The sequence below is a fragment of the Lontra canadensis genome, unplaced genomic scaffold (assembly GCF_010015895.1).
Source record: "Lontra canadensis isolate GAN:19392208 unplaced genomic scaffold, GSC_riverotter_1.0 scaffold10, whole genome shotgun sequence".
Taxonomy (NCBI): domain Eukaryota; kingdom Metazoa; phylum Chordata; class Mammalia; order Carnivora; family Mustelidae; genus Lontra; species Lontra canadensis.
In genome coordinates this window covers 25,412,949-25,523,457 of record NW_022631004.1, presented here as the reverse complement: position 1 = coordinate 25,523,457, position 110,509 = coordinate 25,412,949, and the positions used below count along the sequence as shown (strand labels likewise).

General features: G+C 35.6%; 1 protein-coding gene across 1 annotated transcript; it reads left to right on the top strand.

Moving 5' to 3' along the window:
* The first annotated feature begins 17,109 nt into the window (after window positions 1-17,109).
* ADAM7 (ADAM metallopeptidase domain 7) lies at window positions 17,110-98,782 on the top strand. The gene is made up of 22 exons (XM_032855902.1): window positions 17,110-17,356; window positions 18,344-18,447; window positions 23,009-23,085; window positions 44,893-44,971; window positions 46,302-46,378; window positions 47,305-47,497; window positions 49,808-49,861; window positions 53,297-53,368; window positions 62,728-62,897; window positions 65,151-65,235; window positions 66,700-66,830; window positions 68,370-68,544; window positions 70,236-70,325; window positions 71,338-71,533; window positions 71,940-72,042; window positions 73,006-73,195; window positions 85,535-85,615; window positions 86,622-86,700; window positions 87,222-87,327; window positions 87,694-87,793; window positions 95,171-95,247; window positions 98,653-98,782. The coding sequence occupies exons 1-22, from the start codon at window positions 17,110-17,112 to the stop codon at window positions 98,780-98,782; spliced, it is 2,616 nt and encodes an 871-aa protein (XP_032711793.1).
* The last annotated feature ends 11,727 nt before the right edge of the window (window positions 98,783-110,509 follow it).

Genomic DNA, 110,509 nt, shown 5'->3' with positions numbered 1-110,509 from the left:
TACATTTCTCAAGTCATTTTATTACAGATTGTTTATATCATTAGCTTAGGTGATGATTTTCACAATTTGTATCACTACCTTTCCTCTCTAGCCCCCAAAACAAGAATATTAACTGCTTTCTTGTGTTTGAGGTGTTATAAGTCTTAGTCTAGAAATGTGTTAATCTATAAGTCTTTGATTCCAGTATAGGCAAGTGACCTAATACAGAGAGCTCTGAAGGAATGGGTTTAATTAAATCATCTAAGAATGAGCCTCCACAGTGAGTTGCCAGGAGGTCAACTGACCTTCTAATTTCACTGTTTTGACCCTCCAGTATAGCCAGCCTCTCTGTGGTGGTCCATAGTCATTTAAAATTATAATAGTTTGCTCTTTCTTCACATCCTGAAAGTTTGGGGAAAAGAATGACTTTTGTGACTGCAGTTGTCATGTACGTTTGAATTTGAGGTTAGCTAGAGATTTTCTGATGAAAAAAATTCACATTTGTTTTTACATCAAGTAATTGGCTATGATTTAAAAGTCAATATAAGTCATAAAAACAAGTTTTAGCCTTCTCTTATATCACAATCACTGTACTGTGCATTTTATATGCATAATGAAATTTAATTCTATTTTTTTTTAGTCTCCTATATAGAGTTAGTAGAGATTGGGAAGCAAATATAATTCTTTCCATCAGAGATCCAGTATCAAATAACACTCTTGCATTATGTCTTTATGTCCCTGGTCTAAAATGGTTTTTGCAAATGCTAGCCCAAAATCTCAGCAACATAAATACTGTTGAATATTTATCTTTTCAATGATTCAAAACTCTTCCAAATTTAAAAAAAAAAGAACAATGACATATAAAAACAATATTGCTTTAAACAGGAGTTGGTATATATTTTCTATAAGGGTCTAGATTACACATAAGTACTTCATGGGCCATATGGTATCTGATGCAACAATTACTAAGCCATTGCAGCATGAAAAGCAGGCATAGAAAATACATAAACAAATGTGAGTGGCTGTGTCCCAACAAAACTTTATTTGTAAAACTGGCTGTGGCTCATAGACCACAGTATTTTGACTCCTTGCTTAAAAAAAATGCAATGAATATTATTTTATTTCTTAATTTTGTAGAAAATCACAAACAATCTTCCCAACAGTATGTTAGAAATTATTGCACTTGGTATCTCATGCTAAATACAGCTGGGATAGTCTTTCCTTAAGGAAAACTCCCAGGAATGAAATTCCTCAGTCTGAGGTAGAAGAATAACTCTTACCAATGTGAGTGAAACTAAAATTATTTTTCCTGGACAGAAAGTCTGGCACAATCAAAACTGTTTTCTCCTTACTCTATTCTAATTCATCATCTTTAATATCTTTATCATATAAAAATAGAACCAACAATACTATTTCTATGTTTAAAATTTTTGCAACTATTACCGTCAAGATAAATTGGTACCTTCTTACTCTGGCCAACAGACCTGTTCTCAGTCAACTCTAACCTAGTGGATAGATTTATCTCATGGTACAGTCCACCTTCCCAGTCCCATTTAACCGGGCCCATTGTTAAACACATCTCCACTGAGCACCCAGTTCCAGGAATCTGTCAGGTTTCAGATGTGAATTGACTTCATCTAAACTGTTTTTAAACAATTTCATTCCAATTTATAGCAATACTCAACTAGAGATTAAATCTCAATATTCAATTAATATCTAATTTTTTTGGCCCTTCTTAAAGGAGTATTAGAATTGCTCTAAATGTGTATTACTAAGTTGAAGCAACTGAGAAAGTTCAGCAAAGTTAATGGTTGAGCAAAGATGGGAGAGTCTCAAAGCATATCAACAACAAAAGAGCAACACAACACAACACGGGCATGCTTCCCGACTTCAGGAGAGAGAGACAGAGGAAATAGTTTTCTTGTGAATCCTTCTTAACGATTAGGGATAAATGAGTATGAGTCTTAAACGAAGAAACTTTGATGAAATAAAATTTTAAAACTCTTGAATTTGTATTTCTGTTTCTAACCAGGGGCAAACAGGCCACAGGAACACCCACAAAGCACAGTGGAAAATAAAGGTTCCAACTTTTATTCCAACTCCAATAAAGGTGAAATTTAAAATTGAAAGGAAATGTATTCCTTAATTTCAAACCTTGTGCAGATGCTAGTTATTTTGAGAGATTAAAATGTTTTTCTATATGTGACTACCACAAATACAGGATTTCTCTGTGATACTCAGAAGTAGAATGGAATACTGGGAACCTCATGAATTAATAGTTTAAGATAACTGGGCTTACACAAAGTTCCACCAGTCACTGGTTATCTCTAAGCAGGCAAATTTCTCTTTTGAGACTCACTTTTTTCACTTGTATAATGGCTAAATAATAACTACCACATATTGTCAAAACTGAGTGAGCAGGTCCCTGACAGAGTAGTGCTCAGGTTATAAGTTTTACTTCATCACAAGGTAGTAGAGTTTATTTTAAGCCTGAATCAACATTGTATGTTCTGAGTTAAAGGATATCTGGGTGCCAACATTTCTTCCCTTAACTTTCCCTTTGTGAGAAGACAGCCAGGATGTGGGGAGTTTCTGGCACAGGTTCGAGGGCCATACTGAGCCTCTTCCTCATGATTAATGGAGTACTGCTGGTACAGTGATCAAGCTGTGCTGGAAGGTACAGTTGTGGGTGAGAAAAATCTACAGAATTTGAATAGACAGACTGTAGAGATGCTATCACATTCATTCCTACTTTCAGAAGAAAGGCATGGTAGATGCCCAAGCTATTAGAAATATTAATGTAACCTCAAATCCTAGTTTTTGATTGTCTCTGAATAACTCTAGGTCACAGGTGAGTCTGGAGCTTTTAAGCAGCTTCGGACCAGTTATCCAGAGACCCAGAGAAGCTCAATTCTCAGGAAAATAAGAGTTGTGAAATTTGCTTTCAGCCACAATAAATTTATAATTTTATCATCTATTCTATGAACTGAGTACAGCAATAAATTTATGATAAATTATTCAACTTCTTTACTATTTACTGAGTCCCAACAATGTGCCAGGTCTGGAGTTGTTAGACACTGCAGGAGACACATGCATATTGGCCATGGTCTCTGTCTTCAAAGGACTTACACATATTTCAGAAGATAAAATGAAAATTTTACTAATAATTGCTGACTTTGCAAATGTTTGAGAGCATTAATAGGCAGACAACAATCAGCTTTAGATATGTCACTTTATTAAGATCTAGATAAGCTTACTAAATACCTCAGGGTTCACTACATTTAGTCTACAAAAACAAGTAGAGTAAAGAAACAAAACTCCTCAAAGGTACTCACACACCTGCCCTACAGATGGTAGGGCAGAAATAGGTAGTGTTAAGAGTCAAGGAAAAGAGGGAGCAGTGTGTGCTATGGTGGGTAATAGAAGTTATCATGAAGAATGCAGTATTAGATGTGTGGATTCATGAAGGGTGGGCAGAGGATGACCCCTCACCCCATTTGTCAAATCAGAGAAGGGTGGCCTGGAATGAAGAATATGATTAAGTCACAAAGGCTGATAAGTATACTGAGTTCTGTTCAATCAACCCTAAAAGAGATGGTTCAGCTGAACCTGTAGGAAGATAAAAGGAGAGCTCCGCAGGTGTGCTGAAAAAAGGAGCAGGGGCAGCCAGACGTGAGCAGGCCAACCAACCAAATGACCTATTAGCTAAAAGTAAAGTCCCTAGTCTTCCTTAGTTGATGGTCTTAAAATATTTTGCAAAAAGTGTCTGGATGTGACAACTTAGGTCTCCTTACATTTGGCCATCCATGCTACGGGGAAATTCCCATCAGAAAGGCAAAAGGGGACAGAGTCCCAGTTATTCACTAGGAATACTCAGTTTCTTAAACAGAAGATATAAGCTTTAAGGACAATATCTTTAAGTAAACTTACCCTAACCATATTTATTAAGGGTCTACCCTGTGTGAGATACAATTCTAAATCTTGAGGATATAGCACTGAACAACAGATAAAATTTTCTATATTATTCTAGCAGAGGTAGATAGATGAAAAACAAGTACATAATTAAAGTCTCCACTGATCAGGTGCTTAGTCCACAAAGACCAAGTGGGAAGGCTGATGAGGAGAGCTTAAATGTATTATATTCAGGGTATGTATTTAAAATAGGGCAGGCAAAGAAGGACTTGCTGAAAAGGTGTATTTGAGGAAAGAACTAATAGAACTGAAGGATGGAACCCTGAAATGACATCTTGTTATATTGTCTCTCAGTAGAGCAAGAAGGGCAGAGTAGCTGAAGAAGGCCAGGGAGAAGAGTAAGTGATGAGGTTTGAGAGTAACAAGGCATCAGATCATATAAGGCCTTTAAGAGCATTTCAAGGAATTTAACTTCTTCTCAGTTAGACGGTAAACCATTGAAGGATTTTACACAGAGGAAAGACATGCCATCACTTCTGTTTTAAAAAAGATTTCCAACTACTTTGGAAGATAGACTATGAGAGAGGCAAGGATAGAAACAATGAAACCACTGATCAGGAGGTTGTGGCAGTCATCTGTGCGAGAGGGTGATGATTCTGGATTGGCTCAGAGTGGTATCGGTAGAGGAGAAGAGAAAAGGTTAGATTTTGACTCCATGCTGAAGGAAGAGCCAACAGGATGTTCTGACAGATTGTATATGGAATGTTAGAGAAAGAGAGGTGGCAAGGACAACACCATGGCCTTTGGCTTGAGTAGCTATATTGATCTATAGCATTATTATTTCCTGAGATGAGCAAGACATTTGAAGGAACACTTTTGGGGATGCAGATCAAGAGTTTTGGTATAAGTTAAATATTTGAGGCCCACTAGATATGAAAATGAATATGCAAAATAGACAACTGAAGCTATGGAAATATTTCTGGAACATATGAATTTGCAATCAATGGCATAGCAAGAGTTTTTAAGACATGTGATTTGTTGAGACTGCCGAGGGAATAAATGTAGACAGAAAAGAGAGTAAGTTGAAAGAGTGAGCCCTGGGACTGTCCAATGTTTAAAGGTCTGTGGTGTGAGGAGAAATTAGAGCAGAAAAGCAAGAAGAAGCAGTTATTTGAGAGAGAAAACACAGGGCTAGGAGGCAAGTAAGGAAAGTGTGTCAAGAAAGAAGGAGAGTGTGTCAAGAAAGAAAGAAAGGAAGGGGGAAAAAAAGAGAAAGTAAGAAAGAGAGAGGAAGAGAAAGAAAAAAAGCTCAAATAGCAAACCAAACATGACCAAGAAGTGAAATTAAAACTGTGACTTGATGACTGAATTTAAAATCTGGAAGTCACTGGTGACATTGATGAGTAATTTCAGCAGAGTAGTGGGGACAAAAGAGATTATCTTTTGATTGGAGTGGCTCAAAGAAAGAATGAAACTAGGGAAAATGATTATAGATAATTCTTCAAGAACATTTTGTTGTAAAGGGATCAGAAAAAAAAGTATTGAAGCTGCTGGATGGGCATGTGAGATCAAGAGACTTACTACAATTTGTTTAAAGATGAAGAACGTTACAGTTTGTTGAGGAGTAAGGAGAAAGTATGACATAGTCTTATAGGAATATAGGACTTATGAGTGGAATGAAGAGTGCTGTCTTCTTGGGCCAGGAGAAAATCTAATTACATTGCATTTCATTTTATATCCTGTTTCCATTTAGCTTTTAAGTTTATGTTTTATAAACAATTTTGACCTTGCTAAATTTAGTGCATTTCTTAAAGCTGTTATGAATCAGAGTTGAGTTGAAGCTGAGAAATAACATCAAGGCTTCAATGAAATTCAGTTATATGTATTATGCATAATTCATTAATTATCTCAATCTATACAGCAATCCTGTATTAAAAAAAAACTCTCTCATTTTTAGTTTATCATGAAGAAACCAAAACTCTAGAAATATTAAGTAATTTGTTCCATGTCACTGTCTAAGTAATGTGGATATCAGATTCCTTAAGAATCTTATTACTTGGTGGCCCCTAGGAATTACTGTGTCTCTTTGAGTGGGAGAGCTAGGCAATTCATTAATGACTCCTGTTGCTTTCATCACGTTGTTTGCTATGCATGTTAATTGATAAAACTGTAATTAGAAATAAAAAATATGACAGTGATAAAAAACATCCCAAATTTATGCTCCCAAGTCAAAATTCCTACTTACAATGAAGGACTCAGAAAAGGAAAGAAAAATTAGTAAGCCTGGAAACACCATTTTGATGTGAAAAAAAATCTTGGAGTTCAAACAATCTAACAATCTCAATTTATAAATTAGACAGGGGCCCAGAAAATAAGTGATTTGCCTAAGGAAGTTGAATTAGGCACAGGAGAACATAGAGTTCCTGATTTTGAATCTACTGTTCTTCCTGATGCATTTAAAACACCATTAATAGGTTGAAATTAGTTTCTATAAAGAGAATTTCAAGTTTCTTTTGATAACGTAGTTTGGGAGTACTTGTTAATATTTCTTTTTTTAAAGACTTTATTTATTTATGAGAGAGAGAGGGAGAGAGAGAGAGACATAGCATGAACAGGGGAAGGGGAAGGCTAGAGGAAGAAGCAGGTTCCCCTGTGGGGCTCAATCCCAGGACCCTGGGACCATAACCTGAGCCAAAGGCAGATGCTCAACTGACTGAGCCACACAGGCATCCCAATAATATATTTTTTTTTAAAAAAACAGACAGAAAATGCTTATTTTTATTCTATCTTTCTATGTGATGTTTTCCCCATTTTATTATATAATTTAAGTATTTTTTTATTCACCTTATTCTCTTCATTCTCTTGGATTTATTGCCCTTTTCTTCATGTTTCTCTTCACAAAGGTGGTATAAGAATAAACATTTTGGGTCTACAGGGTGGGCTGCTTCTCAGTTCTGATTTAGAATACACTCTGCATCATCTGTTATCCTTCCTGGGGTCTCCAACACTTAATACACTTTTAAGTTTTTAAGTGGGTCTAGGGGATTGGAAATAAAAACATTAAGGAAAGAGAGACAGAGGAAGCTCAAGGGGGCAAGTCTGAAGAGTATCTGGACTGTCAAAAGTAGAAAGTGGGCAAGCTCTGCACAAAGCTGGGGACCTCCAAGATATTTTGCACAAGAGCTGATCCTAGTGGTGATTTGGAATGAACACAAGAATCTACAGCCTCAAAATCTCTCATGGAAACCACAATGAGAGCAGATTAGAGAACCTCCTATGAGAGGTTGCTTCACTAAATTGTAGCAAAAAAAATAAGAACAGAACATTCTCATACATATCTAATCGTCTTTAAAATCTGCTTTTGTCTGATATTTGGACTCCATAGAGTCCCTTTGATATTGAAATCTTTTCCAGGATTCATTGTTTTTTGAAAAAAAAAGTTTTGTATACTTTACTGATCATGTTAATTTAGCCAGAAAACTGACTGGAGAGTGAGAATAACATATAGACTATACTATTGCACTATACTACGCTAGCCACTTGGTAGAGTTTGGAATTGAATATAATATTCTCCAGATTTGAAAGACTGATTTTAGTGTGATTATGAGAAAGAATAAAACCTTTTATTTTTCCTCTCAAAAGGGACACCATATATGATAGAAGTGAGTTGGGGGAAATCAGAGGGGGAGATGAACCTTGAGATACTGTGGACTCTGAGAAACAAACTGAGGGGTTTGGAGGGGAGGGGGTTGGGGGGTTGGGAGGGCCTGGTGGTGGGTATTCAGGAGGGCATGTATTGCATGGAGCACTGGGTGTGGTGCATAAAAAATAAATCTTGGAACACTGAAAAAACTAAAATTAAAGAAAAAGAAAACATAGAGTTAGGCAGAAATTTTCTTTTAATTTTTGCTTTCCACTTATTGATTATGTGGCTTGAGTAATTTACAAAAATTGTTCTTTGAAAATGCTTCGTTGTTTCACCTGGCTTAACCATAGATAATGTTGTATCTGTAATATTTTAGTTATGCTAGAAAGCTAGCCTAGCTGTAACTAATGCACAAAGACATCAGACAAAAGCCTCAAAACCTTATCATTTACCATGCACTATAAATAATTGAGATTGCACAATTGGTATTTTAAAAATTGTTGATTCTATTTCCCACAATTTTGGCTATAACAAAGGCAAGTTCAATATAGTACCCGTCACCCACTTTAAAATGTTCTTTTCAGGGCACCTGGGTGGCTCAGTGGGTTAAATTGTTCTTTTCAACTGTCATAGTGAATAAAGCTGGCAAATTCCATTTGATGTGTTGATGAGTGTTTGTGTGATTTGGTAATGGATCAAATACCCTGAGGACACTCATTAGTCTTTAATTCTCTCTTTCAATTGCCCTGAAAGAGTGACAGAAATTCTACTGGTAAATGACCATTTGGATTAACATTTTTTAAATTACATTCTAAATTTCTGGAAGCACATGAGGATATAACCAGGCAATAATCATGCTGCAAATTATTTTTTTTGCATTCAACAAATTTGTATTAAATGCAGTATCTATATGCAAGACACTACTAGGTTTGTTGTACCAGAGTAAGCAAAAACAAACAGAATCTTTGCTTTCTGGAGATTATAGACTGCTAGAGGAGACAGATAATCAAATAACTGAACTGGTAAGTGTGTGATAAACTAACACAAGTTTTCAGAAAAAAAAATGAAGTTTGATATAAGGTTATCTGAGCTAGGTCTTTATTTTGGAAGGAAGAGAAAGGATTTCCTGCATACAATGTCATTACTTTTTTTTTTTTAAGATTTTTATTTATTTATTTGACAGATCACAAGTAGGCAGAGAGGCAGGCAGAGAGAGAGAGGAAGGGAAGCAGGCTCCCCACTGAGCAGAGAGCCTGATGCGGGGCTCGATCCCAGGACCCTGGTATCATGACCTGAGCCGAAGGCAGAGGCTTTAACCCACTGAGCCACCCAGGTGCCCCCAATGTCATTACTTTTAATAGATTAACATATTCAAGGTTTCTGTTTCTTCTTGTGTCAATTTTGACTTTTTACATTCTTTCCAAAAATTAATGTGTTTAATGTAGTTTTCAAAATTATTGATGTACGGTTATTCATGATATTCTTTTATGATATAAAAGATAACTATTATAGGGGCGCCTGGGTGGCTCAGTGGGTTAAAGCCTCTGCCTTCAGCTCAGGTCATGATTCCAGGGTCCTAGGATTGAGCCAGGGAGCCTGCCTCCTCCTCTCTCTCTCTGCCTGCCTCTCTGCCTGCTTGTGATCTGTCAAATAAATAAAATCTTTTAAAAAAAGGTAACTATTATATCCTTTATTCCTAATACTATCAACTTGTTTTCTTTCATCTTTGTCAATTAAATTATTTTCAATTAAAAAAAAGAGAGAGAGTTTCAGAATGAAACTTGCTCTAGACTCTGGGGTTAGGGAAGGCTTTCCTGAGAGAATGACCCTTGAACTGAAAACTGAAGAATGAAGAATTTATGTGGCTACAAAGAGGAAAGGAGAAGACTCCAAGTGGAGAACCACGTTTGTCCTGAGACCCTTTGATGGGAGAAAATATGGCGTGTTGGGGCAAAGAAAGGAAGCCAAAGACCCTGAAGCTCAGAGAAAAAAGGAAGATGAAAAATGGATGAAAATGGCACAGAAAAGTAATAAAAACAAAAATCAACACTTACATAGTTCTTAAAAAATCAATACTTACCCAGCTTTTAATACGCAATAGGCACTGCTTTCAAATTACTTAGATAAATTACTTCTTTTAGTCCTCACTACAAATGCTATGAGTTTAGTCTCATTTTGGAAAATGAGAAAATTGAGGCACAGTGAGATAAGATATCACCCCAGGTCTGTAGGTAGAAATCTTAAGTGCTGAGAACTGAACCCAGGTGGTCTGGATTTGAATGTATACTTTCATTTACTCTACTATAACCTCCTCATAATTAAAAGTTAAAATAATTATAGTTTAATTAGGTCTTACTATTCCCAGATATTGTCCAACTTCTTAAATGTATTAATATATTCATTTAACAAAAATCATTTAGCAACCTATTATTCTAGACCCTGAAAATACAGCGGAGAATAGAACTGCCAAAAATCCTCATGGATTGATGTGGGAAACACAGGCAGAAGAAAAATTATTAAATTTCCTTACCTACTGACAAGCCCTTAAAACAGGCAGAGTGACTCTCCTCTAGGGACTCAATTACCCCCACCTTAAGGCTTTGCTAAGGGCAAAGGACAATCCTAGCCTGACCAGCCCCCTACCCCCAAACAGGATCCTGTAAGTCTACTTTAACAATTCCTTTGGAAACTTTATCTCTAAACCTCCAAGAGAGTGTCAACAATCATTCCCAAGCATATGACCCACTGATACACATCTAAAGGGTCTCATGAGAAGGTTTTATTACTGGTAATGAATAACCTTTTCCCCAGACAATAGCTAGCCCCTCAAGGTCCTAGAAACCTTGCTTCCAAAATTCCTTAGAGACTTACATCATCCCTAATCCCCTCCCCAACTTACAAGTATATAATAAAACACTCCTCACATCCCCAGGGCAGCATCTCCTCCTGCCCATGGGTCCTGTCCCCATGCTTTAACAAACCACCATTTTGCACCAAAGATGTCTCAAGAATTCTTTCTTGGTTATTGCCTCCGGACCTCACCCCACTGAACCTCATCTATGTTCTAGAACTTCATCAAAGGATACATTTCAAGGAAGAGAGGCAGGCAATTGAGATATAAATACATATTTTGTCAGGATATGGAGTCGACCACCCCTCGATTAGACAGAGAACACTCTTGATAATGCAAGTCACACAGCAAGGTTTATTTCCAGCTAGCTGGGGTCCAAGTATCTGCCCAGCGCAGTGGGTTTCAACAAGGACCCCGAACACTCAAAGCCATGGGTTTATATAGCATTTTTTTTTAAAACATCCAACTCACAGTAACTTTCCATCACTTCAGAGACCATACATATTTTTGGCTTGTGCCCCCCTGGTGGTTTAGTAAGATAAGCTCTTTTCTAACATCTGGCCCCTCTGGCGCAACTGCCTAGCTGTCCTGGTGGTTTAAGCTGATTAGCTGCAGCCAGGGTTTTGCAGGGTGGGGTACTTTCTTGGAACTAAAGCAGGGAAGGGGTCCCTGGGACTAAAGCAGGGAGGGGATCCCTGGAACTAAAGTGGGGAAGGGATCCCTGGAACTAAAGCAGGGAGGAGGTCCCTGGAACTAAAGCAGGGAGGGGAAAGTTCAGCCCTTGGACCTGAGATGGCTGCCCAAGCTAAGATGGCTGTACTTATGCTAACCCACTCTTACAATTTCACTTAGCATATTGCTAAATAAAATAAATCAATCAGAGAAGGACAATTATCATATGGCTTCACTTATATGTGGAATATAGGAATAGTGCAGAGGACAATAGAGAAAGGGAGAAAAAAATGACTAGGAGGAAATCAGAGAGGGAGACAAACATGATGAGAGACTTTTGACTCCAGGAAACAAACTGAGGGTTGCAGACAGGAAGATAGGTGGGGGCATGGGATAACTAGGTGATGGGCATTAAGGAGGGCACATGATGTGATGAACAGTGGATGTTCTACGCAACTGATGTATCATGAACTTTATATCAAAACCTAATGATGTGCTATATGTTGGCTAATTGAATTTATATAAAAAAGAAATATAAATAAGTAAGCAAATAAGTGAATGAATGAATGAAAGAATGAGTAAATCATGTTCCAGATGACATCTAATTCAAGGCAACAAATGACAACAGGGGTACCAGGATGGAAGTGAGTATGTCTACGTTGCCTTGAGTTTTTGGAGAAGACCTCAAAAACATGATAATATTTAATAGGGACCTGAAGGCAGAGAGGAAGAGAGACATGTGGCTGAAAGGAGAAGGAACAAACAACAAGCAAAACAGAATATGCTTGGCATTTTCAATAAAGAGCAAGGACACATGGTGACAGGATCTGAGTGGGTGACAGGTGAGTAGAAAGTATGAAGCCAGAGAGCATCAAGCTGTAGCCTATAGATCCTAGAGCCATCGCTGTTCTTCAGCTACTACTCTGAGACAGGAAGCTACTGGAAAGGTTTCAGCGAAGAATTACATAATGTGATGTGTATTAGTGAAATCATTCTAGATGATGTGTAGGCAATACACTGTGAGGGACCAAGAAAAAACCAGCAAGTTCAAGTAAGAGGCTATTTTAATAAACTAGGCTAGAGATAATAACATGCTGGATCAACAAAGCAGCAGTAAATGTGGTCAGAGGTGGTCAGATTCCTGATGTCTTCTGAAAACAGAGAGCTGGATTTGTTGAGGGATAAAATGCAAAGTGGGGGAAAGAGAGGAATCAAAGATGACTCCTCAGTAACTGAAAAGAGGGAGCTGTAATATCCTAAAATAAGAGACTGGAAATACCAGGTTTGAAGAGGAAGATCAGAAATCTATCTTTGTGATTGTGTTTGAGATACCCATTAAATATTCAGGTCAAGATGCTGAAAGAGAGTTGTTTCTATGAGAATTCAAATCTCTATGAAATTCAAAGACATTTGGATTAGATAAAAAATTTGGCAGCCATCATGTCACAGAGGATATTTAAAACCATGACATTAGGTGAGAACTATTTTTTTTATTAACATATAATGTATTATTTGCCTTAGGGGTACAGGTCTGTGAATCATCAGGCTTACACATTTCATAGCACTCACCATAGCACATACCCTCCCCAATGTCCATCACCCAGCCACCCTATCCCTACCCCACCAACCCCCAGCAACCCTCAGTTTGTTTTGTGAGATTAAGGGTCTCTTATTCTTTGTTTCCCTCCCTATCCCATCTTGTTTCATTTTTTCCCTCCCTATCCCCTACGACTCTCTGCCCTGCCTCTGAAATTCCTCATATCAGGGAGATCATATGATAATTGTCTTTCTCTGACCGACTTATTTCACTTATCATGATACCCTCTAGTTCCATTCACATCGTTGCAAATGGCAAGATTTTGTTTCTTTTGATGGCTGCACAGTATTCCATGGACAAACTATGGAAAGAACCTAGATATCCATCAACAGATGAATGGATAATCCACATCTTCTACCTCTTCATATAGAATATCTGTATTGATTAGGTCCCTAGCCATCAGTACTGCCTCTTGTTCATTTTATTGTGGTGAGTTTTTCTGCCTTTTCATTTTATCCAGTTAAGAATAGATGAATCAGAGAACAAAATACTAAAAGGGTAGCAACGACCCCAGAAAAAATATACACTAACCAAATCAGAAGAGACCCAAAACCAGGGGGAGAAGAAAAGGGGGGGGGGAAAAAAAATGAAAAAAAAAAAAAAAATATATATATATATATTAGACTGGTGAATAGAACAGAGACACACACTTGATTTGGGGTGTATTTTGGTCTGTTAGAAGAAACTGCCTCCCAAAATTTTAAAGAAAGAAAAAAAAATATATATATATACACAAAAATAAGGGTAAACATGATGAAGGGATGGAATATGACTGTAAAGATGAACATTTAAGAAGATTCTGAAAAAGGAATTGATAAGAAGTTGGTTAAAAAAAAAGGAAAAAAGAAGAAGGAATGTGATCATGCTGGAGACTAGAACAAAGCTATGCACTAGATTTAGGGTACATTTTGATCTATTAGAAGAAATTGTATCCCAAAATTTTAAAGAAAAAATAACTTATATGTATACAAGAAATAAAGTTAAACACATTGAAGGGATAAAATATGACTATAATAATGAAAATTTAAAAAGATTTTTAAAAAGGTATTGACAAAATAAAATGGTTAAAAAGCATCAAAATAGGAAAGAGAAAATTTTAAAAAATAGAATAAGAAAAAAATAAAATTAAAAACATTTAACTTTGAAAGACTAAAGGATCATGGGGGAAAAGCCATGAATTCTGTGTGTTGCTTGTCCCTAGCTCTGGAGTTCTGCAGTTCTCATTGATGGGTGAACTTGGTCTTGGCCGGATGTTCTTGCTGATCTTCTGGAGTAAGGGCCTGTTGCTTGTTACTGTGGTTCTCAAATGTCTTTGCCGGAGGCAGAATTGCACCACCCTTGCCAGGGGCCTAGCTAAGTAATCTGAGGGGTTTTGGTCTTGAGAGCTTTTGTTCCCTGAATGCTTTCTGTAGAGATTTGGACTTAGTGACTATCTACAGAGGCAAGTGCTAAGAGTTGAGTGCTGGGAATCTGGAAAGAGAATAAGGATCCAACAAAAGCAACTAAGAAGCAGCACTGAATAAACACAGAGTTGATCCATGGTATACTATGGACTAAACTCTTCAAAAGATAGATGTGATTGTGTCAAATGCTACTAAAATTTAAGTTAGTAGGAAATGAAAATTGACCATTGGATTTGGCAAGGTACAGCTCATCAGTAGCATTGAGGGGAAGTGTTTTGTTGAATGAAGGATAAAAAGTCTGATTGAGGCAGTTTCAAGAGTAAATGGGAAGAGAGGAACTGAAGACAAACTGTACACTCATCTCTCAAGAAGTGTACTCTTAAAAGAAGTCAAGAATGGGACAGTAGCTGGATGGAGGAGACAGTGATGTAAAAGGAGAGGTACTTTTTTAAAAGGTGGACAAAAATGACAGCATGTTTACAAATATACAATTCAGATGATGGAGTAACAAAAGAGAACAATTGCCAGAGTGATGACATTGGAGGGCGAAGAAGGAATGGAATCCATATATTAATGGTGGCTAGACCTTATAGGCATGGGCAGTCCAACCATAGAAACAGGGGAGAACTAGTGTATTGGCACACATCTTGGTAGTGTGGTAGATGTGATCATGGGAGAAGGTGAGATTTCTTTCTTTTGGTGATTTCTCTGTTTCTCAATGAAGTAGAAAACATGGTGATCAGTTAAGAGTAAATAAAGGGAGATTTGAGATTTGAGGAGAGAAAAGAGAATATGAAATAGTCAACTAAGAGAATTGATGAGTAAATGAACCGTGTAATGTAAGATTGCCTTTCAGCACAGAGTAGTTTAATACTCATACTATCCCTATGTAATACATGTTATCATGCCCAGTGTCCATTTTATAGATGAGGAAACAGAAGTACAGAAATATTTGATACTTTGCCCAAAGTCACAGAGTTAAAAACCAGCAGGCAATTTATCTTTTGAGGTTTTAAATCCAAGTGAATCTTAATCCTAACACCAATGACAAACTGTTGAAGCGTTTTCAATAGGCACATGACATGATCAGATTTGTACTTTGAAAAGATCAGACTTGTTGGAGTGTAGCCAAAGAAAGTTGATAGGAACTTGGACTAAGTAAGATGGAGGCATAAAATCTGGAGAAAAGAGGTCAGGGCATTTTTTAGAAGGTAATATAAACATAGTGATGGGTTGATCATGAGGGATATTGATGACGACTACTGGGTTTCAGGCTTGCAATGTGGAATGGATATTGACATCATTAATAAAGACAGAGAACAAGTTTTGCAACTTCTTGAGTTTGCAGGGGCTTTGAGCCCTCCCAATGAGGATGTTGAGTAGAGAGTTGGCTGTAAAGGTCCATAACTCAGGTGGCTAGAAGTATAAATGTGAGGCATAGTAGAGAGATGATAATGAACCCATAACTGAAGATGAGATGGATTTGCAACAAGCATAGGTATAGGATAATATCTTGAGGAACTTCAAAATTTAAAGGTTGGATAAAAGAATATATGCCCACAAGTAACCAGAGAGCTAGGAAGATGTTAGGAAGACTGTCAAGGGAGATAAATAGGATATTTCAAGGGGAAAGTTATGGTCAACAGTGCCAAATGTTGTTAAGAGAGCAAACAACATAAAGAACCAAAATATCAATTGGATGTAGAAATTGTGAAATTATTGGTAACATTAGTCAGTTATATCAGCAGAATAATGGAGGCAGATGCCAGAGTACAACGTGTCAGAATGAGCTGGAGGGGAGAAAATTGCTACAAGAAGTAAAGATGAACTTGGTGAAAAGTTTAACTGAGAAGGCAATGAAAAATAAGGTGATGATAAGGGCCTATGGACTATAGTATTGAGGGTAGGATTTTTTTGAAAGGGGGACACTTGAATTTATTTAAATATCAAAAGAAAGCTTCTAGTTATCATAGTTTTTTTTCAGTTTAGGGGACTACTAGAGGGATAAACAATAATGTGAGGTAGGGGTCAAAGAGACAATACCAAACACAGAGAAGGGATTATATTGGTAATGGGAGAGCTCTTCTAAAATAAAAAGAGATCCCAGACATACAGATGGGATTTTACAGGTCCTTTTCACATTTACCTATTACTGTTTTATTTTTTGTGTTGATTTGAAAGAATTCTATATTACAGGAATAGTTACCTTTCCCTTTTATTATATATGTTGCATACATTTCTGGAGTTTGTCTTTTAATTTAAATTTATATGTGATTTATGGCATAAATATGTTTTCATAAATAAGTTTGGATGAAGGTGGCCAGAAGATGCAAACTTACAGTTTATAAGATAAAGATAAGATAAATATGTACTAGGGATATAATGTAAAACATGATAATTATAGTGAACACAGCTGTATGGTATATTTGCAAATTAAGAGAGTAGATCTTAAGAGTTCTCATCACAAAGTTCTTTTTCTTCTTTTTTTTTAATCTGTAGGAGATGATGGATTTTTAATTAAACTTACTGTGATATGACTTAATGATATGAGTAAGTTAAGTCACCATGCCACTCACCTTAAATTTACACAGAGCATTATGTCAGTTAGAGCTCAATAAAACTTTGGGAGGAAATCAAGTTATTTTCCCTTGGTTCAGGACTCTGGGTTCTTTTATCAGAGTGGGTGTGGAGGGTGCAGATGGAATATGGATGACTATTGTGTGTTTTTATGGCTTTTGAAAGGCCATTATGTCTCTGCCCCACAGGGCACAGGCTTTTATTTAGCTGGAAAAAAATAAGTTCTCAGTATTTCTATCTACTTTTTACCAAATTTTCTTTTATTGTTTCTACACATGGCATTCTTCACATGCACTTTCCTCAACCAAAGATTCTATAAACTTCTTCAATATTTTTTCTAAGACATACATGATTTTTTTCACTTCTGAATTTTTAGTACACCAAGAATTATATTCGTATCAGGCACAAAGTAGGGATCTCTGTCTAGCCACCTCCACCACAGCACATCAGTGATGCCTTTAATTAGTACACGATGTCCACCCTCCAGGTTTTAGCCTCAAGCACCTCACAAATGATGCAACACAAGCAAGGAACACTTCCTCATGCTGGATTAAAACTGCCTACCTGTCTGTTGGGTTCTTTGACCCTGCTGTGGAAGCAAGGGCAGGGAGTCACACACATCTTTTCTCAAGCACCTGTGCCCCTTCTTCCACCAGAATTGTGCAGAATGTTTCCCAGGAGTTTGCTTTTCATGATCATACTCATTTCTCAGATTAAAGGTATGTGTTACTCTTTTTCTCAGGCTTTTCTTACTAGGCTATGAGGTAATGTCTCTTTAGTCACAAAGTTTAAGTGATAAATGATTTAAAAAAAAAAACAATGTTAAAACCCATTGATGATTTTGCTGAGGACATAGCATAGGACTTGGACTAGTTATGGCTAAGATTGAGATTCTATGATTCTATGAAATACTTTAGTGGTCTTACTCTGATTTACAGTGAGAAGGAGGAAGGAGTAGGCATTTCTGAATATCTGCAGAGTAGAAACACTGCGCTAGCCATTAACCACTGTGTACATGTGTACAAGCATAAGTTATTATCTCTACTTTATAGATAAAGCAACTGAGAATAATATCTATAGATCAGAGAGAATAGATATGGTATTTATGGACAGACTGCTAATAAACTGGTAAAACTTTGACTCACATAATAGCAGATTCTAAAATCATGTGGTCTTTCTTCTATATCACTCTCCAGTGAGGTAGTCAGGCCTCATGCCCAGACGACCACCACCTGTGAAAACTACATAGCACTGATTCAAGAGTACCTAAATTCTAATAACAAGGGAGAGACTTGAGTTAGCTAGGAGAATTAATATTTCAAATACAAATGTACCTGGGAGATAAAATGGGTAATTTACACTGAAACAATCTCTTCCAGTGAAGGCTTTGACAGATGGCAGAATCCAGAGACAGGCATGAGGAGATTAAGATGTTGAAGGTGGTAACTGCAGAACAAAGTGGAAAGATGGAAGAAGCTTTAAGACCTAATTTTTTTGGCTTGTTTTCCAATTTTACTCACATTTTCCTAATTTGGAAATATCAGTCTCATTTTCCTTACCTGTTATGTGGGGTTGCTCCTTCATAGTGATGTTGTACATGGCTGCTAACTGGGAGCAAGTCAACTCTATGAGAATAATTTTTATCCAGTTACTGTGTGTGAATGTTAATGCCTGATCTATTTTCCCCCTTAAATGTTTCCTTGTAGAAAAGGCAATCCTTGGAGTAGAAGGTCAAGAAGTGGTCTATCCTAAAAGGCTTCCTCTGAGGCAGAAGCGAGATGTTTGGCACATCCATGATTATGACATACAGGTACACACTTTGATTTAATAAATATGATTTATTACTTTCACAGGATATGCAGAAAGCAACATCTGGCTCCAATCAGAAGCAAACAAGAGAGGAGTATCGAATTTTCTGAAAACTCTCACTCAGTTTACAGCATGCGCTTGGGGTAGGGCAGGGGAGATGTTGGGGAGGAAGCAAACTTATGATGGATTAGGAAACAAGATGGAGTAAAATTTGGATTTTAGAGTGTGCCATACAAAATTTTCCAGTTTATGTGAGGATTTCCACTAACAGCTTTCTGGGCTGATTTAAGGCAACCTTATTTGTTCTGAGCTGGTGCCTATGGAATATAATCTCTGAGTATTTTTCTTTCCCAGTGATGTAATATGCAGGTTTACTTGCCTTACAGATTCGGCAGCAAAGTTGGACAACTTTCATGGGAACATATCTGGCCTGTAGCTTAGAATAGTGTCTATTCAGGTATTAAAATGCAAATATTTATAATTTTATTTTCAAAAGAAACAAATGTTTATGCAGACAATATGTAATACATATAATGAGAAACAAGCTTCAAAGTAAGGTAATTTTCAATTCCACTACTATAGAAGATATTCAAGGACTGTTCTTAGATATTTATTACCAGGCACTTGCTTTGTGGGCCTGAGCTTTCTAACTTCATCCATGGAGAATAGTGGCTGCCACTTTGCCCCAACACTCTTTGAGAGGGCAAACTTTTCCCAGTGCAACTACTTTTCTTTCCTCCACCACTAGAAGAGACAAGCCTTCCAGGTTCTCATTTGTTAGGTTCCTCAGTCACAGCAAGACACATTTCAGCTTTCCAAATGTTCCCACTGAGATGTCTTTCCCATAGCTTAAGATAATGAAAAAGCAACTCTTTATCTGCTATCATTTGAAGATAATGTCTATTTTTCTGTAGTAATCTCCTTGCAAAAAATGTTTTCTCTTGATCTCCAATTCCTTTATCCTTGACTACTTCTTAAGCCTTGTATTCATATAACATTGCATGTCAACTATACTTCAATTAAAAAAAAAAAGAAAAAACTTTTATTGGTTGAAGTTTGGTACTCATTGAAGAGGGCCAAACCAGCCCTCTGTCACCATTGTGCAAATCAAGACATCAATTTCATTATGAATATACAAAAGGATACTGGACTGGGGCAGGAAATATACAAGATGTCTTTGGAGTATCTTCTATACCAGAAAGTAAGGAAGTTCTCAAGCAAACAAACAAACAACCCAAACTTGCATTGATGGGAGGATGTCAAAAGAACATAGGAGCCAAATGAAGGAGCTCCCAATAGCCAAAGAAGGGACAATTTGAGGACAAAATTATTAATGTAGTTTTGGGCTATAATAAAATATAAGTTAATACCTATGAAGTCATAGTGGTATAAATAAATAATTGAATAAATAAATGGGGAAGAATAGACAAATCCTCCACACATAAGAATTAAAAAAATTGATGTAGACAGTCTCCTTCCTAGGAGGTGGAGAATGACTCCCCACCCTTTAAGCATGGCCTATGCATAGACCCTTCCAAAGATTAGAATGGGGAAGAGAGGACCAGTAAAATGGAGAAGAGTGTAAACTTACAGTGGAGAAAGGCTGACAAATGCTACCTCAGCCAGGTGATCAAGGTAATCAGTAATCATATTCAGTAATAAGTCATATTGATAGTATGTACTCTTAATATGATGTGTGAAAACGGCACCTTATTTTGTTGTTTTCTCTCAAATCCCCATAATTCCAGGCTGGGAATGAGAAACATATTGGGAAAAAAAACTTAATTAAGGAGCAATCTGTAAAATACGTGATCAATACTCCTCAAAACTGTCAAGGTTGTCAAAAAATAAGGAAAGTCAGAGAAGCTGCCATAGTGTAGAGAGTCATGACAGGAGGCATGACAACTGAATGTGATGTGGTGTCCTGGATGGGATCCTAAGACAGTGAAAGGACATTAGACAAAAACAAAGAAAATCTGGATAAGTGTATAATTTAATTGGTAATGTCAGTTTTGAATCATGAGTTATGACAAGTACACTATAGTAATGTATGATGTTAACAATATGGAACCCTGAGTTGGGGAATACATGGGAATGCTCTGTATTATCTTTCCAACTTTTCTTTAACTCTAAAATGATTCTAAATAAAAACAATTTTAAAATTAAATAAAATAAATAAAATTCTAAAATAAAACACAAAGTTAAAAATTCTATTTATATACAAATAATATTAATGACAAGATTAACAAGAATGTCACATCTGACAATATTAACAACTGTGTCTGAATATTAACAAATAGGAAACCCATAATCACACATTCAAATTTTACAGTCCCATTATACCACTGTTACTCACACACAACAGCAAGTAGAGTTCATCATGATGTAAACAGGATTCAACCCTTTTTATCTAAGTAAGCACCTAGGTTCTTGCCTTCCCACTGTGATTTATGTGTTTATAATGAAGTCCTAATTTTATGTTAAACTTTCAGTCCAAAAATTGCCCAAATCAATGCACAACTCACATTCAACAAACACAAAACTCCCCTCTCCCTCCCTCAAAGTTGCCTTTCTACAGAAGACCCTCCTTTCAATAGCATAGTTTAAACAAACCAGAAGACTGAGCAAATTATTACTGTTATTATTATTATTATTGGAGGGGGGAAGAGAATGGTGGGGGTAGAGAGAGAGAGAGCGAATCCTAAGCAGGCTCCATGTCTGGTGCAGAGCCACACATGGGGCTCAGTCTCACAAGTTGAGATCATGACCTAAGCGAAGTCAAGAGTGGGACACTGAACCAACTGAACCTCTCAGGCACCACCTAAGGGAAGTCTTTACTCCTCTCTTTTGTCTCCCCAATAAAAAAAAAATCATTAAATTTTGTGAATTCTAACATGTAAATATCCTTTGAAATTTTCTACTCTCCTTTTTCCCTGCTTCCACTCCCTTGCCCAAGTGACTTATATCCCATCAACAGACTTTAAATGTTTTTCCTGCCTACAGTTGTGATTTTTGCTGATACATTATCTGTAATAGGTAAGCCAACCAAAAAGTATCGTACCTACTTCTGTATTTTTTGCCTAGCCCTTTTTCTTCTCTTTGCTCTTAGGATGAAGTCCAAATCTTCTTCAGTGACTAACTGGTCTGTACATGATTTGGCTCCTTCCTACCTTTTCATTTCTCATATTTATTCAATTTACACTTGATTCTCCAGCCTCCTTGAATTTTTCTGGGCTTCTCAATATGTCAAGCTCCTTTCTATCTCAGGACCTTTGCTTGCTCTGTTCTCTGCCTCCTATTCCTCCTTCACATAGTCATTGCATTTCTCCTATTATGATGTTTATTTTTTTAAAGATTTTATTTTTTATTCATGAGAGACAGAGAGAGAGAGAGAGGCAGAGGGAGAAGCAGGCTCCCCACTTAGCAGGGAGCGTGATGCAGGACTCAATTCCAAGACCCCAGGATCATGACCTGAGCTGAAAGCAGACATTTAACCATCTGAACCATCCAGGAGCCCCTATCATGATGTTTATAATACTCAATTACATTTGTTTGATTTTCTTCTTTGCCAAGCTGTGGTTTTCATAAGGGCAGTGACCTCTATATTGTGCATAATTGTATTTTCCATATTATCACTGTGCCTGAATAACAGCTATTGAATACATGGGTGAACAATAAACTGAAGAAATGTGCTAGAAAAATGACTAGTAACTGTGAATATTTAAATTATAAATAATTCATAATCAGAAGGAAATAAAATATAACAAAAGAAAATATTTAAAGGATATGTTAGGAATTCATATATAAATATGTAAACAAAATAAGCTAAACAGAAGAAAAATATCACTTTTGATGGTCATTAAAGAAAAGTTTGTAACAATAAGTTATCATTTCATTAATGTTAATATCTAAGGCAAGAAAATAAGAACGACTATAAATTTCTAGTGAAATTCTAATTTTGTGCTTGCCTTCTTCAGGGTTATCTTGCAGCATTTATTAAACATTTTTTCCATGTTGCCAACCAAGAAATGATGTCTAACTATAGCAAATACCCCAATTGAAATTTCTGATCTGGATATTGGTTAAATAAATTCACATTGTGATTGTCAGTTATAAAATACATATTACAAAGGAACATTTATTGGAATAGGAAAATGGCCATGGTCATAACTTACTTCTGTTTGAGAAAGTAGACTATAAAATGGTACACCACAAACTGTTAAAGATACATAAACAAAAGATCTGTGGGCAGGGGTGGAATGGCAAGGATATATGACTTGTTATCTCTGGGTGAGGAGAGAATATATATATTTTAATTTCTTTTTATAACTAGAAAAAATTCCCATCAAAAAATTTAATTAAAAAGTAGCTTACAAGCAAAATCCTCCATATATTGCCCTCATAAATTCAGCCTAATCTATATTTATCATTTTGCCTAGCCAGACCACTGGACTGCTGGGTAGACTGATAGTCTAATTTCCCCCTGCACCCACTCCATTCCCCACCCCAATACACACTAAATGAGCACACATTTAAGTCACATGATGAACACTGTTTTGCAGGAAACAGATGAAGAAGAATTGTTGTATGAACTAAAGCTAACTAGAAAAACCTTAATACTTCACCTTTTAAGATCAAGGTAAGTTCTATTATAATTCAATATCTTATAGATTTATTGGTCTGTAGTATTCCAGTTTTTGTAAAAATTGTCAGTGAAATGAATTCATCATGTTATTGTTACCTATATATAGCTGAATTCCGACTCATCCATACAATGGAATATTATGCAGCCATTAAAAATAAAATCTTGCATTTGCAATGACATAGATGGAACTAGAGGGTATTATGCTAAGTGAAATAAGTCAATCAGGGAAGGACAATTATCATATGATTTCACCAATATGTGGAATTTGGAAAAAAGGCAGAGAATCAAAGGGGAAGAGGGGAGAAAATGAAACAAGAAAAAGAAACAAGATGAAACCAGAGAGGGAGAGAAACCATAAGAGACTCTTAATCTCATTAAACAAACTGAGGGTTGCTGAAGTGAAGGAGGGTGGAAGGGATGTGGTGGCTGGGTGCTGAACACTGGGGAGGGTATGTGCTATGGTGAGCACTATGAATTGTGTAAGACTGATGAATCACAGACCTGTACTCCTGAAACAAATAATACATTATATGTTTTTTTTAAATTTTTTAATTTTTTATTAACATATATTATTAGCCCCAGGGGTACAGGTCTGTGAATTGCCAGGTTTACACACTTCACAGCATTCACCATAGCACATACCCTCCCCAATGTCCATAACCCCACCACCCTCTCCCTCCCACCCTCCCCCCAGCAACCCTCAGTTTGTTCTGTGAGATAAGAGTCTCTTATGGTTTCCTAGAATTGTTTGTATTTCTTTGGTGTTGTTTGTGATCTCTCCTCTTTCATTAATGATTTTATTTATTTGGGTCTTTTCTCTTTTCTTTTTGATAAGTCTGGCCAGGGGTTTATCAATCTTATCAGTTCTTTCAAAGAACCAGCTCCTAGTTTCTTTGTTCTATTGGTTTTTTGTTTGTTTGTTTGTTTGTTTTGGTTTTGGTTTTGGTTTTTTGTTTCTATTTCATTGGTTTCTGCTCTGATCTTTATTATTTCTCTTCTCCTGCTGGATTTAGGCTTTCTTTGTTGTTCTTTCTCCAGCTCCTTTAGGTGTCGGGTTAGAGACCTTTTTTGTTTCTTGAGTATTTGAGACCTTTTTTGTTTCTTGAGAAAAGCTTGTATAGCTGTATATTTTCCTCTCAGGACTGCCTTTGCTGTGTCCCACAGATTTTGAACCATTTTTGGTTCAAAAAAATTAAAAAAATGATTTCTGAATCATTTGTTTCCATGAATTTTTTTCAATTCTTCTTTAATTTCCTGGTTGACCCATTCGTTCTTTAGAAGGATACTCTTTAGTCTCCATGTATTTAGGTTCTTTCCAAATTTCCTCTTGTGATTGAGTTCTAGCTTCAGAGCATTGTTGTCTGAAAATATGCAGGGAATCATCCCAGTCTTTTGATACTGGCTGAGACCTGATTTATGACCCAGGATGTGATTTATTCTGGAGAATGTTCCATGTGCACTAGAGAAGAATGTGTATTTTGTTGCTTTGGGATGGAATGTTTTGAATATATCTGTGATGTCCATCTGGTCCAGTCTGTCATTTAGGACCTTTATTTCCTTGTTGATCTTTTGCTTGTATGATCTGTCCATTTCAGTGTTAAAGTCTGCTATTATTATTGTATTATTGTTGATGTGTTTCTTTGATTTTGTTATTAATTGGTTTATATAGTTGGCTGCTCCCATGTTAGGGGCATAGATATTTAAAATTGTTAGATTTTCTTGTTGGACAGACCTTTGGGTATGATATAGTGTCCTTCCTCATCTCTTATTATAGTCTTTGGCTTGAAATCTAATTGATCTGATATAAAGATTGCCATCCCAGCTTTCTTTTGATGTCCATTAGCATGGTAAATTGTTTTCCACCCCCTCACTTTAAATCTGAAGGTGTCTTTGGGTCTAAAATGAGTTTCTTGCAGACAGCATATTAATGGGTTGTTTTTTTTTTTTTTTTATCTATTCTGATACCCTGTGTCTTTTGATTGGAGCATTTAGCCCATTTACATTTACTACTGAGAGATATGAATTTAGTGCCACTGTATTGCCTGTAAGGTGATTACTACTGTATATTGTCTCTGTTCCTTTCTGATCTACTATTTTTAGGATCTCTGCTTAGAGGACCACTTTCAATATTTCTTGTAGAGCTGGTTTGGTGTTTACAAATTCTTTTAGTTTTTGTTTGTCCTGGAAGCTTTTTATCTCTCCTTCTATTTTCAATGATAGCCTAGCTGGATGTAGTATTCTTGGCTGCTTGTTTTTCTCGTTTAGTGCTCTGAATATATCATGCCAGCTCTTTCTGGCCTGCCAGGTCTCTGTGGATAAGTCTGCTGCCAATATAATATTTTTACTCTTGTATGTTACAGACTTTTTGTCCTGGGCTGCTTTCAGGATTTTCTCTTTGTTGCTAAGACTTGTAAATTTTACTATTAGATGATGGGGTGTGGACCTCTTCTTGTTGATTTTGAGGGCGTTCTCTTCACCTCCTGGATTTTGATGATTGTTCCCTTTGCCATAATAGGGAAATTCTCTACAATAATTTGCTCCAGTATACTTTCTGCTCTCCTCTCTTTCTTCTTCTTCTGGAATCCCAATTATTCTAATGTTGTTTCATCTTACAGTATTACTTATCTCTTGAATTCTTCCCTCATGGTCCAGTAGTTGTTTGTCCCTCTTTTGCTCAGCTTCTTTATTCTCTGTCATTTGGTCTTCTATATCACTAATTCTCTCTTCTGCCTCATTTATCCTAGCAGTAAGAGTCTCCATTTTTTTAATTGCACCTCATTAATAGCTTTTTTTATTTCAACTTGGTTAGATTTTAGTTCTTTTATTTCTCCAGAAAGGGCTTTTATTTCTCCAGACAGGGTTTCTCTAATATCTTCCATGCCTTTTTTGAGCCCTGCTAGCCCTGCTAGCACCTCTGAACTCTAGATCTGACGTTTTACCAATGTCTATATTGATTAGGTCCCCAGCCTTTGGTACTGCTTCTTGTTCTTTTTTTTGTGGTGAGATTTTTTGCCTTCTCATTTTATCCAGATAGGAATATATGAAGGAGTGAATAAAATACTAAAAGGGTGGCAAAGACCCCCAGGAGAATGTGCTTTTAACCAAATCAGAAGAGACCCCAAATCGTGGGGAAAAGAGAGGGGGCAAAAAGAAATTTTAAAAAGAAGAAGAAGAAGAAGAAGAAGAAGAAGAAGAAGAAGAAGAAGAAGAAGAAAGAAAAGAAAAAAAGAAAGAAAAATATAAAAAAGGAAAAAATATATATATATATTAGACTGGTGAATAGAACAGGGTCACCCACTTAATTTGGGAGTATTTTGGTCTGTTAGAAGAAACTACCTCCCAAAATTTTAAAGAATGAAAAACATATATAAGGGTAAACATAATGAAGGGATGGAATATGACTATAAAGATGAAATTATTTTTTTTCAATTTCTAAAAAAAGCGTTGATAAGGTAAGTTGGTTGGGAGAATAAAGAAAAAGAAAGTAGAGAGAATTTGCTAAGGCTGGAGACTAGAGCAAAGTCCTGTGCTAGATTTAGGGTATATTTTGATGTATTAGAGTTGTATCCCAAATTTTTTTAGAAGAAAAAACCCTATGTGTATACAAAAAATAAAGTTAGATACAATGGAGGATAAAATATGACTATAATAATGAAAGTTCAAAAAAGTTTTTTTTTAATGAAAGGTATTGTTAAGATAAACTAGTTAAAAATGCTAACAGAAAAAGGTAAAAGTCAAAAAAAAATTTAGCAGAAGAAAAAAATAAAATTAAAAAGAATTAATTAACTTTGCAAGACTAAAGAATCATGGGGAGAAAGCCATGAATTCCATGCTTTGCTTTCTCCTCCTCTGGAATTCCGGTGTTCTCCCTCGTAAGTGAAATTGGTCTTGGCTGGATTTCTTGTTGATCTTCTGCAGGAGTGGCTCATTGTAGTGATTCTCAAGTGTCTTTGCCTAAGGCGTGATTGCACCGCCCTTACCAGGGGTCATGCTAAGTATCCCGCTTGGGTTCGCTTTTGGGAGCTTTTGTTCCCTGAACACTTTCTGTAGAGTTCCGGAGGACGGGAATGAAAATGGCAGCCTCCCAATCTCTGGCCTGGAGGAGCAGAGAGCTCAGGGCCCCACTCCTCCGTGTACCCTAGGAGAAAAGCGCTCAATCACTCCCATCTCCCTGGCCTCTTGCTGTGCTCTGAGCTCACCCAGCCTGTGACCAAGCATCACTGTCCTGGCATGCAGCCCCACCTGGAGTCTCCAAATCCTGTAGATCACTGTGCTTTTCCAGGGGGGTGTCCCAGGATCTTGTGGGGACCCTGCTCACAGAGCAGTGGCCTGTGCCATGGATCACAACTTAAGGTAACCCTGAGTTGAGAGCTCACTCCTTGACTCTGCCTCTGTAGCCGGCTTCACCACTCTAATATCTGTGAGCTCTGTGACACTCAGACACCCCCGATCCTTCTGTGATCCTGTGGGACCTGAGGCCACTCTGTCCCCTCATGGGGTTCACCCTGGCTTAGCCTCTGGAATAATGTCCTTCAGTGGAGCAGACTTTTAAAAGTTCTGATTTCGTGCTCCATTGCTCCGCTGCTTGCCGGCAGCTAGCCCCTCCTGTCGCGGTCTATCTTTGCGTCGCTTTGGATTTACTTCTCCACTGGTCCTACATTTCAGAAAGTGATTGGTTTTCTGTTTCTAGAATTGCTGCTCTTCTTCTCTTCAATCTCCTGTTGGATTTGTAGGTGTTCAGAATGGTTTGATAAGCTATCTAGCTGACCTCCTGCTACCTGATGTCGTCTCAGCCTGCTACTTCTCCACCATCTTGACTCCTCCCTCCAATATATTAAATGTTAATAATGAAAATTTTTAAAAATTACATATCAGTATCTTAACAACAATTACAGACACTACCCTTCAGTCCTGAGTTACTCTCTGCTTGGGGTACTTAGAGCCTTTGACTTCATGTACTCACTCTAAGAAGAAAGTTAATATGTTACTTCTTTCTGAGTCAGTAGAACAAAGGAAATACTGCTTTTAGGGTGACTACTAAGTTGTTTAAAATAGATATCAAACCAAGTTCTGTTGGAGAATAAACTAAAAATGAGGAAGAATTCACCTCATCAAACTACCTTGTGTCAGCTGGATAATTCTAATGGCTTTAATTTCTTCATTAGCTTTCTCCACAACCTCTGTTTTGTTTTTGCTGAATTTCCATTGCTTTTCTTTGGGCCATTCCTACACACAATAGTCCTGAATCCTAGCCCTGAACATTAAAATCGAGAAGAATTGTCAAATGCTAAGAAAAGTGGAAGAATAACTATTGAAGAATTGAGACTCTGGCCTATTAGCTAAAAACAGCAACCAAAAAATATAAAACAAAGAAACAAACATCCTTTCTTCTACTCTGGAGTTGCCTGTTGGACAAAGGTGCAGAAATACAATTAATCTAATAACATAATTATTAGATTATAGATAATGGATAATTATTATTATTATATTATTGAATGTTAGATACTAGATAATTATTATTATCTATTAATAGACAATAGATCATTAGGTAATTTATTCAGACTGCATACATTCTCAGGACGGAAGAAGGCTAACATCTATTGAATAATTTCTATGTGCCTTTCCTCAAAGTTCTCTCTCAATTCCCACAATACCTACACAAAGTGGATGTTGTTTTACTTCTGTTTTACTTAGGAAAAATCATAGGTTCACTGAAGTAAAAACTGTCAGGATCACAATGGTGCTGATTCCCTATAACTCAGATCTACCTTCTCTTGAAATTACCCCATGCTTCTTATGCCTCAAATAGCCAATCTTATTATATTAGCTGTTGTTTAATCCTGTTAATCAGCTGGGAGTTATATATTATAGAATTATAGACATACAAAGCAGTTTGATCTGACATTGATACCTCTCATGGGTAACATTACCTTTGTCTCTTAGCAACATGAAGTAAGTGAATTTAGTGCATGCCGTGGAGCCTCCCAAATCTGTGAATATTATTTATTCAGATGTTTTCATATCATATGGTTAACAAACAGAAACTTTCAATGATTCATTAGCTAAGTATATCACCAAGTGCTCATCATATCACGTGCCCTCTTTAATGCCTATCACCCAGTTACTCCATCATCCCACCCACTTCCATATCCCCAACCCTCAATTTGTTTCTCGGAGTCAAGAGTCTCTTGAGGTCTGTCTCCCTCTCTGATTTCTTCCCATTCAGTTTTCCCTCCCTCCCCCTATTGTCCTCTGCACTATTCCTTATGTTCAGCCCATGAGTAATATGATAGTTGTCTTCCCCTGATTGACTTATTTCACTCAGGATAATACTGTCCAGTTCCATCTATATCTATCTATATCTATATTTATATCTAATCTATATTATCTATCTATATCTATCTCCACTACATCTTCCTTATCTATTCATATGCATCTGTCAATGGACATCTCCACTGTTTCCACAGTTTGGCTATTGTGGACATTGCTACTATGATATTTGGGTGAGGGTGGCCCTCTGGATCACTACCTTTTGTATCTTTGGGGGGGGGGGTAAATTCCTAGTAGCGCAATTTCTGGGTTGTAGGTAGCCCTATTTTTAACTTTTTGAGAAACCTCCATACTGTTTTCCAGAGTGGCTATACCAGCTTGCATTCCCACCAACAGTGTAAAAAGGTTCCCTTTTCTCCTCACCCTTACCAACATTTGTTGTTCCCTGTCTTGTTAATTTTAGCCATTCTGGTGTAAGTTGGTAACTCATTGTAGTTTTGATTTGTATTTCCCTGATGCCAAGTGATGTGGATTATTTTTCTTGTTTTTTGGCCATTTGGATGTCTTCTTTGGAGAAATATCTGATCATGTTTTCTGCCCATTTCTTGACTGGATTATTTGTTTTTAGGGTGTTGAGTTTGATAAGTTATTTATAGATCTTGGATACTAACCCTTTAGCTGATATGTCATTTGCAAATATCTTCTCCCATTCTGTAGGTTGCCTTTTAGTTTTGTTGACTGTTTTCTTGCTGTGCAGAAGCTTCTTATCTGGTGAAGTCTCAATACTTCAATTTTGTTTTTGTTTCCCTTGCCTTTGGAAACATGTTTAACAAGAAGTTGCTGCGGCCAAGGTTGAAGACGTTGCTCCTTGTGTTCTCCTTTAAGATTTTGATGGATTCCTGTTTCACATTTAGATCTTTCATCCATTTTGAGTTTTTCTTTGCTCATGGTGCAAGGAAATGGTCCAGTTTGATCCTTTTGCATATGGTTGTCCATTTTTGCCAGCACCATTTATTGAAGACTGTCCTTTTTCCATTAGATATTCTTTCCTGCTTTATTGAAGATTAGTTGACCATAGAGTTGAGGGTCCATTTCTGGGTTCTCTATTCTGTCCCACTGATCTATGTGTCTGTTTTTGTAGCAGTACCATACTGTCTTGATGATTACCGCTTTGTAATAGAGCCTGAACTCCAGCATTGTGATGGCATCAGCTTTGGTGTTCTTTTTCAACATTCCTCTATTTGTAGTCTTTTCTGGTTCCATTAAAGTTTAGGATTATTTGTTCTAGCTCTGTGAAAAATGTTGATGGTATTTTGATAGAGATTGCATTGAATGTGTAGATTGCTCTGGGTAGCATAGACATTTTAACAATTTTTATTCTTCCAATCCATGAGCATGGAGTTTTTTTCCATATCTTTGTGTCTTCCTTGATGTCTTTCATAAGTGTACTGTAGTTTTTAGAGTACAGATCCTGTACCTCTTTAGTTAGGCTGATTCCTAGGTATCTTATGTTTTTTGGTGCAATTATGAATGGGATAATTCCTTAATTTCTCTTTCTTCTCATTGTTAGTGTACAGAAATGCAACTGATTTTCTGTGCATTGATTTTATATCCTATCATGTTGTTGAATTCCTTTATGAGTTCTAGCAATTTTTTGGTAGAGACTTTTGGGTTTTCCCCATAGTGTATCATGTCATCTGCAAAGAGTGAGAGTTTGACTTTTTGGCCAATTTGAATGCCTTTTATTTCTTTTTGTTGTCTGATTACTGAGGCTAGGACTTCTAGTACTATGTTGAACAATGGTGGTGAGAGTGGGCATCCTTGTCATGTTCCTGACCTTAGGGGAAATGCTCTCAGCTTTTCCTCAGTAATAATGATATTCCTTGTGGGCTTTTCTTAGAAGGCTTTTGTGATATTGAGGTGTGTTCCCTCTATATCTACACTGTGGAGAGTTTTAACTGTGAAAAGATTCTGTATTTTGTCAAGTGCTTTTTCAGTATCAATTGAGAGGATTATATGGTTCTTGTCCTTTCCTTTATTAACGTGATGTATCATGTTGATTAATTTGCAAATGTTGAACCACTCTTGCATCTCAGGAATAAATCCCACTTGGTCGTGGTGAGTAATCCTTTTAATGTACAGTTGGATCCTACTGGTTAGTATCTTGGTGAGAATTTGGCATCCATGTTCATCAGGGATATTGGTGTGTAATATTCCTTTTTGATGGCGTTTTTGTCTGGTTTTGGGGGTCAAGGTAATGCTGGACTTACAGAATGAGCTTAGAAATTTTCCTTCTATTTCCATTTTTGAGACAGCTTCAGAAGAATAGGTATTAATTCTTCTTTAAATGTTTGGTAGAATTCTCCCGGGAAGACATTTGGCCCTGGACTCTTGTTTTGGGGGAGATTTTTTTATTATTGCTTTAATTTCATTGCTAGTAATGGGTCTGTTCAGGTTTTCTATTTGTTCCTGGTTCAGTTTTGGTAGTTTATAAGTTTCTAGGAATACATCCATTTCTTCCAGATTGCCTAATTTGTTGGCATATATTTGCTCATAATTTATTCTTAAAATTGTTTATAATTCCTTGGTGTTGATCATGATCATTCCTCTTTCTTTCACGATTTTATTAATTTGGGCCCTTTTTCTTTTCTTTTTGATAAGTCTGGCTAGGGGTTTATCAATCTTATTAATTCTTTCAAAGATCCAGCTTCTAATTTCATTGATCTGCTTAACTCTTCTTTTCATTTTTATTTCATTGATTTCTGCTCTTACCTTTATTATTATTTCTCTTCTCCTGCTTGGTTTAGGCCTTTTTTTTTTTTTTCCTTTCTTCAGCTCCTTTAGGTGTAAGTTTAGCTTATGTATTTGAGATTTTCTAATTTTTTTGAGAAAAACTTGTATTGTTATGTACTTCCCTCTTAAGACCACCTTCGCTGTATCCCAAAGTTTTGAACAGTTGTGTTTTCATTCTTATTTGTTTCCTTGAATTTTTAAAAATTCTTTAATTTCCTGGTTGACCACTAATTCTTTATTAGGATTCTCTTTTACCTCCACATATTTGAGTTCTTTCCATATTTCTTCTTGTGATTGAGTTCCAGTTTCAAAGCACTGTGGTCTGAAAATATGCATGAAATAATCCCAGTCTTTTGGTACTGTTTGAGACTTGATTTGTGACCCAGTATGTGATCTGTTATGGAGAATGTTCCATGTGCACTAGAGAAGACTGTGTATTCTGTTGCTTTAGGTGCAAGGTTCTGTATATATCTGTGTTGATCTGGTCCAGCATTTCATTCAAAGCCCTTGTTTCCTTGTTGATCTTCAGTTTAGGTGACCTGTCCATTGCTGTGAATGGGGTGTTGAAGTCCCATACTAGTATTATTATCAATGTGTTTCTTTAATTTGCTTTTTAAATTGTTTATATAATTTGTTGCTCCCAAGTTAGGAGCACAAATATTTATAATTTATAATTTTTAGATCTCCTCACTGGATAGATATTTAAGTATGATATAGTGTCCCTCTTCATCCCTTACTACAGACTTTGGTTTAAAATCTAATTTGTCTGATGTGAAGATTGTTAGCTCCACTTTCTTTTTTTTTGTCTGTTAGCATAACAAATCACTCGCTACCCCATACCTTTCAATCTGGAGGTGTCTTTAGGTCAAAAGTGAGTCTCTTGTAGGCAGCATATGAATGGGTCTTACTTTTTTTATCTAATCTGATACCCCTGTGTCTTTTGATTGGAGGATTTAGCTCATTTACATTCAGAGTAACTACTGAAATATATTAATTTTGTGCCATTGTATTACCAGTAAAATCTCTATTACTGTAGATTGTCTCTTTCTTTCTGGTCTATGTTACCTTGGGGCTCTCTCCTCACTTACAGGATCTCATTTAATATTTCTTGCAGGGCTGGTTTTGTGATTATAAATTCTTTTAGTTTCTGTTTGTCCTTAAGCACTTTATCTCTCCTTCCATTCTGAATCACAACCTTGCTGGATTAAGTGTTCCTGGATGCACATTTTTCTCATTTATTACCCTGAATACATCATGCCAGCTCTTATTGGCCTGCTGGGTCTCTGTTGCCAGCCTAATGTTCCTATCCCTGTCAGTTTAAAACCTCTTGTCTCAAGCCATTTTCAGGATTTTATCTTTATCTGAAATTTGCAAGCTTCACTATTATATGTTTGGGGTGTTGATCTATTCTTACTGATTTTGATGGTGGTTTTCTCTACCTCTTAGAATTAAATGCCAGTTTCTTTCCCCAGATTAGGGAATTTCTTAGCTACAATTTGCTCAAATATACCTTCTGTCCCTCTCTTTCTTTTTTCCTCTTCTGGGACCCCAATAATTCTAATATTGTTTTCACTTTATGACATCGCTGATATCTTGAAGCCTCCCCTTCATGGTCCATTGGTTGTTTGTCTCTCTTTTCCTCAGCTTCCTTCCTTTCCATCAACTTGTCTTCTGTGTCACTGATTCTCTTTTCTCCATAATTTACCCTCGCTGTTAGAGCATTCAATTAGATTGCATCTCAGTTAAAGTATTTTTAATTTCAGCCTGATTAGATTTTATTTCTGTACTAAGAGATTCTTTGGTGTCTTTCATGCTTTTTTCAAGCCCCATTAGTAATTTTATAATTGTTATCATGAGTTTCAGCTCTGACACTTTCTTATATCCATGTTGATTAGATCTGCGACAGACAGAATTAGCTCTGGCTCTTTCTTTTGTTGTGAATTCCTCCTTCTAGTCACTTTGCCCAGAGACAAATGGATGAGAGAAAAAACAAAATAAAAATAAAAAATATCAACCATGGCCCAAGGGAAATACACACTGGACAAACCCTAAGAGGTCAGAAACCAAAAAACAACAGAAAAAGGAAAAGAAAAAAGAAAAAAAGGGAGAGGTAAAGAGAGAACATAATTAATCTCTCAGATGAATAAAGCAGAGTTATCCACTTGGTCCTGGGTATATATTGGTCTATAAGAAAACACTAAATCTCAAAAGTGTAAAGAAAACAAAACATATATATATATAATATACAAAAAAATTTAATATTTATTTCTGTTTGTCTGGGTTTTTTGTTTGTTTGTTCTCTGGTCTTTTTTCCCTTCTTTGGTTCTTTGGATTATTTGGTTTTTATTTTGTTTGCTTTGTTTTTACTTTACCTACTGGCTTTTTATTTATTTATTGGCTTTTTAGCAATATCTTTCTGCTTTAGGTTTAAGCTTTTGGTCTAGGGATTATAATATTTATTTATAGTTTTAAATATTTTTTATTTATTTTATTTATTTACAGTACATAAAATACAATATTTATTACAGTTTTATTTATTGTATCATTTTATGTAAAATGTAAAGTCTTCATTATCCTATAAGTCCATTTACAACTAAACTCTTTTATATTACCTTGTCATATATATACCTCTATATACATTAGTAACTCCATAATGCATAGCTATAATTTTGGCTTTAAATGGTCATATGTATCTTAAAGAAATTCAATGAAAAAAAATTTTTTATTTACTGCATGGTTTACCATTTCCTATCCTTCTATTCTTAAAGATTCAATTTTCCATCTGCTGCCAATCCTTTCAGGCTGAAGGACTTCTTTTACCCATTTCTGGAAGAAATTTACCTTGGTTTTCTTTCATCTGAAATGATCTTTACTTTTTGTTCACTTGTGAAGAGTATTTTTGCTGGGAATAAAATTATGGATTTATAGAATTTTTATTTCTTTTGGCAAAAGATGCTGACATTGTTCTTCTATCCTTTGACCCTTGTAGTTTCTTTCTTTTTTTTTAAGATTTTATTTATTTATTTGACAGAGATCACAAGTAGGCCGAGAGTCAGGCACGGAGGGCAGGGGGCAGGCTCCCTGCTGAGCAGAGAGCCCAATGCAGGGCTTGATCCCAGGACCCTGAGATCATGACCTGAGCTGAATGCAGAGGATTTAACCCACTGAGCCTTGTAGTTTCTAATGAGATGTTAGTGCCAAGTTGAATTTCTGTTCCCCTCTTTGTGTTATGTTATTCTCCTGCTGCTTTCAAGATTTTATTAGTTATTGATACTCCTCAATTTGGCAATGATAGGTATGGGTGTGATTTTCTTTTTTTTTTTTTAATTTAATTTAATTTAATTTTTAATTGTGTTATGTTAGTCACCACGGAGTACATCATTAGTTTTTGATGTAGTGTTACAAGATTCGTTGTTTACATATAACACTCAGAGTTCCATGCAATACATGTCTTTCTTAAAACCCACCACCAGGTCCACCCATCCCTCTATCCCCTCCCTTCTAAAACCCTCTGTTTCTCAGAGTCCACAGTATCTTGTGGTTCATCTCCTCCTCTGATTTCACTTCATTTTTCCTTTCCTTCTCATAATCCATCTTATTCCTTATGTTCCAGTGAAACCATATGATAATTGATTTTCTCTGCTTGACTTATTTCACTCAGCAAAATTTCCTCCAGTCCCATCCATGTTGATACAAAAGTTGGATATTTATCCTTTCTGATGGCTGAGTAATATTCCATTGTGTATATGGACCACATCTTCCTCATCCATTCATCTATTGAAGGGCATCTCAGCTCTTTCCACAGTTTGGCTATTGTGGAAATTGGTGCTATGAACATTGGGATACATATGGCCCTTCTTTTCACCGCATCTGTATCTTTGGGGCAAATACCCAATAGTGCAATTGCCAGGTCATAGGGTAGATCTACTTTTAATTTTTTGAGGAATCTCCACACTGTTTTCCAAAGTGGTTGTACCAACTTGCATTCCCACCAACAGTGTAAGAGGTTTTCCCTTTCTCCGCATCCTCTCCAACATTTGCTGTTTCTTGCCTTGTTAATTTTTGTCATTATAACTGGTGAAATATGGTATCTCAGTATAGTTTTGATTTGAATTTCTCTGATGGCTAATGATGATGAACACTTTTTCATGTGTCTGTTAACTATTTGTATGTCTTCTTTGGAGAAGTGTCTGTTCATGTCTTCTGTTCATTTTTTTGACTTATTTGTTTTTTTGGGTGTTGAGTTTGAGAAGTTCTTTATAGATCTTGGGTATCAGCCCTCTGCAGTGTAATTTGCAAACATCTTCTCCCTTTTTCATACTTATCTTACCTGTGTTTTACTAAACTTCTTTAAATTATAATTTATGTCTTCTTCCAAATTGGATAAAATTTCAGTCATTACCATTTTTTTCTGCCATACTCTTTCTTCTCTTCCTAGCAGTCAAATTATTAGTATTTCAGTCATTTTGATATTATCCTATATGTACCTGAAACTCTGTTCTTTTTTTTTCTCTATCTTCTTTAGGTTGGATAATTTCTATTGATCAATCATCAAGTTTATTACTTTTTCCTTTATCAATTCCTATTTTATGTCCATGCAATGAAATTATCTATTTATGATATTTTCAATTATGAAATTCTTAATTTGCTTTTTAGAAAGTAATTTCCAATTTTTGTGCTGACGTTTCAAATCTTTTCATGCATTTCAAGCATATTTTCTTTTACATTGTTGAGTACCTCCTTAATAAACTCACCTATTTCATCCTCTGGATTATCTTAGGTAGATTTTTATTGATTGTCTTTTTTATTGACAATAGTTCAAATTTTCCTATTTCTTCCTATGTCTAGTAAATTTAGATGGTGTACTGAACAATTTGAATGGAATGTGGTAGAGACTTTAGATTCTGTTGTTCCTCTGAAGAGGTTTGATACTTTTATTGTATCAGGGAATTTACTTTGTTGAACTCAAATGGCAAACTCTGTCATTTGGGTGACAGCTCAAATTTCAATTCAGTTAGTTTATTCTTAACAACACTTGTTTATTGAATACTTTAATATGTCAAATATGGTCTTGAGAACCGAAAAGACACAAGTAAAAAGGAAATCAGTCCCTTCATAAAGTAGCTCACAGGCAGCTTCAAGCATAGACATGATAACATATTAGGGAAAGGCAAAGAAAAGCTGGTGGACCAAGCTGGGTCTATACTTTATGTATGTCCCTCGAGCTAAGAGTCATTTTAAAGTTTAGAATACTTGGAATGAAAATAAAGTCAAACTAAACAAAGAACATGTAACAAAGATCATATGTGACTCACATGGCCTATAATATTTACCATTTTGATGTTTACAGAAAAAGTTCGCTGAATTCTATATTGTAGGATAAAAATGTAGTACACATAAAAATGGAGATTTTTGGAGGTATGAAATACACATATAGATAAGAATTTAAAAGTCCACCTGGAGTTAGCAAGTGTGTTTTGAGCTGGTTTTTGAAGTCCTGTAAGTTTATCATGTTGGAGGTAGGACGAAAAAGTGGCCTGGTATACTTCAAAGGGGTGAAAGAAATAATGTTAGGTTCAAGAACTTTACAAATAGTTTGTTATGTATCTATATATCTATTTCTGAGATATCTTGAACTCTGTGGGCTTTAACAACTATTACCCTCTAATTTATTAGAATCCTTTAGTATGTTTGCTCCTAATCATCCAAGTAGTCAGTGAAATGTTAAGTCACTCTTAGATCAGGAACACCACTATAAAACAGAACTTTTTAAACTATACCTGTATTATTTGTCAGTTCTAAATAATTTATTATGGCTAGTTGAGCATTATTATTTTTCATCATATATTTGGTTTCAATTTTTAATTTGAGTTAAACACTGTTGTCTATTCATCATCTTGGTTAGAACTTAGATTGAAAGGATCTTGCCAATGGCAAAATATTATGTGATGATAAATGTGTTATGATTATGTAGTGTGTATGTATTTTGAGATTTCAAATAATATTAAGCATAACTTGTTGTTTGTCTACTAGTGCAGCGTAAAAATATTTGTCTACTAGTGCAGCATAAAAATATTAGGTCATATTAAATTATGGAATTCCAAATGATACAGTGCTCTATAACATTTCCTAAAATTGATGTATTTTGATTTATAAAAGAAAACGAACTATGAATTTTCACCTGCAGAAAAATGGAGCAGACATTTTTCTCTATTCCTTCCACTAAGTAAAACTAAAACTTCCGGGCATTACATATATAAAACAAGTATAAGAAGACTGAGAGATGTGGAGAAAAAGGTAGACCAGCTAGGGATTTTGTTACCCAAAGAATGACAAACACAGTGGTGAGTTTCTTGGGTTGTCATTTTGCTTCATGCATCCCAGACTAGATACTGGAGAAATCAGCAACCTGGAAATTCCCATGAACATATACAAAAAACAACCAAACAACCATACCAAAAACCTAAAAAAAATCATGTTCTATTTAGCTAAAGGGCTAAGAAAGAAAAAAGCAGCTCAGAAAGACAGAAGGTTTTGAGACAATAACTGTTCTACTCTAGCGAACATGACACACACACAAAGAACAGTGTCCCCACTCCCATCCCAGCCAGAAAAATTAGGATCAAGAGACTAAGCTTCCACCCTTGTCAGACTATAAAGATACCCCAACTACCCTCTCCTCTCCTGTGTAGTGATATCAGAGATGGCTAAATGGGAAGCCAAGACTTTCTTCTTGGCTCAGTGGTAATGAAGACCCATTTTCCCCACTTAAGAGTCACTGCAGAGTATTTGTGGAACCTGATGCCATGCCTATCCAGCCAAATGGGGTATCTCTCACCTTTCCTGATGGGTTAATGTGAGAAGAGGCTGAGCAGAGAATTAGCAAGAACACCCCTTACAGTACCAATAAATCCCTCCCCTTCTTAATCAAGATGTTTTCAGGCAGGAGTGAAAAGGCAGAATTTTGACCCTAACCAAGCAGTAGCAAAGAACTCATATAGGACAAGTGGAGACCCTGGATTTCTATTTCTATATGACAGTAATAAGGTGCCTCATATTAAAATGGTATCAGAAGAGATCTATAAAAACACAAGATTTAAATAAGGTCTAGGGGGTATTAAGACAATATCACAATACCCAAGTTTTAATTGAAAACATTTGTCAAACCAATTGCCAGAAATATTTCAATCTAAAAGAGAAAAAAAATTAGTAGCTGCCAACACCAAAATGAAACAGATGTTTGAATTATCTGACAAAATTTTAAAGCAGCCATCACAAAAATACTTCAATGAAAAATCTCAAACATACTTGAAACAAATGAAAAAAATAGAATGTCTCAGGAAATGAATAGAAAATCTCAAAAAAAAAAAGAAAATAGAAATTATAAATAAGAATCTAAAGGAAATTTTAGAACTGTAAGTAAAATACATGGAAAAAATAAAACTCTTAATAGATGAGCTTAAGATCAGAATGAAGGAGAGAGTAGAAATAATCAGTGCAGATAGAATAATAGAAATTACACAATCTGAATAACAAGGAAAATTTTCTGGAAAATAAAGCACTCTCAGGAATATGTGGGAATAAAATAAAAGTTGTAAAATTGATCCCCTGAGAGACCCAGAAGGAGAGGAGAGACTATGGAGCTGAAAAAGTATTCAAATGAATATTTTGATACTGAAAATTTCCAAATTTGACAAGAAAAATACTGCATACCTACACGTTCAAGAAGGTGAACAAATTTGAAACAGTATAAACTCATATAATACCATTCCAAGACTCACAGATTTGATTTTATATATACAAACATATATATGAAATATATTACCCAGAGAAAACACTAAGAAATCTATACAGAGAGGCACACTGAAAAGTGTTAGAGATAAATTAAAATGGAATTTAAAAATGTATTTAAGCAACCCACAAGAAAGAAGGAAAAGGAAACTAAAACATGAAAAAAGAAGAAAATAGCAGACTTAAGTCTTAATATATTAATAATTACTTTAAATCTACATGGTCTTAATGAAAAGTGCTCTTTAGACAATGTCTTAAAAATAAAATAGCAGACTTAAGTCTTAATATATTAATAATTACTTTAAATCTACATGGTCTTAATGAAAAGTGCTCTTTAGACAATGTCTTCCAGAAAATAGAAGAGGGAACACTCCCTTTCTCATTCTATGAAGCCAGCATTACTCTGATACCTAAACCAAACAAAGATACTGCAAACAAAATTGAACTACAGAAAATGTTCATTGTGAGTGTAAACACAAAACTTCCTAACAAAGTGTTAACAAATAAATTCAACAATGCACAAGAGTTTTACACCATAACCAATTCAACAATGCACAAGACTGGTTCAATATTCTAAAATTAATCAATGTAATTTACCATATTAACAATGTAAAGAAAAAATCACATGATCATATTGATTGAGGCAGAAAAAAAGTTTTGATAAAATTCAACACTCATTTATGATTAGAAATTTTAGATAATTGGGACCATAAGGGAATGGCCTTGACTTGAAAAAGAGTATTTATAGAACCCTACAGCAAACATCATACTTATTGGTGAAAGACTGGACACATACAAATATGTGTACTCTCACCATAGCTATTCAACATATTCCTGGAAGTCCTAGTCAGTGCAACTCAGGAAGAAAAGGAAATGAAAGGCATAGAGATTGAAAGGTAGAAGAAAAAAGTCCTTATTTGCTGATGACACAATAGTGTTTTGCTTAGAAAATTCTATGGAAGCTAATAAACAAATTAGCAAACAAACAAAAATATCTCCTAGAAAGAATAAATGGGTTCAACAAAGTCACAGAATATTTCATCATAAAAAATCAACTGTATTGCTGTACAGTCAAAATGAAGATGTGAAAACTGAAATTTAAAATACAACACCATTTGCAATTGTTCAAAAATAAATAAAAGTTATAAATATGAGAAATATATACAAACCTTGTTCTCTGAAAATGACAAAATTCTGATGAAAATCATCAAAAAGATGTAAATAGATGGGATCTAATTTGTGATAATGTACTAGAAGTAGAAGATTTGACATGGTGAAGATGTTGATTCTCCAGCTGATATATAGAGTTATCACTATAGGGAGGGAGGGAGGAAGGGAGAAAGGGAGGAAGGGAGGGAGGAAGGGAAGGAGGGAGGAAGGAAAGAAGGAAAAAAAGAAAGAAAGAAAAAGAAAGAAAGAAAGAAAGAAGAAAGAAAGAAAAAGAAAAAGAGAGAAAGAAAGAAGAAAGAAAGAAAGAAAGAAAGAAAGAAAGAAAGAAAGAAAGAAAGAAAGAAAGAAAACCTCAACCTAAATCTCAAAGCTTATGCCAAATTTATACCAAAATTAACTCAAAATAGATCATGGATTTCAAATAGAACACAAAATTTTAATACTTTTAGATAAACAAGGTACTATTTTCAGAATCTAGAGCTAAGGCAAAAAATTCTTAGACTTGACACCAGATCATTTGGCATGAATAATGAAAGATAAAGTTGATAAACTGGTCTTCATTAAAATTGAAAGTGCTCACTCTACAAAAGTTCTGTCATGAGGATGAAAGACAAGCTACAGATTGGGAGCAGACATTTGCAAACCACAACCAACAAGGGACGATAGTCTGAAAAATAGAGAGTTCTCAAAACTCAGCCATAAAAAGTAAACAGTTCAACTGGGAAATAGGCCAAGATAGGGAGATACTTCTCACCAAAGAGAATATATGGATGACAAATAAGCCCTTGAAAAGATATATGGCATCATTAATCATTCAAGAAATGTAAATTAAACTGCAATGAAATATTTCATTCAATCAAAATGGCTAAAACTAAAAGAAAAAAAAATAGTAATTACATTACCAAATGCTGGCAAGGGATGTAAAGAAACTAATCATTAATAATATGGGAATATAAAATTAATTTTTTATAATATAATATATTATAATATATTATATATAACATTATACATAATATATAATATAATATAATAATAAAATTAATTTTTTATAATTTTATAATAATACGGGAATATAAAATGATATAGCATTCTGGAAAACAATTGCAATTTAAAAAAGAAACCAACATGCAATCTCCGTGAGGTAAAGCAATTGTACTTCTAGGTATTATTTCAGAAAAATGAAAACTTATATTCACACAGAAAGCTATACACAAATATTTGTAGCTCTATTCATGATAGCCTTAAACTGGAAACAACTCAGATCTCCTTCAACAAATGAATGGTTAAACACACTAGGCCATCCATATCATGGAACGCCACTTTGCAATGAAATGGAACAAATTGGGTGGATCACTATGGCATTATGCTGAATGGGGGAAAAAAAAACTCAAAAAATCACATACCATATAATTCCACTGATAAAACATTCTCTAAATGAAAAATTATAAACCTGGAAAACAGTATGGTTGTTTTGAATTGTTGTCAGGGATTAAGGATGTTGTTGAAGGGGTAGGGGTTATAAAGAGATAGCATGAAGGAGATTCTTCTGGTAGAATCAAGATATAGAACATCTTGATTGCAGCGGTGTAACACAAATCCACACACACGATAAAATGACATGTAAACACATGCACATGCACTGTACTAGTGGGTATTTCTGGTTTTGTTATTGTACTATAATTATTTAAGATGTAGCTTCTGGGGAGACTGATTCAAGGGCGCACAGACATCAGATTCCACTACGCCATCTCTGTAACTACCTATGAGTCTGTATTTATTTCAAAATAAAAGTTTAAAAATGAGATACTAGTACTTTGTATTCATGAATTGAAATAATATAGGATCTTTTGTTTTATAAGAAAATAATGTTTTTAATTATAGTTTTGGAGGGAAAAAAGGAAGTAATGTCCACTATGATTCTGCCCTTGAGCTAAAATGTACATCCTGGTTGCATGCTGAACACATAATCCTACCTATTGAGACTTAATGGGAATGAGGCAGGTTATGTTCAAGGAACATGGGCATGAATGGAAATCTAGCAGTTCTGTCTAGTTGAGCAAATTCTGATTGTTCTGCCAGCTCTTTTTGAAAAGACAAATAAGAAGGCACAGGTGGATATTTATAATTCAGATTAAATATTTCCTTGATTTTGTTTTTGCAAAAATCTATTTTTAAATGCATATTTATGAGATAATTAAAGTAAGACTGTTGGATAAACAGTTATGTAGAGAGTGATGTCAATTTTAATAATGAACGCGTTTATGTACTTGTAACTACATAAATGTCTGTTTGTTTTTCACGTTCATATAACACAGTATATATTTTACCTCTCAAAAGTGATTCTGAGCTCATTCCATTTAGTCAACCCAAGTAATGGTACTGATACTAGGGCTTTCTCTACTCTGTCACCATTTCATCTCTAATAGAGTTAATATTCCACTTTTCTTCTTGCGGACTCATCAATGTTAAAATGGAATGGCTATTTTCTACATGGGGTAATTCAGATTGAAATAAGTGAATTTCACAGCACAGAACACTGTCTTCCTACTGAGCAAGAAATAGGCAACCTATTGGCTGTTGCCAAGGGATCCCTCCAGACAGCAGGACTATAAGCAATTAAACTTCTCTTCCTTAGCAACTTAAAATGAATGTGCCATTGAATGAAAAGCTGACAATCTTGGGGGGAATATAACTTCATATCCACCTCTTTCCTGGTTCTAGGAACAGGTTTGGGGCACATTAGGAAGCCTTTGATGCTGACCTACCTGCTTATGTGTTATCTCCTTGTGCGGTCCCATTTGCTCCAGATAACACAATCTCCTTCTGTCACCATATTTCCTCCATCCACTTCCTTTCACCAGATTTTTTTCCTGGTCTAAACTGACAGTGGTGTAGCCTGGCTTCTCCTTTATGTTATTGGTTTCTTATTTACAGGAAGACTGCCCTGAGCTCTTCATTTTTATGCTTTAGAAACATAAAGCTTAGCTTTTATATTTCAAAAGCCTTGACTTTCAGGACTAATGTTTCTGTTATGAGTTTCAAAAGTCTGTTATTCAGGATTAAATAAAATCCAATAATTTCCCCTTTTGTTCTTCTGTTCTGCTATAGCATGTACTGAGAGAGTGGAAATATACAGTCTCAGTTCTCAGTCTGAAGATACCCCCATAGGTTTGATACAGGAGATGTGGGAGAGAACTGATTACTCTACTGAACATTCAGAATGCCATTCCTTTACTTGTGTAGAGGATAAAACTATAAAGAATTACATGAAAATATTAACATGGGTTGTCTTTCTATGGTGAGAATTCAGGACAATTTCATTTGTACTTTTCCATGTTTTCTAATTTTACTATTATTAACACATATTGCCTTTATCTAAATATATACCTGTTGGGTAAATATGTGTTAAGATATATGTAGTGTATGAATATATGCCTTATACATCAAATATATTTTGTATCAATATATTTATATATATATATATATATATATTTTTTTTTTTACCTAGGTAATATTTTCTCTATGTTCTTCTCCAATTGTTGCCTTGGCTAAAACTGCCAGAATCTTTTTCAGTCTCTTCTAGGGTTTACCAAATCATGAAATCTGGGTAGAATGCCTTTTCATGCGAGTGGAATTGATTCTGCTTATGTGGTTTTAGTATGAGAGGAATTTGCTGAGATTTGGAAGTAACCTGGAGATTTCTCTCTGCCATAATTGGTTTTATTTGCTGTCTTCATAAATGAGTAAATCTCACTACGTCTCTGCCATCTTTTCCAGGGAGTTCCTAGCCTCAAATTACAGTGAAACCTACTACTCCGCAAGAGGGGAGGTGATCACCAGCTACCCTCCCACCATGGTATCTTACAGAACCTTCCTATGTCTCTTTTCCAAAATTTTCTCATGTGATTTTAAAACCCAATCTAGCTTTATAAGAAGCTTCAGAAAATGTTATGTCAGAAATGAATCTTGTATTGAGTACTGCAGCTGAATTATCCTGGAATAGAAAACATGCCCCTCCAAACTGTAAAGGAAGCTGATTACTGCCTAACAAGCAAATCAATGACTGTTAATGTATTTTTCTTTACTAAACTGACTTCTATGTACCCAAAATGGTATTAAGCTTGGAGGAAGGGGAAGGCAGCATACAAAAGCAGTATAAGACACCCTGATGAGATTGACATCAAGCTAAATGGATAAAACCTAAAGACATGAAATAGTTTTAAAACCTCCATCTAACTGACTCTTATGTGAGTCATATTCCCTGGCCTAGGACTTCTGAGGCACCAACATGAAGTCTTTACAATTTCCAAATGAATTTTTGTTCAATTATCATTAATATTATTCCAGTGGATACAGGTTTTACTTTTACAGTCGTCTTTCCCTTTCCAAAACATGCCCTCTGTATCCTTCTAACCAAAGATGACATTATCCTTTTATCAAAAGTATACTTTCTGAAACTTATTTCCTCTACGTAAGGCATAAGGCAGCTATGAAATGTAATCTTGCAATCTTTGTAAAATAGAAATGGAAGAAAACTGAATAACGTTCTTTTATGAGAGGGGTCGTTCTTGGCCTATGAGGGTCTGAGGTTGCATGGGAAGTGCCACACATAGGCAGGATTTGAATGGATGGATATAATGGAAAAGATGATCGCTTGACAGAACCTCTGTAGGCAGAGCATGAAGTAGGGAGTGACAAGGATACCAACCTGACTGAAACACATCCACAGGAGAGAAGGGCTTGAGGAAGCCTGGTTGGGGAGTGAGACCTAATTCTGGCAATCATCAAAAACATTGGCATGATCTCATAGGCAAGTGGAGGAAAACTATAATAACAACCCAAGAATGGTAGTTTGGTAGGAATTTTAGGGTGGATTAAAGGAGAAATATTTATAGGGAAAATGGTCACACTTCTGAGGCTGGATTCGTCAACTAATAAGCTGCTAAATTTGTGAGGGAAGAATGCATATACTGTTTAACACAATGTAATCATGCAATTAAAAGGATTCCAAAAGAGTTTCAAAATTTTACAAATGACAGGATGCAATGAATGAAAACATGAATAAGTATGTATACAAATTGTGACAATGAAATGCTAATATATTGTGAACATGAAATATGTATATGTTAATATTTATGTAATATGAGTATATGTATTTATATCAATAGCCTCTTTGTCTATTTTAGGATCACTGCTTTTACCAAGGATCCATCATGCATGAATTTGATTCTGCTGCCAGTATCAGCACGTGTAATGGTCTGAGGTATTACACAAGTATCTCTTTTGTTTTTCAGTTTCCTTAATGGATTTTCAGAGGCATTTGCTTCTCATCTTTCCAACAACCCTATAAATAAAAAAATTAATGGGAAAAAGCTACTTTTTTTTTTCGCCCTGAGTATCTATTCTAGCCATTGTTTATATTCATTTTTGACAAAAAGATGTCTAATGCACAGCCGTAAGCAAGACAAGTTTTTCAGTATATGATCAAGGGATTCAGAGTTACAAGACCGCTGGGAATCATCTAGTCTGTCCTCTCATGTTAGAGACACTGAAATCAGAGACTTGCCTCTGAACATCCAATTTGCTGGTGATAGAATTTAAACCAAAAACCAGGCTTCCTGGCTTCTAGTCCTGTGAATTCTCACCACACATTTCATACCTTTTTAATAATCAGGAGTTAGAGTCCTTAGAAATTGAAGTTAGAAGTAAAGACTATTTTAGTTCTCTGTAGATCTTGGACTTAAGAGTAAAGGAGGAAATGTAGGGTAGAGGATAGAAGAACAAGAAAATTCCACCTTCATGTATGTACACTTTACGTGAATAGATCCCAATATATTCAAGAATAAGAAAACTTTAATGGCAAAATTTCCAGATAATAGTTATTTTACTGTCATATATTTTCTCTACAACTAATGCATGACGGACATAAAAAATTCACAAAATGTTTGCTAGACCTCTGAGACTTCAAAGTAAAGACTGAACTGTTAAGTTTCTGAAAATCTAGATGAGTTGACTCTTACAAAATTTACTAATTAAAGGCCTGACTGCATGCTCATGAGGACTTGGTCTCTATATAACTTCCATTATTAAGTAGGCAAGTCAATAAAATGGAAAAGAAGAATATTGTGAGAAATATAGAGGTAAAATTGAATAGATTTTGAACATATATCACATTCTCATTTTCCACAGGGGATTCTTCAGGGTGTATGACCAAAGATACCTCATTGAACCAGTGAAATATTCAGATGAGGGACAACATTTGGTGTTCAGGTATAATCCAAGGATGCAGTATGCTGCCAATTATTCTTGTACAGAATTCAATTTTACCAGGACAAATGATTCAAAGGATGATATTAAAATCATGGAAGACCTCAAAATAAAAGTAAGTGCTTTATTTTTAAATCATCTTAATGCCAGGGAAAATGTCTCTTATTTCTTTTTTTTTTATTTCAAAACAAAAAGATGAGCCCAATTAATGAAGAATATGTGTTACCTGAGTCTGACTCTTGTTTGAAAACTAAAATGTCAAACATTTTTTTAAGATTTTTTTTTTAATTAATTTGACAGAGATCACAAGTAGGCAGAGGCATGCAGCGAGTCGGGGGAGGGGGAGCGGGACAGGCTCCCCGCTGAGCAGAGAGCCCGATGTAGGGCTCAATCCCAGGACCCTGGGATCATGACCTGAGCCGAAGGCAGAGGCTTAACCCACTGAGCCACCCAGGCACCCCACAAACATTTTTTTTTTAATCAACATAGAAAATGTTCATTCCAGGGCACCTGGGTGGCTCAGTTGGTTAAGTATCTGCCTTCAGATCAGGTCATGATCCCAGAGACCTGGCATCGATCCCTGCATCAGGCTCCCTGCTCAAGAGGGAGTCTTCCTTTTCCTCTCCCTCTGTCCCTTCCCCTGCTTGTGCTCATGCCTCTCTCTCTCTCAAATAAGTAAATAAAATCTTTAAAAAAATGAAAAAGAAAATATTCATTTTCTACAGTAAATCTAAGTTTGTCCCATCAATTTTAAGGAAAGGGAATATTTACAACTGTACGTATAGATTTATAGCATTAGGGTTATAAGTTGTTGGAAAGAATGAAATTTACAATGTCTCGAAAACTCTCCTTTCCCTCATCTTCACTGCCTTTTTTTTTTTTGGTTGGGGAAGAGGTTGATGATAAGTCAGGGTCTCCTCCTTTCATCAGTCCAAATATTCTAATTGTTAATTATTAAAGATAAGTAAGTAACAGCAACTTCAATTTCTGGTGGGATGACTGCACAATGAGAGTCCTCTGTGTTTTAGCCTTTCCTGTACAACTAGTTCATATCACCTCAAATCCCCACTAGGTTTTAGCCTTTAAGATCCATGAATACCCATATTCACATATCCATGGTCCAGATTGTATCGGAAAATTATTAGATCCTTAACAGATGTTTCTGATTGATTCAATCAACTAATATATAATTATTTAGTACACACACAAAACAACTTAGCTAAATCTTTGTACAATATGCCTCTGGTTTATACTCAGATAATATGCATGCACCTCAATGCATAACACTAAGAGTTGAAAACAGAATTTTCCAGTATTGGTTATTTATAAAACAAAGGTCTAAAATTAGCAACTTTTATACATTTCTTTGGAAATGATACTACTGCAAAGTATGAGATTGGGAGATAGGAGAGGAGTAGAAGGAATAAAGTCAGTCCTATTAACCAGTTAGTCCTATGTTTTGCTTGCCGCTATTGATAAGTCCTTTTTATATGAGCTTACATAATATTTAATTTATAAATGAAAAAAATTAAAAATTAAAAACTATGTTCATTATTCCTTATTTATAACTATTCATTTGCTTAGAGTATAACTAACACACATTGTTACATTAGTCTCAAGTATACACAACATCTCCATACATCATGCACACTCAAGTGTAGCTACCATCTGTCACCATACAATGCTACCACAATGCCATTGACTATATTTCCTATGCTATGCCTTTTATTCCATGACTTATTTATTCCATAACTAGAAGCCTGTGTCTTCCACTCCCCTTCACCCATTTTGCCCATCCTTACACCCCCCCACCTGGTAACCACCAGTTTGTTCTCTGTATTTATAGGTCTGATTCTAGTTTTTGTTTGTTTATTCATTTGTTTTGAATTTTAGATTCCATATGTGTGTGAGATCATATACTATTTGTCTTCCTCAGCCTGACTTATTTCACTTACCACAACACCTTCCAGATCTACTCATACTGTTGCAAATGACAAGATTCCATCCTTTTATATGGCTGCATAATATGCCTGTGTGTGTGTGTGTGTGTGTGTGTGTGTGTACTATATTTTCTTTATCCTTTCATCTACCAATAGACATTTAGGTTGCTACCTTATCTTGGTTATTATAAATAATGCTGCAATAAATATAACTTTTATTTTACCTGAAAGACTAAACAAAAAAGGGAAGGATATTCAAATATAGAATATTGTTGCAGGTTTACTAAAACCTGATACACAGGTGCATATGTTTTAAGAATATATTGGGTTTTACTTAGATAAATTCCTGGAATTATTAGTTATACTTCTGTACCTCACCTTTCCATATCAATTATATTAACATTTTTTACCATAAAAATTTTAACTTAAAACATTAAAGTGAGGAACATTAACCATATTTCATTAAATTTTTCATAAATTTCCAGAATGTCCATAAAGAAAAGTATGTTGAACTGTTCATTGTTGCTGATTATAATGTGGTAAGTTTTCAGATGAACATTTCCTTTTCATTCATGCTTATAAAACTAGTTGTGATTCTAAATAGTTGTGATTCTTAAAAAGAGGAAAAAAGTATTTTAATCAGAATTCTATTTGGGCTCAATGTTGTTTTTAGCTTCCCAAACAGATTTATATAAGAGGTGATAAGGTCCTTTGGCAGTATAGCTGACTAAGCCAAACTAGAATTCTCCTCCCTATTATGAACATGTGGATATGATGAGCAACGTATACAAAATTGAAAATATGTGTACAATCTGTAGTTTACCTGAGGAAAACACACACACACATGCACACCCACATGCACATGCACATACAGGAAATCTCCAAGTCCTACAAAGGAGAAGAGAACCTCTGTCAGAACAGTAAGTAAAATTCAAAGGCTTGGTGACATGTAATATATAGAACATATTGCATAATGCCCAGAGCCATAAAGAGCTGCCCCATCTCTGAAAAGGGAACTGGAGAATCTCTTTCCAATGAAACTGCAAAGAGAAAGGGAATGTTCTGTCTGTCCTTAACAATGGGTAGGAAACATTATGCATGAGAAAGTAGAAATCTGAAACTTGTGTCGTGCAATGATATAAAGCATGATATATTTTTCTTTAGATACAGAAATGCCAAGCAAAGTTTTCAACATAAAAACTGATTGAAAACTTGATAAACTGTTAAAGCTCAATACTGTTAAAGCAACTGTTAATGCCCTAAAGAGACATTTTCATAATCCAAGAGAAAAGTAATTACGTGAGGAAGAGTCCACCAACATAATGGAAAGGAGGATAAGCTCTCCAAGGACTGAAAATTATCCACTTATATCTCAGATTATACACCTAACAATAAAATAGGAAAAGATATGCAACAAGAAATAACAGAGTTACAGGGAGAGTAGGGTTTTTTTCATTTCCCTCTACTGGGAATGTTGGATATTTTTTCTTCAAAAGTGAGAATAAGATAGATTTGTTTTCATGGTCGATAAATTTACTTTTGACAGATTAACTGAAATTTTTAGCCACCACAATAAGACAAAATATATGAGATCTATATTAATTTTTTAAAAAGACACATTTTTTCAATTTTTTAAACAAGGAGAAACTACAGCTATCAATTTAAAAAAGTGGTAAAACTTAGGCACTAGATAGGCTTACATTAAAAAGTTTATGAGAACATGTTAACTCACCTTTAAAAGAGTGCTAAAATAAGCTTTCTTTATAATAATTTATTAGTAAGAAATAAGAACAATGAATTAAATTTAGTATTTACTCCAGAAGCCAGGTAAAGCTTTGCTTGATATGATTTGGGGGGCATTATCTGGACTTTTACATACATAGATCTTACATATGTTCCCTTAATAATGTCTTTAAATTTTTAAGTGGTGGTTTTTAGAGAAGTTCCTATAGTAAATCATCTATTGTCAATTAAAAAATAGTTAATGAGTGTCTAATATGCTAGATTCTGAGTATTAGCTATATATATATCTACTTATCTGAGTAATATATGCACACATACATACATGTATATGTTAGCTGCATAAAAGGGCAACAGAAAGAACAATGTAGACTTAGTGTATTCTGGTAAGATAAAATAGAAAAACAAAGACAACTTTTAGAAAATATTTCCAGAGATTTACATAGCTTGAAGACAGTATGATGAATTTTAAGCAGCTAAATAGAGAAAGGATATGGATGTATACACCCAGACATTGAAAGTTGAAAGAATAAGCAGAACTCAAGTGTCTATACACTGGGGAAGACTAGCCATATAATAAAGACTTGTCAAGATGAGCATAACATCTAGCATGGAGGACAAGGGGAGATGGAGAGGAGAAGGGAGTTGAGGGAAATTGGAAGGGGAGGTGAACCACGAGAGACTATGGACTCTGAAAAACAATCTGAGGGTTTTGAAGGGGCAGGGGGTGGGAGGTTGGGGGAACCAGGTGGTGGGTATTAGAGAGGGCACGGATTGCATGGAGCACTGGGTGTGGTGCAAAAACAATGAATACTGTTATGCTGAAAAGAAATAAAAAAAAACTTTATATGTATAGAAATAAAATTCTATAATATAAGAATTACAAAAACAACAACAACAACAACAAAAAAAGAATGCAAAACCCCATTCCCCTTTCTCTCCCTTATCCCCATGGATGAATATCACTAAATGATATAGTACCCTACCTCTGTGATCTCTAAGATAGGCTCAGAATCTTTCTCAACTGTGTATTTCAGGTGAGCACTACCAATTGGTCACCAAGAATCCTGGTGTGAAACTATATTTGCCATCTAGAATTTAAGGAGATGGTGGAAAAAAAGAAACTTCTGTACAATAAAACACGAAGAGTGATAGGTATTAGCAACTAAAGTGATAAGAAATTTCTTGAAAGACAGAATGTTCAATGGTAAAGGTAGACAAGATGACCAGGAAGATGAGGAAAAGGTGTTCAACAGATTGGATAAGTAGGAGGATATTTATATTCCTGTCAAGAATAGTTTTAATGGGCTAGAGACAGGTAAACCAATGAGTAGTAGGTTGAGAAATGAATGGTAAATGAGAAGTGAAGAGAGTCTAATGTTGAATCTTTGAGGTATTTAGATTTTTGAGATAACAGGAGAACAAAAGAGCAAATAACTGGAGGATAATTGTAGGATTCAGAAAAGCCATGTCTCTTTTACTTTTTATTATGAAACAAGCTTGATCATTTGCATTTATCTCTACAAGATACTTTTGTTATTTTTATAAAGTCTATTTTATCAGGTCTAAATTGATCATCTTAAGAGCAAGGTCCTGATGGCACAAATGGAAAATCCATTTGTTAAAAGGGAAAAAAAGACAATACGCCAGAGTAGGGAAATCCACTTTGTCTTCTCAGCCTTTCCCTAGAGAGAAGGGAGAGACACAATTTCCTTCTCCATCACATCTCTGGCTCTAGGGTGGTCCTTGATTACATTCAATGTATACATGGTTGTGACAACCATGAACATAGAAGATCTGATAAAGTGTTGCTTTATTTGCAATATAATGGTTTCTGTGGAGCTTTAATAAGTTTTCTTTCATCAGCATGATAAATATGGACTAAAGAACACTTATCAGTTGGTTTAATATGTCAATGTACTGTAATATATTGTAATGTGAAAAGGGGATAAGGTAATGAAGAAAACCTTAAAGTAGTGCAAAACTGAAGCATGTCCTTAGAAATGCTGTATCTATTTTTTAAAATTTTATATCAAATTACTATTATCAATATACTATTATTTTATATCAAAAATATAATTCTGTATAATTTGTCCAGATTTTTAGCTGACCAGAAAGAATGCCAAAAAGTTTTTTTTTCCCTTGGAAATATCTCATAGTGAGTGAAGTATTTTGTTGAGTTTTTATTCATCTCCTATTATTAATGAATGTTAACCTGATGTTTTATTTTCCAGTATCACAGGAATAATCATCCTCATAGTAAACTGAGGAACAGAATTTGGGGAATGGCCAATTTTGTCAACATGGTAAGATCTGATACAGTTTGAATGAAGCTAAAAATGCAAATGGAAGAATTACTTTTAAGATAGATAGCTGCTGGATCTTGTGGTAATTTCAATATTAAGACAGTCCAAAGTACAGAAATTCGCCATGTGGACTAATTAGCCAAAATCCAATTAAAAATTCACAGCAATAAATGAACCACAGAACTGAGGTTTGGTTTTCTAAGTAAATGACATTTAATATTTAAGGAGGTTTCAAATAATGGTTACTAATCACAAAATTTATAAAAATTTATTAAAAATTTATAAAGACTTGACTATTTACCATGCATAAATCAAATCCACTAATACATTTAAAATCACTGTTCCATAATCTAGCATTGTTGAAGAACTTGTTTCTGCTTCACCGTGAGCTTCAGGCCTTTATCAAGGGTGCCTGCTCAATGGTCCTCACTCACATTCTTATCTCTTCTTCAGTAGTAATCTACTCTTGTTTGTTACTCAGTGATTGCTAGCCTAGTTATGGGACCTGGAGTATTTTGTTGCCCTGATCTATCCTGTTTTATGAAAGTTCTGTCATGAATGGGTCTTTGGGTAGATTATTCTCACTGTGTTCTTCCTTCATTGGTAGGAGACATTGAATGTTCTGGCCTTAGGATAGCTTCCTGCCTCTCCTCCAGGGCCAGAGGTTGTTTTTTTGTTTTGTTTTGTTTTGCTTTTGCTTTCCCTTCTTTCAGCAACAATCAGTTTTCACTTGAGTTCTGGGAGCATTAAAAAAAAAAATGCCCCGCTCTCAACAATTGATATGTCATCTAGACAGATGATCAATAAACAGTGGTTTTGAACAACACTATAAACAAAATGAAGCCAACAGGTATATACAGAGTATTCCACCCAAGAGAAACAGAATACACCATTTATTCTCAAGAGCAGAAGGAATATTTCATAGTATATGTTATATAGACCACAAAACAAATCACAACAAATTCAAAAAGATGGAAATTATATCAAGTACAATGACAGCAAGAATACTGGAAAATTTATAAATATGTGGAAATTAAAGAACACATTCCCAAACAACAAATGGATCAAGGAATAAATGAAAGGTAAAATCAAAAAAATATCTTGATACTAACAAAAATGGAAACAAAACATATCAAAAGTTAGGAGATGCAGCAAAAGCAGTTCCAGGAGGAAAGTTTATGGTTGTAAATGCGTACATACATCAATTTAAAAAAAAATAGCAAGTAAACAACTAACGTTATACCTTAAGGAACAACAAAAAGAAAAATAAACTAAGCCACAGTTAGTATAAGGAAAGAAGTAATAATGAGATTGGAACAGAAAAAAAAAAAATTTGCTGAAGGCCATATAGAAGCTTAATGCTTTTGTATCTCCGGAGAACAAGAGTCTGGTAGATTTAAAGATGTTCCCAAAGCAACAGTTTCTCCCATCCTTCAGGCCTGTATCACCAAGGGAGCTTATCTCCAATCTCCCACTCTGTTCTCCATGGTATCATGCACATCCAGAATGGGAGACTGGAGATAACCTCCCTTTGTAAAATTCCTTATGTCTGTGTCTTTCAGAAGGTCCTACACTCTCATTTTATCCCACACTTACCCTTTAACAGTTCCTTACAAATGTCTGGTGAATTCCTCTTTTGTTTTATATAATGATCAACATCTCTTTTTCTCATGCTTTGCCACTGGGAGATGCTCTAGTACCATTTCTCCCCAAAGGAGGCGCTCTTTCCTTAGATTTCAAGCTACTATTGGCCCTGTTACCTCAGCTAACTTACGGTTTGATACGATACAACTTTGTAGATTCTCTGGCTTTTTCTTTTTGTCAGGGTAGCAAAAACATTCTTTCCAACTTTACACATCTTAGCCAGAAGTAAAATTCTCTGAACTTTACATTTGTGTCTATGGAAATTAAAAATCCTCCCCATATTATTCTAAAAAGTAGGAACAATGTGGAGTGGAATGATTATATCTCATAGTCATCTCTGTTTTCTCCTGTTTCTTTTTATTGATTGATTGATTGATAAAAGTTTTCGTAAGTTTATTCATGACTTGAGTCTGATCCTATTTTTCCAATAATTCTTGCAGTGTTTGTAACCATCTTTCTTCCTATCAAGGTTTTTAGGCATTTTTTCCTGTTTTATTGGGACATATAATGGACATACACTGCTGTGTAAGTATAAGGCATACAGCATAATGGTTTGATTTACATAAATTGTGAAATGATTACCACAGTAGGTTCAGCTAACATCTATCTTCTCAAATAGATACTATGAAAAGAAAAACCCAAAAGAATATAGAAAAAATAATTCCCCTTGTGATGAAAATTCTCAATATCAACTCTTATTAACAACTTTCCTACCCATCATACAGTACTGTTAGCTGTAGTCATCAGTTGTATATCTCTAGTAATTATTTATCTTATCACTGGAAGTTTGTACCTTTTGACCACCTTCCTCCAATTTCCCCCTCTCCACACTCAATCTGTGGTAACCACAAGTCTGATAATTTTTCCTATGAATTTGTTTTTTAAAAATTCCATATATAAGTGAGATCATATAGTGTTTGTCTTTATCTGTCTGACTTATTTCACTTAATGTAATATCCTCTAGGGTAATCTATGTTATCAAAAATGGTAGGATATCCTTGATTTTTTATGGCCAAATAATATTCCATCATATATATCTACTACAACTTCTTCCATTCATCCATTAATGGACACCTTGGCTGTATTCATGGTTTAATTATGTAATGATGCTTGCATAAATATAGGAGTGTAGATATCTTTTTGAATTAGTGCTTTTATTTCATTTGATATGTTCCCAGAAGTGGAATTGCTGGATCATATAAATAGTTCTTTTTAAAAATTTTTGAAGATCTTCCATATTTTTTTTCATAGTGGCTTTACCAATTTACAGTCCCACCAACAGTGCACAAGGGTTCTCTTTTCTCTACATCCATACCAGCATTTGTTGTCTTTTGTCTTTTTAGTGATGGCCATTCTAACAAGCAGAGATGATGTCTTATTGTGATTTTAATTCACATTATCTTAATGACTAGTGATGTTGAAAATCTTATCATGCACTTGTTGGCCTTTCATGTATCTTTTTTGAAGAAATGTCTATTCAGTTACTTTACCCATTTTTTAATTTGAATGTTTTTTTGCCATTGAGTTAATGAGTTGTTTATGTATATTGGATATTAACCCCTTATCAGATAATGGCTTGTGAATATTTTTCCCTATTCCATAAGTTCTCTTTACACTTTTTTTTTAAAGATTTTATTTATTTATGACAGAGAGAGAGAGAGGGAGAGCGATCACAGGCAAACAGAATGGCAGGCAGAGGCAGAGGGAGAAGCCAGCTCCCTGCAGAGCAAGGAGCCCGAAGTGGGACTCGATCCCAGGACACTGGGATCATGACCTGAGCCGAAGGCAGCTGCTTAACCAACTGAGCCACCCAGGCGTCCCTCTTTACACTTTTTTATTGGCTTCTTTTGCTATGCAGAAGTTTTTGTTTGATGCAATCCCACTTGATTGTTTCTTATTTTATTGCTTGTGCTTTAGACATCATATCCAAATGTTCATTACCAAGGCCCATGTCAAGGAACTTTATTTCTATGTTTTCTTCTAGGATTTTATGGTAAAACTCAGTTTAACTCTTCATTCCACTTTGATCCATTTTTCACTTATTCTCATCAAGGGTATTAGCCTGCAGTATTATTTTCTAATAATACTCTTTCCTGGTTCTGATATCAGGGTAATCCTGACCTTGTAAAATTAGTTTAGGAATGTTTGCTCCTCTTTGAGTTTTTTTGGGAAGGTTTGAGAATGATTGATAGCAATTCCTTAAATGTTTGGTATAATTCACCAGTAAATCTATCTGGTCCTGTACTTTTCCTTATCATTAGGATATTGTGGATCACTGATTCAATCTCCTTACTAGTAATTGGTTTGTTCAGACCTGACCTTAAGACAAATGAAAATGGAAACACACATGAGTCTTTTATTTATTTCCTCTTTAATTTTTTCTTTGATCCATTGATTGTTCAGGAGAGTGTTATATAGTTTCCATGTGTTCATGAATTTTCCAGTTTTCATCTTGTTCCTGGTTTCTAGTTTCATGCCGTTATGTTCAGAAAAGATACTTGGTATGATTTTTTTTATCATTTTTGAATTTGCTAATACTTGTTTTAAAACCTAACATATGGCCTACTCTAAAAAAATATTCTATGTATAAATAAGAATATGTATTCTGCTATTGTTGGGTAGAAAGTTCTATACATTTGTTAGGTCCTTTGGGTCTAGAGTATTGTTCAAATGCACTGTTTATTTATTGATTTTCTGTCTGGATGATCTATCCATTGTTTGGGGTAAAGTATTACTTTTTTTTAAATTTCTCCTTTCAGTTCTCTAGTTTTTGATTTGTATATTTGTGCTTTCCAGTATTGGGTGCATAAATATTTACAGTTAAGTCTTCTTGATGTATTGACACTTTTATCATTATGTAATGATCTCTGTCTCTTTTTACCATTTTTCGTTTAAAATCTATTTTGATATATGTATAATTACCCTTGCTTTTTTGGTGGGGAGGAATGGGGTTATCATTTGGTAGAAATGATTTTTTCCATCCCTTTACTTTCAGTCTATGTGTGTCTTTAGGGTTTACATATTTTTTGTATGCTTTGCATTGTTAGATTTTGCTTTTTTAATCCCTTCACCCACCCTGTGTCTTTTGATTGGATGGTTTAATTTGTTCACATTTAAAGTAATTATTGGTAGGTAAAGACTTACTATTGCCATTTTCTGAATTGTTTTCTGGTTGTTTTACAGATCCATTGTTCCCTATTTCTTATCCTGCTCTCCTTTTTTTTTTTTTTTGTATTTTGATGTCTCTGATATTGGTATTCTTTGACTTCTTTATTGTATTCCTTCATCTAATTACCAGAAAATTTTCCCTTGAAGTTATCATGAGGTTTACATAAAATATCAAACTTATCAGATCCTAATTTAAACTGATAACAATTTTTAACTTTAATAGAATTCATATATTTGACATTTCCTTTTCTCCTTACTATTGCATTATTACATGCAGTTAAAATTTTACATTATTTACATTTTTTTACATTATTGCAGTTAAAATTTAGATTCCTTAATATTTTATAACTAATAACATTGTACATATTGTATTTATGGGTTTTTTCCCTATGTTCATCTTTTTAAAGGATTTTATTTATTTATTTGACAGAGAGAGAGATGACAAGTAGGCAGAGAGGCAGGCAGAGAGAGAAAGAAAAGCAGGCTCCCTGCTGAGCAGAGAGCCTGATGCAGGGCTCCATCCCAGAACCCTGAGATCATGACCTGAACCTAAGGCAGAGGTTTAACTCACTGAGCCACCCAGGCGCCCCACTATGTTCATTTTTGAACTTTTAAATTAGAGTTGTGAGTTATACACCACTATTACCAAATTGCAGAATCTAATGATCACTATATATTTACCATTACAAGTGAGATTAATGTTACCATTTTGTGTTTTTTTAATGATGTTAATGAGCAATTTTTACTTCTATTCAAAGAGGGGATTTAACATTTCTCCTAAGGCAGGTCTAGTGGTAATGAACTCCCTTCCTCAGCTTTTGGTTGTTCAAGAAAATTTTTATCTCTCTTTCATTTCTGAAGGACAGCTTTACCAGCCATTGTATGCTTGGTTGGCAGTTATTTTGATATTACATTATCTCTTTGCCTAAAAAGTTTCTGTTGAGAAATCTGTCTATAGGGTGAAGGGATTAAAAAAGCAAAATCCAACAATCTCTTATATGTAATGCCTCTCTTTTCTCTGCTGCTCTTAAAATTCTTTCATCTTTGATTTTTGACAATTTAATTACAATGTATCTTAATGTAGCACTATTAGGTTTAATCTATTTGTCTTTCAGACTTCATGGATCTAGATGTCTATTTCTTTCCCCAAGTTCAGGAAGTTTTTAGCCATTATTGCTTTAAATATACTTTCTGTCACTTTCTTTTTCTCTTCTCCTTCTAGAATCCTCATGGTATTTTTACACTGTGTCTCATAATTCCAGTAGGCTTTCTTCACTCTTTTTCATTCTTTTTTTCATTTTGCACCTCTCACTGGGTAATGTCTACTGTCTAATTCTTTCTCCCACATGGTCAAACTTCTCTTTTTGTTCATGAATTATTTTCCCAATTTTATTTAGTTGCCTGTGTTTTCTTATAGTCTGCTAAACTTCCTTAGAGGATTATTCAAAATGGTGTCCCTGACAGTTTATAGACCTATGTTTTTTTATGGTCGGTTATTGGAGCTTTATCAGTTTCCTTTCGTGGAGTCAAATTTACCTAATTTTTCATGATCCTTGATTATGAATTAGATTCTCTGCCCTTGTGCAGTGGGAGAAGCAGCTCTAAAACTGGAATATATCTTTGTTGTCTTAAGCTGAACTGCACCCCAAGGTCCCCAGCCAAACAGCATAGCTGGCTCTGGTCTGCAAATTATGGGTGATGTCTGCCTTTCTCTTGTGCCTTTCTTGAATTTTCTGGGCTGCACAGCTTTCAGCGTGTGGGACAAACACCCACTCTTCACAGTGCGTGGGTTATGTCTCATCTTCCTTGCCTGGGTGGCTACTCTAGGCAACTCTCAATTTCCCAAACCAGGCTCTCCAGTTAGAAGGGACCAGAATCTACCCTCAGTCTTGGCTAAAATTTAGCCCCCCCTGCCTCTGTGTATCTCAGAAAGCCTTCACCCTGGAATAGGTTTCTCCCTAGTCTATCTGGACATAGAGTATTCCTGTTAAATATTTCATTGGCCAAATAGCATAAAGCTGAGAAGCAATTACTATTAATTTATATGGGAATGTTTTTGAGCCAAAAAACAAACAAACAAACAAAAAACACAAAAAAAAAAAACAACACAACTTCTCTTAGGCTTTTCTGGTACCTTGGAACACATCTTCCTAACAAATGCACAAAAGAAACTGAGATAAAGTACTGATGCTCACAGACACACTTCAAAGCTACAGTGGCTTGGTGCTTGACAGTGTCACCTACCTGGGGTGACACTACAATGGCTCTACAATGGCTCACCACAAAGCAAACATTGAGCATTACTTTTGCTTTTTGCCCTCTCTCATAAAAGCAAAAATTCTCTTCAGATTTCTTTTGTTCAGTGAAAACGGATTCTAATGTTGGCCTTTTGTGAAAGCAAATGGAATAACACAAACTGAAAAATTAAGGAATAACTGTATTGGCTTTTTTCTGAGAGTAACCAGCTATATTCACTCAACTCTTGGCTCAAGCCACCATTGGTTCACACAGCTTTCAGGAATGTCATTATCTCTTCTGGTCAGATAGAACCAGAAGACTCTCCCCACAATGGGTGGGGCTATATCTCAGTTCTCTTGCCTGTACTACTCTGTCTTCAATCAGAAAGGACCAGGAGCTACACTGGGCTTTGTGTGTGAATTAATCCCCCTACCTGTGTGTAGCATGGAAGGGCTCATGCCTGGTAATGGCTTTGCTCTGAGAGTGATCTGCTGTGCTCCTCTGCCTCTCAGCCCAAGCTCCATTTATCCTGTTTCCTATATTTTGTAATTGTCTTTATCACTACCCTAACACTGATACAAATATAAGACTCAGTCTTTCTCTTTGGGTTCCCATCACCAAAGTAAGTATAAATACAAAACTGGTGCAAATTACTGAACTTTTACTGAAGATATTCAGTTTAGATTGGGAAGTCATACCAATCCTTTATCCTCCACAGTGCCCACACTCATTATTTTAGTTCATCCTCTCTCATTTACTTTCACAATGTCTTTACCCCTTTATCTCAGAAAGTTCAGTTTTTTCTCTACTGTGAAGAGTGAACCAGCTCTTCACAATCTCCCAAATATGTATATACAAACCCTTCCAAGCATTCCATAGATGCAGCATGGTTTTATTTTATAGAGTATGTTTTCACTAGAAGAGAGAACATTCATAGGATGATAAATGATAACTATTGTTTCCATTTGTACTTTCTCCAGTTTTATGGACCTAAAGCCCACCCATGAATGGTAGAGACTCCAAGGAGACCAGGTTAAAACAAATATATTGTTCTGTGGTACCTGACATATAAGGTCTATTACATGCTAAGGTCAGGGTTAAAAGGAATGGACATTACAGGCTCCAGTATGGATTTGAGATCATGATTTAACTAAAGGTCTAACTTCATGATTCTTTAAAGGAAACCTAGTTCTCAGGTTTATGAAATGACTTTGTTGGGTTATTATGTTGACACATGAAATTCAATATATGCATATTATGCAGGTTAAGAAAAGTAGAAAATTAACACAATGTTATTATAGCCATGATGTATCACACTTCTTAATAACTGATTGCATCCTCTACTATTATTGTGTGAATGACCTCATCATTTCTGACCTTAACTCAGTGTTCATTCATTCTTTCAACCCACTTTGTACTGACTGTTAGGAATTATAAAATTTATATAACATCTTTTGCCTCAAAATCTTCATATAATATTTGCTTCAACTCTGTCTTCTTTTGTCCTGGCATCAAGGTATCTACCAAGTCAGTGTTTACAAAACGGGAATGAAGTGAGAAGGTTTACGAGCTATAGCTATTTGTGCCTGTTTTGAGCTATCTCCAAAAAGATTTCTCAGACAGCAAAGTAGTTCTAAAAGTACAACAAAATATGGCAGCTAGGCTATTGGTTTATTTTTTAAGATTTTATTTATTTATTTGACAAAGAGAGACTACAAGTAGACAGAGAGGCAGGCAGAGAGAGAGGGAAGCAGGTTCCCTGCTGAGCAGAGAGCCCAATGCGGGACTCGATCCCAGGACCCTGAGATCATGACCTGAGCCGAAGGCAGCGGCTTAACCCACTGAGCCACCCAGGTGCCCTAGGCTATTGGTTTTTGAAAACCAATATCAACATTCTAATCTGCCATAGAACCAACTAATGACTAAAATAGATAAATAAAGAACATTCATCCCTCTGCGTGCCACTACTAATAAATTCACATCTTCTGGTCAGTTATAATCTGAGTTTTACTAAATTATTTATGCTAGACACATCTTGAGCCCAGTGTCTGTAAGGTTCATCATATTCAAAGAAAATCAAATATTTTTTAAGTTAAATTTTTGTGTTGGTTATGGCAATTTGCCCAGTATTCTGGGCAAGTTACACTATATTCTGTTTCAGTATAACCATTTGTAAAATAAGACCTGCATTTTTTGTTTATGTACCTCACATGTTAAAATTACTTTTTTTTTATTATAGAGGAATATAATAATGGTAAAGGATCCTTCTGTAGCTTGAGTCTATGAAAATTTATTTCTCCTTTGAACAGATTTATAAAACCTTGGACATTCATGTGACATTGGTTGGCCTTGAAATGTGGACAAATGGAGATAAAATAGACATAGATTCAAATATAGAAAATACCTTATTACGTTTTTCAACTTGGCAAGAAATAATCCTGAAAAAGAGGAAAAATTTTGATCATGCTATATTACTCAGGTATGTAAGTGCTCTATTTTCCTGCATACTTTAGGTGAATTATAAATAGATAATAAATAAACAAACAAATGAACAGCAACAAACTACTTTTTAAAACAATTTATTTTTGCATAGTATATACAGTGACAAAATGTTATGTCCAGCTATACATAAAATTTCCAAATCAACTTTTAAATAATCTTTCTTTCTAATGTTGATTAACACTAGAAAGTAAACATATGATACATTTACATTTCTGCTCAGGTTTTAAAATGTCACTGGATGAGAATGTACTTTTAGAATCAATTTACTTAACCAGCATCTAGCACTAACACCCTTAATTCTTCCATGCTGTGCCATTCCAATACTCCCTAAAACCTGTATTACTAGGAAAGCACCTTACTCTCTGGAAATTTTCCCTCAGTAAAGTGTCCCTATCCAATGAATAGTGCTTCAAGAGCATCTTCTCTACTATTCATGAGGGTGGATAACTAAACTGCCACAGCTTTAATATTCCTAGTAAATAAAGTTTTGGATTTATCTACAATATTAGGTCATTCCTAAGAAAGAGGGCCCATTTTGATCATTTTTCTAATTCAAAGTAGCTACCACACTACTCAGCCTATTAGGAAATGATAAATAATTGCGCAGCTGAACTGACCTTAACTTTGTGTTAACCATTGTCCTGTTATCCTAATAAAAGTATGAAAGCACAACTTTGGAGTAATTGAGCTTTTGAGCATTTCTTCTGGTGCCCTTATGGCGATTATATAACAATGTTACCCACCTTACCTACTTCATCTTCCTGTAATAGTGGTGCTTCTCCTATGGTCTGCAAACATGGCCTACAAATGTGCTTCTTAACATTATCTAAATGTTAACTTTCAATTTGAACTCAGAACTGTGAACCTTCCAAAGCCTACAGCTGGAAGTCAGGTCCAGCTCTCTGGCAGATTGATGAGAGTGAACCACACCTCTAAAGTAATATCACTTCTGATTTTTATCACTGAGATGGCCCACAGCACTTATCCCCAGGGAGATACTTGAACCTATCACCATAGCATTCATTGTGCACGAGATTAACCTCTTTGCCTATTTCTTGGACCTGTGTTTTAAAATAATAAATTAGTCTGGAAATATCACATGGTTATAAGCAAAAACCTTTTTACTTTCATGAACGTCTCTTATTCTGAGCAATAGCTTCTCACAGCAATAGTATGTCTGCAAATAAGGAAATGAGAAAAGTGCTCCTAAATATCTAATTGCACATCATATTTGGGACTTATGCATTGAGTTCCTTGAATGTCTTCTCATCTATATTCACATAGCACTAGAAGTGATAATATATATGGCATTCTCATGTTGTGATTTTTGTTTCTAAGTAACCATGAGCAAGTTCAGAATCTAGATTGTGTTTTCTCTGACGCTTCATCTCGATAAGTGGTATTTTTCTAAGATCTCCAGAGACAAGGAAGACCAGAGTTCTAAATACTTCCAAGATACATAGCCAAACACTGAGACTAAAAATGTAGGACATTTCAATAGTAAAGAAAGAAATAGAACACACCTTTTTTATCAAAAAAGCTAAAGATTGAAAGGGGTCATGTAGCCCGACCACTTTTCTCATATTTGAATGTTCTTAATTATCCATGTTCCAAGTGTGGTCTTCCAACTCATAATCACTCTTTAAAGTGGTCCAACTCTAAATGTTCTTGAAAGCATATCAAGTCTGGATTCCCTTAATATACATATCTACATCTGTCTTTTTAGGTAATCCAAGAATATTCCATATGACAACTCTTTTAAATGTTTGATTATTGTTATCTAATCCTCTGTGAGTTTCTATGGTTGATTAAAATTTTTAAAAAAATTTTAACTATAGTTAATTAATCATAATATGAGTCTATTTACTATATTGTATTTTTCTCTCCACTTTTTAAACTTAATTATTTGATCTTTTAAGTGGTTTTATCCAAAGCTGAGTGTAGGATAAGCCCTGTAAAATTGAACTCCCATTTTATTATTTTTTTGAAAGTACATTTTTTATGATTTCAACTTTAGATTGTACTGACTTTTTCAATACCTCTAATATACTACAAATTTTAAATAAGCTTAATAACAACTAAGATCATCCTCAATTCTAGAACTCTAAGGAAAAAAAAGGCACTTTTATGTGCAAAGGCACTAGCATTGTGAGGATTCATTGAGATCCAATCTTTGTGTTAATTAAACCACTGCCTCAGACTGAAGAGTGTATTTGCATCTTGTTTATAGTGGGAAATGGCTCTACATACATGCACAAGGAACTTCTTATTCAGAGGGTATATGCCTGCCCTATTATTCCTCCAGTGTTGTTAAGGTAGGCTGGGTTGTATTTGTTATGTAACTTAATCACAAAGTTTGAAGTTAATTTCTATAAATTTTGTGTCCTATTGAAGGGGACTAAGGTCACCTGGGTGGTTCAGTTGGTTCAGCATCCAACTCTTGATCTCAGTTCAGGTCTTGATCTCAGGGTCATGAGTTCAAGCTGCATGTTGGGCTCTGCTGTGGGGGAGGAGCCTACAAAAAGAGAAAGAAAGAAAGATAGGAAGAAGGAAAGAAAGAGAGAGAGAGGAGAAAAGGAAAGATCATGTATGAATTCTGCCATATATCCCCACCAATATATACTATGATGAAATTGTTGTTTCCTTTATTAAATAGGAAAATAACAGTTTTATAAAAACTATAGATGAAAAATGAAGGTAAACCAGTCTGTTCAGAGCTTTAAAAATCATATACAAATTGACATACTAAGATTAGAAAAGTTTTTTGCATACTATATATATTCACTATTATCATTATCATTATCATATCAGAACAACATTGCGATTCATTTTCAGTAAGATTAAGATGTTCAAACTGCTGACTTATCTATTTTATCTGGTATCTTTCCCAAATCACTAAGCTTCTAGTAGATGTTGTCCAAGTAGTCTTATCTAAGTTTTATTAAGACCCTGAAATTAAAAGCTTGTAAATCATCTATTCATTACATTGTTCCTTTTATGATTATGCCTTTGATCATGGTATTTTATTAACACAAATTTTGCATAGTGGAGTCTATCTAATCTAGTATAGGCTATTGCCACTCCAATTATGACATTACAACCCATCCAGAACACATTTTAAACTTCAAAAGAGTAAGATGAAATAACCAAGTTAGGGGAATTTTACCTTCATAGTAATCTAGTATCCCACCCCTTTTTGGAAATTAATTTTTTTGTACTTACTATAGGGGCTAAAACATGAAATAGAACTACAGACAGAGGAAACAATCAACTCTGTCTTGGATTTCAAATCACCGAACTTCTGGTTTTCTTTGTAGTAGAAACTTCCTCTTCATGATTACATTACATACTGTTGGGCAGTGTGAGACTGTACTCTGAAACCATGAACCTCACACATTTTTTATTTTTACCATCTTTGAATATCTGGCATATAAAAGGCAAATCAATAATGTTTATTTATTAGGACATTAGTTTATAATTTTTAATTATAATTTTTAGCTATTTATAAAAATGAGCTTATAGAAATCGAGCAATGATTATTACTGTGCCACAAAAAAGAATATCAAAATGTTAGAGACACTCAAAGGTCATTTTTCCAACCTCATTATATAATTAAAGGAACTGAGGGCAAGACAGGGAGGTAACAAAGGCCATGGCCTCTCAAACAAGTACTGGTTAACCGAAGCTAGAAACCAGATGTCAACAAATAGTTCAAAACACTATGTGCTAAAGTGCATTAACCTATAGAAATTTGTAATACACATCTTTTTTGGCCCCAGGATCTTTTGCCTGACCTAAATGTAGTTGCAAGCAGAATTGCACATCAGCTGGGTCATAACCTTGGGATGAAGCATGATGATTACCCATGTACCTGTAATTTTGAGAGATGTGTGATGGATCGTGGTGGAAGGTAAGGTTCAAACAATGTAGAGAGTACATTTAAATATTTTGTGTGTCACTCTTAGTTAGAACTCCATATTGTAGGGATATATAGATATTATGTAAACAATTTCTAATATATTCCATAAGGTCTATTACAAAACCAGCTGTGATAGGCTGTTTCCCTTTCAGGCTAAATCTTAACAGTTGGTAGTGTTGGTCCTAGTGACTCTAAAATTCCATCTGAGCATACTGCAAAAATATACAACAATTAATTGGTAAATTATACTAAGGTGCCTAGGAGAAGAATACACTCTATGTGCCTTGTTTTATCATCTTTGCTATAAACTCTAATTTATTCCTTCAAATCTTTACTCAGATCTCTTTCTCAGCCAAGCCTTCCCCAGCCACTTGATCTAATTTTTCAATCCTGTCTCTAATCCTTTCTTCTGTTTTTTTCCCCATTCTTGGTATTAATCTCTACCTAATATAGTCTGTGCATTACCTACTTAGCTTGCTTATTATGTTATTCCTCCAACAAAATATAAACTTCATGAGGTCAGGTTTTGTCTGCATTCTACACTGTTTTATCACACTGTCTAGAAAAGTCCCAGACACATACTAGGTACTGTATAAATAATTGTAGAATGAATGAATGTCCTATATCCTCCCATCATACTGTGAATTACCACAGCCAGCTCCTAAACTTTACACATTTTTTGAAGTCCTTCACAGAGAACATATCATGTATTTCATATAAGAAAAGTGTTTATGATGATGATCAGCACTTCTATATATTAATTAAATGAGGTAAAATAGTGAAAGTACCCAAATACAGTGCCTGCCATAAAGTAATAACTAATAACTGATATCTAATTTTATGTCATCATCTATACAATTAGTATTATTTTTGAGGGCTCCTCATTCCAAAGTAATGTTTTTAAGCCTCTAAAATTCCATCCGTGTCTGTTATGTACCAATAATGGCAAGGGAGTCAAAACAAAAGAAAGACAGAAGGGAGGTAAATTTCAGTCTTTTTAGTATTTGCACTTTTCAGAAGGATAATTCATTCCTAGGATGTGTAACGTATTACTAAATAAATCATTTGTTTCAACAATGTTTATAGAGAATGACTTTGTGCCAGGCCCTGTGTTAATTAGTGCTTATTTAAAAAAAAAAATGCAGTCCCTGCATTGAGAAGCTTGTAATCTTGCATAAATGATAAACAAATGCATAGATTATGTCAAGAGGAACAAATAGAAAGTGATCTAGGAGCAGCAAACACATTCAGTCTAAACTGTGGGCTTCAGGAAGGACTTTCTGGACGATGTATAGTTGTAGTATGTTCACTAGGATATCGTGTGTTGGCTGTTTCAATAAAACATTTTCTATAATAAAAGCCCACTTACTACTCTCCTATAACAGTAAAGCAAACTAGGAGAAGTAAATGGACTTTTAGAGTTCATCATTTATATTTATTCTTTCTGAATCCTTCATTAAAGTTTCATAGCTGTTCCACCACTATGCATTGATAAAATTAATCTTTATTTTTAATTCATTTAAACTCTAGCATTCCTGCACTAAAATTCAGTAAATGCAACAGAATTCAGTACCTTCGACACCTGAAGGATTATAATGCAACATGCATGTTCAACATCCCATTTTCTGATAAATTAAATAATTACCCATATTGTGGAAACAAGAAGTTGGATGAAGGAGAAGAGTGCGATTGTGGCCCTGTTCAGGTATTTGCAAATAATGTCTTTAAATTACAAAGTTTCTACTCAGCTAGAACCTAGGCAGCTAGAACCTAGGTGACCATTAATCAACCAAGATAGTCCTTGTAAAGTTTTAAATAATGTGTTTTTTGTCTCATTTCAAAGCAGGTCATTGGTGTAGCCTCAGTGCAAGACATCTTACCAAGTCATGAATAGTGTATAATGATCTTGCTGGAGACCCACCATATCATATTTGCCTGGTTTATATAGTAATCAGCCCTTCTTGTAAGAAAGACCCGTAGGTGCCTTTAAGTCTGATCTCATGCACAGTAGGAATTTGTTTTCCACAGTTAATCGAGCTTACCCAGTGCCTTATGAGGCTGGTCTATATCCCCAGCTGGACAGTTCATCTTACTAGAAAACTCTTGTCTTAATTGAGCATGAACCATTCTAACCTTCTACATATTTATTGGAGCTTTGGTCTCTGGAACATTTAGAATATGCCTTTAAGAAAAATTTTAGAGTAATTCTTAATCTGCTTTCCTCCAACATTGAAGCTATTTCTGTTAAGAGCTTATCCTACAGGTATGAGTCTTAGACAATCACTTCTCAAATTTTCATGTGTATATACATCACCAGGGGATGTTAAAATGTGAATTCTGATTCTGTAGGCCTGAAGTGAGGCTGAGATCCTTTATTTCCAGCAACCTGAAAGGATATGTTGATACTGTTGGTCGGAAAACCACATAGGTAGTATGTACACTGTAGACACTACAAAATTCAAAACAACTCTAATAGTAAGTGAATCAGAGATTCCATGATCAAAGTGGGAACAGTGACATGTAACGAGGTTGCAACACCTAGTTTTCAAATGTCTTATATTGAATGCAAAGAGGCTCTTAACTTTGGATATTGAGGCTTTAGCTTATGCACATTCTTTAGAGAATGTTTCTGCAGTCTCATTCTAACACGTGAAATACCTTACATTATAATTTGCAGACAGTTTCTTTTGCAATTTTAGTTTTGTTTAAGCATATAGGGCCTATGTGTCCATCCTGCTGTTACTATTTAATGATGTATTAAAAACAACAACAAAGTTCAACTTGAAATACTCAGATTCTTGAGGAAAATGTAAAATTAGATCTTCAGAAGTTGTATTATCTCTATTAAACCCTTAGTATAGAGAAGTAGCAGGGCCCTTCCAAAGAATGGAAGTCATCAAGAAAATGGAAGGTCAGAAACTTGGACCTTGTAAGCTGCTGATGAAAATTCATTAGTGTGGAGTACTGAACAGCCAACTGAGAAGAAAACAAAATAGGGGTATCTGGGTACCTCAGTCGGTTAAGCCTCCAACTCTTGATTTTGACTCAGATCATGATCTCAGGGTTCTGGGACAGAGCCCTGCATAGGGTTCCATGCTCAGCAGTAAGTATGCTTGAGATTGTCTCCCTCTCCCTCGACCCCTCTCCCTGCTCACAGGCACATGTGCTTTCTCTCTCTCACTCTCTCAAGTAAATAAATAAATATTTAATAAATAAATAAATGTCCCAAAGACCAGTTACAAGCAGTAGTCTTCATATGCATGTCATAGCCAAGGATCATGCATTTGGATTTAACTCTGAAAGACAAGTAATGATAAATTATACAGAACCATAACTTATTAAACAAGACCTTAACTACAAACCAATTTCTGATCTTTAATTTTTGATTATTGCCAGGAGTGCACCAATCCTTGCTGTGATGCAAACAAATGTGTGTTGAAGCCAGGATTTAGTTGTGCAGAAGGAGAATGCTGTGAAGCTTGTCAGGTAAGGACCTGTGACAGGACTGGGTTCTCCGTTTTCAGTTTGTTAAGTGTACATAGGGTGACAGAATTGGCGTCCACTGAATGACCCTACACTACTAATCCCAGGTTAGGGTTAGGCATGCTTGTCCCCAGTAAAGCCTCTTCTGAGCTGTTCTGACTTCTGACTAGGCCATGCTGTGGCCTAGGGTGTAGAGAAGAAGGTATCACTTGGTCTTATAGGACTAGTTATATGATAAACATTATTCTTGTTTCTTTGTAAATAACTGCTAACCTATTTAACCTCAGCTCATGTGTGGTGATGGTGGAAGAGGTGGCATTCCAACAATAGTGAACTAGAAGGGGAAAGGATTATACTGGTATTGGAGAGTGAGAGTGACTAGTACATGGAGATATATTCCTAGGAAAGGCGATCAGAAATCCAAATGACTCTGTCCAAAGTTTTAATGACTTTTCTTTCAGCATACTATACTGTGAACTCACAAAGGAAAGGAAGTATGTCTTATTCATTTTCAAATCTTTCTAGGACTCATTACAGTTAAATGCATATCGAGTGGCTGAATAAGAAAGTATTTCCATGCACTTTCTTCCAGCAATAGTCAGGGTATTTTTTCAGTTCATTTGGAGAGATGTGATTTCTTGGGAGTGGAGATTCCTCATTATAGATAGAGAGGGATTCCCAGTAATATGAGTGTGCTGGAGATGGTATGTACCACCTCCAAGATAAACAGAGCTCTTGCTCTTTTCTCCATTTTATGTCCTTTCAGCTCTGTCCAATGCTGTTCTAATACAGATTTTCAAAAACATTATCGTGTCATTCCTAAAATTACATAAAAGTCAACACATTTACAAATGATTATAATTCTCAGTGGAATGGATTAGAAACTCATGATCCAACCTTAAAATCTTTTTTTTTTAAGATAAATTAAATGGGTCAACCTTCCTCCTACTTAACTGAAACTTAACCTACCGAAATATGTTCAAGATTTATTAGTCTTTTTACTTTTCTTCAACAGATGAAAAAATCAGGGTCCATATGCAGACCAGCAAAAGATGAATGTGATTTTCCTGAAGTATGTACTGGCTACTCTTCTGCATGTCCTAACGACAAATTCCAAGTAAATGGATTTCCTTGCAAGAACACAAAAGGCTACTGCTTCATGGGGAAATGTCCCACCCGGGATGATCAGTGCTCTCAATTTTTTGATAATGGTGAGAGACAATTACAGTGAATGGCTGATAAACATAAGAGCTATAATTTCTGTTATTATCCTGTAAAAATTTCGGGGCAAGATTGAAGATAATGTCATTTGTGGCATTCTTCCTATATTTTACCTAGAATCTCTCTGAATATTACCTTTAATATTAGTTGCTATTACCTCTAATATTAATTAACTAGCTCAATATGTGTGTTAAAGTATGTTTGTTACATTTTTATATCCATACACCTCTGTAAAATATCTTTCTAATATAATAGGATAAGTTTAAAGTGATTTACTTATCTTATTCTGCCTTACCACCACATGAAAATAAAATTTCAATTAGAAATATAAGAAATGTTATGATTTATAACATTCAAGTTATTATTTTACTTCAATCATTCCATTTTGGATCCTAGAGGTGAAAGACAGTTCTGATCTCTGCTATGAGATGAATAAAAAAGGAAATAGATTTGGATACTGCAAAAACAAGGAAAACAGATTAATTCCCTGTGAAGAGAAGTAAGTACCATGTAAAGAAAAGTAAGTGCCTTCTAAGAGTGTTTTTGCAAAATCAGAACTCTCTTGTTCTGACAGCTGCTAACCTCTTTTTACTGAGGAGGTTAGGAGAAGGGGGAGTAAGGGAGCAAGCACACATCCCTGATTGTGTAACTGGCAAATTTATGAGTTGAAGGCCATGAGATATAAGGAGGAAAAATGGGAAAGAGTTAAAATTCTTAGGAAAGAAAGGGAGGAAGAGAAGCTACAAAAAATAGGAAAGAGCAGACAGGAGGAGAAAAATAGAGTGGAAAGAAAGAAAAGAACAGAGAGAAGGAAAAAAGTGAAGCCATAAAAGGAAAGAAAAGTAGAAGTTGAAATTGGAAGGGAGAAGTGGAAATTAGATCTGATTTTAGAAAGTATTAGCTGTGTCATTCTTCCAGATTCGTTATACTCAGAAAAGCTTTTTTTTTTTTTCTGTACCACAAAACAGGATTTAGACTAAAAACAACTTTGGTCAAGTTCAACTTTGTTCCTAAATACTCTAGGTGAAACTGGGCAGTCAGTTAACTTCCTTTTACTTCCAGTTGTTGCCTAATCTGTAAAATGGGTATTATAATAATATCAAACTCACAGGTTTTTTGTGAGAATTAACTGATGTGCTCTGTGCAAGAAAGATAAAGAAAGAAATCTTAACATCTTGATGAAAGTTAGATGAATTGAAATTACTAATAAGGAATATTCTCCTGTAAATTTGAGCTAATATTGTTTGTGGGAATCACAAAACTATAAAGAAATGCAATCATTTTACATGTCCCAGAGTCAGGACTTTGTCTAACCTTTCACCCTGCTTCACTTGGTGCTTCTGCAGCCCGTTGATGAGCTTGGGTCTAGAGAAAAGCAACCAGGCCACTTCACTGACAGCCTCATATCTGTAAAGTTCTATTTCCTGGTCCCAAACCTGAGAATATTCTCCCTTTCCTTCAGAAATGTCAAATGTGGAAAGATACACTGCAGCAGAGGGCAGCATTCATCTCTGCCTGGTAAAGAAAATATTAATCACCTTAAGAAGACTTCAAAGCTGAATGTCACCACTGAGTGCAAAACTTTTATTTTATACCAAAATTCTAAAGATTTGGGCCTGGTTGCTCCTGGAACAAAATGTGGAGATGGAATGGTAAGATGAAAGTCGTTTGTTATATTAAAACTTCTTGGTACAGCCACTTTAAAGCATTATTTTCTATAATTGGTTCCTGAGGGCCTATATATGGCCTATATAAGCAGAAACAAATGGGCAACCTTTTTTTTTTAATTGAGCAAAGTAGTAATAATGCTATAATGAATATTCATTTTGTTTAACCTCAGTTATACAAAATGATTTGTGAGTGCTATAAGTGTTCTTAATTAGTATCTTACAGTGAAATTATAGACATAATTTTTATTTAAAATTGACTATGAAATAGCTATGTGTTCTTCAATTATTTTATTCATTCAGCCATATTTTTGGGGCACATACTATGATGCCAGTGGCCATAAGGGAAACAAGTAATGTAAATATGAGTGTACTTGAGAATTTCATAAATTAAATTACATATATTATGATCTAAAACAAGTGCTTTCATAGTTCATTGGTGACCAATGAACTTTTGAGTCCAAAGGAAAAAGTGATTGCCTTTAGTTGGAGAACATGAATGGCATCTTATGATGCCATTAAATTAATGACATTTCAGCTTTGACATGACAAACATTTTTCAATGCAGAAAAAATAATGTAAGACTTTTTAGAAAGAAATACCTATATAACATGCAAAGGTACAAAATGTATGGCATAGTCAGGAAACACAATTTCAGTGTGATTGGAGCTTTGGGTAAAATGTCAGAAAATGAAGTTTTCTAAAATAAGGCCAGATCAGAAGAAGTTTATCATTCCAAGATGAAAACTTCAGGACATGTACTAAAAATAACAGCCAATTCATTAAGGTTTATAAACACAAGAATATATGGAAAACATAATACTTTTCAAAAATCAGTTATTGTGAAATAGTATAGTTTGTCTGTAATATAGCTCCTCTCCTCCCACACCATCACCCACAAACATTACAGTTTCATTCATATAACGTGATAGAGAAATGAATTGAAAAACAAAATTCAGAATGAAAAAAAGGAATTAGAATTTAATTATTTAATGGATATCTATATTTCAAATCCATACACTTAACAGTTTCCCATTAAAATTGCTAAATATTAAAATGATGAAGAATCTGTATTTGTGAAATTTTAGGTATGTGTACAACCACATACTAGAAAGTTCAGGGACTTTCAGTGAAAGAGTGTATGAGACATCAGGTTAAAGAAAATACCAAACAATTTTCTATTCACTCCAGGTAAGAAAAATCATCCAAAAATACAAGCAGAAGTATGACTTACCCTTCATAGAACCCCATAATGAGTGGTAGGGGGTGAACAAAGGAATTTATAGGGAAGCCGTTGTTCTGCATCTTGATCTTATAAGCATGTTGTAACCATATGCCACCACATAGAGTGCCTATTCTTTCGAGAGTAATCTTTTTTTTTTTTTTAAGATTTTATTTATTTATTGGACAGACAGAGATCACAAGCAGGCAGAGAGGCAGGTGGCAAGAGAAAGGAGGAAGCAGGCTCCTCACTGAAGAGAGAGCCCAATGTGGGGCTCGATCCCAGGACCCTGAGATCATGACCCAAGCCAAAGTCAGAGGCTTAACCCACTGAGCCACCCAGGCTCCCACAAAAGTAATCTTAATATAGAAGTGTACCAATCACAATGGTGCCAGTTATTGGGTCAATTCATAATGCGGGAATTCATGGAAACAAATGCCAGTTTATAGAGGTATCACAAAGATACCTCTTTTGGTATGGACTTTTCATCTCATTTTTACAATGAGATATTTATAGACTTTTCATCTCATTTTTATAATGATGCTATTTTTAGATATGAGTAAATTAAAATGAATAAAAACATTCTAGTTTCTCATAATTGTTTTTCTTTCCAGGTAAATTTTGATTTGGCATAGAAAATGAAGGCAAACATATCCCATTGTCCTTGAATGACTTTTTCCTTAGCAACATAAATAGGAAAAATAAAACAAAAGGAAAACAGTGAGAAAAGATGAAAAGGGAAGGATAATACATTGGAAAGAACAAGAGTAGAGGTGAAGGGGGAAGGAAGGACTAGTTAGTCCTCTGAGGCACAAAAGAATTGCTGCAACCTGTCTCTGTAGTTTTATCTTTATTAAACACATAAAAATGGCAAAATCAAAATAAGAAACATTTCAATGTTTCCTTTAGTTGAGACTGAAGTATATGAAAACAGCATAATTCCAGTGTTCATTTGATCATGTATATATGAAAATCCATTCTCTAAGAATAATCAAAGAGAACAAATAGCAACAGACAAAAGAATTTAACAGTGTGAACAATGGAGATTAATCTGAGGACTCATAGACAATAGTCCCCTATGAAACAGACATACATTAAAAAAGAGAGAAATCATTTAGGAAAAAAGTTTATATTTTAGTCAGATTTAAAAAGATTTTAAATCTATAAAAATGGTATTATTTAAAAATCACAAGTGCTGCCTTCAAATTACAAAATAAATAATAATTACTGATTTACATATAATTTGAGCAGTAAACCATGAAGTGTAGTAAACCACAAAGTATAGTAAATTAGAAGCTAAACTTCTTAACACATGAGAATGAGATAAAGGAATTCTAAAGAAGAAAATGAATAAAAAAAGGAAAAATAGTCCTAATAAATTTGAGACAATTTTTTTAAGGTTTTATTTATTTATTTATTTAAGAGAGAGAGCAAGTAAGGGAGAACACGAGAGGGTAGAAGGTCAGAGGGAGAAGCAGACTCCCTGTGGAGCTGGGAGCCTGATGCAGGGTTCGATTCTGGGACCCTGGGATCATGACCTGAGCTGAAGGCAGTTGCTTAACCGACTGAGCCACCCAGGTGCCCAATCTGATACAGTTTTAATAGGAATCCCAGATAAAGAAAACATAATATAGGTAAAAGTGTAATTAAAGGTATAATTTAAAAAAAATCTCTGAATTGAAGAATGTATAAAATAAAAACTCAACTTAGAAAAATTCATAGAAAGATGAGCATAAGACTAATCTTTACAGCATGAAGTCAACAATAAAGAAAATGTTCTATAAGCACCAAAGAAGGCAAGTATCAGTTTTCAACAACAACAATGACAACAAAGTTATCAGGTTATCATTTTATTTATCTTCAGAAAGAAATGCCATAAGATAATGTAGCAAAATCTATGGACCTTTGGAGAATGGAAGTATTGGGACCCCAAAACTGTACATACAGCCAAATTATTATTCATATAGTAAAGCAATAGAATGACATCCTCACACACTTTATAACTTAAAAAAAAAAAACTACAGTAAATTAGACAGCATTTATTTGCAATGATGTGGATGGAACTAGACGATACTATGCTAAGTGAAACAAGTCAATCAGAGAAAGACAATTATCATATGATCTCACTGATATGAAGAACTTGAGAAACAAGACAGAGGATCATAGGGGAAGGGAGGGGAAAATGAAACAAGATGAAACCAGAGAGGGAGACAAACCTTAAGAGCCTATTAATCTCAGGAAACAAACTGAGGGTTGCTGGAGGGGAGGGGAGTGGGAAGGATGAGGTGGCTGGGTGATGGACATTGGGGAGGATATATACTATGGTGAGTGCTGTGAATTGTGTAAGACTCATGAATTACAGACCTGTACCCCTGAAACAAATAATACATTACAGTTTAATAAAAGAAATAAATAAATATATAAAAAAAAAAAAGAAAGTACTCTGGTCAACTGGGAAATGAATTAAACTAAAAGTTAAATGAGAAGATAGAATATTAAGGAAATAGTTGCAAGCAAGAAAATCTATACTAATTTTGAGTAAATTCTAGTAATTTATATTATTAATGTGTTTATTATGAATTTAAAAATATTGAATACTGAATAATAATGATCTTTATAAATTTTAATTTTCTCAAATATATGAATTAAGAAGAAGAAGAAAAATAAAAAATGTGACAAAGTCTTATCTTACATAATGAAAAGTTAATGCTTATTTGATCTTAAAAATGATGAAATAACTTAGATTTAAATATTTTAATGTAAGCTGAATCAATGTTAAAAAACAAAACATATAGCTTTCAAATAATTGGAGAAAAAATAATAAAGATAAAAAAGATAAACTAAAATGTCTAACATTTAAAATCATATAAAAAGATGAAAAGAGTAAAATTAAACACATCTTATCATAATAAATATAAATGGATTAAAATTTCCCTATTTAAAATATTAAAGTATGGAATGAGAGGTGTCCCAGTAATATCTCCCCACAGCAACAATAATTTGGTAGCAAGCCATGGAAAAAGTACCTTTTTCAGAACTTTAAAATCCAGGGAGGATCTTGCAAAACATTGGTGGTGTCAAAGACCAAAGATTTGTTTTGAGAAAGCAGGCCCATGCCTAGGTGATGAGCTTATTGACCATAGTCCTGGCTACAGACCCATAAACACCCATATCTCCTGTTGCTTGGGAACAGCCCCATTTGGCTTTGGTATCACCAGCAACAACATCTGCCTAGTCACCTACTAGAAGACACATCTATCCATATCCCTGGAGGCAGACCTGCAGATCTTGGTCCAAACACAGAACCTGAAGTGGCTGTGAAACTTCATTCTATTCCTTCTTTCCCAAGTGCAGCTCTAGGCAATCTTCCTGACCACAGAATTTCCAGGAAACATGTCAGCCTATGCACCCAGAGGCACCTTGCTCAATGTCCCAATAGAAGCCAAGGACCCTATAAGAGATACACCCATTCACGCACCTAGAAACAAGCCAGCCATCTGACTCAGATGTTGTGGTAGACCCTTGTTACAGTGCCAGTCCACTTGACCAAGGTCACGGAGACAGTCCTGTCTCAGTCACCAGGTACCATGCAGAATCCACATTTACCCAAATCCCTATTCACAGACCAGTAAACTGCAGATCCTACTACAGACCAGATGACAGCCACATAACCTGGTCCTAGTCTCACTCAACTGTAATCCTGGAAGCAATCATGCCAGCCCAAGGGATACAACAGGAGGCTTTTACCCGACAAAATCAATCTGTAAAACCTGGAAAAGATGTCTGCTCCTTGAAATGCACAGACACCAATGCAATAGTACATAGATCCCAAAGATTCAGGCAAACATAATATCATCTGAAGAAAACTCATAAAGCTTTAGCAACTGATCCCAAAGAAATGGAGATGTAAGATTTTCTTGACAAAGAATTCAAAGTAATCATTTTAAAGACGTTCAAAAGGATGCAAGGGAACACAAATAGATGACTAAATGGAATCAAGAAAGCAAAGCGTGAAAAACATAAGTTTAACAAAGAAATAAAAACCATTAAAAAAGTGAAACAGAAATATTGGAGTTGAAAAATACATTATAGAAATAAAAAAGTCAATGGAAAGCTTCAACAGCAGACTGGATCATTCCAAAGAAAAAAGTCAGCAATCTTAAAAATAAGTCACTTGAAATTAAAAAGTTGGAGAAACAAAAGAAAAAAGAATAAAAACTAGTGAAGAAAGCATATGGAACCTATATGACACCAATGACAAAAAATGAATGTATGCATTATGTGTGTCCCGGAAGGAGAAGAGAAAGAGAAAGAGAGGGGAATAAAGATTATTTTAAAAATAATGGCTGAAAATTTGCCAAATACCAGGAAGGATATCTACATTTAGATTCTGAAAGCTCAAAAGACCCCACATGAGACCAGTCCTAAGAGTATCCAGAGATACATTATAAACCAACAGTCTAAAGTCAAAGACAGGAAGAGGACTTAGAAAACAAGAGAAAAGCAACTCATCATATAAGAAGGAATATTATAAAACTATTAATAAACTTCTCAGTAGAAGTCTCATAGGCCAAGAGAGAGTGGGATGATATACTCAAAGTACAAAACAAAACAAACAAATAAACATACAAAACAAAGAAAGCCCTGCTAACAGTGCTATATCCAACACAGCTATGTTTCAGAAATGAAAGAAAATTAAAGATGTTCTTAAATAAAAGCTGAAGGAGTTCAACACCACTATACCTGCCTTATAAATAGTGTTAAAGTTGAAAGGGAGGATGCTGAGTAACTATAATACATTTATATATATAGTACATTTGTACTATAATAGTCATTAGTAAAGGTAAATAGTCAAATTCAAAATGCTTTAATACTGTGAAGATAGTGTGTAAATGTATTTTAACTCTAATATAAAAGTTAAAAGACAAGAATATTAAAAATAACTATAGCTACAATAATTTGATACTGGGTACACAATATAAAGACAAGCAAAATATGATATCAAAAGCATGAAATATAGAGGGAAGAGAAGTAAAAGTATGCCAATGATTAAAAAAAAAAAATCTCTAGTAGATACACAAAAGATAAAGAGAAAAAAACATCAAAATGTACCACTACAAAAAATCAACAAAGAACAAAAGAAGAGAGGAGGAGAGGAAGAAAGGATCAAAGATGCTATAAAGCACTCAGAAAACAATTAACAATGAAAACAGTAAGTTTTTAACTATAAATAATTACATTGAATCTAGATTTATCTATTCAAAAGACACAGACTGGTTGTTGGTTTAAAAAACAACATCAACAACCAGTATCCAACAATATATAGCCTATAAAATACTCATGGTATGTTTAAGGACACAGGCTTAAAGTAAAGGATAAAAAATATTGCATGAAAATGGCAACAGAGAACAGTGTGGCCATATTTATATCAGAAAAAATATATTTTCAATCATAAATGTCACAAACAAAATGATCAAAATGATCACTATATGATGATAATGGGCTCAATTCATCAAGAGGATATAACAATTCTAAGTATATATGATATGCATCTAACATTGGAGGATCTAAATATATAAAGAAAATATATACAGAAAATATAAACAGGAAGGAGAAATACAATACAATAGTATGGGACTTTAATGCCCCACTTTCAACAATGGATAAATTATCTACACAGAAAATCATAAAGAATACAATGTGCTTGAATAACTCTATAGACCAAATGGACCTAACAGATATATACAGAATATTTCATTCAGCAATCATAGAATGCACATTTTTCTCAAGTGTACTTGGAATATTCTCTGGGATAGATCATATGTTGGCCTACAAAACAGTCTCAACATATTTAAGAAGACTGAAATAATATCAAATATTTTTTCTGACCACAGTGGTAGAAAATTAGAAATCAAAACAGGAGGAACTTAGGAAAATTCACAAATATTTAGAAAATGAAAAGTAGATTCCTGAAAAACAAGTGAATAAAGAAGAGATTGACAGGACAGCCAAAAAATATCCAAGACAAAGGAAAGTGGAAACACTACATAGAAAACTTATGAAATGCAGCAAAACCAGTTCAAAGAGGGAAGTATATAACAATAAAGCCTACATTAAGAAAAAAGAAAAATTTCAAATAAACAACCTAATGTTATGCTTCAAGGAACTAGAAAAAGAAGAAGAAAACTAAGCCCAAAGTTAGGAGAAGTAAGGAAATAAAGATTTTTAGAGCAGAAATAAATGAAACAAGAAAGACAACAGGAAAGATTAAGGAAATTGTTTTAATTTTTAGAAGGTAAACAGAATTGACAAACTTTTAAGTAGACTAACCAAGAAACAAAAGGGGATGATTCAAAAAAAATTATAAATGACAGGAGAATTGCAACTGATATCACAGAAATAAAAGTATTATAAGAAAATACTATGAATAATTATACAAGTTGAATATTTGAAAGAAATGGATAAATTCTAAGAAGCATACAACGTACCAAGATTAAATGATGAAGAAATAGAACATCTGAACAAATAGGAAATCAGAATAATAATTAATAATTTTCCAACAAGGAAAAGCCCAGGATTGGATGTTTTGTATGTGACAACAAAAGCACAGGCCAAAAGGCAAAAATAAATAAGTGAGACTACATCAAAGTAAAGATTTCTTCAGCAAAGGCTGCAATCAAGAAAATGAAAAAGTAATCAATGGAATGTGAAAAATACTTGCAGGCCACATATCTGATAAATGGCTAATAGATAAAAGTTAAAAATAGTTCATACAACCAATAGCAATAAAACCCCAAATAGTCCAATTCAAAAAAAATGAGCAAAGGACTTGTTTGGATATTTATACAAATGACCAACAAGTAAATGAAAAGGAGTTCAACATCATTAATATTCAAGGGAATGAAAATCAAAGCCACTATGAGGTATTACCCCACACCTTTTAGTTTGGTTGTTATCAAAAAACAACAAATAAAAAATGTTGGAGAGGATGTGGAGTACTCTTTTTGAGTACCCGTGTGCACTGTTGGTGGGAATATAAATTGGCATAGCCATTATAGAAACTGTATAGTGGTTCCTTAAAAAATTAAAGATAGAACTACCCTATGCTCCAGGAATCTCACTTTTGGACACAGAACTTAAAGAAGTTGAAATTAGATCTTGAAGAGGTATCTGTACTTCCATGCTCATTGCACCATTATTTACAATATTTACAAGAGTCAAGATATGGGAACAATCTAAACGTCCTTTGACAGGTAAAAAGGTAATGAAAATATGTAATATATAATATTATTTAGTTTTTTAAAAAGAAGGAAATTATGTCAGTGGCAACAATGTGGACAAACTTGGAGGACATTTCATGCATGCTAACAAAAATAAACAAGTCACAAAAAAGCAAATACTGTATGATCTCACTTATATGTGGAAACTAAAAAAAAAGTAAAAGTCACAAACAGAGAGTTGAATGATGGCTGCCAGGTGGGGGAAATGGGGAGATGTTGGTCAAAGAGTATAAACTATGTTCTCAGTAAATTCTGAGGAGCTACTGTAGATCTTGGTGGCTCTAGTTAGATACTGTAATATATACTTAAAACGTTCTAAGAGAGTAAAGTTTAAGTGTTCCAACCACAAAAAAGTAACTGTTTAAGGTAATGTATGTGTTCATTAGGTTGTTTTACATTTCACAATATATAAGTATAACAAACGATCATAATATGTACTCTAAAGTATACAATTTTTATTTGTCTATTATACCTCAATAGAGTTGGAAAAGCATTTCCTTTTATGTGCTTTTTAAAAGAAGTGGGTAAAAATAAAAATAACAGGTAGAAATTAAATAAATGAATGAAGATAAGCCAGGTAATAATTATAAGCAACAAAAACAACAATAATTTGGTTATAAAACGTACAAAAAATAAAAAGCAAAATTTAAAACAGAGTTAATAAGCATAAATAAGATTAATTGATACAGCAAGCATGGAACATTATCAAATCAAAATAAAACAATAAAAATGATAAAAGAAATTGTACCTATGGTTATAGAATCTTTGATAGATTAATATTTGAAAAATTAGGAAGGATATAGACATTTTAATTAGGAGTTTGCATAGAACAGTATTTGAATGTATACTATATTCATTTCAATTATCTGTCAAACATATATGGAACAACAGTTATATGCCAATAAGCTAAGCAACCTAGATGCATTCCTGGAAAACTATAAACTCCCAAAATTGAACCAGGAAGAAATCGACAACCTAAACAGACCAATATCTAGTAACGAGATTGAAGCAGTGATCAAAAACCTCCCAAAAAACAAGAGCCCAGGACCTGACGGATTCCCTGGGGAATTCTACCAAACTTTCAAAGAAGAAATAACACCTATTCTCCTGAAGCTGTTTCAAAAAATTGAAGCAGAAGGAAAACTTCCAGACTCTTTCTATGAAGCCAGCATTACCCTGATCCCCAAACCAGGCAAAGACCCTACCAAAAAGGAGAATTTCAGACCAATATCACTGATGAATATGGATGCTAAGATTCTCAACAAGATCCTAGCAAACAGGATCCAACAGCACATTAAAAAGATGATCCATCATGACCAGGTGGGATTCATTCCTGGGCTACAAGGATGGTTCAACATTCGCAAATCAATCAATGTGATAGAACAAATTAATAAGAAAAGAGAGAAGAACCACATGGTCCTCTCAATTGATGCAGAAAAAGCATTTGACAAAATCCAGCATGCGTTCCTGATTAAAACGCTTCAAAGTATAGGGATAGAGGGAACATTCCTGAACTTCATCAAATCTACCTATGAAAAACCCACAGCAAATATCATCCTCAATGGGAAAAAGCTTGCAGCCCTCCCGCTGAGATCAGGAACACGACAAGGATGCCCACTCTCACAACTCTTGTTCAACATAGTATTAGAAGTCCTAGCAACAGCAATCAGACAACAAAGAGAAATAAAAGGTATCCAAATTGGCAATGAAGAAGTCAAACTCTCTCTCTTCGCAGATGACATGATTCTTTATATGGAAAACACAAAAGACTCCACCCCCAAACTACTAGAACTCATACAGCAATTCAGTAACGTGGCAGGATACAAAGTCAATGTACAGAAATCAGTGGCTTTCTTATACACGAACAATGAAAATACAGAAAGGGAAATTAGAGAATCGATTCCATTTACTATAGCACCAAGAATCATAGATACCTGGGAATAAACCTAACCAAAGAGGTAAAGGATCTGTACTCGAGGAACTACAGAACACTCATGAAAGAAATTGAAGAAGACACAAAAAGATGGAAGACCATTCCATGCTCTTGGATCGGAAGAATAAACATTGTTAAAATGTCTATACTGCCTAGAGCAATCTATACTTTTAATGCCATTCCAATCAAAATTCCACGGGTATTCTTCAAAGAGCTGGAGCAAATAATCCAAAAATTTGTATGGAACCAGAAGAGACCCTGAATCGCTAAGGAAATGTTGAAAAACAAAAATAAAACTGGGGGCATCAAGTTACCTGATTTCAAGCTTTACTACAAAGCCGTGATCACCAAGACAGCATGGTACTGGCATAAAAACAGACACATAGACCAGTGGAATAGAGTAGAGAGCCCAGATATGGACCCTCAACTCTATGGTCAGTTAATCTTCGACAAAACAGGAAAAAATATACAGTGGAAAAAAGACAGTCTCTTCAATAAATGGTGCTGGGAAAACTGGGCAGCTATATGTAGAAGAATGAAACTCGACCATTCTCTTACACCGTACACAAAGATAAACTCAAAATGGATAAAAGACCTCAACGTGAGACAGGAATCCATCAGAATCCTAAAGGAGAACATAGGCAGTAATCTCTTCAATATCAGCCACAGCAGCGTCTTTCAAGATATGTCTCCAAAGGCAAAGGAAACAAAAGCCAAAATAAACTTTTGGGACTTCATCAAAATCAAAAGCTTCTGCACAGCAAAGGAAACAGTCAAGAAAACAAAGAGGCAACCCATGGAATGGGAGAAGATATTTGCAAATGACAGTACAGACAAAAGATTGATATCCAGGATCTATAAAGAACTCCTCAAACTCAACACACACAAAACAGATAATCATATCAAAAAATGGGCAGAAGATATGAACAGACACTTCTCCAATGAAGACATACAAATGGCTATCAGACACATGAAAAAATTTTCATCATCACTAGCCATCAGGGAGATTCAAATTAAAACCACATTGAGATATCACCTTACACCAGTTAGAATGGCCAAAATTAGCAAGACAGGAAACAACATGTGTTGGAGGGGATGTGGAGAAAGGGGAACCCTCTTACACTGTTGGTGGGAATGCAAGTTGGTGCAGCCTTTTTGGAGAACAGTGTGGAGATTCCTCAAGAAATTAAAAATAGAGCTTCCCTATGACCCTGCAATTGCATTACTGGGTATTTACCCCAAAGATACAGATGTAGTGAAAAGAAGGGCCATCTGTACCCCAATGTTTATAGCAGCAATGGCCACGGTCGCCAAACTGTGGAAAGAACCAAGATGCCCTTCAACGGACGAATGGATAAGGAAGATGTGGTCCATATACACTATGGAGTATTATGCCTCCATCAGAAAGGATGAATACTCAACTTTTGTAGCAACATGGACAGGACTGGAAGAGATTATGCTGAGTGAAATAAGTCAAGCAGAGAGAGTCAATTATCATATGGTTTCACTTATTTGTGGAGCATAACAAATAGCATGGAGGACATGGGGAGTTAGGAGAAGGGATTTGGGGGAAATTGGAAGGGGAGGTGAACAATGAGAGACTATGGACTCTGAAAAACAATCTGAAGGGTTTGAAGAGGTGGGGGGGGAGGTTGGGGGAACCAGGTGATGGGTATTGGAGAGGGCACGGATTGCATGGAGCACTGGGCGTGGTACAAAAACAATGAATACTGTTATGTTGAAAATAAATTTAAAAAAATGTTTAAAAAAAACATATATGGAAGATTTCTTCTTCTACAAAAGATTCTATATGTGGTCATTTACAGCAGAAAAAATCATGTAAATTCTAAGAGCAAGTTATTAATTCATATGGGTAACTTCATTTCCAGGTGTGCAGCAATGGTGAATGTGTGGAACTTGAAAAGGTCTACGACTCAACCAATTGCTCTTCTCAATGTGATGAAAATGCTGTAAGATTTGACTCCTTTTTAAATTAATGTCCTGACAGTTGTTTATTTACATAGGACTTCATTTCTGGGAATGGTGTTTGTGTGTGTGTGTGTGTGTGTGTGTGTGTGTGTGTGGTGATTTTTAAATCAAATATATATTTGGGATCAATTTTTTCATGTATCGTGCATAAAATTGATCTAAAGACACAAACCCGTATTACACACAGATATTGCCTATATTGTATGTATATATTTTATCATTGGACTGGTACTCTAGAAATCCAGTAATTTATGTACCTATGAAGTTTAAACCTAATGTTTAAAGTTGGGTTTATCATGTCACTTATAGTTAAATTATACCAATGTCAACATTAAGCTAAAGCTTTTCACAAAACAACAAAAAATTATATATATGTACATTATATATATTTATATATACATATATATTTAAAATATATAGACATATAATTACATATATATTATAGAGAAAGAGAGTTGGAAAAGAATTTCCTTTTTCCTATCCTATATATCCTATAGGATATATATACACACACACATAAATGCACATATAATTACATATAATATAAATACATATAAATATATATGTATATATATATATATTTATATGTATATATATACATACCTCTCTCTCTTCTCAATTATATATAGATATATAGATATATCCTCAATTAACACTGCCCAGTACTATGTGTAACTCTAGCAGGGCTGTTCGTTTAATAAGATTGAGACCTTCTAGAAAGAGAAGTCAAACTGTCTTGTCTATCTGGTTTTGAATTTGTTGGAATCATTTTCATGCCCAAAGGCCATCTTCAAAAGTGGTTGCTTCTTGTAATTTTGTTTGCTTATTTTTTATCAAAGGTTGATTCTGATATGCAGTTTAGTTAATTAATCAGTAAAAGAATGAATGTATGTGTGAGTGCATCTGTGTGTGTGATATAAAACTAAGCAAAGTAAGATGCAACACACATGCATAATTTGATAAAATTATGACTGATTGCTCTTCCAGGTAGGTGACCATGAGCTTGAGTGCCAATGCGAGGAAGAACAGAAACATGTGGATTGGGGAAAAAACTTAAGTGTTACCTGTGAGCATCCTAGAATATAATATCTTTCATATATCAAAAGCTTAGACAGTAAGAAAGCTTTCCACCTTATTTCTGAAATCTAATATGTGTATGTTGTATTTCTGTGTGGGTTTGCATGGTATTTTAGTTATTTCACATATTTAAATACCCAAATTTGAATTTACAACAATTACCTTTTAGAATTAATATATCTTCTTCTAGTTAAATTTGGGTTAGGTCTTCTAAGAACCCATAACACAACAAGGCCTTTTCTATAGTCAGTTAATAATAACTGACAGTCAAAACATTTCCTGCTGACTGTGGTTCTTAAACATAATGGACTCTTGGGTGGACTGTCAATGGCTAATACAGATAATAATTTCTGTAATGTCTTGGTCTTTTGCTTTACATTTAAAAAAAAAATGGAGTTGGGAGGAATTAAAGTCTTTAAGGAAGGGAGAAGCTGGATTATAACAGCTCAGTTAATATTCCACTGTCCTAAAGTTGATGTCCTGGCTAAAGCTTGTTTTTTAATATTGCAGATATATCCATCCTGGTTGTTGTGCTTATCCTGGTTATTATTGGTGTTGGGGTAGTTGTATTATTAATTTATCACCAAAAATGTATTAAGTTGAAGCGAATTCAGAGGTATGTATTTTCTATGTGTTGTCATGGGACCATTACTGGGAAGATAAAAGCTTTGTCACCACAGATGATGAAACTCTAGAGGGGAGAAGTATAAACCTCTTACTAAGGACAAAGTAAGAGTAACAGTAAATTGAAAAATTAACATTTTTATGTTCTCATCTCCAAATGCTTATCCCAATGGGTCCCAAACTTCACTGCACATTGGAATCAGAGATTTCTAAAAAGAATGCTAGTTTTAGTTCTTACCTCAGATTTGTTACAGAGTGTAACCTGAGTATCAATCTTTTAGAAATCTCCTAGATGATTAAATGTTAACCACCGACTTATCCTATCCCTTATGTCAATATCCAATTTCCTTCTTGACAGCCCACTTAGAGATACACTGGGAGTGGAGAATAAAGGATACTTTGGTGATGAGCAGCAGACAAGAACTGAGCCAATTTTCCCTGATATCCATCCCCTTCATGTAAGCAAGTGTCATTTGCAAGAGTTAATGAATTGACTTAAAAAGCAGCTGCATTTGTATTTGAAGTGGAACTAGCCCTAAGCTAAGTGACAAGAAAACAACAGTTTAACATAATTCCACACCAATGGAGCCTTCGGTCTACATGTGGGGAAAGAAAGGATGACAGGACACAAGCAAACCAAGACTCTATTTCAGAGCAGCATATATTAGTTAAACAAAATATTGATTTGTGCACTATTGGAAAAATTCACATATACAAATTTATTTTGGGACATAAAACAAATCTATTTTTTTTTAAGATTTTATTTATCTATTTGAGAGACAGCACCAGCAGGGGGAAGGGGCAAAGGGAGGGGGAGAAGCAGACCCCCCACTGAGCAGGAAGCCAGATGCCAGGCTCAATTCCAGGACCCTGGGATCATGACCTGAGTTGAAAGCAGACCCTTAAATGACTGAGCCACCCAGGAACCTGGGGACATAAAACAAGTCTTAACAAAATGAAAAGAAATGGGGTCATACAAAATATGCTTTCAAAATAAAATTTTATTAAAAATCAATAACAAGGGGCGCCTGGGTGGCTCAGTGGGTTAAGACTCTGCCTTTGGCTCAGGTCATGATCTCAGAGATCGAGCCCCACATCCCCGGATCGGGCTCTCTGCTCAGCAGGGAGCCTGCTTCCCTTCCTCTCTCTCTGCCTGCCTATCTGCCTACTTGTGATCTCTGTCAGATGAATAAATAAAATCTTTAAAAAAAAATCAGTAACAAATATATTGGGAAAATCCCCAATTGAAAATTTAATAACAAATTCTAAAAACACTTGGGTCAAATAAAAACTCAAAAAGGAGAACAGAAAATACTTTAAAGGAAAATGAAACAAAACCTACCAGAATTTGTGGGAAGTAGTGAAGTCAGTAATTAAAGGAAAGTTTATAGCACTAAATGCTTATGTTAGAAAAGAAGTAAGGTATGAGAGCAATGACATCAGCTTTCATTTTAAGAAGCCAAAAAAGAAGAAAAAAAAAAAAAAAGAAGAAGAAGAAGAATAGCAAAGCTCCATGCAAGTAGAGGACAGGAAAATAACAAGTACTGGGTACCAATGAAATTGAAAACAAAACAAAACAAAAATCACAGAAGAAAACAATAAAAGCAAAAGCTATTTTCTAGAAATTAATAGATCTTATAAACGTCCAGTTAGACTGAGCAGAAGAATGTAAGTGAGTCAGCATGACTATCAGGAATCATAAAGGTGAAATCTCAGGAGAGTATATCTTATTAAATTGACAATATTTTGCATATGGAGATTAATTTGGAAAATTTTTATTTTAATATATTTGACAGTGTAATTAAATAGTAAATTTTTTGAAAGTTGCCAATCACCAAAGCTTATTCACGAAGAAATAGATAAACTGAATAGGTCTGTATGTAACAGAGAAAACTGACTTTGTAGTAAAAACCTTTCCACAAAAAAATGGTGAATTCTACCAAACATATAATGATGAAATAATATTAGTTCTATATAAACTTTTCCAAAAAATGGGGGAGAATGGACTCTTCCAAACTCCTTTTATAAGGACAGTATTTTTCTGTTATCCACCTAGAGAAAGACATTACTACAACAACAACAACAAAAACTATTTGTCAATAATTCTAATAAATATAAATGCATAAATATTAAATTTGTCAACTGAATTTTACAATGCATAAGAATAATGCATTGTGACCAAACGAGGTTTATCCTAGGAATGTAAAGCAAATTTAACATTAAAAAAATTAATCAGACTAATCCACTGTATTATTTGACTAAAAGTAAAATCATATGATCACCTCGATAAATGCAGGGAAAGTATTTGAAAAAAATCTGATATATATTCCTGATAAAACTCAGGAAACTCAGGAAAGTATCTACCAAAAAACCTACAGCTAATGTCATATTTGTGGTTAAAAACTGAATACCTTTCCTAAATATCAGGAACAAAGCAATGATGTCCACTGCCACCACTTCTACTTTTACTTGAAATTATAGCCATTACCATAAGGGCGAAAGAAAGAAAAGAAAAGAAAAAAGAAAAGAGAAGAAAAGAAAAGAGAAGAAAAGAAAAGAAAAGAAAAGAAAAGAAAAGAAAAGGAAAGGAAAGGAAAGAAGGAGGGAGGGAAGGAAGGAAGGAAGGAAAAGAAAGAAAGGAGGAAGTAAACTGTTTTGATTTGCTGAAGACATAATCATTTATCATTTACCTATAGTAAATAAAAGAGATTTAGTAAGGGGCCGCCTGGGTAGCTCAGTGAGTTAAGCCTCTGCCTGCAACTCAGGTCATGATCTCAGGGTCCTAGGATCAAGCCCAATACCAGGCTCTTTGCTCAGCGGGGAGCCTACTTCTCTCTCTCTCTCTCTCTCTCTGCCTGCTTGTGATCTCTGTCAAATAAATAAAAAATCTTTTAAAAAAAAGTGATTTAGTAAAACTTTAGGATACAAATTCATATGCAAAAACTTACTGTGTTTCCATATACAAACAATGAACAATCCAAAAAACAAAATGAAGCCACAAAATAACATTTACAGCAGCATCAAAAATATAAAATACTTAGGGATAAAGCTGAAAAATATGTACAAAATATGGAGGTAGAAAACTATAAAACATTGAAGAGAAAAATTTTAAAAGACCAAAATAAATTGAGGAAATACACTGTTGTTGGGTCAGTTCTCTGTAAATGGATCTATAAATTCAAAACAATCTTAAAGTATTAGCAGGAGTTTTTGTAAAACAAAAAAATTTAAGAATATAAAAACAATAAATGAAAATTAATTATATTCCATACACTAGTAACAAATAATGTAGAAATAAAATAAAAAATAAAATTTGAGGGGCGCCCTGCGTGGCTCAGTGGTTTAAACCTCTGCCTTCAGCTCAGGTCATGATCTCAGGGTCCTGGAATCGAGCCTGGCATCAGACTCTCTGCTCGGCGGGGAGCCTGCTTCCCCTCTCTTTCTGCCTGCTTGTGATCTCTCTCTCTCTCTCTCTTTCTGTCAAATAAATAATTAAAAATCTTTAAAATAAATTAATTAATTAAATTAAATTTGAAATAGCACCAAAAATGTGAAATATTTAAGGGTACTTCTGACAAAATATGAACCAGAAGTATATAAGGAAAATGGTAATATTCTGCTGAGAAAAACTTTAAAAGACCTAAGTAAAAGACCTAAGTAAAAAGGGGTATAGAGAGTCACATGTTTATTACTATATTTATTGATTGCCAGTTGATTTGCCAAATGATTTTTTACAGAGGTGCAAAGGCACTCCAGTGGAGAAAGCACAGTCTTTTCACAGATGGTGATGGAACAACTGGATATGAATATGTACAAAGACTAACTTTGATCCGTTCCTCAAACCAGTAACAAAATTAACTCCAACTGCAAAACACACAGAAATACATGTATTTTTTTCCTAGTAAAAATTTTAAATTTAAAAATGTACAAACTGTAGTGCTGAACTATTTGGGGAATAAAGGTACAATAACATGCAAGAGTGAGTTCGTTATTTTAAGTCAGGAATGAGGCTAATTTGAGGGAAGGAGGTAGGTGGCAATAGTGATAGGAAATTTGAAATGGCAAAGGTTTATTTCTTAAACAAGGCAGTGATTCCAAGGATATTTACCTTAAATGGTTCATTAAGCCAGGAACCTATTTTCCGTATGTATTTTATTTGTATTATATTGTCCTATGAAATGATTAAAAATAAGAGACAACAATACCAATTACTAGAGGGGATATGGACAATGAAAACTCTCATACACAGTTAATAAGAATTTAAACAGCACAACCATGGGGGAAATTGGTACAAAGTATTAAAAATGATCATACATATCCCCTATGACCCAGCAGCTCCTTGGGAAAACATTTACAATTGTGTTCCAATAGCATATTTGCAAAAAGTGAACACAATAAAAATGTCTAATAACAGTAAAAGGCATGAACAAAATGCTACAGATTCATACAATGGAAATTACAGAGAAAGAGTAATAAATGAACTACTGATCTTTACCACATGAATAAATCTCACAAACACACTTTTCAGAAGATGTCAAGTCCAAATATTTATATTTATATCAAGTTGAAGAACTGTCAAAGCTCATCTATGGTATTAGAAGACAGGGTAGTGATTACCACAGGGAAGAGAGAATCTTCTGAGAAAGAGATAAAGTTTTATTTTTTGATTCTGGGCAACTTTGACAACTTTCATTGCTCATTTGTGAAAATCCATCCTCTACACTTAGTACTTGTGCATTTCTTTGTGCATATTTTACAGGAAAGGAAAAAGTTGGTTGAAATAACTGTTTTAGCAATATATGAAGATGTAAGAGAAAAACCAACAATCTTGCAGAAGTCCCCATAGTTAGTGGCTTGTTAACTGCCTTTAACAACAGTTATGATTTCTGGTGCATTCAGCTCATTGAAAAAAACTGTGAGTGTCCAAATTAAGAAGCTACAAATTCATTCCCTTAAAAAAAAAATTAACCATTGAGGAAATCATTATTGATAAGACAATGCTGATGAAATTACCCAATACGACTATCTTGAAGGAGGGACTATAAGCCTTAAATTCAGAGGTTAAGTATTAGCTGACCATTATTACATGAAAATGCCAATGAGAATATGATAATACTAGTATTTTAAATTAGGATTTGTTGTTGTTGTTGTTAGTGGTGGTCTGGTTACACAGCTCCAAAGGTTTTGAATGCTTTGCCCCAACTCCACATGTCCCATAAGCCCTGTGTTTCTTCACAATGATGCAGAACATGGTCTCACTTGACCCCCCAGAAATACACAGATGAGAGTATATCAGAAATGCTTGCACTCAAGTATTTAAGGATGGTTAGTTAATCTTTCTCTGGTTGTGTGATGGTTTATTATTTTTATTTGTTTATATTTTTTTATTATGCCAATGATGACACCAAGATGATAAAGCAAGTCTTAATTGTCCACTGGAATAGATGGAAAATATTGTGTGATAATTTTTTAAGCTTACACATAGATTTTGTGATATGAACAACATGATGCTGATCTAAATCTTGTATATTTGCCTTGAGGTTTAATTAAGAAACTATGTAAAGGTACTTATCACAGTGTTTTCTAAATATTTAGTGCTTAATGTGTGTTAACATGCTTCATGAATTAATATGAAAAACAGCTGTGCTCCAGAAGAAGAGTCAGGAGAAAAGTGCCCTGAGTATGTGATCAATAATGAGTATTCATAGAAGTCAACCAGAGATTCACATGGAGCTTGGGGCATATTTGTTTCCATTTCTAGATTGCAAGTTCCTTAAATGCTTTGGCATTTTGGTTAAATGAGGGAACACAGAAGAGGAGCTTAATAAATATATTTCGATATATGAATAAAGTAAATTCACTATTAATGGTATATGTGCCTAATATGTTTATAAACACAGATTGTATAGGAGAATTATAGTGTCAAATCTCACATTTAGGCTTTTTGTATTATTTGTTAGAAAATTGTATAAATAATAGCGATTTAACTGATGCTTATTTGATACATTAGTTACCCCTCAACGGCCAGTTTTCAGCAAAATGGTGCTTTGGGAAAGGTCTTTTAATGTCCTTTCCCTCTTACATTAATAATGCTTAATTTTTTTTTCTTCTGCCACCCAGTACCTCTCCTAGGCAGGTTCTATTTCCACCAGATCATGCTTTCTAGTTATATTAATGTCCACTGGAGGCAAATAGAAAATACTTTAGAGAGGATAACCTCATCCAAGCCTATCTGTATTACAACAGTAAGTTCTGGAGGTCCTCAAAGACCTTCCAAGTCCAAAAAGGATGGAGCTTGTTATGGAAGTTCAGACATTCAGACAATTTGATTAAGATTTGGAGGCTGAAAGACTTGCCTTGCACAATTTTCATCATAACTCATAAAGAAACTCACATTCTTCTCGAATATAAGTTTGTTTTATAAGTTCTTAGACTCCTTCATTATAAGAGAATAACCTAGGGAAGAATATTGTTCCCATGTGTTTTAGTATTTGTACATTTACTAGGTTGCATCCCAGAGATAGTTAGAAAATTTATATTGAGCACTTAGGAAATAGTCATACTTGCTTGAATATTAATTGCAGGTTAATAGTATCTCTTTTCACTAGCAAATAACTGCAGAGTCCTTGGAGCAGCTTCCAGCCAGTTTTTCAAGTCCACACTACATCACACTGGTATGGTCCCTTATCTCCTTTCTGTTGCTTGTACTGATCTGTGGCCATTTCAATAAAAATTTTGGTGCCCTTAACCATTTGCTGGTTCCTTGAATAAGTCCAATAATATAATATCGCTGTCTGATTTGAGGAAGAAATAGAACAGGCCCCACTTATCAGGAGGACTGGAATTAGTTTGAGAAGGTCATGAGGAAATCATGCTTGGTCATGCATGGTCTTTTAGGTAAAATATTGACATTGTGTTCATCATGAACCCTTGGGAATTATTTCTGACTTTTTTAAAACAATGCATTAACTCATTATTTATTACAATTACTGAGTTTCTTTGGCCCTCAAATGGTGATTTTGGGATAACTGTCTCACAAACCCTACCTTATTCCCTGCCCAGGTTTTCAAGGGTCAAAACCCAGTGATGGCTTCCAATGGGGCCATATCAGCATGAGGGCTTTCCACTGACTGAGGTGTACTCCCTGATAAATATTAATGAAAGGGAAACACATTAGCCAAATTAGCATACAGATGCCTGAGAAACTGAGTGAAAAAAGAGTTATTACAGGATCTCTAGGATCTCCTGAACTGCTAGAGTCTCTGTATCTTCAAGGTCTACAGTAGAACAATTATTCAGAGCTGGGCACTGAAATCACCAAGATTTTTGACAATGTATTTCTTTTCAAATCAACATTTTTTATTATGCTTTCATTATTAATGGCTAAAGAGTGTGATTAAGATAGTTTTCAGTCTGTGGTTCTACAGAATTTTCCCATAACACAGAAGGATCTCAGAGTATGCCCTACAGTTGGAGTGGAGCTTAATGAGCATTTCTCCCCAATCCCCACTTAAAACCAGTCCAATCCATTTTTATATATTGTTTTTACTGGGATTTCAACAGATATGTTTTCTCAATGAAAGCCCTAGTTCTTGAAAAATGTTTGGAAATCTCTTACTAAATACACTGTTGGAGAGACCCACCACAAAGTTCATAAAGAAAAATGGTTTCTGCTAAGACTTCACTGGCCAGAACCATCCTCCCGTCCTCTCCATAGCAATTTACAAACTTTCTTAGATTTTTCATCTATCAGGAAGAGATAGTCTGCATGTGTATGTGTTTGTGTGTATATGTCTATGAGTGAGATCTGACACAACAAAATTTATTTATTACAGAAACCTGCAAATAAAGATCCAAGAGGAATCGCTGATCCAAATCAAAGTGCCAAAATGGTAGGCTCCTGTGACAGATGGTACCACGCCCCCACACACATTTTTTAACTTGTCAAATGTTAGCATTCTTTGTGTTCTTTACCTATGCATTGATTGAGTAGGAACACTTTTTGTCCTTACCAGAAGAATAAGATGGTTGGAAATATTTTCTCTGATATGCTAAGATTTCTAATAGTGATTCCACCACGCAGGTTTCAGTCCAAGAGTTTCTGACCTGACCACAGGAGCAAGCTAGAATTTGACATTGTCAGTCTCAACACACATTAGACACAACAAAAACAAGACTTCTTTCTCAAACTTTTCTTGCCCAGGGTATGCGCACTGATGGGTTTTCATGAAGGATTCTAAAGGTCATAGTAGCACTGGTAAAGAGAAGGTCCATTCCTCCTGAAGAGCTATTTCATGATAGTTTCATCAACATGTCACTTACCCAATCAATAACTGACTATATCTGAGGGATGATTTCACTTTTAAATTGCTATGGATATGTTAGAAAAATTATTAAAAAATTGTGATTTTTATAAAAGAGAGACAAAAATGAACATTGTTTGGCTACATTTCAGAGTTCATTCATCCATTCAGTGATTTCTGTTGGGTTCCTCCAATGTACTGGTTAATAGGAAGCTTTCCCCCACAAAATATTCTTACAAGGGATCTTGCCCAATACACTTTCTCTGTTGAGTTGGGGAAGGAAGGACATTTCTAATGGTCCTTCCAACTCATAAGGATGGACCTGTCTCATACTGAAGAGTGGAGAAAGTTGCTCCTTAGTGCAAGCAAACTGTTTGATTTCGTGTAATGAAAAACAAAACCATTTTCTTGATAGGCTTGTTCATCTTATAATGACTGTTTAATTAGCCATGGCTAAAGAGATATGGAAAATTATGAATAAATGTAGTACAACATAATCCAGAAAAGTTACTGTAATTAGCAGATAAAAATAAGTAACTGAAACATAACATGCTTATAGACTTTGGAGAAAATAACTTCTTTTTAACCATGTGTTTCCATTTAGAGCTTGAAATTGGATATCCAAAATGGCTGTGCAAGGCTTGGTTGAGAATTCTGGCTGAAAGATCTTCCCAACCTTCCCTAGGTATTTGCTACACAAACTTCTGGCAGTTTTTCAAAAGTTCTTATCAAGAAAGAAAATGTTAACAAGAAACAACTTCTTTCAGTAATATTTACCTATAGAATTTACAACCTTTAGTGTAGACATATGCTACAAAAAAATTCTTTAAAGTTTTTCCAGTGCTTTTTAGCCTAATGTAAAAATAGTCTCCTTGATCTAGTGTTTTCCTAAAAAATGTCAATCTAGTTACTTAAAAAAGACTCAAAACCTTGAGGATATGAAATTACACCCCTGAGTCTAAGAAGCAAAACACGGCTTATGAAAGGTTATTTCTTTGGGAACATAAAACTACTTACCTTAATTGGAATCTGACATGATTACCACTACTTTTGTTTTAAAAGAAATTCTCTCCTGCAGAAATGCCAAGAAATTCAGTGCAGAAGTCATCTGATTCCACTGAATATTTAAAAGGTAGATGGCTGTCTGGCTTATGTCCTGTCAATGAAGGAGATAGAAGAATAATCATCTCAACTACAGAGTAGTTCTTAAAATTATGGGAGCAGCAAAGGAAGACATGAAGTGCTCCTGGTTAAATTCCTGGAATCTAATTCTAAGCTCCCAAAGTTCTAGAATTCCTTATGAACCTGACAGAAGTCACGGAGTTATAAGAATTTCAGAAAATTAGCTCTATCTGAGAAGAAATACTCACAGTTCCCGTGAAGTGTTTGTGAGATCCTTATAATACACAGATTCGAGGATTTACCATGTAATTTCTGTGCCTTCTCTACCCCTCCCTGATGATGGTATGTGGGGCTGTCCCAGGAATTATTTCAGCTGTTTCTTACACCAGTGTTTCCCAACATGTTCTCTTGTGATCTTTATTTTCTTTTTGTTACCTCTTAAAGCTCTATGCAAATGTTTTTTCGTTTACTAAAATGAAGTTTTCAAGTATGAAATGAGAATTTTCTAATTCAATAAATAAAGGCTGCAAATCAAGGAAGAAAGCTGGCTGTTCTTGATGAAACTCTTCTTGCTATATTGACTACTTAATGGGAGGACAGAGTGAGATCAGCAAAAGACAGCAGGGACTCAGTACTTTGTCCCTGGCAAGCATTTATTTATTTATTTGAGAGAGAGATTGAGAGAGTGTGCATGAACGGAGAGAGGCAGAGGTAGAGGAAAAGAGAAAATCTCAAGCAGGCTCTATGCCCAACATGGAGCCCGACATGGGGCTCAGTCTCACAACCTTGAGATCATGACCTGAGCTGGAATCAAGAGTTGAACGCTTAATGGACTGAGCCACCCAGGTGCCCCTAATGAGCATTTATAAACATTCCTTCTTCTAATTAAAAACATTCATTTAAGAAAGAATATTGGTGGGGCGCCTGGGTGGCTCAGTGGATTAATGCCTCTGCCTTCAGCTCAGGTCATGATCTCAGGGTCCTGAGATCGAGCCCCACATCGGGCTCTCTGCTCAGCAGGGAGCCTGCTCCCCCCCCACTCTCTCTGCTTGCCTTTCTGCCTCCTTGTGATTTGTCTATCAAATAAATAAATAAAATCTTTAAAGAAAGAATATTGGCAATTGCATATTACAAGTAAAAGAAGCTAATTTAAATGTTTTATGCAAATTTGTGAAAAGAAGAAATTCTGTGTCACATATACTGGCTTCATTAAAGCAAACAATAGTCCTTTGATGTCCAAAATGAAGGGACAATCACGTATTTGTATTTTGCTCGAACAGGCGATATGTTGATGAACAATATGTATTTTGGTGATATGTTATTCCCTCTATAAAAGGATCACCTTCATGATTCACTGTTTTTCTTATTGTCATATTTCTTCCAAAAAACTCACCATCCCTTTTGCCTTGGGTTCCACATTCAGCCAACTACTAATTTCTAGTGATTTGATTTTTTTTTTTAATTTCTTCTCTCTCTCCAATTATGTCTGGTACCACCTGAGTCCTCCTGCTTCATTGCCTCCTGCCTAGATAATCACTCTGGATTTCTAATCTTCTCCCCTGTTCTTCAAATAAATCCAGAAGATTTCTGACAGTTAAGCTCCTTTTTTATTTTAGGGAGTATTCTCCATGCTTGTCCCTTTTCCTTATTCAAGCCCCTAGGGACTTGACCTACACTTCTTTCAGATGTCACTACTATGTGTTCTATTTAGGGATCTTCTCCTTCCAATACTGTCTGCAGATTAGGAAGCATCTTCATGGCTTCTCTCTACTAGTGGCTCCCTTGTAGGTCCGTTGCCATCCTTGTTATGGAGCCAATTATGATTTCATAGCCCTAATATTTCTGGCTCTTGTAACCTCTGAGAGTTTGAGTCTTTTCCCTTGAATGAACAGTTGCAGACAGAACTTCTGTTGTGAAGGCACAGACCTGCTGGACCTACAATCTGAGGACCTCTGTCTTCCTCCTCAGCCCCATGGACTTCTTGCTGTCCCACCCCATACACAGACAGAGAACCCTTTGTGATGCTGGAAATTGCCTCAATTAAGACTGAGCTTGTTACAGTTCCGGGATGCTATGCTTGGGGCTAGTGGGTTACTTTCTGCAGCTGGGTCACTCTACCCTCTGCGTGGACAGAGGTGGATTCATCTGGAAGCCTCAGAAGCTTGAGCTTCAGGGTCTATCTCATCTTACTGCCCCTTCTAAGACATTTTATCTAATTTTGTATTAACGTTTTTTAAGGATAGTGGGCTGGTTTGGGCTGGGAAATGAGACCTCAGATGATTTATCAGCAATAGTGATGATACCTAAAAGACAATTAGGACAAACATGCCCCTGTATTGGGTTGAGATGGTGGTCTCCGCACCGGCAAGGAGAGGACCAGCCAAAAATGGGAACGGGGTGGGGGTGGGGGCACCTTGGAATGAAAGCAGCATAGCAGGTGTGAGGAGCTCTCCACAACCTTTGGCTGACTGGAGAAAGGCTGGCATGAGGTTGAGTCCCCAGAGAGCACCTCTGAGAGGAAAATCCAAAATCCAAGAAATGAGTGAAAACGGACAGAACTTTTGACTAGGTTCCCCAACCCACCCACAGATCATGACTGAGGGCCCAAGTTTTACGGGTTCACAGAATCTGAGCAAAACCTCTTCCCAAAACACTGGCCACTGAGTGAAGTAGACCCAGGGTAACCCATAGAAAAATAGTGTAAAATGCAAAAATAAGAATTAAAACCTGAGCAGAGACATTAGTGGCTGTACATCACAGGGGACAGAGGGTGGACAATATTCTGCAGTTTTAAGTTTGGACAAGTCCTTTTAAAAAACACTCAGAAAAATAAATCAGAATTCATATTTGTTGCAGTATATTACCTAAATACTACTGTGCGAAGGAATCTCATGTATATGTTCACGTCAGTTCTGTCAGGAAGAGCAATGATGGCGATCCAAAACCAAACCAAACCTAACCAGCATTCCCCCATACAGCATCCATTATTCTAAATACCAACCAGCCCCGCACAACCACACCGTTGCCTTTTTCTTAAGGCATTTGTGCTGCCAAATGATCATAGAATTTAAAAATGCGCTTGGGATGTGCTAAAATTGGGAAGTCACATTCTTTAAAAAAAAAAAAAAAAAAAAAAAGCGGTGATCACGTCCCTAACCGGGCACAAATGTGCGACGGGGCAGTCCGCACCCCACAACCCATCGATGAAGTTCCTAGAACGACCACTAGGTGGCCACAGAGCAAACTAAATCTGTGAGCTGGAAACCGGCTCAAGGATTTCACACTCTAGACCCTCAAAATCCTGACTTGAAATAAACTTACCAAGAAGTTTGTTAAACTCTGGTCCTGGTTATTAAAGACGTAACCCTGGGAGAATTTTGCCAGATGCCACTTTTTTCTCGCCAGGGTTGTGGGTTGGGGTAGAAAACCAGAGACAGAGCCCCTGAACCAAAGGAAGCTGGGCGGACAGCCTGTGTAGTTTGAATGGGGTTTTAAATTGGGAAGATAAATCCTATTTGCTCCGTTTTGAAGTCCAGTCGTCTTGAAGTTAACATTTCAACAGCCCCTCAAAACCCAATTTCCTGAAAACCACTGCTTTTGTTTTTTAATTTTATATGTTTTGTTCATTTATTTATTCAGTTTTTTGAAGGCCAGCAAATTAGCCGCTGTGGCCATGGAATCGGACAGAGTTCCCCCTTTCTCCAGGGATACGTAATATGGAAATGGATAGTAAATGTCGGGAAAAGCCGCAGCCCGTGAGACGCGTACGATTTTGTGGTGGGTCATTCATGACAATTGATGTCCCCCTACTAATCACCACCCAAGAGTGAGAAATATTGATTAGACTCCTGAGCTTATTGGAAGCTTCTTGATCACTTTCTAGCGGAAGCTCAGGCTTTTAGGAAACTCAAGAGCCATTATGTAGGGAAGTGGCTGTCTCCTGGTCTTGACAGAATCCATTAATATCTTTCTCCAGGAAAAGCTGTAATTGTGAGCTATACCTAATGGATATTGATTGCTAAGAAAAGAAGATACATATAATCTTAAACCTCAGGGGTCTCCAGGAACAAAAGATATGGAAAAGGAGGCCTTCATAGGATCATGGGAGTGTTAGGCGGAAAGAAACAGTACCAGAGCTGTTTTGGAGCTTAGGTAAGTCAATTCAAAAGCCAGTGCTTCTTGCTCAAGTATATCAGTGATTTGTTGCAAGGAGAGCAAATACAGCATTTACTGAGTACATATTATTTGTCAGACATTATTCTAAGCACTTCATACATATTATGTTTTTGACTTAAAATAACTCCATGACTTAATTATTAGTACCATCATTTTGTACTTTGAGAAAACCGAGGTCAAAAGTAAAATAATTTGCCAAAAGAGAGAGAGGGTAAGAAATAGCATACTCAGGATATATCAGCCCAGGAATTCCATCTCTAGAGAACATGCTTTCCATCACTGGCATGTTGCTTGGTGTAAATATAATTTTGATCCGGGAAAAAGCACTGGCCTGTCCAACATTCACTGTGTGTAAGAGAAATTAATATATCTCACTCCCATTCACATTTGCATCCACAAACTGTCCAACCTTTGTAGCCACAGCAACAGCGTTGCATGGATTTACACCGCAAGGGAAGCCAGGACACAGACATCTCCTGATTTAGCAGACCCTGCCTGGTTGCAATGTTGTTGTCTGTGGTAGAACTGTATTTGGGACTCTGTATATATGGACTCTGAAAAACAATCTGAAGGGTTTGAAGAGGTGGGGGGTGGGAGGATGGGGGAACCAGGTGGTGGGTATTAGAGAGGGCACGGATTGCATGGAGCACTGGGTGTGGTACAAAAACAATGAATACTGTTATGCTGAAAATAAATTTTAAAAATGATTTAAAAAAAAGAAAATGTTACTTTGGGGTTTAGATTTAAGAAAAATTTAAAAAAGAAAAAAATGTTACTTTGGGGTTTAGATTTAAGAAAAAAAAAAAAAAGAACTGTATTTGGGGATGCACCCCAGACGTTAGCACCTTTTGTCATTCTCCTGGCCACTCCCAAGGGGGTGCTTGTGATAAGGAATGTTTTCTGTGTCTTACCACTTCTAGAAGGTTCTAGAAGTCTTTTCTCAACCAGGGTAATGTTTTCAATTTAGCATGCCTGGGAAAGACATCTGTTGCTGCCTCCAGTGTCTGTACCCAGGGAAAGAAAACCAACAGAATTATTGACTCTGGGCAGCAGCTGGTGGATCAGGGGATGGCAAGAGTCAATGAAGAGGCAGAACCACCCTCTGATGAAGCCTTCTTCCTTGTTTTAATAAACTGAAGAGCACACCTGATGAATGGTCACCTTTAACACATAGGGAAAGAGAGAGTATCTATGCTACACCTGTCAGACTCCAGGCACCTGCTAGACCTTTACACATTTCTCATCAGATGCCAGCAGCAAAGCTCTGTGTTCTTTCTCACAGAAAAGCATTACTTTTTTTTTTATTTTACAGACAAGGAAACTAAAGATAAGAGGTGCCCAGACACACAGCTGTAAATGCTTAACCTAAAATCTGAATGTAAGCCTCAGACCAAAGCCACAGTCTGATCTCACTCCAGTTTCAAAACTGACCTCTCACACACCAGTGTGACAGGGACATCACAGGTGGCCGCTGAATGAATGACCTAGGAGTTTATTCCTGGGAGAGGCACCTTTGATCTAGAAAAGGAACTGGCTGACAAAATGCAGTGGGCAGGCCTACGTTTTTGTGATAAAAAGGAAGGTATTATTCTCATTTTCCTATAGTCTCTAGGTTTTCAAAATGACGATTACAGGAGGAAAAAAGTGTTCAAAGGTCTACTTTCATTCCAACAAAGAGGATTCGCTGGATAGAAAAATACAAAAACTTTGGGTAAATTTTCTGGCATTTAAAGTCATTCCCACCCCATATTTAAACTATTCCTTTCTTTCATATTATCAGCATCAGCCTCTGGATATGCAGGTTGATGTTCATTACCCAGCGATGATGAAATTTAAAAACAAACAAACAAACCCAGAAAATTGAAATTCTAGTTCAGGTCATGCTTCTTCAAGTCTACCAGGGAAAGTGGCTGGATATTAATTTGAGCTTAGAAATGTGTCTGATGCTCTCTCTGAAGGAAGACATAATTTAATATATCATTATCTACTGCAGTCTTTAGGCTGGTGGAGAAAAGGAAAAAATAATCTCCCAAATAGCTCATTGAGCAAATTTGATACCTCGATATTGAGGCACTGCCAACCAATTCAGAAGAGAAAGAAATCAATCCATTCTATCTTGTTCATGCTGCCTGGTAGCTTAACAGGTTTCCATGCTGAAAATAGCACCAGCTGGACACCGTTCGACTCATTATGCCACCTTCAGAAATGAATAATCAGACACAAGCCCAATCCAGTGTCATACGACTTCCCGAGTTCACTCACATTTTTTTTTCTTTTTTAATTTTTTTAGATTGTATTTATTTATTCAACAGAGAAGGACACACAGAGAGAGGGAACACAAGCAGGGGGAGTGGGAGAGGGAGAAGCAGGCTTCCCGCTGAGCAGGGAGCCCAATGTGGGGCTCGAGATGCCAGGACCCTGGGATCATGACTTGAGCTGAAGGCAGCTGCTTAATGACTGAGCCACCCAGGCACCCCTCACTTGCATTTTCAAGTGAGAGAATGCTCAGGAAGAAGCACGATAAAACGGTAAATCCACACAACATCATTTCCAGCCGAAGCTATAGTGTTCTTCACTAGGACTCCTCCATGACTCTTCTAAAAGCAAACAAACAAAAACTAGAAACAGAGACCAATAGTCCTTGTAGATTTCAGAGGGGAAAAAATGGTATAAAAATAAAAAAATAAGTAACACATATGGATTGATACAGTTTGGGCTCTGCTTGTTTAATTATTCATTTACTCCATCCCTCAACATGTACTCACTGGCACATTTGCTATATTTGAGCTACTGTTCTAGGCACAGGAAGATATATGGTGTAGAAAGCTCTGCGCTAAGAAGCCCAAGCCTCATGGGGAAACACACAGGGTTCTGAATGGATGGTCCTAAAATAACATGATGAAGGCAGAGAGGAGGAAGGCAGAGGATGGGACCCACTGGGGAAAGGAAGAGGAGGTGTATATTATTTGGTAGAATGGAGACTCCTTCAGAAGGGCAAATGTTTATCAAGAACTTAACAAATGTACAGGTTGCCAAGAAGAGAATTAGGATTCCAGGGAGAATCAGCCAGTCCAAGCACACCAGCAAGTCCAAGCACCACATCGTAGTGAGTGGTGAGAATTATAAGGTCTACAGCAATGCATGAGATGAGGACAAGATGAAGGTAGGCTGTGTGGGATATACTGTGCTGTGTTTATCTTAAAGGCAGTGGGAATTATTTAAGGGATTTAAATGAGTGACATGATCAAACTTGCATTTGAAGGGGAAAAAGACGGTCATAATTATGAAAGTTGGATTAAAGAGGAACTAGTGGACTGAACAAGATTAGAAGACACCAAACTTCATTGAAACCAGGAATGGTAGAAACAAAGAGGAGAGGCTGGCTTCCCATAGCCTGTCTTACTAAGTGAGGAACCAGAGCTGAAGTAGATGGGAAAGTTGATATTGGCCAGTAGGTTTCTTGTTTCATGTAGATGAAGCTCCATGGCTTCTTTCATCCAGAAAGAATGTAAGGAGAACCAGGTGGCCCTGGGGGTGATAATGAGTTAAGTTTGAGACATTGTAACTGACTCTTATGTAAATATAGTGAAGTAATACGATAATAAGAGCAAACTGGGAAAAATTACTCATTAAAGTTTTCCTTTAAAAAAAATGATTTGGGGACACCTGGGTGGCTTAGTCAGTTGAATGTCTGACTCTGGATTTCGGCTCAGGTCATGCATGATCTCAGAGTCCTGGGATGGAGCCCTGCATTGGGCTCCATGATCAAAAGAGTGTCCGCTCAAGGATTTCTCTGCCTCTGCCCCTCCCCCACTCGCATGCACACATGCACACACACACTCTCTCTCTCTCTCTCAAATAAATAAATAAGTCTTTTTTAAAAAGTGATTTAAAACTACCTATTCAAATTACTCAACTGTTGTGCTAGAAGCTGATTGTCTATAGAAGAATCCTGTATCAGTAGCACAGGGTAGAATATAAAATAAGTTCATCGAATAGTGGTTTATTTTAAAAGAAATGTTACATTTTCTTAAGTAATGTAAAGAAAGCACAATGAGTTTAGGTAACTAGTGGAAAAGAGTGAAAATGTCAGTAATTCTGGGAGTAGGACACCGGATTCCCCTAGCTGCTCACCCCCGTCCATCCTCAGACACACTCCTGCATCAGAGCTCTCTCCCAAACTCCACAGATTCTGTGACTCTCTCTGTTGAGCTCAGGACACAGCTCACTCTGAGCCCCAGTAAAAGCCCTACAAGGGAGAAAAGTCAAGGGAGAAGAGGCATTCTCCTTGAAAGTTTCTTTAAACCATTTCTATTCAACAAAATCATCCCTGTCTCTGTCTTAAACCAATGTAAACATTTAATACCTTTTGTATATTTTATGTTTCCTCCAAATCTTTAGATATATGAGTTATAGTAACTGTTGCAATGACCTTGTCTGGTCCTTCAGAATCTGTGTCAGTTCTGGTTTAGTTTTGATTGTGTTTCCTACTCATAAGGGTCATATTCTCCTGCCTCTTTAATGCCCGGTCATTGTTAGTTACATGCCACCCACAGTGAATGCCACCTTTATTGGTTCTGGATTTTTTTTTTTTTTTATTATTCCTATACATATTCTTGAACTTTGTTCTGAAAAGCTGTTAACTATTTGGAGACAATTTTCAGGTCTTGATTTTAAGATTGTTAGGCAGGCCCAGAGCCGTGTTTAGTCTAGGACTTCTGATTCCTCCCTTCTGAGAAATACCTAGTACTATACCAGATGCCCTCTGAATTATGAGGCATCTGATGGAGCTAGTGGGAGCAGGCATATTCCCAGACTCAGAAGTGTACCATGTTATTTTCCCTTTGATTTGTGTTATGGGCCAAATCATGTCCCCATAAAGGTCTTGTACCCCAAGCCTCCAGAATTGCAAAGAAATAAATTTCTGTTGTTTAAACAATAACCATGATGTTATTGTGGTTCAAGGAAAGTAATATAGATTTTGATTCAAGGAAGTGGGGCACTGCTGTAACAAAAACCTAAAATGTGTAAGAAGCTTTGGAAATAGACAATGAGGAGAAGTTGGAAGCCTTAAGATGCATGTTAGAAGTGGCATAGATTGCCTTCGAGAGACTATTGGCAGAAATATGACAGGTAAAGATATTCTGGTGAAGACCAAGAAAGAAGAGGAGAGCTGTGAAGAAAGTTTCTATTAGGGACACAGATCTCATTACCAACAGGATGTTGTTAGAAGTATGAATGTTAAAGGTGCTTCTGGTGAGGTCTCAGAGGGAAATGACAAATATGTGATTGGAAACTGGATGAAAGGCGATTGTTGTTACACAGTTGTAGTACTTGGCTGAATTGTGTCATAGTACTTTATGGAAGGTAGAATTTGCAAGCAATGAATTTGGTTATTTGGTTACACAAAGTGTTGAAGGAGGCACCTGATTTCTCCTTGCTGCTTATAGTAAAATGCAAGAAGAGAGAGAAAATGAAGAAGAAATTGTTAAGCGTAAGGGAACCAGAACTTGAAGATTTGGAAAATTCTAAGCCCATCCATACTGCAAAACTGAGAAAGAATATTCCAGAGAGAACACTGAGAATATGACTACACAATAACTTGCTAAAAGATTACCAATGCGTGACTTATGGATCCAACCAGCCATCTCAGCAGAAGCCAGGAATAGCCATAGGTTCTACCTTCAGAAACATTGAAGGGGACAGAGATGGGATGAAAGAAAGGCAGGCCATTGGACTTCTGAGATTCTATAGGATGGACCAGTAGAGCTATCCTGGATGCAACATGTTCTAGAAAAGGTAAGAATAATCCTGAAGGTGTTTCAGAAGTTGGCAGGGATAGTCATTTCATCAAGGACCAGAAGGCCAGGTCTTGAGGGCTCAATGTCACTGTCCACAGTCAAAGGAATGGGGCCACAATACTTGGGTTGGTGGTTCTACAAGGCAGAGCTACTAACCAGTTGGGCCAAGAGGATGGAATATGGAACCAAAAAGGATTATCCCTGAACCTTAAAATCTTATGGAATTTTCTCTGCTAAGTTTCAGACTTGCTTGGAATCCATCATCCTTTTCGTTTTTCTAATTTCTAATTTTCTATTTTCTAATTTCAAATTTCTAATTTTCGTTTTTCTAATTTTCTAATTTCTTATTTTCTAATTTCTCCCTTTTAGAGTTGGGATGTCTATCTTATCCCACCATTGTATTTGGGAAGCAGCTAACTTACTGGTTGCACAAATTCACAGCTGGAGAGGAATTTTGTCTCAGGATGAATCATACCTTTAGTTTCACCCATACCAGATTTAGATGATATTTAGGTGAAATTTTAAATATAGAGTATATGTGGGAATGAGTTAAGACATTTGGGACTGTTGGGATGGAGTGGATGTATTCTGTATGAAAGAAGAACATGAATTTGGGGATGGTGGTTGGGCAGAGGGTGGAGGGTTATAGGCTGAATCTCCCGAAAATTCACATATTGAAGCCTTAATCTATAGTACCACAGAATTTGACTGGATTTAGAGATAAGCCTTCTAAAGTAGCAGTTAAGTGAAAATGAAGTCATTAAGGTGGGTTCTAATCCAACATAACAGGAAAAGAGGAGATGAGAGCACAGATAGGCACAGAGGGAAGACCATGAGGAGAGATCAGGAGAAGACAAGAGAAGGAAGGAGGCCTCAGAGGAAAATAACCCTGATGACACCTTAATCTTGGACCTCCAGCCTCCAAACCTGTGAGAAAATAAATTTCTGTTTTTCAAGCCACTCAGGTTGTGGTATTGGGACAGCAGCCCAGCAAGCTAATATAACCTTAGGTAGTATCCTGTCACATATGTGCTGCCCAGTGCCCTGCTAAACACTCTAGGGAAACTTTATATCTGCAGAGTTCCATTTCTGTGCAGCCCTCTCCCTTCTGGTACTATCTCCTATGCAAGAGCCCTACCACCACTCCATCTCCTCAGCCTGCCAACCTCCTGCCACACACCCCTTTATTTTTTTAAATATTTTATTTATTTATTTGAGAGAGAGAAAGAGCAAAAACCAGAGAGGGGAGAGACAGAGAAAGAAGCAGACTCCCCACTGAGCAAGGACCCCCCCCCCAAAGCAGGACTTGATTCCAGAACCCTGGGATCATGAACTGAGCCGAAGAAACACTGTTAACAACTGAGCCACCAAGGGTCCCCTGGGTTCCTCTTTCTTTTTGGTGCAATCTAGAAACTCTCAAGTGAGTGAGCCTATTTTGTTCCAAGTTTCTCAACCATACTTCATTGTTTGCCATCTTGTGTCTTGAAAACTGTTGTTTCATAAATTTCAAGCTTTATGTTTTAGTGGATGTTACAGGTGGGAGGGTGAATCTGGCCAGTTTGCCCCAGTTAATCCTTGGTTCGATATAAGAGAAGAATGAAATAGAATTAGAACTGCAACTTCTCTTTCTGGCAATGTGGTGAACTAGAAAACTAAAGAAATGTACCTGGAGCAGAATACCAAAAAAGTTTCAGAAAACTTTATTTTTTTTCCTAATTCATTGTTGCATTGATAAGAAATCAAAAGAGGGGTGCCTGGGTGGCTCAGTGGGTTAAGCCTCTGTCTTCAGCTCAGGTCATGATCTGAGCTATCCTGGATGCAACATGTTCTAGAAAAGGTCCTGGGATCAAGCCCTGCATCATGCTCTCTGCTCAACAGGGAACCTGCTTCTCCCCCAACCCCGTTCTCTGCCTGCCTCTCTGCTTACTTGTGATCTCTGTCTGTCAAATAAATAAATAAAATCTTAAAAAAAGAAAGAAAGAAAGAAAGAAAGAAAGAAAGCAAACAAAGGAAATTTTGAGCCCAGGAACAATGAGCAATGTGAATTCAGAGATGTAAGCTAGAAAAAAGCCACTTTAATGACAAGCTCAATTTTTATCTCACAGTCAGGGTCCAATGAATAGAATGTGACATTTTAGAAAATTACAAAAAAGAGTTGGAATTAGGGCATCAGAAGCAAGAGTCAGTAGGAAAAAAACAGCAGATTAAAATATCCAAATATAATTTATGTTAGAATTATCAGATTCGATATAAAATAAGCACATGTATTTAAAGAGTTAAAGACCAGAAAATAAGAAACAAAATAAGAAATAAGAAACAAAAGTAACCCGTAGATTTAAATATATACATAAGATAATTAAAATTAAAAATTCATTGGTTGTGTTCAGCAGCATATTGGATATGACCAAAAAATCAGTGAACTTTATGATAGTTCTAAAGAAATTTTCCAGAATACAGCATAATGAGATAGAATTGGAGGAAAAAAATAAAAGAATAGTGTGAAGACATAGGATGAAGTGAAAAGATTTAACCTGTATCTAGCATAGTCCCAAAGTAGAAAACTGAGAAAACAGAGGGACCATTACTCATAAAATTATGGCTAAATATTTTCCAGTAGGAGAAGAAAGAAGGAGATGGAAAGGGAAAAAAGCAGGGGGGGGGGATCAAAACTAGAATGTGTGACTGCTCAGATGTGAAGTACCCATTCTAGAAGTTAGAGTGAAATTTCAAATCATCAAGTGTAAAGGGGAGAATGCAAAACCTCCAGAGGGAAAATACAGGCTATCAAGAAAGATGGAAGAATCAAGGAGGCATTATAATTCTCAGTGCAGTGTAGGGGGTTAGGAGAAAAAAAATGATCAAGATCTTCACACGTTGAGGGGGAAAGTTTTTCAAACCTAGAAATCTAAACTCAGCCAAACTTAATAATTGAGATGAACATAGAATAGACATTTTCACCACATAAGTTATCCAAATTTCCCTGTCGCTCACTTATAGGAAGGTGGTAGAGGATGTGCTTCAAAATTTTAGAGAGTAAACGAATAAAGGAGACAAAGATTTGGTAAACAAAGGAGTCAACACAGTGGAAAAGCAAAGGGAGTTTCCCAGACATGGGCGAAGGGAAGTCAGCTGTGCTAGCGAGCCCCCAGGGAGCAGTTCTCAGATCACAAGGAGACCACAGACAGCTCCAAAAGAGCTGTCTCCAAGAGGAAATCAACAAAAGAGGACCTGGTTGAGAACAAGGTGTCTTTATCATTCTGAAATGTGTTTCTGGTTCTTCTGGAGCAGTGGTTCTCAAAGAGGGTGATTTTTTTTTCCCTCTTAAGAAATTTTGACAATGTCTGGAGACATTTTTGGTTGTTGCAATTAGATGGAAGTACTGTTAGTTTCAAGTAGGATGAGGCCAGCAATACAGCTGAACTACTTACAAAGCACAGGGCAGCCTCCTGCCCTTCGCCATCCCATCAAAGACCAAATCTAAGACCAAAATTTCAATAGTTCCAAAGTAAAAAAACCCTGTCCTGGATAGTTTAAGACAAAAATTTTAAAGGAGGCTATTTTAATTCCATGGGGGAGAAAAAAGGACAAGGAAAAAAATGTAATCATATATACTATGCTGGTCAAATATGAACAATATTTAAAATAATTGTGCTATAACTATTTAGACCAGATTAGGAAACAGAAGTGGTGAGAGAAAGCAGGTAAAAGAGAGATGAATCTCTCTTAGTTGGAAGGCAGCAGATAGTTCCTGAAATCAACATATGTATAAACA

What these genes read in the sequence shown, in the direction of transcription:
- ADAM7 (XM_032855902.1), top strand. Translation starts at nt 17,110, where the DNA reads ATGTCCACCCTCCAGGTTTTAGCCTCAAGCACCTCACAAATGATGCAA. An exon ending in AGCACGTGTAATGGTCTGAG is followed by an intron (nt 46,379 to 47,304) that starts GTATTACACAAG and finishes CATTTTCCACAG; the next exon opens with GGGATTCTTCAGGGTGTATG. An exon ending in GCGATTGTGGCCCTGTTCAG is followed by an intron (nt 68,545 to 70,235) that starts GTATTTGCAAAT and finishes GATTATTGCCAG; the next exon opens with GAGTGCACCAATCCTTGCTG.